The sequence below is a fragment of the Athene noctua genome, chromosome Z, assembly GCF_965140245.1.
Source record: "Athene noctua chromosome Z, bAthNoc1.hap1.1, whole genome shotgun sequence".
NCBI classification, from domain to species: Eukaryota; Metazoa; Chordata; class Aves; order Strigiformes; family Strigidae; genus Athene; species Athene noctua.
Window position 1 is genome coordinate 59,722,067 of NC_134077.1, and position 144,179 is coordinate 59,866,245.

A 144,179-nucleotide genomic window follows, 5' to 3' on the forward strand; every position below is an offset into this window, starting at 1 on the left:
ATCAAAAGTAATGAAAAGAATATTCTGCTTACTATTAAACAGCTCTTCCCATGGGAACTACAAATCGACTGCTACTAGGGTTTAGAAGCAAACAAAGACAGATCTGGAGGAATAGATATGTAGCTATAGGTCAGTCGTGTTTTGCATCCCCTGCTACTGTGATTTCCTCAAAAAGGAAATAGTAATAAAAAATGATTACTCAAAAGAAAAAAATAGTATATATACTATAGTTTATTGCCCTGACTAATGCAAAACCAGTAGAATATTCTTTTGTTCTGAATAGGGTAGATTTGACTTTCACCTTATAGTGATGTTTCAAAAATACAAGAGTAAGTTGTAATGGTGGGTAGGTTTAGGCTGTTGCATTTCAGTGTGCAGATCTCACGCTAGGGATTAGAATTTTAGAAAAAACATATAGGGTTAACATACAGTGCTGCTTAGAGTCAAAGGCAGTCAACTGAGTGCAGGATGCCAAAAAGGCAACTGTTTTACTATTTTTATACTTGATTATCTAGGACATAACACATCTGTGCTCATGACATCTTTTCACATCAAAAAACACACAAGTGAGAAATCCATGGTTCCCAATAATTATTATGAACATACAGAGATTTTTAAAGACAAAAAAACCCAACCAAACAAACAGTTGGCTTCTGTTTTTACCAGTTTTAACTGTCAGATTCTTCTGCATTGCACTTGTATGCACACATAAGTAAATGACAAAGACCAAAGTTACAAAGCTGTAAATGAATTTTCTGAATAGGTCTTCCACAGTGTATAATAATTTTTTTTTTCTCTTATCAAAGAGACTTCTATATACATTCATAAATCCAGGTAAATATTGTATGTCACCTGAAAAATTGTATTAATGAGAAAACAGAAGAAAAAGGGAAAAATACTGACAATTTGACAGAAGTCCCAGCATAAATAGTCAAAACTCTGTGGACACCTGACATTAAATCTGTTACATACACACATTACACTATATATTTACACAAAGCTAGTGCAGACAGTCCTGTCTTACTAGACTAGCATATCACTCTTCTTTGACTAAGTGAAGCTGTAACAGACTGATCTGACCATGGGTATCCTGGAACAAAAGGCTGCCAGAAATGTAGGTTTACAACTGGTGTGAGACTTTGGAAACTAGACTGACACAGGATTAGGTATAGAGTCTTTGATCTCTCCAGCTCTCAGAAAGGCTGTAAGTATTGCATCCTATGGATCAGGGAGGAGAGAGGATTGAAGATATAAGGAAGGGATACAGCCCCAGCTTGCAACTTTTGCCAGTCTGCTTGCTGGAATAGCTTACTAAAATTAGGGTTACATTAGTCTGATGTTTTGCAGGTTGACACAGTAATGGGAATGATTGCAGAAAAATAAAAATCAGCTTCCTGGAGAACAAAAGGTTTTCCAAAATATAGAGATGCGAAACCCAAATATTAACTTACACAAAGTCATTCCATGCTGAAAAGAGGAAAAAAAAAAAAAAAAAAAGAAAAATGCTCACTTCTGGTGTAAACATGATGCAGAAACAAAAGGGAACAGGCTCGTATCACACAGTGTAAATAACAAGAAACTATATTCAGATTACTGATATGTGTTGAAATCAACGAAGTTACACCAGCTAAAAACTTTCTATCACACTTACCTGTAGCAGTCCATTAGAGCTTGATTTCCACTGAATAGTATAGTTACTCATTCCTCCCTTTTATATCAATGGATTTTTTTAAAAAAAATATAATTTTCAAGTTATTCAAACAGAATTTGTGTTTTGAAAATCAAGGTATAAAGTCAAGACACTAATAATATTTTCTATATAATATTTATCATAGACATCTTGGACAAATCTCTTCAGAATTAGATTTTTCTTTCAAAAGGATATATATGTTCTAACTGTATTAAGTTTCTCTGAAAATCTATTATCAGAAAAACCCATCATAGCAAAAGCACGCTTTCAACATGTACCAGCTTCCAGGTAAACAAAGTACCATAGATGTTGTGATTACTCAGAAACCACATTTATGTTCAATTTTACATTTTCCAAAAAAAAGCATTTTTCTGAAAACTCTGCATGTGGGAACCCAGCAAGTTCCTATGAGTAGGCACCTGCCTGAGACACAGAGAGAATGAAAAAAAAAATCACTGTAAGAAGCGTGCACTATTCAGTTTAATGTTTTATAACTTCTGAGGTTATGCAGATAACAAATCTAACTTTTTAAAATGAAGATGGCATGGAAATCAGTATCTTCAACTTTAGATTAATTATTAGATCACAAGGGATTCCCTTTTGCTGATACAATCCACATTTTGGTTTCTACCACTAGTAGAAATTTCCACTAGCAGGAATTTTCTAAAGCTGTTTCTTTAGGAAACTTGGGAGTGGGATACTAGTGCTCTTCATGTGAGAGGAAATGAATTTCCATACTCATGGGAAGGACGTTTTTGAGCCAGTCATCCAGGCAGTTCCACAAGAACCAACAGACTAGTGGCAGAGCCAAAGGAACAGGTAGGTATAAGCCACTTGTTCTTTCCATTTTTTCCTTTTGCCAGTCTTGGACCACAGAAAGCTCTAAAATAGTTATCAGTACTCAGTGTAGACTTATACCTGAAGCTAATGTCATACCAGCTTTACATCAGCACAACTCAATGAGTTTAGTCACATTTTTGTCAAACTACTTGAACTGTGGAGCAAGTTCAGGCCTTCATAATAAGAGATGATTTATATTTTAGGCATATTTTTTTGCTATTTGGATTGCGTGTGTTTTCTTAGTTTGTAAATGTTTTAACACCTCGTGTCTCCATTAGTTCTAGTGTGAATTCCTGAGAAACATAAATGTGGTATAATACTTTGCTCACAAAAGCTGAGTATTTCCCGGTAGGTGGTAATGTGCACTGCAGAGGGGAAGAACTATGTTAACATATGGAGAATTTGTCATATCGCTCATCACCTTTTGACTCAATCATTTGCAGATCAGTGAAGGATGAAGGACTGTTTAGCACTTGTCCATCAATTTTGGTTTTCATTCTGCTGTAAAATGTGCAGTCACCAAGTCAAACTAAAAGTCGCTTAGGGACTTCAGACAAGTTCATCACCTAAATGTTGTCTGGCATGACTGAATCTACAACTGAGTAATTTATTACGGGTTTATTTCAGGGTATCTATGTCCAAGGCAGTGAAAAAAATGTATATAATTTCAGAAGAGATGCACTATTGTTATTAAATGTTTTTCAGAACAAAACCACCTCTTGAAGTGAACTACTTGTATGTTCCACTTTTGTGACAAAACATACATTTTATCCATGTATGAAGCATAAAAAGTACAGTTTAACTTGATATATTTTGGAAATTAAGATAAGCAGCAGATATCTGCCACCCTAAAGGAAGTATTTAACGTGCCCACTTAGCTGAGAAATATGCTCCATGTTAACTGTAAGTCAGATCTTCATTAAGAGAGAAAAATCTTTACATGTCCAATTTTCTATAAAATACTTGTATATCTAAATCTGGGAAAATGTTGTCTAGGAAAATTCTAGGCAAAACACTGCTAAATTTGTTGCTAAGCAACAAATCTCTAGCTCCAAATATCACAGTAAAAAAAAAAAAAAAACAACTAGAAAAGTTTCCCCCCTCCAAACAAAAGTAATGGATAAGTCTTTGCCAGCTGTTGTAAAATTAGTACAGCAGACAATTCTATGGGAAAGTCATTGTGTTACTTTTTATAACATGTGCCCTTGCAAGTGAAAAGAATGGCACCAGAGCATTCAAGAAAATGACTGATTTTTATAAGTGTCAGATATTGAAGGAACAGAGAATGAAGCCCCTGGGGTGCAACCCTGTTCAGACTGCAGCAGTATGTGAGCTGACAGGTTAGCTCTGAAGTCAGTGATTCGCTGGGACGCCCAGAATAGAACTGCTCAGGGCAGGTGCGATCTGTCTGTCCTTCTACCTGGAAGTGTTTGTGTTAATTATTGTCTTAAAGTACTGTCTTGGAGTTTTAGTTTCTGACTTTTTTATTATTAAAAAAAAAAAAGGAAATAACTGTGAGGGACCCATTTGCACTTTGTCATGGTGATCTTGGCTGAATTGGAGCTTACTGAGCTGTGTAAAAAGCCTGTCACATGAAGATTTATCTTCTATTTCTTCATACAAATGAACGCTGGTTGGTTGGTTGGTTGGCTGGTTTTTTGGGGGGTTGATTTTTTTTTTTTTTTTCCAAGGGCTGCCTTTTTAATGCTTACTGTCTTTGAAGACAGCCGTGTGTCTGAAAAGAAAAACCTCTTCTGCTGCTGTTTTCTTCTGTGGATGACTACCTGTAAGAAACCCAAAGAAGAGCTTTTACTGGCCAAAGAGATTTAATTTAGCTGACTGTTTTGTCAGTCTTCTGGGTGGGCTTTTATTACCTCTATGAACTCTTCCTTTTTCCTGGGTTTTAGATTTTTACAAAGACAGATGCTTTATCAGAAAATTGTTGCTTGAATTACGACTGCTCAAATCAGCTACTTTCTCCATTAAAAGGACTTCTGCACTGAAGAAGTTTTGCTGCTCTTAAGAGACATATGGACTGAATTAATATTGACTGAGTCCCAAAGATTATTTTATACTGTGTACTCAGCTGGCATATATTGCTCTCTGATTGGCATTTTAACATGTTATTCTTCATAATCAAATGTCATTCTCAAAAGTAATATAGAGATTCCATGATATTGCTTCATTAATGATTGAGGTATCAACAGTAGGTTTTCAGTATATACATGATTAATCCTCAGTTATTCTTGTATTATGTTTTGTTTTAAAAGGTATGAATAAATCTTTCAAATCTAGATTAATGAACTGTTAAAAATAATTATCTTGCAGTCTATCTTTAATATAAATGCATTTATTCTTGAAAACCTGATAAATGAATACAATGTCTACTATAACTGTTACATAATATATTATTACAAAATGTTTAGTAAAAGTTCAAGTCTTTTGCTTCTTACCCATTCACTATTTCCACTGACGAAAATTTGTTGAATTCAAGACCTAACTTTCATGGCTGAATTCCCCCAAATCTAGTCAAGTTACTTGAAAGTTTGCAGTAGTAAATAGCCTTATATTGCATATTCATAACCATTCATAGTGTACTTTGTCCATTTGAAATGCTATGCATATGGTTAGGGTTTGTCAGGGCAGTATTTGTAAACAGCCTCTCTTGGAATAGAGGAAAACAAAGTAATTTAGGGCTCAGTTCTCATTTAATTTACATCCATGCTTAGCAAATCCAGACTGTCAGTGGAATAATCTCAATTTATAGCATGTGTAATCAGGATTAAACCCTTAGGCTTTCTGGTAATGCAAGCAGATGTGGTTGGATTTTTATCCTACGTTATCAAAAGTGCTCTAGTCAGATTCCCAAGCATTAATGATCCATTAAATTTTTTTTACCATTATCTGAGAAAATTCTTGCAGTTTAGCTTTCCATTAATGGTTATTGGTAGCACTTTTTAGGTGGTATCCAAAGTGACATCTAAATCCAATGCATATAATGACTATTTATTTTACAAAGAGCTATGTTCAATATTTGCAACTCTTCTTCTTCTGAGGTTACATCTGTCTGCCCTAAAATCCTTCTATTTTCCTACTTCAGGTATTGTGACATTCATTAACACTACAGATATTCTAACAGTTGGTCAAGTAAAGAAAGCTCAGCAGTTATTCCTGGTTAACTTTTGCTCTCTCCAACTGGAAAAAAAAGACAGAGTTGTAGGAACAAGAGGTGTGTGTACTGTTTTTACTCCTTTTACTGTCTATCCTTCCATTTTCGTCTTGTAAACTGAGTTTTAAGCAGCTGTAAATGACTGGTGTAAGTGAGAAAAAGGCAGTCTCAAAATGTAGGAGAATTAAAGGTGTTAAGTTCTGAGCTAACATAAATTTACCAAAGAAAGGGAAGACTTCAGTTACAGTTGTGGTGTTAGTTATGTTAGGGACACAGCAAAGACAAGTTTGTCTGTGTTCCTCTAATATTGATGACTGATCAAGAAGTTCTCAAATTGTCACAACATCAAAGAAAGAAAATCAAAATAACAAAGGAAGAACATCCTACAGTTGTTTTAGAATCGTTAACATGAAAGAAAACTTTTTTTTTAAAAAGTAGAAATTAACTATATTTTGCAAATTAATTAGCATTTATACAACTTGACCAGAGACAATCTTTTTCACATCCATTAGACAGACTAAGAGGTTATTTTGCAGTTGGGTAAAATACAATTTAGAATGAAGATCTATTGAGAAAAATTAAGAATGCTGGTTTTACTATGGGATTTAATAATGTACTTAAACATGGAACTGTTCTAATTTCTGTACAGTAAATATTGCTTAAGCAAAGCTTGCACATACCTTCTTTAACTAGTAAGAGACTCCGGAAAGTTTAATAATTAGCCAGTGTTTTATTAGGAAAATTAATTTTATAGGAAAATACAGTAAAACCTTTAACAAAACTACTTACTTTAACTGACTTTGCTTGCTTGTTTTCCTGCTTAAGCTGTTCAACAGTAGTTGTGGTTAGTTCCTTGAAAACACATTTTTCTCCAAGTTTAAACATATCCTAAAATTGTTTGCTATTTTAATAGGGAACTTGTACCACCAGAGTTATGTTCTTTTCTTTCTTCCTGATGTAATACTCACTTTTAATAAACAATTCACTTCATCATATTCTCAGTCTTCATCTTCATCTTTATTCTCATATTTTGATATTAGAATGTCTCATGCCTTCATTATAATTTCTTCTTATACATATTGGGGAATATTTTTATATTAATAATATTTATTATAATTTTTATATAATTTTGTGAAATTTGTATATACAAATGAGGTTTTAAGGTACCTCATTTTCTGTTTTACTGTGGGTGTTGAAATTAAAGACTTTTGAGTATATTGATAGTTTTTTCCTCTGTTTTTTTAGACCTGGTGTCTTAATAGGGAATTTTGAAATATCTCTATCCTCCTTTCTTCAAAAATCTTCTAGTCTTTCTCACAGAAAAAATTAATATGTGACATATTTAGAAGAAAAATGTATTCATTGGTTTTTTAAATCTTAAAAAAGCTCTGAACCAAGGAATTCATTAAATGCTACTCACTGTTCATTTCCTTCTCCTGTTCAAACTATTTGAGTTCTTTACATGAATGAATAAAAGTAATCTGCTTGTTCTCATCAAGGTAGTCCTGAATACCATTTAATTATTGTTGACTAGTTGTGGAATATTGCAGACAGAATTTGGTTTATTATATATTGATTAACTTACTTGGACTCTTATGCATTAACTTTTATTTGCTAGGTTTTAATTAACAGGCTCTAATTCCTTATCTCATTAGATTTTATTGCCAGCATTTCTTTTCCATTCTTTTGCTAAAGTTTCTGAAGTTTCTCTTTTTTTCAGTGTTGTTAAGTTCGTGTTCATTAATTTAACCAAGTTAGTGCAGCAAGAGGATGTGAACTTTACTAATATGAACAACCTAGTATCTGTAAATTCTGGTCATAAGAGATTTCTGAATGACCATTGGTTTAATAAAACGTTTCAAATTAATTTCAAAAATAGTGTAACCAGAGACCAAGGGCTGACCATTCTCAGTAAAAAAAATCAAGTGTGTTACTAAAACCAAACTGTTCCATAGATTTTCAGGTATATGCTTGCATATGAAAAGAAAGTCTGGGTCTCATGTAACCAAGCAGTATTTATTAATGCATGGTTGCAATTAAATAGGTAATAAATATTTGTTATATTGAGTGCAAGATTTCAAGATGCCTAGAAACCATTTAATTGAAAAAGACATGTAGAGAATAAAGGCCAATTACCAAGATTATATCAAAGGCCTTTTTTTTTTTTTTTTTTAAGAAAATATAAAAAAGAAAAAATGAAAAAAAAGAGAAAAAACAGATTCTGCAGGCAATCTTGTTTTCCATTAAACTGTGTTTAGTAAGCTGCTTTTGTGCTAAGGGACAAAATACATGTTAACCCAAAGACTTTCAATCTCTATAAAAAGTAAGGGTGCAATTCATTTAGCCTTAAAGTACAGGTTTTCTGAATATATGTAAATGGAAAGGTGGTACTGGCTTACCTGACCAAGGGCTAAGGAGAGAGGGCCATGTAGTGATATAGAAGATAGAAACCTGCTTCCTGTTTTTCATTTCTACCCACCCAGCCATTGCTATATCCTGAAGAATAAAGTAGTCTCTGTTATGTCTCCATGATCCTGGAGTCCAGGAGAGATACAGTTAAATGTGTGTCCAGTTCCTCCCCATCCCCAGCCTTTTGCTGCAGAAATCCTTCATTCTGGGATACTAAAACCTCTCATCTCTGCTATGTGCACGTACCCCTCTTCACAATTCCCTGCCTCAAACACAGAAACACATATTGCTTAAGGAAGACAAGGAAGGTTATTTGAATTCAGGCTCCCATACTTTTTATTCCTATAAATTTAGAAGATTATTGTTTAACTTTTAAACAATCATTCTCTACTCAACATGGAAGACTAAAGTTAATTGAGAAAACTAGTATCTGCCATGCAACATGATAAAAAATAAATGATAAATTTGAGATTACAAGACAGAGGTGTTTGTGCTATTTACTATTTTTCCAGTCTACAGTGCTCCTACCATGCCTTACTCTACTGCTTGCAGCAATGCTTCTGAGTATTATTGGCTCCTGGAATTCACTAACACAGAGAGGAGGAAGAGGAACTGTCCCATCATCAACAAAAGTACCTACACTCCTTCATCAGAACAGCATACCTCTTATATTTGTGTCTGTTATTAACTTTGTTTAAAACTCCCAGTTCTTCATCATGTTGAGGTCCTCACCTTTATAAGGAACCATGACAGAAGAAACAATGAAGGAGGCAATGAAGAGACACCACTTTCAAGGAAAGGTTCCGTCTGTATTCTAAATTCATGGGCATCAGATAAAGTATGCTCTAGAAAAACAAGCCTGACAAATTTTCATTAGCTTCATTTTGCTCAACCCTTAAAGGACATTATTGTGATGCTGGGCTGTTGAAACACGCTTTTCTAGAAATTCAGAATGGAGATGAACCAGGTGGCAACTATTGAAAATGTTTTTATCTTTTCTGTAGAAGTGTCAGTTTGACTATATATATCTTGAAATTTCATCTGAACTTTTTCCTTTGCTCATTCTTAGTTGCTTACTGTGGTTGTCTTTACTATACCTTCTAGAAATGCCTAGAATCTTATTCAAGACTGTACAGATACAGAACAACTGTAAAGTTACCTCTGTGTGTTGATATGTAGTTTAAACACTGCCTATATTTAGGAGTGATATCTAGAAATTATGGTCTTAGCCACATTTTTACATAAATAATGTATTGGTGAAGTGATACTGATGTAGTGGTGGTGTGATGATTTTAACTGCAATTTAAACTCAGGTGCTAATATAAATACGAGTTAACTTTGTTCTTTATCTGTTAAGAGTAAAACTGTATTGGTGTTTTATTTGAGTAACATCTGGGAGTTCCTCAGTCTTCTCATAAAGCAACTTCATGTTCACAGACTGTTAATGATTTACTCACCTTGTTGGACAGTCTTCTGCCTCTGCTTTTTGTTATAACTCTAAGAGTTATGCATTGATTTTTGCACTGATTCCAACTCTCAGGGTGACACATTTCCAGGCTCAAACTCAGTATAAGTTTTGTCTGTGTGTTTTTATTTTGTATATGTTAAATGACTTGGTAATTATATCATTCAAACCTTTTTAAAATTAAACATTCATAACACCATTTCTATTCCTTTTTGCTAAATGTACCAGTAAATTCAGTATAAAAGTATTGTAACATTGTGGTGAACCAGAAACCTTAGAGGACATCTGTGACGGAGCAAAGTAAATAAGAAACTGAGATAATGAGATACATAGAAGTCAATAGAAACTAGGACTCCTGCAGCACAGGCTTTTTGAAGACATAGCCAGAGATCTAAAATAATCTGTGCCTAAATGCTGAAGTTAAATATCTACTACGGCTTAACTTGCAGCCATTCAACCTTGTGCTCTAGTCTGTGAACATTACAACAGCTGAGTGACTGGTGACTCTGAATGGATTATTTCAAATTAAAAAAACTGTTTGCTGCAACATTTCTTCTCTGAGGATATGGGACTTCTCTAGGAATGATGCAAAGTAGGATATAAGGAATCTTTTATACTTTCTCTCCTACATAGTGGCTAGGTGCGAGCAGAATGAAACGGCAAGAAGTACTTAATTTCAGTGCTCTGTATTGCACTGAGATGAAGAGTAATTACAGTATGACTAGACATATTTGAACTCATTAGAGTGTAAGAGCATCATGGAATGCATGCACTGAAGATGCATTAGAGCAGGCTTCAGTGAAGGCTGGATCACACAACATACTGTGACCCTTTTACCACCATGACTGTAGAACTAGTTAGAATTAATTTGCTTACCTTTCCAGCATGCATTTTCAGTACAGTACAGTAATATTTAAAGATGCAGAATAAGGAGTTAAAGAGTCACAGCTGACAAGGGGCTGTTTGAATACACAGGAAGTATGCCATGCCTCTGGAAACATTGGAGTTGTATTTCTAGTTTAGGGGGTGGAACTTAGCCTGAAGCATAATTCCTGCTGGAGAGTTCTCCCCACAGCACTGCATGGGCATAATAACGTGGGGTTTTTTGGCAAAGGAAATAATGTCAAACAAAATGCTGTTTTACCAAGGCAAAAGAAAGAAGAAAATCCTGCCTGGAATCCTGCTGGAGTGCTCGGACTTCCATGGTCTGTATCTCCAAAACCCCTCCCTGTAAAAGCTGAGGCAATATATGAGGCTGTTTAAGTTTGAAAATCCTGCTCCTTGGAACTTCAGTCCAAGATGTCAGTCAGGAGGCTCACTATTTGTATTTTACTAACATGGTGTATAGAGTATTTGGAGGATTCCCAGTCCTTCCTCTGTTTTTCCCACCATCTACAGTTTGTATTCCACAGTTTAGCCTGACTGAAAACAGAGTGGAGTAATTGACACTATATTTCTGAATGATAAATTCTGCAAAAAAACAAACCTCCTTTTCCTAGCCACAGTGCTATGTGATGACATGCTAAATCATCTATTCCAGAGAAACCTTGGCACCTGGGATTGAATGATGCAGAGTGTGTTTTGACCACAATGTTTAAGACTAGCCTTTGAAGTGCAGAGGGGCTTGAGCCCCACTGTGGATGGCTCCTCCATGCCTTTAAGGTGCCATTTTCTATGTATGCAGTTTCAGTCCAAACATTGAAATAATGTGAAGCTGTTACAATGTTTTACCCTGAGGTATGTATTCCAGACCCTACCTGGTTTTTGTGTCAGAAGCAGCTCAGTAGTTTGCTGTGGAAGAAAACTGGAAACAAACAAGTGCAGTGGCCCAGGATCTCCCAGTAAATGAAAAAGCTCTTTGGCTGTGTAGTTGTATCCAAAGAGATTGCTTCTGGACCACTGACATTCCCAAACTGAATTTACTTTAATATGAACTTCATATGTTTCCTACTTCACCACGTATTTTGCAACACATTTTTTTTTTCATATGACAGAGGTATCTCCAAATATTAAATCCTTGCCTCAGAATTATTTAACATTGAGGACTAGAATTTTCATGAAATGGTTAATCTGTCTGGTTTCTCATCATCCATAATCTTTTAAAGAAATGATTGCCATTCACTCATTTAACTTCCAATAAGAAGCAAAAATAAGCTTCTATTAGGAAAAAATTATCACATTGCAACCACAAGAACTATTCAACAGCTAAACTACCATTTATTTCCCCAACCCTTTTCAATGAATATGCTTGCATAAGCAATGTTGGAGCTGCCAGCAGCAGCAGGGCTGCCTCCCCTGGTAATATCACCTCCTAGCTCTATGCAGGAAGGGGTATCACTGAAGTGGCATCCAGTGAGTACCACTCCTCAGATAAGCTAATGTGCTGGATGTGCTACATGTCTGACTCAAGGCACTGCTTTTTGTCTTCATTTCTGAGTGGGAGAACTGCAAACAGATCCCTGAAAGAAAGTAGCAGGGGTTCTAGTTTGTTATGATGATCCAGTCGTTTTTAAACTGAGACATGGAGTACAAGCACAAATTCATCTTCAGCTCTCTGCAAACATGTTATTTTCATTTTGGGGTAGCAAACGAACACAGACATAAAGCTGTTAAGATGGCCTTTCTCTTGCAGGACAAACTGATCAATGCAATGACTACTAGTGGTCGTCACTGTTGCGGTGTAGTTATGCTTTGCACTGACTTTTAAGACAGATTACTCAGATCAACTTGTGCTACACTAAGTGCAGGCAATAAGGATGGATCCAGCATTGCTACCTAGATATAGAATAAGTGAATGGTATCCATAATAGAAGACTTTGGAGTGGCACTTGTCATGGAGGGACAGGGAGAAAAATGTTACATCAATAAGGGGTTAGAAGTTCAGTTCTTGTCCCATCTTTTCCAGACAAATGATGAATTTTTTATGTCCAGGATAATTACTTACTCCTTAAAAATACAAATAAGTATTCGCATTTCTTCTAAACATATTTTTTCTTTTGAGAATAAGAAAATGAAAAATGCAACCATCTCTTTTTTTTTTTTTTTTTTTTTTTTTAAAAACTGACAAGATGAAATTTGAAAAAAAACCAGAATACAATAAATTTGTTGCCATCATGGGAGAGTGAGTTAATAGAGGCTATTAACCCCAGGAAAGTCAGTAATAACCAAATTATGACATGCAAGGAACAAAAGAGAATATAACTTCAGTGTGTAGAAAGGTTGAGTGAAAAGTCACAGGGCAATGTAATCATGCCTTTACACAGAGTAAACAGAAGAAACAATAAAGCTCAGTTGTGAGAACAGATAGCTGAAACAATGAAAGCCAGCACACTCCAAACATGTGGAGAGGTGTGAGCGGAAACTGAGTAATGTGGCCTAAACACTGATACAAAAATGCAATAGTTAAGGCACTCTTTAAGGCAGTTTTGAGGCAAAGATATTACCATCTCAGTCAGATTAGTCTTGTTAGTGTGTCTTTCAAAGGAAGATATAAGAAAAAGATTCAGGATAAAGTGCTGACCAAAAAACCCAAGGGATTGTGAGCAGAAGAACAATTATTTAAATTCTAAGAGCAACAGCACATCCACGCAGCTTTTGTAGATATGCTCAAGGAATGGCTTTGTAGCAGTCCTGCTTCTGTCTTCAAGTTTTCCACCTACTGGAACACCTGAGTGAAATAAAAAATAATTGCTGAATCATGAGGATCAGTTAACTGTTCCAGCTGAAAGGAGGCAACACTTTTCCAGAGAAAATAAATATAAAACAAGTTTAACAATCAAGATTCTCTGCAGTCAGTACAAGGAAGCTGAAGAAATAGCACCTGTACATCAATATGAAAAGTTGTCTGTCAGTAATGGCATAGAGTGCTCTGACATGATCTCAGAGACTGTAAAGTGTTTTTTGTTTTCAGCTCTAAAGATGTTGCTATCAGTGGCAAATATTTTGGGACATTATGTCTGGGCCTTGTTTTTCATATCCACCATGACTGTTAGACAAAATTTGGGAAAGAAAATAAGTATATTTTATTCCCACCACACAAGATGTATTATAGAAATACAGTTAAATACAAATATGAATGATTTTGACTGGCAGGTTATAACAAAATTTTTATGTATAAATACTGTTTAAACTTGTGGGATCAAACTAGTGGTTGATTGCACTTGCATAACCAAAGTTGAATGGACAGCATTTTTAATCTACCATATCAAAGAGCAAGATGGATGACAACTGATCCAAAATAGGTAATGCAGATTTTTGTTAATAACTGCAACAGAAATGACAGCCAGAAATGCTATTCACACTGAACTAGTACTCTCCCATTACAGTGCAGAATTATTTAATGAACTTCATCCTTTATGATTAATAATCCAATATAATGGGACTTCCATATTTTCTACAAGGGAAAAAATACCATGACAGTCGTTTGTAAATTTTCTCATGATCTGTTTTTCTCCCTGCATCAGCACAAGCAGCACATGCACTGTGAAGTTAGCAAGGAAACTGAAACACTGATGAGAAAATAATGTAGCTGTGCTATCCAAAGAACAGGTCACAGTAACTGTATCTAAGAGCAAAAGAAAAGGAATGTTGACTATATTCGGTTTTTATCTAAGACCAAAAGGAAATGTCAAAGAAAAACTTCAAAATTCAATGGGACACTAATTGGCATTAACAGTGTGGCAGGCCAAATTAAAAAAAAAAAAAAAAAAAAAAGGGCAAAAATATCAGATCAACTGCACCTCCTTGTGGTGTACAAAAAAAGTGATCAGTTGATGACGGCTGTTTTTTTCCTAAATTGAGACAATTAAGTTAATTCTATTTTAATACACTCTAGAAATTACACAAGGAAAAAAATCCCCAAACTCATCTCTTCAGAAATGTATTTTTTGTTCTGTGTCCGTGTACGGGATCCTAAAGCAGATTACAGCAAAAATGACATCAAATTGGGGTCTATAATTTGCTGGCTATTTTCACAGGAATTGGGCTACAAGAGATATGTTTTTGAGCAGTATGAATCAAAATCAACAATCAAATACTGTCACTGTTGCATAAAATCATGACCCAAACCGGCCACACCTCTACTCTGCTTATTATTTGGCACCATGTAAGGTTCTTTCCCCCCCCCCCCCCCCCATTTATTTTTCCTGCTTTCATATATCTTCTTGTAGTAAACCTTCTGCTAGAGAGTGTTTCCCTATGTTGACAGCCACAGGGGACTGTAGACCATTTAAGGTTATATTTGGACTCCATACACATCCACAGGATCTTCAAGGATCAAGTACTAACTGTACGTTGCTCTCACTTAGAGACCATACTCCCTACAGTCATGTTTTTGCTATAGATTCACCTTGAAAGCTGTGGACAAAACAAAGATACAACAAGATGTCTCCAGACAACTTATTTCCTTCCAATGGAATGCAGAACCTGAGCAATATACAGCAAAGGAAGCATGTGTTTCCCTGAGGTTTTATGGGAGAATTTTTTAGTTGGAAGTAATTTTGTGAAGATAAATATCAAAGATCTTCAGATTTTTCAGAAAAAAACCAACAAAACTCGACCAACTAAGCCCCTAAATACTCCCCCCAATTAAAAAAAAACCAAACCAACAAACAGCTAAAACAAACAAACAAAAAACACCCCAGCTGCTCTAAAGGGAGATTAAAGGAAAAGAAAAAAAAAAAAAAAAAAGATTTAGGAGCTTTGAAGTTCAACTTTTATGTATCCTGGGGTTGAGAGCAGCTAGGAAGACCACAGCAATTTTATCTGTGTCTTTCTGGTGCTTCTGTTCTGTTTGCTTATTTCACTCAAGTTTGTACCAATTGCTTTGGTCTCAGAATCTTCTGTAAGAAAATTATCTCCATTTGAGATCATGTGTGTACACAAATGTAGAGACATTTTAAAATCTCCAATATATTCTTGGTTGTATAATCTCCTTACTGTCTGGGTGTTTTTTTGCAATACAAGTATAAGACAGGTGAAATCTATATCACTAACATAATTCATAAAGACTTTCTGGAATTAATTTCTGCATTTATTAGAAACTTTATTGCATAAAAGCGAGTTCCATGGGCTGAGAAACAAATAAGGAATTCAGAAAGCAGTCCAGGAAGACTATTGTTCTTTCATTATTGTTGAATATTGTTACATGGAAAAGTAACTTTAAAATGCTGAAACACTTTCTGTATTTCAGAGTATTCTTTCTGTTTTTCTGAACCACCACCTTAATTATAAAATATTGTAAGAATATATTCAGAAGGATTTTTCCAGTAGAAGTGAAAAATATAACTCCATTTTCAGAAAATGCTTGCATAACATCTATATTCTTTTTGGTCTGGGATATTTGCTTTGAAAGTCATCTGTTCTGTCATTTCTCATTCCCTGACCAGAAAATCTGTGGGAAGTTTAACTTCCACAAAAAGTATCCAGTGAGAGCATGGCATAGCACTGGTTGCTTAACATAGAAGGTGGACAAGGGCTTGAGTTTCCCTAAATTATCAACCAGTCTATGTGTCCAAAGTGGAAATGAAATGGCCTAGTATTAAGAAAACTTCAAATAATGTTTGATCTCAGAGCCACACCATCACTGTCAAGTGACAGCCAGAGGATGCCATTTTTTTGCTATTGGGGGCAATCATATACAGAGAATGACTTGTTATATGCAGAGGAAAACATACGTTCTTGCAGGTACCCTTTCGTACCCCCTCATTGTAATTATCCCAAAAGTTTGCCTTAGCGCTGGTCACAGACTGTGAGAGCAATTATTTACATACATTGACACAACTTTGTTCATCCTTCCTGTAGCTGCCCAGAATATCCATACAACCGTCATCAGGCTTCTCAAGAGTTGTGATGAAAGCAAAGCTCCTCATATCTTGCCTAGGCATGAGATTCAACTTTTTATGACCTGACATTTTTTCCGGAAGGGTCATAGTGGGGTTTGATACTCCAGTAGGCCTGGAAATGTAGCTTTCACCCTAGCAATCAAGAGAGGAGCTTTCAGGAGAAACACTGTGACATTTAGGAATGCCTTCATTGAGAGTGGTCTCTTTATTTTGCCAAATTACTGACTTGCTTTGTAGTGATAGAGGCAGCAATGCACTCTCTGTAGCACTTATTTCCACCTTTATGCATGTGCAGTCCCTTGTGTGATCTGAGTTGTGTGAGGAAAACCTGGGTTGTTAGCCCCTCTGTTTACACTAGGAAAATGTTTATACATTAAAGAATCAAACACTTAAATATGTAAATTATTCTGTATTTAGAGTTCATCACATAAAATTTTGGAAGATGGTAGATATTGTTTCACATTTTGAATATACAATCTTAAATCCACTAGTAACAAGCTAATAAAATTTAAAAAAGAATAACTTGATTTATTTTATGAAAAATCTTCATAATGAAAGAAAAAAAAATTAGAGAGTCACATTTTTCATACATTTTACAGAACATCCGGTATTTATAATAATTAATTTTGGTATTTTTCTTCTACAAAAAGAGATGTGTTCCATTACAACAAATATAGAATAAAGCCCAGAAATTAACTAAATAAAAGTTACTAAACTAAATACAAATGGTTAGAACTAGGAGTAGATTCCATGTGCAAGAACCCTACAGTAAAAAGTAGTTATGGAGGAAAACCCAATGATTTAAACTTTTAGATTAAAGAAACCTTCTGCCATTGAGAAGGCAACCTGTGTACTTCAGAAAGAAAAGGAAATAAGGTACCTGGGAGATACACTTAGATACACATGCCTGGAATTATGAACCCTAGAAAGTTATCAGGGTTATGTCTAGGGAGCCTTTATAACCAAGATTCCTATTTATATTAGACTCTTAATTAAAGCAATGACTGTTTTTTTGCAATTAATAATTATTCCACTGTAAAAAAGTTATGCACCATGCTAACTAGGTCTTGGGCTTTTTTCACTCTGCATTTCACAGGGCTGTTCAGAGACCTTATCAATGCACATTCTTGAGAGTCTCATCTCATATTCTTACCTTTATTTTTACTGTGACCATATATTGCAATGAGCTTTCCTGATTTCTAACAACATGGTATCTATAAATTTATGTTGTTATTAGAGAATATGAAGGTATTTTAACTCTATCAACAAAGCAGAGAAAGCTTACAAAGCTGAACTTTCAAAAATTTATTAAAATAGTAGACTAAAGCTTGTAATAAAAAATGTTTGCAGTACCTTTTTTTTTTTTTTTTTCTTAAATGCCTCAGATTTTTGGGGAGGTCTGTCTCAGGAGTTTTCAATAGTTATACCTGACAATAACAGATTTAGTTGTGTCTGGTGGAATTTCAATTGCAGTCAGAGAATTGCAGAATAACTTCACTTTGAAAGCACCTCTGGAGGTCGTTCCCAACCCTTTACCCATGGGAGGGCCTGCTGAGGTAGAAAGGTCCTGTCTGTCTGAGTTCAGAATATCTTCAAGGATGGAGATTGCACAGCATCTGCGGGAATCTAGTCACTGTCCACTTTACTGTGAAATTTTGTCGTGAAATCTACCTGGAATTTCCTGTGTTCCTGGTGCCTTTCTTCTTGCTGTGCACCTCTGAGAAGGGTCTGGCTCCATTCTCTCTGTGACATCCCATCAGATATCTGAATGCAGCAGGAGGATCTCTCCCTAACCTCTTCTTATTTTCCCCTCATGGCTCAGGTGCTCCCACCTGTAGCTACCTCAGTCACTCTGCTCTGGGTGTGTTTTAACCTACTTCATGAAAAACACAGATAAATTAGTTGACAAAAGGCCAGAAGTCAGAGGTTGCAACTACCCATGCCTACTGCCATGACAGGGAGTTGCTACTGGCACGAAAGGCTGTGTCAGCTGAACTCACCACTCAAGATTTTAATTGCTTGGTTGCTGTTTAATTATTTATTAGTGTTTATGATTAGCCAAGACTTGGCTGGATAAGATTGCTGGTTTTTTGCCAACCTTTCTGTTCTCAAATGACAGATGGAGCAATATGAAATGGGAAAGCAATGGTACTGGGTTATATGTTAATTATATTTGAACATGTCTCTCATTCCAAAAATGGATTTTTTCAGTACGTGGACCTTGTTTGTGGTAAGCCAAAGCATAAGATGTGTGTGCAAATTAGCTACAAAATCTCATAGCAAATGACTGAGTCTTCATTTTCTTTAGAAGAAGATTCTCTGTGTTTGCCCTAGGTTGAATGTGCATGAGGACATGAGGACCTTAATCGAGTGCTAACTCATGAGGTTGAACACTGTTCCAATCACACTGTCCCAAATGCCTTTTGGATGCAGTCATTCAGTGGACATAACTTGTTTTTTGACGATGGTTTGCACAAGAAAGAAAAGAGTTGAAAGATTTCAACCATGATTGACAGATTTTTCTGCAGTCTAATCAAAGTTTGTCCCTATCATTTCAGCAGTGATTTTTCCTGGAAGATTCTTCTTTATTTACTATCTGAAGAAATGAAAACTGATGAGGAATTCAAATTAGAAGAGCCCACACTCCTCCAGTGGAGGCATTTGTAATACAGTCAGAATAGTTCCATTAAGGGGGATCTCTGGATTATCAGTAGCGATCTAAATGGCTCCAAATCTAACTGCTGATGGTGGTACTTCAGGCCCAAGGGAACCATCAAATTTGCAATGGCTTTCCTCAAATTGAACAATCTGAACAGCATTTTTTTCCCTGGTTTAAGAAATGTCAGCCTTGGCAGATTTTTTCCATCAGGTGAGGGATCAAGGTGGGCCGATGCGTCATTCTTTGTTTTTTTATAAAAGAAAATATTTTGGTACTTAGTGGAATATATGCACATAGACACTGGGCGAATGCTTAGTTTCAAACTCAAGTGGTTAAAACATGAAAGGTACACACGACCGATTCTTTCCAAATAAAGTATAAAAAAACCAACATGAGAAGGAGTTGTAGCCTTTCTGAATGTGGGTATTACTGCAGCTGGATGCATATAGGGTCATCCCAGCAGAACTAGGCCATGGTTTAAGCAGGCATCAAGCACACGTTGAGATTATCCTTATGATCCAAAAGGTAGATTACTTTGGTCTAGACTAATTTCTGCCATAAAGGAAAACTACAAGCCCCAATTTCACTTGTGCCCAATTTTAAAATCACCCCAAATTCGGTGTTAAAAGGTTAAAGCATCTGTTCAAACAGCATTCAGATTGAGGGACTGTTTAGATGCTATAGTTTAGGCCATTTTCCTGCCTCTAATGTCTCTTGGAACACTGACTTCAGCTCACATATGCTGTCCATAGTTGTGTTGCTGCAAAGAATCCCTGTGTCTTTGTAGCTCTTTCAGTATGCTCTGTTTTTGCATATACCCTAAGCCTGTAAAATGACTTTATTAAATATTTAGACTCAAGGGATTCTTGAAAATCAATATTCTTTTAAATATAGATTAGAAAAAATGAGCAAAATACAAAAAAAAAAAATGTTAGCCTATATTTTAATTCTTACTGTGAGGGAAGGAAAGTTTAATATGGCTCACGTGGCTAGAATAATTTTTGTAAAGCAGTATGTTGATTAGACATGCATCCAAGTTGGAGGTGAAGGCTGAACATGGTTCTTACAAGTGTGGTGACACCTAAGTTGAATACATGTAGTAAAGGGAGACAAAATTCCCCATTTGTGGTATTGTGTCCCAAAATTTTGGTAGCTCAGTTGCCATTTTCTGTCATCAAGGTGGCAGTGATATTCTAAAGTAAACCAGCAAGATTTTACACCTTTATGCTGCAATGTTTCTGGCATATCCTGTAAGATATGTATAACTTGCCATTACTCTCATCTTTATAGACAGAAATGATACTGTACTGATCATGTTGCACTCCCAGAGGATGAAGGTTCTCATCTAGGTGTCATGAAAAAGATAACAAATCAGACACAGAGGAAAAGGGGTAGAAAAAAGCTAACTGATACAAGCAAAACTTACTTATTGCTACTCAGAAAATAAAGTATATAGAAGAAATGTAGCATACAGGCCAGATGATAAACATGCAGCCAACATGAGTCCTGTGAGGAGAACCTTACTCTGTTTTGGTAGCAGTTTATAACATTCTTTGGAACTCTTTTTATAAAACATACTGGTATGTTACAAATACCCATCTGAATTGCAATCTGCATGCCCTGTAATTTACTGCTTTCTTCCATGGTTTCTCTGTCATCACCAGCTCCCCCTTTTTTCTCCTCCCCTAAAACTTAGGAGTGGAAGAGTGTCTGAAAGTTTCTCAGTCTAGGCTCAAACAGCTTCAGAATCTCTAAAGGAACTGTCATTAAATATCAAGGTACAAATTATTTCCATCAATGCAAAAAGTCAGTATGTCTTCTCACTCAAATCCAGAAAAGGAGTTATTTCCTAACAGAGTCTACCTCCATAAAAGAAGCATAACAGGATTAGAAGTAACATATTTTCACTCTCTAAAAATTAATAATCATAGTTTTCAAAGAAAATACAGACTATACTTAAAATACTGAATTTCTTCGGAGATTAGACTGGGTAAGACTAGATTGTTCCTGTAAAGAATTGTGTATATATGCATAATCTTTTTATATTTCCACAGTTATTTAATTTTAATAACTTGTTTCTCTGGATAAACTATTAATCATAGTTCTTCAATGCTATATAATTATATAATTTTACTTGTTGCATGATAGTATACTAATTAAGAAATATTTATTTTAAAATTATTCATTCAGTTAGAAAAAAGGGGGGTTGAGAAGCTTGTGTTTCTTGTTATGTTTGTTAAAAATTCTGTAATGGCATGTTATTTTAAGGTTCACGTTTTTCTTACTGAACTGTCATATGATAACAAAAAACTATACAACTAACATGCTGCAATTTTTTTGGTAAGCAAGATAACATGACGGTAATGAATAGCAGTTTCAGCAGCACTAAGAGCAATAATAATTATTTTAATATTTTTAAAAGGAAAAAAATCGAAGAATAGGTAGTAATCTTTTGGGGGGCAATTGTCTATAGGAACAGATTTGTACTTCTGATGTGCATTTGAGAGCTATACAGTGGAAAATGTTTCAAGCAAAATGTTCTTTATTTAATGAATATTGTGTTTTCAGTAACATCTTTAGATGTGAGGGTAGCTGAAGATTCTTACAAATGTGTTACTGATTGAGGATCTCTTTTTCTCTTTGTGGTGCCTGTATTATCCTTCAGTTTTTCACTTGATAAAAAATAAAGAAGCAGATAATATCTGCAAGTCCAGCTATTACTTTAAATCTGTAATGTACCTGTACTTAATTGTAGCCTCTGTTACATTTCCTTTTCCAAAAACATAAAGTTTATATTCACATGAAAACTGTCCTTCCTTTATAACAGCCCTTTCTTCTTCCTGTAGTATAAAATAACAACAACAACAAAAAAAAATCATAAAAGGAGCTAGATTTTTTATTTATGTATGAGTGAAGGAGGTAGATTACATTTTTAGCTTTATAGCAATATAGAAAGTAAAGGGCACTTCAGGGGCTTCATGCAGTGCAAAAGACACCCTCTTAAAGCAGAATAAGTTTCATCAGGCATAAACAGAATTATAATCAATACTGGCAATAGCTAGGTTTTTTCTTTACTCTTCATAGGAGCGCATGTGCTTCCTAGATGGTCTATGTGTGCCTTAACACACACTGTGTTTAATATTTTCAGAATCTATCACTACAGAAACAGTCACAGCACTGATGTGCAGTTACAAGATAGTAGGGCTGCTTGTATTTGCAGGCGTCTTTGTTGTTATAAAGTGGAAGACAAGTAATAAAAGGACGAAGAGGCCTCTGGGTCCAACCCCGTGGCTGATTACTGGAAACTTGATGCAACTTGGAGAAGATCCTCATATAATACTGCGGGAGAGCTGAGCACACACACGACCAATGTGATCAAGCAATGCCCGTTTATTACAACTAAGAAAGCCCTTTTATAATGTTCTCCCGAACACATGAGTAACATGCAGTACAAGTCCTCAAGATTGGACAGTTAACTTAGCCCGCGCTTTAAACCTTCTTGGGACTGGATAAAAGTGCCCCATCAGCCTTGCCTGGCTTCCTGCCTTGGGTAACTTCCTCTTCCGTCCCAACCCCTTCCGGGGGTTGTTTGTCTCGTCGAGTTTCTCCCCTCTCATTCAGGGTCACATCCTTATCTCATTCTTGGTCGGCTGAGGCTCTTATCAGTCTTGTTCTCACACAGGATTGCTCACATGTCCATTCTCTCACAGAAAGTCCTCTTGAATCTCAACATAATACTAACAAAATCAGGAGAGAGATATGGAGACATGTTTCAAACAAAGCTGGGATCCATGATAGTGGTAGTTCTTTGTGGCACTGACACATTTAGGCAGCCTATAGAAATACAAGGAGAAATCTCTGTTGGAATATCAGGTCTTTATAGTTTGACTGAAAATGAGGAACATATGATATTCAGTAAGAAATAGAGAGAAGGATGTCATATCCACAAGGAGATAGCAAAAAATGCCCTCAGAAAGCTGTCATTGAGAGAAACAAGAACCTCACATGCTCTTGTCTGCTACAAGAACAGACACAGTTCAAAGTTTCAGAGGTCATGAGAGCATTTAGGGAGCTCTCAGACACAACAGGTAGCTTTGGTCTTGACAGATTCCTCACCAGATGTTTAGCAAGTGTCACCTCTAACCTGTGTTTTGGAAAAAGGTACAACCAAAACGACAGGGAATTCCTCACAGTTCTTCAAGTCACCCATAAGGTCATGCACATACATCTTCAGTTGTAGCAATGTTGCAGATTTTTCTCTTCATTATCTTCCTGACAATAAACTGAGATGTGTCTTCACTTGTGTTCAAAACAAGGAAAAAGTTTAATGAACAAAAATATTCAGGAACACTATATCTCCTATGATCAGCTGAGAAGGTTTGTCTTCTTAATTCTTCAAGAACCTTTTGATATCAAATAACAAAATTTACAGGGGTTTTTTTGTTTGTTTGGGTTTTTTTTGGTTTTTTTTTTTTTTTCTTTTTTTTGTCCTTCACCTTTATCAAGGAGTTGTAGGGTTAGGGTAATGAATAATTTACTATCTCCTATTTAAACTGCACTTTTTATATCTCTTTCCTATGTCAAATTCTGAAAACCAAACAAATAATCCACATATTGCTTTGTAGAACTGCATTCAGGATATCACAGATACTCTGCACTATGTGAAAGCCAAAAAAGTCCAAGTGGTGAAGTTATGTTGACAAATGAGCAAATTGTTTCCACTTTCAATGATGTATTTGGGGCAGGTATGCTTATATTTCAGAAAAGTATTCTTACATTTCAAAAATGTATTTTCTACTACGCTGATGATTACTGGGGTCTTCAATTTCTTCCCCTATTCTTCCTGCTCTTACTATTAGAAAGCATGAGAAAGTGTATTGGGAGCACCTTAATATTTTATCATGTTTCAGTATCCATAAATAGAGAACAAATATCAGACAGAAAAAAACACAAGTTGTGATAATATATCCTAACCAGAACTATTATTTTACAGCTAGCACTGGTGAAATTAATTCTTTTAAATACTTCCTTACCTTTAAAAATAAGTCAAAACATATTTTAAGCATATGAGTGGAAAAGGCAGACAAAACAGTGAATGAGTTGAGGGAATAGCAATCTTGGGACTATAGAGAGATTGTAAAACAGAAAAAGGTTTCAAGTCAAGAAAAGCTGTCCTTCTGAGGACATTAATATTTTTATTGTCAACATTTAAAAGTCCACTTAACCAGCAGCTTTCTTTTCCAAAATCCAAATATCTTCTAACTTTGTCTTTTGTTAAGCCTGTGTACCTGCTGAAGTATCTCCAAAGCTGCAAGTTGCTAGCTTTTCAACATATGGGATGCACGTCTTCTCTTGTTAAGAAAGCAATATTCACCTTAAGAAAATTCAGAGGAATATGCGATACCAAATATTAAATTCTCCCCGCTTTGTCTACTAGTTTGTGCAGCATGTAGTGTAATAGCCACAGTGCCAAAAATTTATGTGTTTTATCTGCAGGCTGAAAGAAGTATGTAGTTCTGAATATTTGGGTCTGAATATGCAGCTCAGAAAAGATGTTTAAATTGGGGTAAACAGAGCTTTTACCTGTTAACCCTGCTGACACAAAACAAGGTGACAGTAACACAAGTTCTGTTCCTGAAGTCTGCAGACGTTTTCCTATAAAGCAGTGCTTACTAATTTCAAAAAGCTCAACACTCCGATATTACTGTGCAAAGAGGGAAAGCAAAAGGCACACTGAGAAACTGGGGATATCTGGAACCACACAGCTGGTTGGTCTGGAGCTAGAAGAAACACCACCACAGAACAAAAGAGAGTATGTTTCATTAAAAAAAATTCTGGATCATTTTTTAACTATCCCACATTAGTTTAGCTCTTGTTTCAGATCTCAGCAGGTACAGATTTTATGAGAGTATGACTTAGTATCCAAACCTTTCTAGAAATTCAAATTATTTCTAGAAATTCAAATTCTATAGGGGCAGTATTCAGGCTGGACCTCTTTATGCACAAAACATGGGCTAAAAGCCCTGGATTTTACACAAAGCATGAAATGCACTGATCTGCTTACAGTACTACTAATGACATATGCTTGTAACTCCTGCTCATGTCAATGAGAATTTCAGCTGAATTTTAGAACAGAACTCGTGCAGTCTGAAAATTACACATAACTGGAAAGCTTTTGAAAGTCTGACAGAGGTGTTGACTGGGTTCCTGCATCCCTATTGCACTGTTAGATGTCAGAACTCCGGAGTTTATTCTCCAGTAACTGTCAACAATCAAAATGAAATATACTTGAGGATACATTAATTCACTATTTGGTTGACTTGAAGAAAGGGAAAGATTCGAGCACACTTAGGAGGTCTGGATCTCTCTTACACTGATATCAACGGCATGATTCACATCTATACTAATGAGACTGCAATTGCTCATGTTAATGGTTGTTTCTGTGAGATTTTTTCTTAATTTGCAGCTCAAGAAAGTTCAGGGAGGGCAGAGAGGAGTGTGATTTCCATTATCTTAACCATTAAAGATATAACCCTGCATTGTTCTGCATCTGATTTTAACCTGTCTCCATTTAAGTATCTTCAACTGAAAATGCGAATTTAAAAACTCATAATCTATAGTGTGTTTTGGCTTTTGATATGATAAAGATATGATAAAGTAGAAGGCAATTAAATTATGGCAATCCACACAAAATGGCTGGAAAAATTTGCCATGAAAATGGACTGCAGTGTTACTGTGTTGTATTGTTAGCAACTGTTCTCTTAAAGATTGTGTGCAGACTCTAGTAAGTTAGCAATATTATGTGTCATGGTATTCATAGTTTAGGATGTAAAGAAATGGTGAAATAAAAATATTGAGCCATTTTAGTGACAGCTGATGGAACCTCCAGAATTCTATTGTTATGGTAGTATAATTAATTCCTGACCATCTGATACAAGCTTTGCTTTAATCTTTTCTTGATTTTTCAATATATTTCTCATTACTAATTCATGAAATTACAATGATTACAAAATATAAAGAAGACATTACAGCCCCTTTTAGTATTATGCAGAAGGAGAAATTTAATAAATTTAGTTGCTATAGTCTTGCCATAATATTTTTTAAAATATAAACTGCCAGCTCTTTATGTATCAGTCTGTTTTAAACAAAAGAACTCATGCAATTGCAGTCCTCTAAGATCAAGTATGATTTTTTTACATCACAAAGAATATTCAGATAACATTGCCATTCATTTATATTATCATAAATCAAACATAGTTATTGAGTTGGTGTCTCTGTACTATAAAATAAGTTTCCAAAATAAAATACTTCCTTAACATATATTTTTACACTGTTTCTATGCACTCCCGTACATTATTTATTATAGCAATTAAAATGATATTTTAAAGAAAAAAAAAATAAACTATTGTTTAAGAACCAATAGCTTGTTTTCAATAGAGATACTTCGTTGTCTTTCACTGAAGGATGATGCCATTTTAATTAAACATCAAAATCATAAATATGCTTATATCTGGTGTGGCACATAAAGTGCTTATATAAGAGTAGTTGTGTCTTTCTGCCTCCTGATGAACTTAGCCAAATAATTTGCACGTAACACATGCAAACAGGTTTTGCCTGGAAAAAATTTCTTAATTTTTCTTTCGACTTTTTTGACATGCCACCAACTGCTCAGCTATATTGTTAATAATTAGAATTGCAAGTGTAATTTTACTGCAGGTGCCATATAGGGATCCATGTCAAAGCTCCACTGTACAAAATACTTTTCAGATAGGTTAAAGGCAGGCACTACGACAAATAATTTTTACAGAATAATTGTAATGGCACATCTAAAACATAATGCTTAATTTTATAGGTTTTGATACAACTACATTTAGATTGTTCTGGTGTTTAATTGTCTTTCCCAAAGCCCAGAAGACTATACAGCAGAGAATTGGTAAATGGTCTGAAAAATTTGTCTATTTAAAGATGTTTTACACATAGGTGAGATATGAACTACTTAATTTGAGAAGTTCACTTGGATCTAAGATTTAAATATGCAGCAAAACAGTCCTTCTGAATCATAAGCCTCATCTTTCTTACAGACAATGGAGAAAAGTTGGAGGTTTTAAAAGACTCCAGAGGGAAAGCTAATCCACATAAATGACCTTTTGTGTCTGTGTGGATCCCATCTACAGATACAAAAATCTGATTCCCTTTTTTTGTATTTATTCTGCAGAAAGATATAAAGGGAATAGTTGACATGAGTAAGGGAGTTAGACTGTGGTCCACTATTCTACCTGGAATAGAATAACTGAATCCATTCCTACATCCGTCTGTAATTTCCTTCTCTTCTGGCCACAGACAAATTAGAATTGTGAAGTGGAACATATATTTAGTCTTATTGCCATATAGTTTCAAATGAACTATATATTTTAAAATTGGACACTCAGTGCCAAAGGTAGAAACCATTGTAGTACACTGTCTGCAAAGAAACATTCAGATTTTTGTGGTGATTTGTCATATACTCTGACTTCTAGACAGGGAAAGATTACATTTCTTGAGGCAGATGTTTCTCTATCTTTAGTGCATATGCTGTATGAACACATTTCTGTCTCTTTTAGCAGCATTAATCTTTACTTCTTCATACCTAGATGAAAACATCAGGCAGAGAGAGCTACCCAGATTTGAAAACAGGTCTTCCATACCTTACACAGAAACTTATTTATGAAGTGTTTAGGCATTCATCATATGTGAATTTCGTGGTACTTCATGAGTGATCAGCTAAAGTTTTTGAAACCTCAATATAAAGAACATGGGAATTCTTGAAGATATAGCACATTGAGATTTAACAAAGGCATGTTTTTAGAAGCTGAATACTTAGGTTGTCCTACATTCTTTTTATGAGACTAATTTCAGTAGTATAAGAATCTGTCTGATTATTCATTTTTTCTTGCACCTGTATCCTACATTTCCTATAGTTGCAACTGTGCTACATAAAGTAGATTTTGATATTATTTAAGAAGGCACAATAATAATAGTCTATATTCCAAATGAGATTAAGGAAGAGAAAATAATTCTTGAATTTACATTTGTCTCTTTGTAAGCAGACTACACTGTGTAATTTGACATACCAGTTACTTCAGAATTCTGAAAATCCTCAAGAGGAAGAGAAGCAATAAAAAATTACTTCCACTGAAAATTATTTTTTATTTTGATATTAAATTTCTATAGTTTAAGAAATGGAAAGGAAATAAAATAAATTTCTATTGGAAATGTCATTTGCCAATAACAGCACTTTGCCTACCAAAGACATGTACAATGAGGTGAACATGAATACCTCATTCTCTTGTTTCCTTTTTCCTCAGTACCACCAAAGACACTATACTATATGGATGATTGATTTCCAGAGATGCCTGTGTTTTCATCAATCAATCAAACATGGGTGTAAACTGGGTTTTATTGGATGTTTCATTTAGGCTTTGGATATTATAGGCTTTGGATATTACCAGTGTTGAATATTCAGAACCTTTGCTTTTTACTGTAGTGATGTTGCTCATCTTCTTAATCAAAAGTGAACAAATAATAGTTCTATTACTGTAGGCATATATTATCTGAATATAATTTGCAATTAATATAAACAAAATCATAGTGATGTACTCTTAAAAATGATGAGACTGGCAAATTATGTCCAGTTGACATTTCTTCTCAAAACCTCAGCATCAGATATTCTTGCCTACTTGCCTGTGCTGGGGTATATGGAAGTTTTCTTACGTTAGAAGAATGAAGCTAGAAAGTTTTACATTCTACTTCTTAGAAAAAAAAATCTATTAAGATAAAAGCAAGTGCCCCATCACCTAGATTCATCTATCACTCACAGCTCCTATTTTAGTTATTAAGCCTGGATTTTCTTAGAAACCACGTTGAAGGAAAAAATTATTCAGGGGTTAATTTTAGACTTTCCTGAGGTATACATATGTTCTAAAAGTGTAAGTTTATTCTAGGGAGTAAAACTTTTTTTTTTATCCTGAACTAGCAGACTGATATTAGATCCTATCACAAAATTATAAAATTAGACAGGATAAAACCCAGTCTTATTATGTTTATTTTTAGAACACTGACTGAACATCAACAGTTTAAAAGGCCAGAATTTATGTCTCTCCCCAAATTTTAGACTAGTAATGAAACCTACGCAGTTTAAAATTTCAGTCTCATTGAGAATATAAATTTCAGTATACTTTTGGTCTATTTTTTTACACATGCACACCTATCTTTGCAAATCCCTGACTCCATGAGAAACAAGAGGCTTTTAACCTTTGTATGATATTACTTTTTTTTTTTTTTTTTTTTTTTTTTTTTCTGTGCAAAACTGTTTTAGTTGCACTTTTAGTTTGGTTTTATAATTTAAGGACAGGTTGATAAATGTATCATCACAGACAATGTTGTATTTTGTCCTGACATTTTTCCGGTTTGCTTTCCCACGGTGCATAGGAGCTCACTTTCTGCAGTATAAATCGTAGTCCATAAAGATAAAAGAATAACAGTCTGAATTCTAAACTTAGCTTTTAAATGATTACACAAAAGATTGTCAAGCCTTCTTTGTAGAACTTGTCTGTAGCCTGTCCATGGCTTTTGGTAAAATAAGATCATGTAAACAGAAGAAAAATGGGAATGAAATGCACATCTTGCATATGACATTGTTATTGTTGTCAAATGGTTATGCATTTTTATATTACTATGTAAGTACCAAAAGAAACAGCCAAAAGAGCTTCATTTGATGAAATCTTGTATCCAGGAGAGGCGAAGATACTTAAAAGGACAGAGAGATACTGAAGTCATCAAAAAATGCAATTGTTACAGCAAGAAGCTCCTAATTTCTCTGGCATTTCCAGAACATTATAGAATTGGGGTATGCTATCTCTTGAAGCACCCAAGCAAGCAGTTTCACAAAGGATGTTCTGTTTGTCATGTGGAGGACTTGTTTGCCTTGCAGAGCATGATATGAATGTCATCACATGCTTGTGGGACCAGAGAATGGGTTTAATTACCGATTGCCCCTAGCCAACTTCAAATTATTGGGTTAAGTTTTGTGTGTTTCGATGAGTTAAAGATGACTGATAGTGCCAAAACTGAAGATGTGGCTTTTGCCAAGGGATACTGAAGTGAAGGAACAAAGGAATAAAATGGCTGGTGGAAATTAAATGGAGTCAACAGTAGGAACATGTTAAATAAGGAGAAGGCAAAGAGCTGAGACACTGAAATAATGAGATTGAGACAGAGGACGTAATGGTGAGAACAGATGGCTTCAATGCTCTCAGTTTGCACAGATGAAGCCCAGAAGGATGCATCTCTGATAGTGTCTTTGAACATACCAAAAATATTACCACAAGCACAAGCATGCAGTAATCTCTTGGGAAGTAGTAATCCTGCAGGCACTGAAGACACGGAGACCACTGAGACTGCCCCATCATCCAAATGATGTGTTTGCTTGGGGATCGAAGTCATACTCCAGTCTCAGTCCATGGCCACACTGCCTACACCAGGGTTAGACCAAGTAGGGTCAGACCTAAGAGAAACCTGCTTCAGTAAACAATATCCAAGTGTGTTTTCACTAATGATGGTGACCCTTGCAGTTGAGGGGATTTTTAGTTTAGATACAGTGAGATCCATTTCTCTGGCAGGTGAACTGTTCTGTCACTGGGTAAAGGCATGTTTTCTGTGGAACATGAGAAGGGATGAAAACTCTGTTAAAAACTTCCTTTTAATATTTTAAAAATCATAAATTAAAATCTTCACTCTCTGGAAAACCTGTATCTGAATTTTGGTAGAAAAAATAATAGACTTTTTCAGATAGATGAGACTTGACAACACTGATATTACTACTTATGTCATAGATAACCTTTCCTCCCTCCCTCCCTCCCTCCCTCCCTCCCTCCCTCCCTCCCTCCCTCCCTCCCTCCCTCCCTCCCTCCCTCCTCTTTTTGCAGAATGTGTGAGCATATTGAAAAGGAGACTTTACCTAGCATAAGATTAAAAAAACCCCAACCTTCTCTAAATTAAAACTCACCTTCCCCATATATTCTGTCAGTCTAGCTGACTTGGCATCATGCTGCCACTATCTTGCATTCCTACTGTGAAACATCTCCTTTATTTTGCTATTATGATAGCTTTTCCATCACACTATATATGGAATAATGTTAAAACATAAAATAAAAGATGAAACTCCAAAACTATAGACCTGAAACAAGCAATCGTCAGAGAGCTGTAAGATTAGGACTGGATTAGAAATAGAACCTTAATGATTCCTTTAAAGCATTATTTAATGTTGATTTTCATGAAAGTTTTTTACATGTGTTCAAATGAACATAGTAGAAATGAATTTGTCTGATGAGACTGAGATTTCCATGTTAGATAAAAGTTAATTCAGGGGCAGATCTCACATGAGGGAGAAAGCATCTGAGACTGAAAAGGGTTAATGTGAAAACTGCAGATACCTGAAAAACATGAAAAATTTAAAACCGCACATAGGAGCACTGCTTTAATGTTATATATAACCTGCCTTATGCTGAGGAGAGTCATGTCTTCAAAGCATATCTGTGTTGTAATGATACAGAGTATGCCAAATTTCTGCTGGAACAGAAATATCAAGAAAGATATATGAAGTAGTACCAGAGTTTTATCACTAAGACAACGAGAAAGCCATTGCTAAGGTGGACAAGCTAACTATCTTAGGAATTGGTGTGGTTTGGGTTAGGTGTCCTGGGGAGATAAGGAGCAGCCCTGAACATCCCCTAGGTGAGAAACACTGTGCCTTTCAGGTTAGAACAGGGCAGAAAGTTGCTGGTAAAATAAAAAATTAATGTTTAATTTCTTTCAGCTTTTGTTCCTGTAAGAGAGCAAAATTACAAATGCTATGTTATGGTAATGAAGCTCATGGGTTTTTTGTACACTAGTTAATAAATCATGTAACCAAAAAGTAAATTTGATTATTAACTGTATAAGTTAGCTGCAGACTTTAACGTTCACTACTAAGCTGATGTAAAATGCAAATACACTTGGGAACCCATACTTTCCTGGCTCAGAACTTTTTTCTCCATACCACTACTGTCATAAACCAAAATATTAATAATTAAAAAGTTTCACAAATTTTTCTTAATAAACTTTCCTTCTGAAAAGACAGAGATTTTGTCTGGTCAGACTTTGTGTAATGAAGACTTTGTCCTTGTAACTGTCAGAGCTGTTTCTTCTGTCATTGATACTCGTTTTAGATGGGGTCCAGATTTCTGAAGATTGGTAAAAACATTATATGTAAAAATGGAAGATGGCTCACAGTATTTGCCTCAGCAAACCAAACATTCCCTACCCACTATTTTGTGGAGAACATGGCAAACACATTGAATATGTGGAAATACTGTTTCAGGGTAATACAACACCTAGGAGGCTGTCCAAGGTGCAATGATCATGAGACAATTGAGTTTTTGATCCTTGGAGTTAGTAAAACTGCCACCTTAGACTTCCAGAGGGCAAACTTTGACTTGTTCAAAAGACCGATTGACAAAATCCCTTGTGAGGCTGCCCTGAAGGATATGGGAGCCCAGGAAGGCTGGACATACTTCAGGAGAGAAGTCAAAGGCACAGGAGCAGGCTGTGCCCGTGTGCCGGAGAACAAGTGGGGGAAGGAGACCGGCCTGGCTAAACAGGGACCTTTGGCTGGATCTCAAGAAAAAAAGGAAAATCTATGACCTTTGGAAGAGGGGGAAGGTCTCTCATGAAGACTGTAAAGATGTAGTGAAGTTATGCAGGGAGAACATCAGGAGAGCCAAAGCACAGCCAGAGCTCAGCCTGGCTACAGCTGTTACAGATAAAAAGAAATGTTTCTATAAATTCATTAACAACTAAAGGAGGATTAGGGAAAATCTCCCTCCTTTACTGGATGCAGAGGGAAACATGGTAACTAAGGATGAGGAAAAGGCTGAGGTGCTCAACGTCTCCTTTGCCTCAGTCTTTGGCAGTGGAACTGGCTGTTCCCTGCACACCCAGCCTCATGAGCTGGGAGATGGGGAGGGGAAGCAGACTGAGGTCAGCACAGTTGAAGAGGAGGTGGTCAGAGACCTGCTGCACCACTTGGATGCACACAAGTCTGTGGGACTGGATGGGTGACACCCAAGGGCGCTGAAGGAGTTGGCAGATGTGCTCGCCAAGCCGCTGTCCATGATTTACCTGAAGTCATGGCTGACTGGGGAGGTGCCATTGGACTGGAGGGTGGCAAATGTGACACCCATCTACAAGAGAGGCAGAAAGGAGGATCCAGGGAACTATAGACCGGTCAGTCTGATCTCGGTGCCAGGGAAGGTCATGGAGCAGGTCATCTCGAGTGCCATTACAAGTCATATAATGGACAACCAGGGGATCAGGCCCAGTCAGCATGTGGTTATGAAAGGCAGGTCCTGCCTGACAAACCTGATCTGCTTCTATGACAAAATGACCTGACTGTTGGATGAGGGAAAGGCTGTGGGTGTTGTCTACCTGGATTTTCAAAAAGCATTTGACACAGTTCCCCATAGAATTCTCATAGAAAAACTGGCTGCCCATGGCCTGGATGAACACACGGTCTGCTGGGTTGAGCACTGGCTGGATGGACGGTCCCAGAGAGTGGTGGTCAGTGGAGCTAAATCCAGCTGTCACAAGTGATGTTCCTCAGGGCTCGGTGTTGGGAACAGTTCTGTTTAACATCTTTATTGATGGTCTTGATAAGGACATGGAGTGTATCAGTAAATTTGCAGATGACACCAAGTTAAACTGGAGTGTCAATCTGCAGGAAGATAGGGAAGCTTTACAGAAAGACTTGGATAGATTGGATCTGTGGGCCAAAGTAGGGTTGGGATGATCTTCAACAGGGAAAATTGCCAGGTCCTGCACTTGGGCCACAACAACCCCCTGCATGGCTACAGGCTTGGGGAGGTGTGGCTGGAGCTGTCTGGGAGAGAAGGATCTGGGGGTTCTCATTGACAAGCAGCTGAACATGAGCCGGCAGTGTGCCTGGGTGGCCAAGAAAGCCAACGGCATCCTGGCTTGTGTCAGAAATAGTGTGACCAGCAGAGGTAGGGAGGTGACAGTCCCCCTGTGCTCTGCTCAAAACTCTGCTTAAACTCCAACAGGGAGGTTTAGACTGTACATCAGTGTCCTGGTTCAGCTAGGATAGGGTTAAGTTTCCCCAGCAGAGAGGGGGAAGGGATCTCCAGCCGGGTTATTCATACCATGCTGAGGTCAGGTCCGGCATGGCAGTGTGGGAAGTTTTCCTTTGTGGCTTTGGTCATGGGAAGCATGTGGCGGGCTGGATGCAACCATTGTGGTATTTCTCTGTATATCTTTTGTCTTGTTTACTGTTATTACTGTTTATTATTGTTCTCATTGCTACTGTTGTTCAGATTGTTATTTATCACACTGTTGTATTAAATCTTTTTTTTTATTTCCACACTGGGATTTGTGCTTCACTTCCAGCCTGACCGGCTGAGGGTGGGGAAGGGGCAATGGCAACACGGTCTCTGATCCCGGCAGCGCCTAAACCAACACAATTAGGAAAACATTTTTCAGAGAAAGAGTGGTCAGACAGTGGAATAGGCTGCCCAGGGAGGTAGTGGAGTCACCATCCCTGGATGAGTTTAAGGGTCGTTTAGATGAGATGTTGGGGGATATGGTGTAGGGGAGAACTTTGCAGAGTAGAGCTGAGGGTTGGACTCGATGATCCCAAGGGTCTTTTCCAACCTGAATGATTCTGTGATTCTGTGGTTCTATGAACACTGTTTTGATACTGACATATTCTTCTGTTTACTCCATGCAGAATCAGTAATAATGAGTTTGGTCCCAGATCTCCTGCCTATGTCCTGTCTGTTAGACCTCTTCGTGCTTCCACACTGGCAAACAAGAGATGCACACATTGGAAATACATGGGTTTTGCCTTCAAGACTTATAAACTCGGAATTTTCAAGAGCATGAAAAACCCGGCCAGGCCCATTTTATTCTATGAAAATTCAAAAGGTAATAAACTCCTAACACCCATTTGTGTTTCTGCAAACCTGCTTAGAATTAAAAAGGTTGGGCTCCTTTCTGAGTAAGGAAAGAACATTTTTATCAGGAAATATTCTAAAGTAAACCTGGAAAAACTGTGTGTGCCTGCTTCTCATTTTAACAAGTAGTTTGTAGATTTGTAGCATAAAATCTGCATGAAACAAGCTATTAAATAAATGTTCAGGCAGATTAAATTGCCTCTGCCTTTACATTTCAGCTGTGATGAAGTGGCAGAACCATGTTTCTGTTAGGAAATAGCATTATAGAAAATGATTGAAGAGAGAGATGCTTAGTTCTGATTTGTAATATAACACTGCATTTGTAGTTACTCAGGAGTCAATGGTTTAATCTCAGAATTACAGAATCATCTATGTTGGAAAAGACCTTGAAGATCATCCAGTCCAACCATTAACCTCACACTGACAGTTCCCAACTACACCAGATCCCTCAGCGCTATGTCAACCTGAGTCTTAAACACCTCCAGGGATGGGGACTCCACCACCTCCCTGGGCAGCACATTCCAACACCTAACAACCCCTTCTGGAAAGAAATACTTCCTGACATCTAGTCTAAACCTTCTCTAGTGCAATTCGAGGCCATTCCCTCTTGTCCTGTCGCTTGTTACTTGGTTCAAGAGACTCATCCCCAGCTCTCTGCAGCCTCCTTTCAGGGAGCTGTAGAGGGCGATGAGGTCTCCCCTCAGCCTCCTCTTCTCCAGACTAAACACCCCCAGTTCCCTCAGCTGCTCCCCGTACGACCTGTGCTCCAGACCCTGCACCAGCTCCGTCGCCCTTCTCTGGACAAGCTCGAGTCATTCAATGTCCTTTTTGTAGTGAGGGGCCCAAAACTGAACACAGGAATCGAGGGGCGGGTAAGATCCCTTCCCTGTCCCTGCTGGCCACGCTATTGCCGACACAAGCCAGGATGCCATTGGCCTTCTTGGCCCCCTGGGCACACTGCTGGCTCCTGTCCAGCCGGCTGTCAATCAGCACCCTCAGGTCCCTCTCTGGCTGGCAGCTCTCCAGCCACTCCTGCCCAAGCCTGTAGCGCTGCTGGGGGTTGTTGTGGCCCAAGGGCAGCCCCCGGCATTTGCCCTTATGGAAACTCCTCCAGTTGGCCTCAGCCCATGGCTCCAGCCTGTCCAGGTCTCTCTGCAGAGCCTCCCTACCCTCGAGCACATCAACACTCCCACCCAACTTGGTGTCATCTGCAAACTGACTGAGGGTGCACTCGATCCCCTCGTCTAGATCATCAATAAAGATGTTAAACAGGAGTAGCCCCAAAACCAAGCCCTGGGGGACACCACTCGTGACCGGCCGCCAACCAGATTTAACTCTGTTCACCACAACTCTCTGGGCCCGGCCATCCAGACAGTTTTTTACCCAGCAAAGCCTGTGCCCATCCAAGCCGCAAGCAGCCAGTTTTGCCAAGAGAATGTTGTGGGAAACGGTGTCAAAGACCTCACTAAAGTGAAGGTAAACAACATCCACAGCTTTTCCCTCATCCAATAAGCAGGTCCCTGTGTCATAGAAGGAGATCAGGTTTGTCAAGCAGGACCTGCCTTTCATAACCCCATGCTGACTGGGCCTGAGCATCTGGTTGTCCTGCACGTGTTGTGTGATGTTATTCAGGATGAGCTGCTCCATCAGCTTCCCGGGCACCGAAGTCAAGCTGACAGGCCTGTAATTTTCTGGATCATCCTGCTGACCCTTCTTATATATGAGCGTCACACTGGCCAGTTTTCAATCTGTTGGGACCTCCCCAGTCAGCCAGGACTGCTGGTAAATGATGGAAAGCGGCTTGGCGAGCACCCCAGCCAGCTCCTTCAGCACCCTCGGGTGTATCCCATCCAGTCCCATAGACTGGTGTGTGTCTGTGTGATGCAGCAGGTCACTGACTGTCTCCTCCTGGATTGGAGGGGGTCGTTTTCCCAGTCTCTGTCTTCTGGCTGAGGAGGCTGGATTCACTCAGTACAACTAGTCTTGTTATTAAATACTGAGGCAAAGAAGGCATTAAGCACCTCATCATTTTCCTCACTAGTTGCCATGTTTTCTCCTGCGTCTAGCAGGGGATGGAGGCTCTCCCTGGTCTTTCTTTTGCTGTTGAAATACTTATAGAAACATTTCTTGTTATCTTTGACTGCTGAAGCCAGATTAATTTCTAGCTGGGCTTTAGACCTCCTGATTTCCACCCTGCATAGACTTTGTAATAATTGTGAATCACTAGCCCCTTCCTTCAAAAGATGTAAACTCTCCTTTTCTCCCTGAGTTGCAGCCAAAGCTCCCTGTTCAGCCAGGGTGGTCTTCTCTGTTGCCGGCTTCTCTTAACAGCACCTGGGGACAGCCTGCTCCTGCGACAATAAGACTTTCTTCTTAAAGAGTGCCCCTCCTTCCTGGACCCCTATACTCTTCGGGATCATCCTCCAAGCGATCCTTTCAAGCAGGTGCCTAAACAAGACAAAGTCAGCCCTTTGGAATGCCAGGATGTCAGTTCTGATCCCCCCTCTCCTGGCTTTTCTAAGAATAGAGGACTCTATTATTTCATGATCGCTGTGCTCTAGTTGTTCTCCAGTCACCATATCCTCCACCAGCCCTTCTCTGTTGTGCAGGTTTAACCCCTGCCAGGACCGGAGAGCACGTTGCTGTTGCCCTTCCCACACCCGCAGCCGGTCAGGCTGGAAGTTAAACACAGACCCCAGATAAAATAAGAAGAAATTTAATACAACAGTGTGATAAAACAATCTGAATAGCAGCAGTGGCAATGATAACAACAATAAACAGCAATAACAGTGAACAAGACAAAAGATATACAAAGAAATACTGCAAAATGGTCAGGGAGCAAGGCCGCCACGTGTATGGCAACCCCCAAAACCCGAAGTGAAAGTAAAAAGGCTCCGCCCCTGGACCTGACGTCAGCATGGTATGAATAACCCGGCTGGAGATCCCTTCCCCCTCTCTCTTTGCTGGGGAAAACTTGACCCTATCCCAGCTGAACCAGGACATCTGTTCACAAAGAGGAGATCCAGCAGGGCACTTTCTCTGGTGGGTTCACTCACCAGCTGTGTCAGGAAGTTACCTCCCACACATTCACGGAATCTCTGGGACTGGTCCCACTCTGCTGTGTTGTACTTTCAGTAAATGTCTGGGAAGTTAAAGTCGCCCACAAGAACAAGGGCAAACGATCGTGAGATTTCACCTAAGTGCCTATAGAATATTTCATCCACCTCTGTCCTGGCTGGGTGGCCTATAGTAGATTCCTACTACAACATCTGCCCTGTTGCCTTCCCCCTGATTCTAACACAAAGATACTCCACCCTGTCTTCACCACACTTGTACTCAAAGCAATCATAACAGTCCCTAACATACAGTGCCACCCCATCACCTCTCCTTCCTTGTCTATCCCTCCTAAAGAGCTTGTAACCATCAACTGGCACACTCCAGTCATGGGAGACATCCCACCATGTTTCTGTAATAGCCACTACATCATAATTTTCCTGCTGTATCATGGCTTCAAGCTCCTGCTCTTTGTTACCCATGCTGTGTGCATTGGTATACATGCACTTCAGATGGGCTGGTGTCACCAGCACCTTTTTGCATTTAGAGGTCCTAAGTCTGGCCTGACCTCTCACAGGTGTTACCACAGTTACTGATCCATCAATATCCCTTACATCTTTGTTGGGCTGCATGTCTCCATCCCTTGTCTCCACTGAGATGCCAGGGTGAGGGTCGTTTCTGGCACAACAGCTCACAAACTCTGGTAGTCTACCCTGGGGCTTGTATCTGGGAGTACCAGTTTTGTCCCCTTCTCCTTCAAATCTAGTTTAAAGTCTAATGTCTAGTATGAAACGTGAATGACATCACTCCCTAGATCATCAATCTCAGACTTTTTCTGAAGGGTAGCATCACTGCTTTCGTGGAAATGTACTGAGATTGATACTCTTATATAATTTACCATGAGTCAGAACACACATTTAAGAAAATATTAATTGCACCTGCAAGAATAATTGTATGGGGAATTTCTAAGGTACTTGTAGCCATGGATCCCAGATATGTCAGATTAAAGACAAATTTATTACTTATGACACTTATAATGTCATGCAAAATATTTCTGGATGAAAATTTGTCCCACAGATTTGTTTCATTTTGAAATGTTTTCAGACATTTCAAGTGCTCTAAGTATAAGCCATGCAAAAAAGAACTGATAGAAAATCTCCAGATACATCAAATGATAACCAAAGTACCAGTAATGATATCTTTTGAGCTGGTCGGTATTAATAAAATAATTCTAAGTTTTTAGTTCGTATTCGCGGGAAGTTTCAGAGCATTGTAGGATAGGGGGTTGAAAACTATTGCCGGCATGTTTTGTTTTTCATGTATGCCAGTGTGTTGTAATTCAATCTCATTGTCTTCCCTGGCAGATATTAGACAACCACATATCTACATATTAAGAGTTTTATCTTACATTTTACTGTTTTTTATTTTAGGGTTTGTTCGTATGCTTGTTTTTTCCTTTCTCCAGGATAAATCTTTTTATTATAGTGTCTGTAGTGAATTTTTACAGGACATTCAAATACATTTTCAATAAGATATTGATATGATCCTATTTTACTCAAAAATTGTATTAACTAGGTTAAATATTTCCATTTTGCATGCCAAAGATTAGATATTCTAAGTAAGAGTTATGTTATATGGAAGTTTTTCTCAAGACTATTTGACTTGTACAACAAAGATACTTACCTGGTGAGAGAAAAGCATTTTTAAATGAAGTTTCTGAGTCATGTAACTTTTCTAAATACTTATGATTTGTACTTGCAGTATACCAGCCTTTAATTCAATTACTTTTTTTTTTTAGTTTAATTTTTTTTTTCCATGTGCCAGAGGAGTAGTAAAATAAAATTATTAGGGATTTATAATGCTGCTGTGATGTATCATAAGCATCCTTTGGGAGGGCAAACCAGAAGAAAAATTGCACCTGATAGAAACAGTCAGAATTCCCTGGGAATTCTTTTTTAATTTTTATCAGTTGAGGATGATTAAGTACCTTTCCTTCAGATTTGGTATTTAAGTTCTGATTTTGATCTTGTTTAAAATAAAATTCATGTGTTTGTGTGTAAAAATGCACTAAAATGCACTAGCCCCTTCCAAACCAGGAAGCAGTTTGGAAGCTGATAAAGAAGAAAGACTGGCTTTCTTTTCTGTGTAAAATTTAAAAGAAAGCAGGGAAGTATGAGAACTACTGAAAAGTACTCAAAAATATTAGGCATCTGTTCTTTAAAATATCAGGAACTAAAAATTACTGTAGTTAGTTGTATTTTCATTTTTCAGTTCTTTCAATAGGATCCAGATATCTTGGCAGTCTCAATTAGAACACTTTTTGGTGTTATTAGCTTCAGAAATACAGTTAAATATCTGGACCCAGGTGTTAAGAAATAAATGGTCAATTCATTAATCCCAGTTAGTACATCCTGCACTTGAAAAACTCAAATTAAAATAAAAACCAAATCACACTGTTTTCTTATTCTTATTTTTGTCACTCATGGTATATTAGTTAATTTAATTAATTCTAAAGTATGTTTAAAGAGCTGCTATTTTAAATGCTCTTTGTGAATAATTTTACTTGAATTTAATTCCCACCCTTAATGTTGACAGTAACAGTAAGTAAAAATCAGTTGCCTAGTAAAGCAATTACACCTTTTTGATCAGTTGCAGAATTTAAAACAGATATAAAAGCTAACAACTAAATTACATATGAAGCCAAGAGATTGCTTCGGTAAACTTGGATAGACATGAGATTAAGTAAAAGAAGCAGCTTAATTATAAGATTTAGAGTCACACATTAGAAAAAGAATAATTGTGCCAAACCTTCACAGATACAATCTTTTCACTTGAGGACGTTGTTTAAGTCATTAACAAAGCTAAACAATGCAGTTAATAAAGAAGTTATTTCTTTTTGGACAGTTTATTTTATTTTATACTACCACATGTATCAATTGCTTTACACTAGACAAATTAATCGCTGCACCACAGTTCAAAAATCTCCTTTGACTTTTGACAGTTCTGGATTTTTACATTACTTCCATCCTTTAAATCTGATTTAAAACTGCTCTTAACTGTCACATCATCAAATACATCAAAATTCTAACTGCAACAGAAAATCAGTGTTCTATGCACTGCATCATAACTGCATGATAGTTTATATAATAGTTTTTTACAAGTATTCAGTGTTTTTTCTCTCTCTGTGGTGGACTGGTCCAGTCCTGTCTAATCCTTGGATTTATCATCAATGGTGCTGCATACTGGAGTGGCATGTTCATAATAAACACTCACAATCACCCTCTTCTTTACCCACTCTAGTTGTTTTTCTCTTGAGCATCATCAATATAATGCATCTACATTTTAGTGCCATCTATGTCCTCGTTTCTTTTCTCTTGCATTCCCTTCCAATGGTCTTACTGCAGAGAAGTGGACTAACAGCTCAATTGGAAGAGGCCATAAATACATTAATGGCACTTGGGAAGAGAGATTGTGTTCCAAGCAGTACATATTTACAATACACTTAACAATTTGTTTGCATAAAAGCACCGTCATAGGTACGCTTCATCTGTAGAGTGTTCTTTTTGTAATGGTAATACAAACCTAGAAGCAGCACATAATGAAAAGATAAGAAGTTAAAAAAAATAAAGGTTGTGGATGTTACCTTCTGAATGCCAGGTCAGCCCTGAACTAAAACCTGCTTTCAATTTAGCATATAGGCAGTAACATTAGGGACTTGTCTTGGTTGACTAGTGCAAATAAACCACTCATAGCCCCAGGTACCTATGCTTGGCAGCTGAAAAAAACCCTATCCTTAAGAGTGAACTAAATTTGCGGTGTGCATTTTCTTCCAGGAACTTAGTATTATCAACTTCAACAATGATTTGTGAAAGACAAGTCGTTGTCTTTAACAAAAACAACCATTGTCTTAATTTTCATTTGTTCTTTGATTGAACTATGATTTCAGTTTATATTTTTAAACTCATCTATGATTTCTTCAATTTCATTTTTATAAAAAAAAAAAAAGGTGAAGAGTTAAAAGACTTACTGGGATGCGAGAGTCAGCACTTTAAAGCAATTACTGAATACTATTTTGAAGTGTAACAGAGTGAAGGTAAGGCTTGTGTTTCACAAAGGAAAACCATCCTTTAAAACCATGTCTCTGCATATATGGCTCATAGACACACGTTAAATGATCCATTTTAGAAAGCAAAAGCTTAGTGAGATGAATTCCACCCACTTGCAAGCAGATCTATAACTGTTTGACTCAGACTTGTTCACTCACAGACTCTTTCAGGTTATCACCATGCTGGGGTTTTGTTGTTGTTGTTGGGTTTTCTTTTTTTTCTTTTTTTTTGTTTTGTTTGTTTGTTTTGTTTAAGATGATTTAAAAATATTTCTTAAGAGGGGTAAAATTTTCAAAATACTTAAATGCCTGAATAGGTTTTCTGATATTTAGTGAACACGGACTTTTAATTCTTCCAGTTCATTATCCACTCCAGAGATACTGCAGAAAGTGCTTTTCTGCTTTAAGCTTTCTCTCCAATGTCCTTCTCTAAAATGGGGACTGTTCTTTGGTAAACTGAAAACACCAAACCAAGCCAAAAAAAAAAAAGTGCAAACAATGGTATAATTAATTATTACCAGCATAAATATTTTACAGTTTGCATTCACTAGTTACCAATGAAGAATTTCTATACATTAACTTGGCATAATAGTTGTTATGTTAGTGTCTGTGTAGTGGAGATGATTTCTAGCAATTCTGGGGCTATTCACTTTGAGATCCAACAGCAGCAATATGATAAACACATTGCTGCACTCCGATTTTCACTGCAGCACTAAAACATGTGTTTGGGTCACTCTCAGCAGAGAAAATTCAATTCAAACAGTTATTTCTTTCACTTATTTATGCTGATGTACATGCAGATGAGATATTTCATTTGTAACCTACTACTAAACAGGAAATCTGTGCGTTCCAAATTACTAGATATATAAACCCACTGAGGTGCTGGAGCATGTTCAAAAAGCTATGAAACTGGTGAGGGGTCTAGAAAGCAAGTCTTACGAGAAGCAGATGAGGGAACTGGGCTTATTTAGTCTGGAGAAAAGGACACTGAGGGGACACCTTATCACCTCCCACAAGTACTTGGAAGGACGTTGTAGTGAGGTGGGTGTTGGTTTCTTCTCCCAAGTAACAAACAATAGGATGAGAGGAAATGGCCTCAGGTTGCGCCAAGGAAGGTTTAGATGTGATTTTACGAAAATTTTTTTTCACCAAAAGGGTTGTCAGGCATTGAAACAGGCTGCCTGGGGATGTGGTTGTGTCACCATCCCTGGAGATATTTAAAAGATGTGTAGGTGTGGCACTGAGGGAAGTGGTTTAGTGGTGCACTTGGCAGTGGTAGGTTAACGGTTGGAACTGATGATCTTAAAGGACTTTTTCAACTTAAATGATTCTGATGTACATTTGCTTGTGACAAACATCAAGGGCCTTCGAGATGCAGGAAAATACTTGAATGTAAAAAATAAAATGGATGCACAGATGTAAAAATAGAACATGGGAACCTTTTCATATATGAAAGGTGTGACCATACAATTAACTGGTTAGCAAAACTATGTTATTCTCTAATGTAAATGGGCTTAGGGGCTACAGGTATATAACTGCAGCTACAGGTATATAACTGCAGATCTCTGTACATAATTCCCATTGAGACTTGCTTTCTGGAAAAAGATTCACATACAGACACCACAGAATATAATCCAGAGCAAATCTCAAATCCCCTGGGAATAGTTAGGAAAAGAAGAGCATTTATCAATACCTTCTTTGAAACTATGTGGGATAAGACACTGCAATATATTACCTTGATTTCCATTTTAAACTTCTGTATGAGTTTCTCTGGATGGTGGCTCTGTCTCCTCAGAGCATGTTGCAGGGTCTTCTGGAAAGTTCCAGTAATTATATAGTTACTTATAACAAACATATAACTCAATAAATCTTGTAAATTAGAAATAGTAGTTCTCTCAAACAGAAGTTCCTAACAGCCTTTTTTTCCCTGATTAAGCCTCCAAAATCAGGTCTGGTGTTGCAGAATCATAGAAAAAGCATGCCAAATATTTGAAAAAAGGTTTTCAACTAGTCCTCTCAGAAGAGCACAATGAGTTAAATTCATGCAATCAATATTTTGCAGTTTTCTTCAAAAAGGGTTACTTCCGTCTGAATTCTTCATTTGCTGTTGCATTCAGTCCATGGCTGCCAAATCTGTGTGGATTCTGCATGTGTTTATCTTAGACACTCACTGAGATATTTAGACACAATATACAAGAAGATACCCAATTTTCAAAATTACAAAGATAGCAAAGAAAAGATGAACAGTGGATTAAAAATATGGAAACCATATGCTTACAAGCCATGACCCAGTATTAAAATTCATATAGTAATTCATTAAAATGCACATAACTGAAGGTGTTTAATGGGATACCTTATGGCATGGCAGTAGCATGTGTCTAAACACCTTTTACTGCTGTACTATGTTTTCCTATATTCAGAAGTGAGTTGGCTGAGGATAATTAGGTTTATCTTAATTGACAAGAGGATTTCTCACCTGTCAAGGATACATAAAGACAATCTCTTTTAATGCAGTTAGGGATTTCCCCTGTCTGGATACAATCAAACACAATTTTCTCTGTTTCAACATATTCTAAATCAGACTTTGCTTTTCCAAGATTTCTGAAAAGCTTCGTTGAGAGCTGTGTCCTGTCATTCAAAAAATTAAAAAATAATAAAAAACAAAGAACAAATTGTAAGGAACTAGTTACTTAACAAGATGCAGTTACCCAGAATATGAGGAAGATACATCCTGTAAAAATGTAGGAAGAAAAAGATGTTGATATTGTGGCACAGGCTTGCTAAATAAACTTATTTCAGCATATTTTATAATACACTGAATAAAACTTGCATAGCCCATTTAAGCTGAAATGTTTTCCTGCTTTTTGTAGCTGGTGTTTTTAAATTCCTTGATTTCTTTCTTAACATAAATGTAGACTCTACTTTGATACCCCCACCCCCCAATAACTCCATATGGCAATTGTAATAGCTTTCTTTAAAATGTATTTTCTCCCTGTGAAAACAGTTAATTATTTATCTGTATTATTTCTATCTTGTATTTATTAGCTATCCAACATACCTTTTGTCATCCATAGGTTCATTTCCATAAAATACTTCATAGCATAGAAAGTCAGCCTGAGCGTTATTAAAAGCTTCTTTCCGATCAGCCCTTTCATCCTCATTCTTCCTGATAAGCTGACTGATGTACTGTTGTGCCCCAGGGACATCATAATATATGGTGTAAACCTACCATGGATGAAAAATTAGATATTTCCTGTAAAGCTGGAATATCTGTTTGTAATTCATGTAGTTCACAGAACAACTGGAAGGACAGAACAACGTTTTACCATGATGTCATTGACATGTTTCACTAATTTATCTTTTAAAATAATAATAGTTAAGAAAGGTGTAAGTTGGTCTAATCAGTTTTCTGTAGGCTGACTTTCAGTGGGTATTTATGGTTCTTGGATTCCATGTGTTATTCTGAAAATCTCACCTGTAGCCTTTAATCAATATATACAGAATTATTTTTCCAATTTTTTTAAGACTATAACAATAATAAGTAATACTACAGTTTTTTCCTTATTGAAATTTTTAGAAAACCAAATAAATAATTTTTCATCTGTATTAACAGTGTTCTTACCTTCTTGACAAGAGTTTTCAAGAACATTAGCAGTGTGATTTGAGGTTTCATTGTCTTGTTGCATCTTCTTTCACTTTGTAGGAGTTCAGTGACTTCTCTCTCTCGTTTCTGTAAAGATTCCTGTATCTTCTGCAGCAAGGCTTGTGCTTGCAAAAGATATCCCTTTTCCATTGACCATTCAGGCTTCTCTTCTTCATTAGTTACCTGGGGAAGCAATAAAGATAACCTTATACCCTAAGCCAAGATATAGATTTTCATTACTTTCATATGAAATGGAAATATTTTAATGAGCAAGGTAGAGCAAAAATGGAGAAAAAATAAATATCGAATAAGAAAGGCTGCTTGGTTCCAACATTCAGTGTATCGTTTTTATAATTCAAAGCAGAAGTTCTCAAAAGATTTTGTAACAGTTTTATACTATCTGATATTATTAATGAAAACAATAGCATACTATAAGTGATTTCAGGGGAATAAGAATTCATTTCATTACTGGGGTGTTTTAATCATTCATCACTAATCTATCATTCTCAAGCCATGTATATATTTCAAACAGTTTTTACTACCAGTTAGTCCCATAGTTTGCTTCAGCTTTTGCTAGTCATCCTGACTGCCTTTGAAATACCTTCAGTAATCTTAAAGCAAACCAGTTACATTTCCATTTTTTGTGCTCACTTGTTCCATTTTTAATTCTAAAACCTCTGACACATCCACTTTTTCTCCTTCTGTCTTTTCAGACGTTTGCTGAAGAATTTTTATCTGGAAATTCATGAGGTCATACACTCTTTCCACATATAGACTGATGTTGTGAAGTTCCTGCAAAGCTGAATTGAAAACAATAGGAATAATAGGTGAGAACAATTCAAGCATTTCTAATGTGCAGTTCCTAGAATATTACCTAGGCAGAACAAATGATCTCCCTTTAGAAATCAAGAATTTATAAGGATCTAATAATTTTTACTAATCCAGAATTTGATTTATTTATTAAAACTCAAAGAATTTTAAAGGGCTCATGCTTTGTTTTAAAGTTCTAAAGGGAAAGCTACAAATGTTGAAGTGAACCTACGCAAAACAGATTCTGACTGTAAAAAGCCAAGTATGCTAAGGAGTTTGGAGTCATGACAGACATTATTTGTAGTTTCAACATTCCTTTATTATTCCATCTGTGACACAGTATTGCAAGGAAAATAGTTGTATTGACTTCACCTGGTATGCATATCAGTGTAAACAGAAAACCAAACATGAAATAGAGATCAAGAAACTGTGTCTGAAATACTAAACTCACTCAGTGTGTGCTGGGTATAAAGATAATCTAGGTTTTTGCACAAGTTTTCTAGAATCCAGACCTGCAAGAAAAGAAAAGAAGACAGTAGGAAATCAATGTTACCGGTTTTCATTATGTTTCCTTGGTGAGAATGATCAATAATAGTAAATTAATTTTGTTGCCACTTATAGGCACAGCCTACACAAACAAGCTGTTGTGAAGTAATTGACTGTTACTAGAAAATCTAGAAATAAACCAGAGACTGCTCATAAACTAACGTTTTCACAAGAGCCTGTACCAAGATTTCTTATGCTTACATTTTCTTTAACATTTGACCACATTACTGGAATGAAAGAAGAGAAAAAAATTACAGACACTCCTGAAACAGTTGAAGAAGAAAAGCTTTTGGCAGCAGAGTCAAATTTTAGCAACATTATTTGATCTAGTTGAAGGTATTCCTTCTTCCTACAAGGCTTAGAACATTGTATCCTTATCACTTCTTACTTTTTATTATAGTATTTTTGCTACATTTCCTTGACATACAACACTTAGATCAAGGGATTTCTAAACCCCATGATTTTACACAGTTTATCAACCAAGAATAGGATATTGTGCTAGACGTTGCTGAAAGTGGAAAGAGAAAACCTTAATTTTAATAATGGTGCTATGCAAAATTTAATCAAAAGGTGGTGCTACATCATTTGAAAAAAAACCCAAACCAAACACAAAAAAAACCAGAAAACCCCCAAACAAACAAAACACAACTCTTTACCAAGACCTTCACTCAGAAATGTGACAAAAATGTAACCACAAGGTTAGCCAAGATCTCTCTGAACATGTCTTGGAGTAGTGCAATGAAAATTTGCTATTATAAAGCAGTGTTGAAGATCTACAAAATTTCAGAAAGACTTGCACATATTACATGGAATAGAACACTACACAGAAAATAACAATTATCAGACTATGCTCACAGATGCTATCTATGAAAACACCAACAAATTTATTTCTTTTTACACCTCTTCAGCCATCTCAGATTGATAGTAAACTGAATTTGCATTATTAAAGATAAATTTCGGAAACCTGAGGAATTGTAAGTGCATCCCTTTTTCCTGGGAGCTACCAAGTGAGGTAGTTTTGCTTCTAGGTCAACCAGTTGATTGCAGTGTTGTAGTGGCTTAGATGAAGTGAAGATTTTTAATGTTAATTTCCAACCAAAAAAATAACCAATGTGCTCTACTGTGATTTTAAAATTCTCCAAAAGACATGAAATGTGAAATGAGAGAGAGGAATTATAATCTAAGAATTTTTAGTGGGAAGAATAATATAGTATGACACAAAAAGTATGTTCACTGGTATTTAATGGCTGAAAAACTACTTGGCTCCTGTGAAAAAAACAGGAAGGCACTTGTATAGCAGTTGAATATTAGCTCATTTAGATGTACATGTACAAAGGCAGACAGCGCAGTTTCCACATCCCTTATAGCCTCCTGGAAACAGCACACACTGGAAATGGTAATGAGAACACCGTCTAACTCCAAAAAGAAAACCCAAACTAGCTTTGTTTACCTTTTCTTCTTCCCATTTCTCTGTTTGTTGCTTCATTTGGTGAAGAAGGTCTTCCTTCTCTTGAATCAGTTGCCTGTTTCTTTCCATCAGGCTCTGAAGGCAGTAGAATAAGGCAAAAGTGATTACAATTTCTACACCATTGCTTAATTTTTCAAAAAGAACTATAGTTTGGGGTTTTTACTTCCACACATACTGAGAAGTCATAATATTTCAATTAGGCTGCTAAATCCTGGGAATATCGAACAAAAATAATAAAAATTGACTGATTTACAATTATGACATATGACCAGAGGTGGTCTGATTCTAAAGACCCTCTCTAAAGGAGAGGGTAGCAGAACAGAAGGAACAGGATAAACCTTAATATCTGTTCAGCACCAAAAAACCATTACACATCCTATATATTCTGTGAATATCTTTACACTTTTTGTAAAAACAAAGCTATTTCCAAGTGCATATGTACAGACAGTACAGGAGAACCCCACACTGAGTTTTCATCAGGGGCATGAAGACAGGCCAAGCTATGAAAACTGTTTTGGCAACATACTGTGTAAGGCTATATTAATCTCCAGGAGGCAGACATAGTTTTGTATTAATTTCACAAACTATATGTCTTCATTTGACTGTCTGTCCCTAAGAAGAAAACACTACTTATACAGCCTCTTCCTGCAACCTCTAGAAGTACCTGCCATTCTTACCCCCATGTAAAAATTGTACTTTTGATTACCTTAACTCTCTCTTGCCAGTGTGTGTTGCTCTTGTTCATCAGCTTCCGGTAAGCATCTAACTGGGATTTCAGACTTCTCATTTTCTCACCATAATGTTTCTTTATAGTAGTTACAGTCTGCTCCTGTATTACAAAAGAATATTGAGAAAATTTATACTGAGTGAAATCATGAAAGCCAAACATGATAAAGAGAACAATTTGTACAACATAATGCTTGGTTCTCTTTCTTCAATGCTTGTTATTGTCTGCAAACATTTCTTATTGATCACAGGATGTTTGTATTTTCACCCTCTGCAGATCTGAGTGAAACTTACTGCTGAAGTAATTTATCTTTTCTCTGTTTTTCTGCAGAAATATAAACCAAAGCCTTTCTGAGAGGAGACAAGAATGAATTCATTCTAAGCATAGTTATGAATTTTAAAGAAATTAGACTTTGCTCAGAAAACAAAAGCTTGGAAATAATGAGATATGAGTAGCACAAAAATAACTCTTAGCAACAGGAAACATCTAAATAAGGCAATAAAATTTTATCAGAAATACAGACAAATCACAAACTTTTAAAAGCAAAGATAATTCCAGTGCTTCCAGGAATTATTTTTATTTCAGAGATTTTAATTAATAACACAATCACAGAAACCAAAATGAATGAGGTTCTGGGAAGAAAGATCATTACAGTTCCTGTGTTTGCATCTATGCCCAGCAGGCAATTCTCTCTTACTATCAATCTTGTGTTCATTCTGTTTCTCTCTTCCTTTTCCCCAGTGCTTTACAGTCAGTTGAAAGTATAAGATTTGACTGTAAGGGTTGCATTCCTACTGAATCACAGAAATGAATTTACACAGGTATTGCAACACTTGTGCAGATGTGACAGCCTGAGAATAAGATGAAGTCCTGTTCGTACCAAATGACACCAAGCCTTTGTATGTTACATACAGGGAACACTCTCAAGTTTGCTTGATGGTCTGAAGAGTTTGTTCACTTCCCCTTGGAGGTTCCAGAGGAATTTCTGAATCTCTTCTCTCTGTGCACTCTGAATAAACTGTAATTGTATAGAAAAACATACCTCTGCATAGGAACTAGGAGCCTGTCTTACTCTGGATCAGAAAAGGAGAATGATGTGAGAAATAAGCAGAAAGATGAAGCAGTGGCTGCAGGAAGTCAAAGCAGTGCAGTCAAAGTTGATGAGGGTAACTTCATATTTTGGAAAAATTACTGACTAATGGAATGCAGAAATGCTTCCACTAAAGAAAGTGAGGCACTATGCTATGTGGTTATGGTCACAGGGCTGGCACTTCCGGATCCTCATTGTAACCTTGCAGGGGTGTACAAGTGGAGGGATTCTTCTATTCTGTAAATGATATTGACAAAATATTGAAGGTTAAAGCAAAGCTAAGTGCAAAGTAGAAGAGAAAGTACCCATAGAGGAAGGGACTGCACAACGTTCCACTTTGGCAATCAGGGAAGGCAGTACAGCTTGGCACAGCCCTTTACGGTAAGATCATTCTTGAGAGACACGATCTGCATAAACTCAAATGTTCTAACCATGGTGTCAGTCATTACAGCAAAGTGGCATCTAGGAGAAGTTTTGTAACAAAGTTTAGAAAAATCCCTGCAACTGTGCCAAATAAAAAGTAAAACCAGATTTCTCAAAGTTGTAAGATCAATAACACTTAAAGATACATTGACATTATCTCTGGAGATTTAGAATGGATACCTGAATGCAGATGTAAATGTGAACGAAGTAAATTTTATCCTCTGTGTCATTTTTGACTAAGGTATAACATAACAACAGTGTTAATGCTCCAGAAAAATTACCTGGTTTTCTTTCTTTGTATTTTCTAGTTGTCTGATTATCTTCATGTGCTTGTTTTTCATTTGCTGCATATCTTTTACAATCTGTAGGGAATGAAGGAAATTATCAACTCAGAGCACTAACGACTTCAGTTATAATGAAGCATCAAATTAATCTGAGGTACATTTCTCAATGACAGATACAGCACAGTGAAGAGTTTGATCTTGAAAACAGAAAAATAGCCAAGAAGACTGCAGGCCAAAGCTTTTAGGCTGCAACAACTAGAAAACATGTTATTGAATAAAAATCTGTATATGACTCAAAATGGATTTTCTTTACTAGTACTGCATCTTCACCTCTTCCTTTTTACTGTAGTGATCTGAATTGAACCGGGAAGTCATTACAATTATTCTGAAGTTCTTGAAAAAGAAATACATCATTGCGAAGTCTATAGCTAAAAAAAAAAAAAAAAAGGTAGGCAGTGAAGAAGATTGCATATTTGCATTTAAGAGTTAAATAACACAAAATGATTACAGAATACACTCGATTTTATTTTATATTCCATTAAAATAATTTGAAAACTTGCAAAATTGATATAACTTTAAGGCATGTGTCATGACTCACAAGAATAGATGTTTTAAAGGACTGGCAAAGTGACATTTTTCCTTCTTGAAAATGAGTCATTTAAGTTTAAAATTGCATCAGGATGCTTAATGACTCCATTTTATTATTTTTTTTCTAATCCAATTCATAATAGCCACAAAAGAAAAATTCCACTATCTCATCCCAGCTTCTGCTGTCTGCTTTTGACATACTTGCCTGGTAGATGCAATCTCAAATTACACAATACTGATACTTGTGTATCTGAAATGAGACTAAGAGGTACTGCTGCATGAATTGCAGCAAAAATAAACATGATTTTATATTAATTATAAAAATCTAGAGCTTTTCCAGACATTTCCTTGGTTTCAGTTTTTCCATTAAACTTAATATGATGCAGATTCTGCTGACAGTGAGCTGCTTGGCTAAAATAAAACTGAAGAAAAAATCCCTCTTTCTTTTTTTTTTTTTTTTTTTTGTGGTGGCCGATGCATTATTTTAAAAGAGTTGTGGTTGGTAGCATTGATATCTATATGACAACAGATTAAATCTTTGTGATCATTTACAAGCAGTTAATCTGGGAGTGAAAAATCTCTACCACCTGACACTGTCACATTTCAAATGATATAGAAGTGGCAAAGCATCAGTGTGGTATTGAAATATACTGTCATATTTACCCTCCACCAAAAACACTATTGTAGAAGTAGAGGAATTTTAAAGAGACATGATTAAAAGGTTAAGACACAAGAAAAGCTTCTTCTAGGAGGAGGCTGAAAAGACCCAGATGTGTTTATCCTTCTTATCACCCACAGGCTTTTGAGCTGTCTTAATTAGATTGCTTCAGGTATTTGAACTTGTATCTTACAGCTAGCTCAGGAATTCTGTAGCCTGTACCACAGAAGTTACCATAGAAAGTTTCTGAAGCATAATAAATGAACAAGAATACAAGAGCATATTTTATGAAATAAACAAATTAAACCAATAAACCAGGAAATATATATACACACACACACACATATAGCCACAGATAATGCAAAATTTAAAGTAAACTGGCTGAACAGAAAATCCAAAATTATGCTAGTTACTGATGCCAGAAATATTGCAATAGCAACAAAACCTCACACTGCAAGTCAAAAGCCACTTTCAACAATCAGGAAGCATGATGATAAATATACAGGAAGGCAAGATTTTTCTCCATGTACAGTTACAACAGAGTTCTTTAGACACCCAACTGGGTGGTAAATTTAAGCAATATAATATCTGCACTTAAGATGACAGTTTGATTTTAATATTTGTATTTTTGTCAGCATTCAAAATTTAAGTTCAGGCTTCCAAATGCAAACAGGAAACTTGCTGTGAATTGAATTCATATGATGAAAACAATTATTACAATTTGTTTAGTATATCCTACTAAAAGAGACAATTCAATTGGCAATTTTTTAATTGTAAATTATTCATTCATGCTGGGGCTTTTATTTGGGGTGGAAGGTGTGTTTGTTGGTTTGGTTTTGTGTTTTTTTGTTGTTGTTGTTGTTGGTGGTGGTGGTTTTTTTCTACCTTGATGATATATAATGCAGCTAACTTGTATGGAATATATGGTACTTCTTCTTTAGTTGTACATTCCTCCAGCTCAGTTGCTTTGTGACCGGCATCAGAACAAACTCCAGATGTCTTCACATGATCTACTGTATAACAAAAATTGCGTTATCAACTTGAAGTATAGACCTAAAATGCACAGTAACTCTAGATATTTTATTAGAGACATCAAGTACAGTTTTAAAACTGTTTGTTTTATCTTCTGATAATAAAAAAAATGAATCTTTGGGAGAAATTTAGTAACTTTGACTATCCAGCTTTGATCTATGTACACCATCACACATAATTACGTGGTTTGACAATTACTAGTCCATGACTACTCTGATATTAATTACTTACATATATTTATGTCATTTAAACTAAAAATGAAACTTATGTTAAAAAAATTCATGCAGAAATATGCTGTATCTTAAGAAAACTAGGTTTTATCATGGCTAAGAAGAGGGAACTTTAAAGCCTCCTTGAAACTGCCTTTTACTATGATATAAAATTTTAAAATTTGCTTTTATCTTCTTTTTTTGTGGAATGAAAACATAACCTTTTTTTTTTTTTCTTTCTTTTTTTCTTTTTTTCCTCCAATCATATCTCTCTGGCTTAAAACAGTAGATGATTTCCTATTGGAAAATTATTTGGGGTGTTATAACCCTTAATATCATAATTAACTAACAAATGTATAAGGTCAAAAGAGAAGGATCTGATTATTCAGAACGGTAACATGTATAAATCTAAGCTTCATTCAGTAATCCAAACTACACAACTTCATTCAAATAGAGCTCACATAAAAGAAAAAAAAAAAACAAACCTTCCCATTTATGTAATGTATTATGTTCTTCAGAAAGCAAGAACAATATTTGCAATATAAATATACCTTTTTCTAGAACGCTGTTTTCACTCCATCCAAACAGGGAATTCAGAAATGACCACTTGTTTATATTAATTCCAAGCTTATGGAGCCATGAGTTTCCCTCTCCATCTGTTAACAAAGTTTAGGTGCTAAAATCAGGGGGAAAATCATTGCAATTCTCTGAATTCTCGATTCATTGATTAACTTGATTTAGATGTGGTATACACTAATTCTGTTGGGACCAAAAAGAGTTTTAAATCAGTAAAAGTGATACAAAAGAACAAGAGATTGGGAAATCACTGAGAGAGCTACAAGCATAAGAAGGATGTAGTACTTGTTTGAGGCTTGAATGGTTCCACCTGATACTGATGATAGAGAAATATTGAATACAAAGGCTGTACTCCAGACTTTTTTCTCATCTTCTGTCAAAACCTTTTCAAAATGTAATTTTGAAAAATTACAAAACAAACTGTCTTTTTTCCAATATCTTTGAAAATAAGTGTGTGTGTTTGTAGGGGTGAGGATGGATTGCATTGTTAGATGAGATATATTTGACCCAGGTTTATTAATGAGTGCTCTGGATGCATACATCACTCCTACTCTGAGAGAAAAACAAGTCTCAACAGCCGATGTGAGTAACTTCTTCAAATGTTCTGATGTGAAAGGGAGAACAGTGTCTGAAAGAAATCTATCTCTTTGAATAGTTCAAAACAATTATAAGAAATTAAGAATTTTTTTCTAATGGGGAAATCCAAACATATAGTTATCTTTCCTGATATCCTGAAGTAATATTAATTTACTTTCATGATGCAGTGATTTTCTACAACCAAATATCTGTCTCTTCACATTGCTTTTATTGGACATATTGTACAGAACGTACTGTTTTAAAACAGTCAATCCAGCTACTAAATAGAATCAACAGATCCTATTCCTATATAGTCATGAAAGTCTTGTTCATCAAAAGCCAGTTTCGATGGTTTAGAAAATGCATAACTAAATAATTGTGTTGAGAAGAGTCCCCTTACTCATTATTCTTCTTTCGGAATTCAGTATTTTCATCACTATACATTGCATCGATATCTCTCTCTCAGTTTTTGTTCTGTGAATTATGTCAGTGAAGGATGCATATTAAATTATATATAGAATAGCTACTTCTTAAAGAACCTTTCACATCTACATCCTTTTGGTTCATGTTTGGCATGTTTCCCACCACCTTGGAGATTATTTGAAGCCATAGCTGTTCTTGAAAAAGCCCCTCACTTCACATAATTAGGAAAAATTAGCCACTAGAGCATCAATGCTTGCAGGTCAAGAGCGTAGTATCTACCTTTCTGTCTAGGATAAAGAAATCGTCTTAAACCCTTAATGGCAAACAGACATACAGATATTGTTTCCTTTTAGACAAAATGCGTTACTATATTACTTGCTGAAATGACTGCAAAGTTCCCCGTCAATCTATAGCAGTCCATAGGGAAAAACTATATTTTTGTCTCCTACAAGTTAACTCATGAATGTTAAAAATCAGTTTATATGTGTTCTCTTTAGGTTAGCATCTCATAGAACATGTATCTCCCAAAACTACTGAGTATATCTTTTCACACCACTCATGTGAGTGAACGCACACAGAACTCTGTGGTACAGCAGGGAGGAGAGACCTATAGCAGTTCTTTCCCTTTCTTTTCAATGCCATCAGTCAGACTGGCTCTCATAAGGCATTCAAAACACCACAGTATTTTGCAGTATAATCCCTTTAGAATGTAAGCTTCCTCAACCATATGGCTCTATTTTCTTACTTTACAACTAGAATCAGAGCATATAGCACAGACTAGGCAGCCACATTGCTGTTTCTGAAAAACTGCAACTGTATTTTTTATCAGTTTTAGAGAGTCTGGTAGGATGCACACCTTTTTTAGAAGTTACCGAACACACCATAAATTTCGTCCAGTTCTGCTGGCATTGGTTTTATTGTGTATAAAGCCATTAGGCATCTCCTGTACATGAGGAGCTTGTGGACCTTTTCCATTACCTATACGCTGAATTGTGACAGGAAGTCTCCCACTTAGCTCATACTCACTTTCATCCATCATCCATACTCAAACTATAGCAGCACAGATGATGCAATATGGACTCTAATGCTTAAGCAGTTCTGCTTCTGTGAAACTACAATATGGTAATGGGGTACCAATCTGCCTTTTTGTGGAAAACAATGAAGCACATTTTCTTTCTGAACACCTGAGGCACAAAGTACTGCTTACATTCTTCAGGTATTTCTTCAGTCATAACACTTTTAATCATACATGAAGGATGCTCTTGTATCTCTTCTGAATAATCAATAACGGTGCCTGGTAGAGCAACAGATGAATGAATGGTGGCTTGCAGTTTAGTTTCAGGATCAATTCTTACTGAATCTTCAGGCACTTGAGAGCCTGGAGGGATAACTGTTCGCAACCATGCTTCTGGAAAAACAAACAAAGTAATTTTATATAAAATACTGGGAGGATGTATTCTGTTGAGAGGTTTGAGAACAGATATCATGAAACAAGACCGGATTTGTAAGATCACACCCCAAAATGAATTTAAGATAAAAGTAGTACACACTACTGTCAGACAATTTAGAAGTAAACCTGGTTGAGTTTCTTAGAAATTTATCAGAACAAACCCATAGTTTGGGTTTTTTTTCTTTCTGTCTCATTTGAAATCTAACATGATTTGGTGATTTAATCTTGGTTTGACTTTCAGATTTAGCTGAATTGGCAAACACATCAAGGTCCATGAAATAAAGTTTTCAGAATTCACCATCTACCCTGAATAAAATCTGCAAAGAGTCTTGTAGCTTCCACCCAAAACCACATCTCAAACACATTACTCCATGTATAACTCTTGGACAACTTTTTTCTCTGGATCTCTTTAAGATGTCTGCTCCCCTGTAATGATCAGTTTCCACTGTATCCCCACAAAAAGTTTTTATTTGTGCTGAATTTCAAATAAACCAAAAGATCTATTAGTGGAAAGTTTTGTTTGTTTGTTTGTTTGTTTGTTTTTTCCTTGCCAGACTCATAACTTCCGCAGAAAAATATACTGCTTTTCCAATTCTTCATGGTGCATGGAACAGCTAGATATAAACTCCCATGTGAGGAAGAAAATAAATACTTGATTCTGAACCTGAAATACAAAAGATAGGTTTTTCAGGAAGTAATCAGAACACAAATACAGGAATTAAAATCTAGGTGACTATAAATTCAGCAACAGAGCTTACGTCATTACAGAGTTTCCAGCTATCTAGCTATGGGTCTCACCATTGGTACTTGCTCAGTGCCTTTCACCATTGCACTAAAAAGCCTAAAGTCTTTAAATACTTGGCTTATGCACACTGAGAAAGCCTTAAAATTACACTTCCAAAAGTAACTGAGGTCTTCAAGAACTATGATGTTGGCAAAGTAATTACTGAAAGTAACCTGGATTGGTTGAAGTTGCATATATCTAATGAATCTGACAGAATTTTTTCATATTGCAGATTGAGAAAGGCAGCTTGAGGAGGGATTGTGCTTTCTAAGGATAAAGGATCCTCACCTGGACCTTCCTCTTAGCTCAAATGGATAATAAAGTTCATGGCAAAGCTCAATATTGTTTCATAATGCTGTCTTTAAACTATTCCTGAGTTCCTTTCCCATATAAAAAAAAAAAAATTATAAGGGGTTAAATTACCTTTTTTGCTTGCCTTACTGCTTTTCTTTTCAGAGTGGAATCTATTGGAGATGCCTACAGAACACTGAAATACAGCACACCAGAGCAGTTGTTAAAAATACCACTCACTACTTCATCTTGCAAAGATGTTCTCAGATTGCCGTTTTACCCTCATACCTCAGTGTATCCTGTAATGACGACAGGTCTCCATTTTATGTGGAGGTGTAGCTTAAACTCAGATTCAGCTGTAGCCTGCACAGCAGGCTGCAATGACAACAGACTTTATTTTTAGTGTTTTAGCAAGGTAAATAAGTAGTTATTCCTCTCTTTGTATTTTCTGTCTTCATTAAACATAAGTGGAAGAAATTAAAACCTTTTAGAGACATGAAAACAGTCTATCACTGTTGACCAAAATTCCTAGGAGGACAACTTTTGTCTCTTAGGGCTTTATTACAAGATTATATCACTTCCCCTAGACTGACTAAGCTCAGCAGTGAATTTCTTGTCCCTCTGATATTTTCTCTCCTTAATTACCTTTTTATTTCTAGAGAATCATATAGGATTTTCATCAATAACATAAAAGAAACATCCTTTGCTGTTAGAGGTTGTTTGTGTTTTGTTTTTTTGGGGGGAGTTTGTTTGTTTTTTTGTTTGTTTGTTTGTTTTTCCTAGTGATTTTGGGTCACCAAAACCTCAAGATAATTGTATAATGTTTCAGTTTAATACATGTAATAGCAATAATCGCACTATAACAAAGATCAGGTTGGTTTCACTAATCCTTCCCTCCCACCATTACCACAGTTGGGTACTTTTATTATATTTCTCCAATCAATTTGCTCAGCAGCACTATTCAAAGAAACAGCACAAAACTATGTTCCTTCTGTTATGGCTTAACCCCAGATGGCAGCTAATTCCCACCCAGCCACTTGCTCACTCCCCCCTAGTGGGATGGGTGAGAGAATTGGAAGAGTAAAAGTTAGAAATCTCATGGGTTGATTTAAAGATGGTTTAATAGGTAAAACAAAGCTCTGTGTGCAAGCAAAACAAAATGAGGAATTAATTCACTAGTTCCCATTGGCAGGCGGATGTTTAGCCATTTCCAGGAAAGAAGCAGGGCTTCATTACTTGTAATGAAAAACAAATGCCAAAATTCCAAAAGCTCCCGCTTCTGCCTTTCTCTGAGCTTTTATTGCTGTGCATGATCTTATATGGCATGGGTTATCCCCTTGGTCAGTTTAGGTCAGCTGTCCCAACTATGTCCATTCCCAACTCCTTGTGACCCTCCAGGATACGTGCTGGTGGGGGAGTGTGAGAAATAGAGAAGTCCTTGACACTGTGTAAGAACTGCTCAGTGATAACTAAAACATTGTTATCAATAGTGTTTTGGTCACAAATCCATTGCACCATACAGGCTGCTATGAAGAAAATTAACTGTCCCAGCCAAAAACAGTACAGCTTCCAATTAGCCTGAAATGTAAGTGATATTAGGCTGGGAGTTGAGTGAAAACTTATTGAAGCTGGAAGGATAACAATGTTTTTCATCCAAGTTAACTCTAATAAGCACTTAAATTTATCTATGCAATAAGAAAATTGAAACATAAAACCTCTGTCCAGAAAACAAATTTATATAAACTCTGGTGCTGAGTAGGAAGGTTCGATGAAGGATACATGCAAATACACTGTTGTTTGAGGGTACTCATTATGAAAGAGAGACTGAGAAATACTCTCACTCACACTCAGAAGCATTATCAGAGAGTGAAGGAAGCACCAGATAAATATTTATAAATGCTTTAAATTAAGATTAAAGATGAGAGCAGCTTTTTAGTATGTCATTTACTAGTAAGAGGCTAATATCTGCAAAGATAAAGCTGTCACATGATGATTCTTCTGTGATTGAAATATAAACAAGGATTTTTCACACTCCTTTTTAATAAATAAGATTACACTGTAAAGTATCTTAATCTATCATCAGTTTCAGCTCTGTACCTCAGTTAACGGTGATTTAAAAGGAAGGATAAACCTAATGAGCTTTGATGACCTTTCATTCATGCAATCAGGTTCCTACCTCTTTTGACTGAGGCTGGAAGTCCTTCCTTTATAGCCAGGTCAACTGGCCTGCAATCTAACAGAAGTAATTCCCAGAAAATCCCTTGATCAAAATTCTTTCTAAATTAAAGGACTTTCACCATTCAGAAAGGCATCTTGAATTCTTTCAGATTCTAAGATCTTCATTAGATAAGTATCTTCCTTTGTACTTGGAAGGAACATCAACATATAAACACAAACACACATAGTTTTACTGACAGTGGTCTCTACTCCAATCTTTCTTTTGTAAATTGGGGATTCCACTAAAGACTTCTGGAAAGAAATATCTATGGCTGATCTTGCAGAACAGGACTTTTGATAGTAGATGCTTCTAATAATCAGTGAGAAAATACCTGCTTCATCTGTATAGTAAGAGTTCAGACAGTAATCCATAATAAAATACTAGAAGAGTTTGGAGTTTTACTGAACCTGCTGTCATTTCTTTATAGTATTTTAGACATAGCATAACTAGCTTTGGGGTTTGGAGTAGGGGATTGGATCATTCTAGAAAATTACATTTTACCACCCCTTCCTTCTTGAGATATTATCTCATATGTAAAAAGAAAGACATGTAATTTCAGAAATGAAGGCAAACAGATTCCTTGGGGTTAAACCTAAATAGATTTGTTTGATATTAAAAAGGTTTAATAGAATCCCCCATGACAGGAGGGTTGGACTAGATGATGTTCACGTGTGCCTTCCAACCCAAACCATTCTATGATTAATTTTCATGTCACCCTCACTTTCAAAAGTGGTTCTCAATATGTTATTTCTTTTCAGTTTTAACTCCCTGGTCAGACTATTTCCATGTCCAAGACTATTTCTGAAATTTAGAGAACTACCATTTTTACATAGAAGTTTTAATTTTCATGTAAAGTTTTAGTTCCTCTGTCAACACAGGAACTTTATTCATGTCTTCCATCCATGGAAATTTAGCACACAGCACTTTTGTCACTCATTCTTTCAAGTGTCAGCTGGTTATTGTCCTGTGGGTACATATAATTACTAAATATTTGATGAGAAACACAAAATATTCTCATATTCATAATCCTCATACTGAAGTGTAAACATGTGCCTCTGCAGTCTGCATGGAAAACATGATCAATCGTCCTCAATGCAAATCATCAATGTGTAACCATCTATCACAGGAAGAAAAGTGAACAACTGTCTGTGGCTACACCTCTGCTGGACTGGTTAGGGGACCTAGCTGGCACACTATGCTGATAAATATATCTGCTTTGTTGAGATGAAACCTTAATTTATACTTTAAAAGTGATGCCTGGGAAATGCAGAGTGATTTGGGGTTTTATTAATTAAAAGAATTTAAAATAGAAACAGTCTCCTGGTTTATAGCATGCTTGGTTTATAGGTAGGCCATGCTCTGATGATATTTTATGCTTAAGAATTAACAATCTTCTTCACATGCAGTTGTAGCTGAAAATGGTTTATCTCCTCTCATGTTTCTTCTGTGCTGCTTCATGCCAACTTCAATAAAATTTACTGCTCTAACATTCAGAGGTGTCCATCACAAATTCTGAGGTCTGTCTCACAGACAGGTTTATCACATCCCATGTCTTACTCTGTAGCTACTTCTTTACTACAGTGATTTCTATTTTATGATTTGCCCAAACATAAACTGCCTTGTGACGGGGGTGGGGGGTGGGGTGGGGTGTGTGTGGTATTTTCTTTTTATGGAATTGGCCAGTAGCAATGCTGAAAGATGGACAGAAAGAGAAGTATCTTCATAATACTGCTTAAAACAGGCAAATATGCTGGATGAGGACCACTTATTTTGGGGGATGTAACTCCAAAGTCTCATATCTTTTGTTTTCCCAGTGTCAGAGAATTTTTTTCCTAAAAAAAATAAAGACATCAAAGCATGCAACCATGGAAAGACACAATTCTATTATATCATTATTAAAATATTATTATTATATTGCATTCTAAGGACACATTTTCATAATGTTGTGTAAGTATTTGCATATTAGAATCTGCATTTTTAAGTGATCAAAACAAAGTAAAGCATAAAAAATGTCATTGCACTGCACTGTCAATTTCCTCTTTTCTCATAACTAATCCTTCCTGAAAACAGATGAGAGAAAAGACAAAGCAGATGTGCCTGCCATGTTGCATGTCATTACATAAATAGAATGTTTCAGAGAATCTCGGAGCAAAAGCAACTGGTCTGGCACTTGTTTTATTTGCAGTCATGAAATATTCCTTATGTTTTGCATCCTTGGTAGTAACTTAGTTGAAAGATATATATGCTGCTATTATAGTTACAGGAATATTCTGCCAAAAGGAAAAGACAAGTTATGACAAGCAAGAGCAAGTTGTGCCCAATTGCTCTTGTTAGAGTAAAGTAATGGTATTTTTTAATACAGAATTACAGGCAACAGTACACTTTTTCTACAGAATTTTAATTTCATATTGACTAATAATTAGTGGTTTGGGGTTTTTTCTTCTTTTTTTTTTTTTTTTTTCAGGAGAAACCATCCAGCAGTACTCAGTTATTGGAGATAATACAGACTTAAACCTCAAAACTGTGTGTCCTGCAGAACTGCCAAGATAATAGCAATCAGTCCAAATAAAACACTAAAGAAAAATTGTAGTACTTTCATTGTACCAAAAGTACACCCTGGATAATGCATACATGCACATGAATCCTGTATATTGTAAATATATTTTTTTCATTATAGGATCAAAATCTTCAAGATAACATTGACTAATATTCTAAACAGGTGACCTTCATGTGTAGTGTCTCTTCCATCAACCACTTCCTTTTGTGAGACAGAGAAAGGAAAAAAGATGGAAGACGGAAACCTGTTTTTGCAGTATTGGGAATGCTTTCAATCCAGTCTCTGTTGGAAGGCAGTGTAACATAAATTTAAAGTTAATTTTCTCAGACTGTATCTAATAGCTTGCAGTTACAGTCTGAGGGAAAACACAGAAGGCTATGAGAGGGGCATAATTTCCATCCTGAAGAGACTGATATCTGTTGAGACTAATTATTTAATAATTTTTTTTCCTTTAGTATAAATATCAAAACTAAGAATTTAATATAAATTGGTCATGAAGTCCAGATACAATAATTAATATGATTTTATTTGGCCCCATTAGCATCTTTTGAGATAATTGCCATTACCATGTGAGAAACTGTAATGTCAAATGACTCTCAAAACTTGATTCTGTCTGTGCAAATGTCAATAACTAGCTGCAGCCTTTGGATTAGTCTAAGGATGCTAGTCTATGTTTATCAGTGGCTCCATCGTGTAGCCGTTTGTGACTATTGTGTACACCAGACACCATGCATGCATTGCTAATGAACTGATAATAGGTGAGAATTTCTGCCCCAGAAGCCAGATGCAGCAAAAACCTGTGGGACCAGGTTTTTTAAAAGGAGGCTGAGGGGAGACCTCATCACCCTCTACAACTACCTGAAAGGAGGTTGCAGAGAGCTGGGAATGAGTCTCTTGAACCAAGTAACAAGCGACAGCACAAGAGGGAATGGCCTCAAGTTGCACCAGGGGAAGTTTAGACTAGATGTCAGGAAGTATTTCTTTCCAGAAGGGGTTGTTAGGTGTTGGAATGGGCTGCCCAGGGAGGTGGTGGAGTCCCCATCTCTGGAGGTGTTTAAGGGTTGGGTTGACATAGTGCTGAGGGATATGGTGTAGTTGAGACCAGTCAATGTAAGGTTAACGGTTGGCCTAGATGATCTTCAAGGTCTTTTCCAGCGTAGATGATTCTGTGATTCTGTGACCACAGAAAAAAAAAACTAAAGGTGGGCAGATATGCTAATCAGCTGATATGATGAACTTAAAAAGCAATGGAAAACTTTGCACTGTGTGCACACACTGCCGAAGAACTGAAGATTCAGGACCAATGGGATGCTGTTGGATCCATGCTGGTCACTATTCTTGCAACTCTGTTCCTCATGGTTGCTCAATTTCTGTCTGTTTCTTTCATTCTGCCCTATCACTACCTCTCTTCACTTTTAATAATAAAAAACTGTTTTAAGAGTATGCATTTGACCTCGTTTGTGTCTTAATCTTGTTCTTGGGATCATACTAAAACCTCCCCCAACACTGGATTGGAACATACCCTTAACATAAATATTTATGAGCAGAGCTTTATTTATATCATCTGTTTGCTTTCAGGAAATTTTTTCTTTTCTAGTCAGGAAAAATGACAAAAATTCTCATTCTCTGTGGGTGAGATGTTTCCATTGCCTATTGAATTGTACAATGTATTTACTAAGTTCAAGAAAACCAGAGATGGATGGTAATCCAGTCTTTACATTTAACTCCAGGTTTATCTGTGTGTTTACTGAATGGAAAAGGGGTAGGATGAGATAACCAGTTCTGATATAATTACAGGCACATCAGAGCAATCTCCTCAAAATGCTGTTATGCTCAGATTCTCGATAGTAATGGACATTTCACAGGATCAGACCTTGAGAAATAGGAGCTCCATGCCTAGAAATGCTGCATGCCAACCATATCACTGAAACAAGCTTTGATTTAAAAGCATAGAGGCTTTGGGGTTAGATAGTGTATAAAGCTACGGAGGTCTGCAGTTTCCTTGAGATAAGAGTAGCTGTAATTTGAGGTAGCATGCACACACATCGTCCCCATGTAGTTACATTTTTTGTATTTTTAATGATCATAAGGAGTACACAAAAGGCACTAGCAAGTCACTATGTGGCGTGGTTGCCCCATAATACAAACATCTGAGCAGCAGTTGTGTGAACCTGCCTCAGGCCTATGCACATCTTTCATTGTTGCAACTAGCTTCAGAAAATTTCATATGCTGCATTGTAATAAGGAAATTGGCTCATGGACAAGCAGCACAGCATGGAAAGTTTTAGCATGAGAAGTAATGCACAAAGGGGTGCCATGGGGCTGAGCTTTCCTATGTGTGTGCTAAACCACTGAAGCATAACCTGATATTCAAATTCCTAATCTGCAGTGGAATAAGAATGTGACTGCTTGCCTTAACTTTTTGACTAATGTACGTTTTGGAGTAGATATCTCTTTGGTGCTGATAACAATTTCTGTTCTAGGTCCACTCTGAACTCTGTTGTGTGTTTAATGTCCCAGTATCCCGACACAAGATTCTGATTTTGATAAACTGACACTCTCCTTGTACATTTTCTGGTGAAAATTTTGTCAGAAGAGTCAGTTCTAATTTCACAGGGCTTTTCCTGATTTCATTCCGGATCAGATAGCAGAAGTAATCAGAATAACATGAATCACACTTCCAGCAGGCTAATGTGTTTGTATCTAAATGAGAGAAAACCCACAAGTAAAGCAGTAATAAAATATCTTTGTTTGGTCCCTGATTTTGGATCATTGGGAGGTTTTGCTTAAATTTCCTAAAGAATTAAAAGTTTAGCGGTCAATACCCTGAGTAACCTCAGTTTTCACTGAGTTCAGTAGGACCTGAACTAATGTAGTTATGTCTTGGCATCTCATCTCTGAGACTCTGATGCATATGACCTTGTTGAATCTTGTAAAGCTTATAGGCAATTATTTCCTGAGTTTGGAAATTTGCTAACCACAAAGCAATGTATTTTGAATTATTTCTACTGAATGAAATATCAGTTTGAGACCCTAGTGTCTCCATCATCTCATCTTTGGAAGAGAGAAAGAAAAGTGATGCACGGATTTTCTTTACTAGTATGTATTTAAGTTTAGTTTCATGGAGTTAAGAAATGGCAAAGCCCCATGAAAATTTCACTGTGTTTTTGAAACAATAGTATGGCTTGGCAACAGAGGTATGGCATCTTCCTCTTTAAACTATTCTGAAACTTGCAGATCAGTCACTTTTCTACAGCTGGAGTCACTGTTAGGTCTCAAAATAACCCTGGGGGAAGGTGGAGTAATGTGTTTAAAAGGTGTGTTATTTATGGTTTTAAGGCTACTGCAATGATATTACTGATGTTCACATAGGTGGCAGGTACATTCATGTTCTGTCCTAAAACAACCTAGGGACCCCTCTAGGTTGACTAGTTGCAGCAAGTTGAGCATTTAGTCACTGAAACAGATACTATTTCATATAGAGTCAATTTTCCACTCAGGCGGCATGGTGACTGCTAACACAAAATTGTCGGACCATAATACACAAAGGTTTAGCTGGCATATGAAAACAATTGGGCCAGGGACTACTGTAGTATATCCTAAAGCCTTGGACAGAAGGACAAGTTACTCCATTAGTCATCCAGTCTCAAAGATACTTGATCTATCACAATGCCAATGTGCCAGTCAGTGTCATTCTAAGGTCACGTCTGAAACTAGATAAGGGTATGACACAGCTAGAGTATACTTTTTTAAATGCACTTTTCTTTTTCCCTCTCACCCACAGATTGAAATAGAAAAAGAGAATGGTTAAGAATTTGCTTGGATTTAAAATAAAACCCCTGGATTTAAATTAGGACAGAATAGATGAGCTGTATAAAAAAGTCAGACTGGTATCAGTAATGTTCTAAAAGTCAGATATGTGCTGTTGGTTCAGCCACACTACCTCTAGTCTAAGAGACAAGAGGCCTTAAATCCACAGTCCCATTTTTGTGGCCTATCAAAGGTTTCCAATTTGGTCTGAGATGGTGCTCCCAGTTCCACTTAGAGCAAACAGGTACTACAGTTTAGCTGCTGAAAGGAGTGATTCAGGCCATCAGCCAACTGGGGCAGCTTGGCATATTTTTCTCAGGCTGCACTTCAATGTGTTATATCTTATTGCTTAAAAAGTTTGGTGGATAATTAGTGAAACCCCACACCTCCATTATAGTGGTGCTATATGCCTTTTAATAGATTTCTAAACATTTGGTGTGTGCAAATGCTTGCAAATAGAAAAGGCTAATATTACCTGTTTTGCTTTGGCTTTTAGCAGCAGGAGAAACAGAATTCTTCTTCTTCTTCCAGAACCAGGATTGTGATGACAGGTGAACACTTTCTTCAGAACAGGAATACTGGTCTAAAAGTGCAACCCCCAAAAAAAACAGGAATAGAAAAAAAAACCACCAAATCACATATTCTGAAAAAATAATTCTTATTCCAACAGTTAGTCGGGCTTTTTATTAAAAAAATAAAACAAAACAAAAAATATATTTAGTTAATATACATAGTACAGATAGCAATTCATTTAAACCAATTTAGGAAAGATCATCAGGCACGCTTATTTAGCATGTTATAGTAAAAGCAGAAGGTCCTACTCTCTAGTATTTAAAGTAGATTATTTAAAGAAAATCTCCATAAAGGCAGATTAAAATCAGTCATTGTATTCTGATAGAGCATGGCCATGTTCTGCACATTGCCAAGAAAAAATTGTTGTAACCTCACACAGAACTTTTATATCTTTGGTCCAGTTTTAATATAATGTCTCAGTATTCAGTCCACAGTGTGGGGTAAAGCATTGTCAGCTATTAGTATTAATTAATTTAGTGCCTTTCAAATGAAAAAAAAATCACTATAGAAATACTTAGGGTATTGGGGATTAAGAGTCATCTCACAGATGTACAGGGTTGCTCCTCTGGAGATTCCCTGCACAGAAAACTCTAATGAATCTTTGTACTTTGATGCTAATTGAAATACCAGTGTTGTATCCTAAGTGTCATATAAGATGCAGAGAAACAGCTAAAACAGTCCTATGCTCTCAAATCAGAGTGAACTTTCCTTGGCTTCTGGTTATACTTAGAGCCAATCCAGACCAACTCAGATAATGAGGCTCTGAAAGTCTCTGTAAATCATCAGACTTGTAATTCATTAAAACTGTAAGTTTTGCAACTGTGTTACAGGGCTGGGGACTACTGGAACACAAGGAACAGCTTATTCTACAGAGAGGTGCTCCAGACATCAAAGAAAGGTTTCTGTAAAGGGGTGGACAAATAAACCAGGTTTGTATGATATCTTACTTTACTCTCCAAATGCAGTATTTAAATCAGTAATGCACACAGTTAAATATTCATGCACCTCACTAAATGAGTATGATAACCCCACACAGATTAATTTATCTATGCAAGAAGCATGGCAGAATCTCTAGGCTATGGCAGAAAAAGAAAGTGGAAAAGCAAGAATATCTTTATGTACGTTTCTTATTAATAGTATTTAACAGTCTGTGTGTCATATTGCATGACTTATGGTGTTTATTGTATGCATTTTAATCAAAATGCCAAAATAGTGAAGTGAGTTTTAGCATTCACAGCAATCTCTCAAGACTCACCAGGTCAGGAATTTATTGAAATCTGTGATTTGTGAGGAGCCGTTGGGGCAAACCAATTTAGTGCTTGGTCTGGGCCCCAGCCCTGTGCTGTAATACCTCTAATTTTACCCACTCATTTTCAAGGAGCTATCAGTATCTCAAAAAAAGGTTGTCTGCAATGACAGAAGCATATATATATAATATATATATAAAACCAGTGTTCTTTTAATAACTCTGTACAGAGGGGCTGAGAGTAAGATTTTTTTATTGCTGCTTGTTACAGGACTGTTCTATCGATGCACAGATTCTCTGATATTCAGTATTATCCACAATATAATTGCACACTCTACACTTTCTGTTAGAAGCATCAGCGGACTGAATGGAACCTGTTCTACCTTCTGTGCACTGATTCAAGACAAGGGCAGTGAGACAGAGGACTTTCAGGGTTTGGTAGGAATGTCTTTAAAGTATGGTTCAATAGAAGAGCCACAGTGAAAGAGAAGACTGCTTCTTTGACTTGGGCAGATGTAGAGTGTTTCCTCCTTTGTTATGTGGAAAATGAAGTCTGAAACTTCATGTGGATAAAGAATAACTGTTCTCTCAATGACCTGAACAAATGGGCTCTGATAGCCAAGACCACATTGTTGCTTACAAAAAACTGGAAATTGTAATTTTTATTGCTGCTGATGATCACTTACACAGGCACTCAAGTAACAGAATGTAGTTGCAATATTCACTATAGCTGGATGGTTGGAAATGGGCCTTTTGGGGCTCCTTCTCTTGTTTGTGGATGGAATAGCATCTGCCTCTCCTATTTACCTAGTCTTAGTAGTCTAGGTTTTAGTAGTCTGGTTCTTCTTTCTCACTGAGGGCTCATCACATTGATATCAGCTTGTTCTATAATATTTAGGCCTGCATTTATAAAAGTGATTGCTGTTATACAAATTCAGCCTTTGTACTGTTAATATGAAGATCAATTCTCTGAGGAGGATATCTTCCACAATTTAATCTCATCCCCTGAAAGTAGAGGTTTGTTTACATTGTCACAAGCTACAACTCAGAATTTTTCCAGATGAAAATGCATTATGCAAACTTCTTAGTCACTCTGGTCAAACCACATTTCTTCCTCTAAAGTTCTCAGGTTACACTGCCTTAAGCAACAGCCTTGCCCAATGCATTGCCTAACAGAGTTGACAATCAACTTGTTAACTTCTGGTGTGAGAGAAGGTTACAGTTAGTCAGTTGACTACTCTTTTTAAGATAAAAAATCCTTAATTATGCTTATATAGTGCATTGGCATGAACAAGAGCATATACAGAAGCTATCTGTTCATAAATTGCTGATAGGAACAAAACTTTGACGTCAACAGTTAATATTAGAGCTTGTTATCACAGACAGCAAGGCTTTCTCTTGCTGTATTTTGCCAATGATTTCGCTATTTTCCTCTTGAAAATAGAAGGCACATATTTCATATTATAAGGTATACTGGAGCAAAGACAAGAATTCAGATTTAATTCCTTGGAAACTGATGTGCATTTGTATGTTTATTTATAGACATAGTTATTCCATTCATATTGGTTAAACTTGGTATTCCATGGTATTCCCAATCATTGCTCATTCATTTGTCCACTGTCTGAGAGAACAAACAGATCACAATGTCCCACTAATGGAGTGTTATTTGTCTCTTAATCAGCCATATTTTAATCTTTAGTAATGCATTTAAATTTTAACCATAATGCTGGAGAAGTGTATTTGACATCTGAGAAAAAAATAATTTTACTAATATGTGTGGGAAGGGTTCAAATGTGATCATTAATATTAGGTAAGAGCAGACTGTTCCCTCATATTTATGGACAGGATCTGCAAGTTGCTTTGAAAAAACCACAAATCCTCCTCATCTTTTTCTCACACAGCTTTTCAGCAGCCTGCTCCCTAAGGTGGGGAAAGGCAAAGCATCCTGCTTTTGTTACAGGCTTTGTATAATTGTTCATTTATTCTTTAATTATACACCCTTGAAAAATACTCACAGAATCTGGCCTTCTGCTTTCACTTATCTAAACCCCTAAAAGCATACTCAATAAAAGTCTCAAGATAAAAATGACTGTAGATGCTGAATATTTCAATTTTTGACGCCCAACCTTGGTTACTTGCTAGGCCCCAAATATGGCCACCTCAGCCCGTGTATCAAAAAAAAAAACCACTCATAGTAGTATCTTGTAAGAGATCTTCAACATAACAAAAATTATTTTAAGAGTACAGGTGCAATTTAAGAACAATTTTAAGATGTCACAGTTGGGATAGATTTTATCTCTATGGAAAATTTAGTAGGAAACCCACAAAATTTGGCAATATAAAATTTTTGTCCTTTTGTTCTGGTATTATGTACTCTCCTTTGAGGCAGAATTCTTTGGTATATACCTTGCAAATTATTACTTTCAGAAAAGAGTTATTAAGATTTCAGAGAAGAAATAAGAAGCAGGGACAGGAGAATTTCAGCAAAGGTCTAAACTTTTCAAAAAATATTCCTTCGTAAAATACATCATAGAAAAGAAAGTAGGACTACCTACTTAAGCTATTTTTTATCACTTATCTAATATCTTGTTAAATGTCCTTTTAGTTAACATGGGTTTTGTTTAAATTAAAATGTTACTTAAAAAAACCCTCCCTCCACTTAAATTTAAGTTCATTGCTTCTTGTCCTACCACCAAATTGAAGACTTCTGAAGACTTCTGAACTTGTTCTGAGAAAGAACTTAAAGTTTCTTACATCACTAGACCATCAAACCCACTTTTTAGTCTTTCACCAGAAGTGACTTTCATTAGCACTTTGATCATTCTCTTTCTTGTTCATTTTGTAACATTTTATTTCTTGCAATGACATGCCTAAAGGGAGACACAGTACATAAACATGAGCACACATGGTCACTTGTTGTGGTTGAAATAATAGTATCACCTTGATCTGTGAAAACTCAATCCTGTTTTTCTTAAAATTCACAAAATACTTGTAAATCCCAGAGCAGCTTTACTTAGAAGACTTTATCACACTTTTCTAAACATTTATGAAGACATATACACAGTTTTTCAACTAGTCACTAGTATTCAAATATATGTTTTCCTAGGTTAGCAAGATGGCTTTTGAAAAATGATTAGCTATATCCACAATTATACTCATTCACATGGGGATCTTTCTGCCATGTAAACAGCTTAGCTCTTTTAGTATGTCCTTAATACCAGTGGATTCCTTTTTACCTTGACTTTTATTTTCAGCTAAGAAGGTTAAAAATAGATGGTTATCCTCTTCACACTTTTCACTCAGCTTGTCTAATATAATAGTGGTCTGGCTCCACTCTTCCACCTCAGCAACTGTGTGCCATAATAAAATGTACATAAACAATATTTTTTTTTTCTAAATAAATATTATGTCCTAAAAAATTACCTTCATCCATTGTAATCGGTCTGTTTCTCAGGGTCAGTGTTTCCACAGAGGTGGGACTTAACTTCTGGTATTTTCTGACAGCCTCCCACACTGTGCACATAAATATTTAACCTGTGAAAATGCGAGTTTCACTAGGCAACAAGATAACTGCAGAAAGTAAATTGGGAGATAAGGATCAGGTTTCTTCTCGCTGTTTCCTGTGGCTAGCAATGTCTGTTTTTCCAGGAGAACAAAATTTACTAGATGAAACTCTAAGCTATAGAAGACTTTATAGATGAAAAAGATACAGGCTGATGTTATATACCTGAAAGCACAACTACTTGCAATATTAGAAAGGTTCCTTTAGAATATTTTACAATTGTCTGCACTTCCTTGTCTCAGCTGAAAGAATGTAAAATATGATACTTGTTACACTTCCAGTAGTGGTGAAACTGGTAAAGATGTAAGAGGGTTTTTATGCAATTTCAGCCCTAAATTCACATAAACAGAGTTATCAAATTCTTCCAGATGGGACTGTTACTACATTAGAGCAATGTTTGCCCTGCTTTGGAGGATTGCTTCATGGAAGTGTATTGCTCTCTCCCTTTGCTAATTAAAGGTAAAAAGCCACATTTATCATTGCCAATACCATTACGCTGAGAATGCTCTCAGCTAATGAGACAGGCAGGTTGTTTTGAACAGTAAGTCAAATATGCTGTTCTCTTCGAATAACTCCAGGCACACAACTTGTCATATATTCCTATATTAATATGAATAACACAGCAGCAGGAACTGGGAGAAGCAAGTACTACTCAGCAATTGCAAAAGCAAATACAGAATAAACCCTTCACAGGCTGGTGTGGTCCAGTTTAGGCAGGCACAACCAGTGGCTCAGGATTTTTCCTTTACTGCTGTTCTGCACCCCACCCTTATGTTAAAAAGGATTAAAAACAAAAGCTTGCCATTAGATTGTGGTCCAAAAGGGAGGCTTTTGGTATCACTAACTCAACAAGTAGTTTCACTGTGTGTTTATAAGAAGCAGCTTCACTGGCAATTTTCTTCCAAATAATCCACAACTAATGAATTTGTATGACTAGTTTCTCTAGTGTTCTATTTTGAATATGTGATATTTTTAATATCTTCACTGAGCTGTGAAGGGTATAACATGATATGGGACCTAGATAAGAGGTTTCTCTGAAAGAGTACTTGCCTTATTTAAAAATAACTTTTATGTGATTTTTCTTTATATGAAACCAAAAATATAAAGGTATGATTTTGTCTCCCCCCCCCCCCCCCTTTTCTACAGAGGGAAAAAGAAAATAATGGAAAAGGAGAAAAAAAAGAGAAAAACAACCATCTGAACAACTGAGGGTATTTGATTTTTTAAAAAATTGCAACCTTATAAAAATAAAACTATTTTTGACAGATTTTGTTTCCAATATTTTTTTACAGGAATAAAATGATATATGACATAGAGTTAGAACTACAGCTACTTCTAAAAAGAGGAAACTGGCAAAGAAAAAAAAGACTTGGCTCCAAGTTATATTTAACTAATGTACTTCATGTTTCTACTTCCATTTTTTAATACACTGCAGCGTTTTTTGCTTTACTTAATATTTTAAGGGGTGTGTAGTAGCCTTAGAACCTGACTGTGCTAGCTATTAAACAAACACAGTAAAACAGATTGGCTGTGCCACAGGATCACTCCTTTTAGTACTTTCATTCTGGATGGTGTTCTTATGAGGCTTATGTTAGGAAGAATCCTTACCTGACAAACGTGCTTTACATTTTTGTTTAAAACACCCTTCAAAAAAATCACTTTAGTAGTTAATTACACTATATGTCTTTTTCTTAAACCAGCATTGTCTTATGTGTTATTATTCCATTCATGCCTCTCGTATTTTGGTATAAATAAAATTTCATGCATAATTATGAGGAAGTAAATTTATAGAGCTGGGAATTTCATGTTCCTCTTTGTATATTCCAAATAACTTTTATTTTCTTGAAAACCTTGTAGCAGCTTCAGGGAAAAATAATTTAGTGTAGTATAGAACTGGGCCACATTTGAAATGTCACATCTGCACCTTTTCCCTTTGAGGAAACTCAGATGCAAATCAAGCTCTGAGTTACATACCTTCAGGCAGTTCTATAATGGGACAAATTATAACAAATACAAACATGCCTTGAAGTTTCTTCTCTGAAATAGAAACAAGCTTTAAACCCTTCAAAATTACTCATGAATAACTATGACTCGCACCATGTCATCCATTGTGCTCTATGTGGTATTTCTTCTCAAGCATCAATGGCACTGAAGCAATCCAGATTTCAGTAAAGGAAACCCACAGAAACAGGAGTTTTCTGGATTTTTAGGTGGAAACACATCAAGAAATGCTGTTCAACAACTGAATACATAAGTCTGTAACAAATCCCTTGGATACAAGTTCTTTTGATGAAAGTCAACAAGCTTATATTTAAATTGAGCAGAAAACACATAAAAGGGAGGAGGCCAGAAAAAGTATATGTTCAGATGGAGTGCTGCAGTTTAGACTGTTCTCTATCTGTACTTTGTTTTTGTGAAAATTTGAGGCAAAAGCACATGAAGAGCTTCATTTTGTTTGAAGTGAAACTATTCTAATGTTCCATAGCAGGAAATCACTTTTTGTAGTCACTGACTAATTATGAATTAGTTCTGTCTGTTCTTCACAGAAATTTCACTCCTAATTTTGGCAGGTAAACAACTCAGTGAAATAGTAACATGCAGTCTATCTTGGAAAACTTTTCCTAACCACAACAATTCTCCATTAATAATAGGAACAGTTGGGGTCAGATATTACAAGAGAAAAAGGAATGTCTGGTTTCCTCAATTTTTTCTGACTCTTCTTATCACACCCTGAATGTAGACTATGACCAAACATAATTTATTCTTATGTCATTCCTGATTCTGTGTGGTAGTGGGAGCCAAGCCAAGGCTACACCACTCTGAACAGGTCTCAGCCTGACTGAAGTGATTCCGAAGCTTCAGAATATGATACTCACTCCTCATTGTAGCTAGAGAGTAAAATATGCTTTATTGTTTTAATCTGGTTGTTTAGTGTCAATAGAATCACTCACTGGTATTCATTTCAACATACAGAAACAACAAAACCAGCAAAGTTTGCTAAGGGGATATTTGGAAATGTTTAATACATTAATTTTCTTTAAAGGAAAAACAGAACCCAGAAATGGCAGTAGATGTAAAGTTACTTTGGAGAATCAAATCCATTTCAGAACACCTAATAAGCTTTAACATCTGACAGGTAAATTTAACCTACACATTGCAACACCACAGGTAGTTCCTCTGCTCATTAATTTTTCCTAGTTAGTGTTGTCTCATTTCTTTGAAGTTACAATGACATAATTTTGCTACAGGGTTCAGTCCCTTTTAAGATACAGAGGACTGCTGATCCTGCTTCTTAGACTCACTGGAAGACACTGCCCAGTTCCACTCCTAGGATCAGTTGTGACATGTCACCAGCTCTCCTGTTCTGTTTTTTTTTCACTTTTCTCCATTAACACCACTGAGCTTTCCACAGTAGTCATATATTGTTCAGTTTTTTAAAGTAAAGCTCTGTCATTTGTGTTTCCTTCTATTGTATGACATCCTCTGATTAGCATTATAGACTGTACAGGACAGTAAAAAGCTTAAGTGTTCCCACTTCTTTGCCTTGTCCTTTTAGCCTTCCCAATGCATGGGTACTGAGTTATATATTCCCCAGTGATTTACTATTTTTGTCACAACTTCATCATCATACAGGTCTGTTTTGCTCTACTGTGATATGGAGGAGTATTTGTGTAACCAGGGTTTCCAAGGATTTTTTTCCTGGAGCCTTCCTAGAAGGTCCAGATTTTCCTTATATAAATACTTTGGCACACAACCATAGCAGAGTCAGGGCTCATGCCTGGAAGGCAGTCTGACAAGTTGAAAAAGCTTGCAGAAGTGTTTCTCAATCTGCACCCCTAAAATGAATTCCCGGTTCCATTAAAATGAGTGACAAAATTTACGCTCATTTAAGCTGAATAGGACTTCTAGTTTCTAAAAATCTTGGCATGACTTCACACACACCTATTCTGTCTGTTCCTAGTACAGCATAGGCTATTTTTATTTCTTTATGTAAGGGGCAGTTCACTAACATTTTGTGCCTTCTGGATAGCTAATCTTTGGTTTACCATGAGATTCAGAAAATCCCTTTACACATCTAGAAATATCTGGAGCTTCAGAAAGGTATTTACTGCAACTAAGTGAAGTGTAGGTATTAGAGCTAATTATACAAGCAGGTGTATGTTTGATTAAAGCATGGAGGTTCTGCTGCCAGAGGATCAATGCCAATTCAGTATTTCATGAGGCACTAACAAAATATTGGCTAACCCATAATGAAAGACAGAGGTGAATGATAAATATTTTGTGCAGTGCAAAACCAAATACAATTAATCCCAGTTAGAAAATTCTTCAAAAATATTTATTAACTATTTTGAATCAGAATCAAGACACAAATGGATATTTTCCTTATTTGCAAGCTTGCAGAGAGGTCCATAGCTGAAACATGATCTGAATGGGAAATAATACATTAATGACTATAAATCCTTCAACAGAGAAGCCATAAGACGTATTACACAGTTTTGATTGTCTTATGAATTCCTTCTTTTTTTTTTTTTTTTTTTTTTTCTTTAAGAATGAAACTAAAAGAGTTGTGTGTCCAGATTTGAAGCTCTGTGCCACCCAGCCCATGGTATAGGATCATGAGGATACCCAAAATCACAAGTTGACTCCAGATGGACCTATCATGCAGATGAGGTGCAAATGAATAGATAGCATAGCTGATTTCACTGACATTGAAATCTAATCTTTTGTAATGTCAAAGGAAGAGACGAAGGTACGCGAAGGCACTGTACAGTATGTGGAGTATGTAGAAAAGATATTTTTCTCAGTAATGTAATTGAGACATGCTGCCTAAAACAGGAATTTGTACAGTAATTGGTAAAGATGTGTTAGTGGAATAAGTACTGACTTTGCTCTGGAATGTCTTGTCCTTCGGTAGGACTGCTCTAACTCATACAGCTGTGACATTACATGCTCTTAGAACTATATAATCCATATCACTGTCTCTATTACTTGAAATCTGAGTACAGCTGGTTACCCTGCAGGTCCTGGCTGTCTAAGGAAATAGAGTAATGTGTTTCTCCTCAGTTTTGTGGCATTTGGATAAAACCTACTGAAGATAAATGAAGCCACAATGTGCAAAGGATTAGAGAGACAGATTCCAGGTGGTTCTTGGTTGCTATCAGCTGGCTCAAAATAGTTGACTGTCCTGGTGAGAAATAAACAAGCAGAGCTCTGTTTTATGATGTATTGTCAGACTTTGTGCACTTAGAAACTCCTGTAGGATAATGCTATTTCATAACAATGCCATTTGTTAGCATTAATTTCCACTTAATATTTATCTCACAGGTAATCTGAAGGTCACTTGTAAAATGGGGTTGTTTAGCTGCGTGTGGGTACAATGGTTCTCTCCCACATACCCCCAAACTTAAGTTTCTTTAAGGTATCCCAGGCAGAACAAACACAGCAGAGAGGGCATCAGCCTTAAAATAGGTGTAAGGGCAGCTGATCTTTCTCCCAAACTCCAGCAAAATTCCTGACTTATTTTGCTGTTTGTCTTGTGTAGAACAGATTTCTTGAGGAAACTCCATCTGCCCACTCGAGCTGTTATCAAACCCTCAAGAGAAATATTTGGCAAGGTCAAATCTGACAGTTTACCGAAACAGGGTATTTTTCTTTTCTATTTCTACTGAACATTTCCATTTCTCTCAGCAGCACCTGTATTCCACACTATGTTGACTGTTGTATCAGAATAGTGTTACTAGCAGTATCTGAGAGATGTCACATTGAGTATAAAAGAAAAATGTTATTTTTCTCTCGTTTATACTAAGACAATAGCTGCGTGCTTTGCCACTTCTGAATAAACAATACCAGGTCAGTAATAAACAATACACAAACTGTTCCAGCTTTATGAAACAAATGATGGAGTTACAGTTAAAAACTTAACAATAAACACTGAAGCTCTCTCCAATTAAATTGCATCTTTTAAATGTAAGCGTTTTGTACAATAAAGCTCTGTAGCTCAGATGAGTGACTCACTCCAGCTTCAGGAAGAGAGAAGACAGTGAGTCATCTCCCTGCCCATTAAGACAGGAAAAGCAAATGCAGGCAGCTCCTGCAATGAGTTGTAGCCCAATGCTGTCATGTCAGATCACTCTGAAAGAGGAAACACAGGTCTGAAAGACAATACAATTAAAAAAAAGGTGAAAAATTACTATGATGAAAATAGGATAATAGTCCAATTATTGAGAAAGCGTATTAGAAAAAAGAGTCAATGTGGAAGAGTGTCTTACTAAACACTTGTAACACACTGATTCATACCCTTATAGGCCTGCAATAAACACTGCTGTACTATTTTCTTCACTGAGAAAACACCAAAAGCTTATAAAGATGGTCTGAGCATGTGTAACACAGCTTTCTAGGTTATTTCAGTATTTAAAAAGACTCAGCTAGGTGCACTAGAGATATGCACAGATTTCCAGATTTTCCGTATAAAAAGAATGTAATTAGCCATGCTTATTAATAGATAAGGGAAACAGCCACTGAAAAAGAGTGTAAACAGAGGTTTTGGCTAACATCTGCCACCAGTGAAATAAGACTGGTAGTGTTGTACTGACACGGAGGTCAGGAGGGCTGGAGCAATCTGAACTTAACACATTATAATTAAATAAACACACCCAAATACAACCTGGCACCTAACCTACAGTATCACTGTCAGCTGGTAAGCCCCTTCAATTATTCAGTTTTCTGAAAATATCTGAAATACCTTTGTCAAATAACATGGGAAATGTGAAGGAAAAAAAGAAAGAACAATGTGCTGGGAAACTGTCTGTCAGGGAGCTGGGGGCTGCCTGGGGGCCAAGACCCTGTGGGGTAGGGTCCCTGTCAGGGTTGACAAGAAAAGGCCTGGCAGCCCCTCCTGCCCCACCACCCCAGTCAGGATCAAGACAGCTGGAAGGAGAAGGGGGAGAGATGGAACAGGTTGGGCCCAGCCCAGCTCCCACAGCCGGTCCCAGGCCAGCTGCAAGGCAGTTGCACTGTGGCTCAGGTGGGGGCTGAGTGCTGGGGCTGTAGCTGAAGGCTGGGGTGGCCTGGCCACTGCCTCCCACATACTAGTGGGGGTCAGGTGGGATGGGGACCCGTTGGCTTACTCCCAGCACCCACAACCAAGCCCTGTTGGGGGGGCTGCATTTAGGGCCCAAACTTTCTACAGAGCTTTTTTTAAGCAGAGAAAGTCATAAGCAATGCTGGATCATGTATACAATGATGTGCTACATTTAGTGTCCACTCTAAGGCTATCCATCAGTCTATTCCCCTTACTTCTCCCTTTATTAATTACTATACTTGGGTTTTAAGGGCAGACTGCATCTCATGTATGTTCCTGAGAGGCAAGTCAGCCATACTTTCCCATTCTGGAGGTACCAGTGTGTTGCAGCAGGTCCAGGTCAGCAGAAATCAGGATGACAGTCAACTGGGAGACCGATCTGCTAGTTGCAAATGCTTGTGGTTCGGGAAGTGGTATTTCTCCACCGGGCATCATGTACCAGGCCAATCTGAGATGTTACTGATAGGTTGCATGGTGCTGCTATGCTGGACATGCTCTGGAAAATGTGCTTGGCTGGTTTAGTGAGGAAGTGCTTGCAGAAGAACTCTTCTAGCAGGCTGGCAAACTTCCTCATCTTGTGCAAACCATTCTCACTTTGAACTTCACAGTTTAACCTGAATGTTTCAACCTCCTTCTAACTATGTCAGTGACAGTTATTGCCTTTTTATTAAGCTTGCCAGTTTCTAGGTGTTTTGGTTTTTTTTAAAAAAAAAAAAATAAAAAAAAAGGTACTGATATTAAGTTTTAGATATGTCTTATTCCTGAACCATTTCTGCCACAGACTCATGTGCAGAAGAAGCAGAGCTAATAGCCATCAGAGCTCAGTGAAGCGTAGAAGCCACATTGACTCTTCTCCACTCTTTTTTCTCTCGAAGTTTGACTGAGCAAAGATGTGTCTTAATATATTCACTTTGAAGTGGTATCAGACATGTCAAAATACAAGGGGAGTAACTCAGGTTTATTTTTTTTTTTTAACATTTTAATCTTATGATCCTGAAAGATTCATGGCAATTTACTACAGTAAGGGATTTGGCCATGGCAGGGGAGGAGAACTACCATGGCATGCTCATTCATTGTCTTTTCCCTTCTGAAATCTGCTCTTGCTTTCTCCAGCACATAGTTTTGCAGTGACTTTTTTGTGTGGTTTTGTGTTTTGGACAGTACCCAGATTTAGCTGCTGCAAAGGCCAGATGGTTGTTGGGGCTGTGGAAACACTGTGGTTGCTAGGTGGGGTCTCTTGTGCAGTGTTATAAAAGCATTGAGAACCCTCTTCTCTCTTACTCCTGACTGTGCCACCCGAAAAGTACTATTTGTGAGGAAGAAGGTAGGTTTTCATAGTTCTTGGCTGCTCTCTGTAGACCGGACAAACTTTAAGAATTGTACATTAAATTTGTCAAGTGACCTGGTGCAATTTTCTGTGAGTTGGAGTTGCTGGCAAGAAAAGATGGGTGTGGGCAGGAGAAATTCTTCCAGTTTTGAAATGTTTCATGTACACAGAAGGGCTTGGACAGTCGTTACTTTTATTTAATGTGTGTAAGGATTTGAAAAAAAAAACCCTTAAAAATTAAAAGTAAGCTTATCTAGAGTTCACTGTTTCCTATGCTTTCTCTTTGCCTTTGTAATAGGCTGCTGTAAAAATCTGCAGTAAAACTGGAGTTCCTGGAAGACTAATGTGCTTTGTATGGAAAGTTAAAAAGAGAAACAGCTGTTGTTACTTCAACAACAGTTTGCTGCTTTGGAACTGTAGAGGGGTCTTTGCTCAAGCAAGTGATGGAAATAAGGCAAAGTAATCTTTTCCAAACATAAAGCAAAACTGCGGATTTGTGACTAAGCACTTAGTCAAAGCCGCATTAAGTAAGGGCTGTATAATCTGGAGTTTGTTCTGCTAAAACTTTCCACTGAATTTTCCAAGGGTGAGAATGTTTCTCTCTCTGATGTTTTCATTCATATTCAGTAGGTTTTCCAGTGTAAAATAAATTATTTTGTTAGATTCACTGCCTGTTTTTCTGATAAGGTGCAAATTTACATCAAGATCCTGGTAAGTAGCACTAGACAGTAACCAGAGATGTTATATCTGATATAGTTCATGATATGGTTAAATAAGCAAGGAGAAATGGTGTGGTTTGACACAGAATGTAGTGTGAAAGTTTAGTTTGTGCCTTTAAATCTTTTCAACAAATATTGAGTATTTTCTCAAAACTTTAAAAACCTTGCATATGTCTGGTTCAAGAGTGCATCTTCTGGGAAGTAGTAGGAGCCAGCCAGAAAGAAATATTGCAGTAATTCTTATGAAGCAACAGTTAGGGCTTTCAGTCTGTGTCTCTGATTTTTCATTCCAGTTGCAATGTTGATCATTCAAATTAGGAATTATAAAATATATAAAAATAATAGTATATTTCAAACTGAGAAATTTTAAGTTTTTTATCATTTCCTTTTACATGGGACATCTACGCATTCCAGACTGGAAAGCGGGACACATGGCCTGGACAATATTTTATTAAACAGAATAAATATCAAATATGTATTTGGTATAGAGTATGCAGAAAGAAGTATTACTCTTTTCTACAGTACCTTCAGTTTGCACTACTCTGCACTGTAGGTGCATATATTTTTCCTCTCTCTGTTCATAGACTTTGACCTGAGCTCAAAAGTAGAGGAAAATATATGGCAGAAAGCCATCAGTTCTTCCAGTCCTTTTCACGCTAAATTAAAATAATATTTTAACTGAATTTATACCTCCTGGATATAGGTATAGTTTATATGAGCTGTTTGCATTTTAGAGTGGCTTGAGTTAAAGCATTGAGAAAGATCTTGACTCTGTCAGGGGGCTGGCTGTCTTCCTAGATTCCAGTCTTCTTTTTTCTTATTAGCCATAGTTTTCTATAAAGCAGGCAGACAATTTTATATGTAAGGTGCTTCCTTAACTTTCTGAGCCAATTTAAGCAGCATAAGATCTTTAGCCCCTCTCAACAGCCATTGACTACTTTGAATTTTATTAAAATGGTATTATTTGTTTACTAGATGGAAATAGATGGATTTATGTGCCAAAGTGTCTTTATTTAAAAAGAAAGAAAAAAAAAAGTTTTAAAGGCACGTGATTCTTTTACTGTATCTGTAATTTAAATTAGAATAGACATAAAGGTTTAGAGATTTAATAAACCAAATTTAGCATAGGCTAGCAGCCTTCCACTCTAGGTAGTCATCCTCAAGAGCAGAAAGCCCTTTAGAGCTGGGTGTGATGTATGGCGTGAGGATAGACAGACGAAATGACCTTAGCAGTTTTCCTTGGAGCTAGCCAGTGCTCCCTGAGAAGTGTTACTGTATCAATGAAAAAGCAATTTTTGTCCACCTCTTCTCAGATCTGATGCTGTGAGAGTGACTGTTGTTTCTTAGTTTCAAATGATTATACACTCTGTGAATCTATTTAGTCAACAGACATATCCGTATGTGTCACTGTCGGTGACTCAGTGCACCTAGTATGGAGACTACAAAATGTCTTCATCCTGCTGCATATAGCCTATATGTGTGCTGTTATAAAATGCAGCAGAAATTTAGATGCTATAGCACTTTATCTGGCCTTACATGTTTCTTCTGTTGATACAAGAAGGGTACAGGAGTCACTATAACAGCTTGATAAAATGCTGCTTGTAATCGCAACATAAGTAATCTGATCCCCAATAAATGACACATGCATAAGTTGGTCCTTAAAATTTACCCAATATTCTGACCATTATTTACACAGATGACAGCTGCTTTAAGTAACATACAGATTCGGAGTCAGTTTCAGTTTTTCTAGCGGAACAGGCAGAGCAAAATTTTGTGCCCTTAGGGCTGAGAGAAGGCCACAAAAGTGAATTTTCTGGGGAAGGGGGAGTGCTTCCCCCTCCTGCCTTGAGGAGGGAAGGGTGAAGCTGATCTGGAGGGCTGGAGAAGGGCCGTGGGAGGTAGTTTTCACTTTGTTGTCAGCTGAACGTGGGAAGTAAGTTTTACAGTTTTGCTATGAGGGAAAGAAGCAGCTAGGCTGTTGCTGCACTGCTTGGTCTTAGGTGTGTGTGACTTTAAATGACTTCTCTTTGCCCTTCCTATGGGACACAAGGACGTAAGTAAGGCAAGTGAATTTGCAGCATAAACAACATCATTTTTGATACTCATGTATATGATCTACATAATATGGTCTGTACCCCAAGACTGCAGATAGCATCTTGTCTCTTCACACTCGATTCAAAGACACTCTGGTTTACCTAGCAACATTATCTTTAGTTTACTGTTTATATGTATGCTTTAAACCCAAGCCTTCTGTAGAGCTTGCTATGGTAGTGTGGTTTTGGTGTTTTGTTTTTTTGCAAATAGTCCAACTAGTTTACGGTTCTATTTCTAATCTAAAACTTCTGCAGGCAGCTAAGGGTATAGATGAGCATGAAGTTTTGGAGCACGGCGTCACCTGCCAGACATAAAAGTTACTTTTTTCCTGTAGCACTGGCCAATTACTGCTTGGGAAACTAATCCCTGCATATCATAGTTGAAGAGAAAGGATTTTGAGAGTGGGAAACCTTGGCTTGCACTTGTGCAAAATGAAAAATAGTTTGTAATTTGATGCATCTCTTCACAGAAACTGTCAACATGGCCATGGTGTCAGAATTTCTGAAACAGGCATGGTTCATGGACAACCAGGAGCAGGAATGCATTGTAAGTATTACCACCTTTTGAGAGCATCATGCTTGTTTTCAAGTACTTTTAGAAGTGATTTAAAGGCATAGGCCACCAAAAGTCTTTTATATAGTCAAAGCGATAAAAAGCAATGGCAAAACTCCAGCAGATTAGAACTGGAACACAATTTTATTGCAGCATATAATTAATCTAATAAACTAGTAAGGCTGCTATCAGATGAAACATTATGCTTATTTGCACATATCAGTCTAGTTATCAATTCCTAGGCAGAGCTAGTTACTGTAATGAAATTGTAATTCCAGTGGCCAATCACTGTTTCACTCAAATCATCCTCTTTAAGGTAGTAATCTGATGCACAGGTGTGTGAATGTGTAGGAACATGTTTAGATGATGTACATGAGAAAAATAGTAGATCTTGGATCGAGGTACAGGAAGCCATGAGTTGGAGCCCAGGAATGTAAAGGAGGAACTGAAGTCACTAGTGTTTGTCCTAGTCTTTGTGTCATAGATACAAAGCTTAGAGTGGAAAGAGTCATGGTGTATAATAAAACATATCAGATGATCAGTACTGATACTGATTAGAAGGGAGGCTTATGGTGAGAAGTCAGGAGTTACTACACTAGGAAGATGTGGACAATCTGTGATAAATAAATTGATTAAGATACTGAAATGACTGTCAGCAAAGGTAAAGCTGTATATTGTGATGTCCCAGGAGGTCCTGAAAGAACTTTCATGTTTCAAAATATTGAACATAGGAGGGAAATTTCAATAAGTAAAGTTTTCTGCTCTAGATCTTTGTGGATTTTCTAATTTTGACTCCACAACATAAACCTTTGGCTTCCCCACCCTATCCCTTTTGCACTCCCAGGGTCCTGAATTATTCTGATTGACATGGTTACAGACAGGTTTTTATTGCTAGCAGATAAGTTTGTAATGGAAACCAGTATACAAAGACTAACCTGTTGTGCCTGGGAAACAGACAGGAACTAGTTCCATTCCTCTGTTGACTTACCACGGAAGTCACAGTGATATTTTCAAAAGCATGCAAGACACTGACTTAAAAATCCCTCTGTTCTCTTACAAGTCCTAGTGATCCATTTGAATGTTCAGTTATCAAACATCATGAAGGGCACAAAAATCAGTACAGAATGCTGTATGTAAAACTTGTATCCATAAGACCTTGCCATTTCTCTTGTGCTATTTAACTTTAGTTGCAAAGGATTTAAAAAAATTCAAATAGTGAGTTGTTGAAATAGAGAGGACACAGGTGATTCTGAAAAAGTTTAGCTACACTAGTGTGTTTGTTTTATTTTTAATAAAAAAAATATCACCATGTACCATACAAGTGGAAATTTTATATATAAATTTAATCCAAGAAACTTAGGGCTTTTTATAGTTTCTGTAAAAGAAGTAGATATTGGTTATTTGATTATAAGCCCTACCAGTAACTTGATTTGTCATGTTGTTGATTTAGGGCAAGCCACATAATCTGTCACATAGTGGAATTCATTGTGCCTTGTTATTGCCATAGCTCTTTAGATGTTGACAAGGGAGTGCCCATCTAGGAGTGGATTCACCAAAGGCAGCCAGTAGATAACACCTGTGAAGAAAGTGTGGTTATGTCTCAAGTTGCAAAGAAGTTGGGTAACAGTTCTCCACTTCCTGGTAGGATTAGGCTTGAACTCTCCATGCAAGAAATGCCTGTAGCCTTAGATATGAGTTAGCTGAGAAGTCACTTAATGTGATGCACAGCCCATTTGCATAAGATGAGCAAAGAAATTAGTAGCACTTTACTGTCAGTACCTGTAGGATTGAATTATGGTTTTAGGGCCTTTAAAATTTGAACATAATTGCCTAATATGACAGTTAAGAAGTGTTTTCCTGTGGAATCCAACTTACTCTGAGAAGATCTTCAGGTACCTAAACCAATATATGAAGTACTTTCTGTTTAATATAAGAAGTGTAAAAAGAACAGATCCCATGCATATCCATTACTGATTCTGTTTAGTTCTCTGTAGTTACAATACTGTACCGTGTATGTTCCTTGATAGTCCTATAATAGGCAATCCCAAATGCATGGTTTATTTAAGCATCTAAAACTGTTTCTTTGCAAAAATATTCTTTGGAATGAGCAATTTATTATTTTTCTTCCCCCCTGCAGAAAAGTTCTAAAGGTGGCCCCGGAGTACAGTCATACCCTAACTTCGATCCATCAGCTGATGTTGTTGCTTTGGACAAAGCTATTACTGTAAAGGGTAGGAGGAGTAAATATTTAATCTGATACTTTGGGACTCTTCCTTAGGAAATGTTGAGAATAGCACTGAATAAAATATCAGTGTGAGAGTCAATGGCAAGCAGGAGAGATTACTCTGCTTTTAAGAGATTGGCAATACATTAAATTATGCCACTTGGTAAAGAATCTTTGATATCTTGATGTTGTGTTACGATTTCAGACCTTAATACTACATTACAGTTCTTGAATATGTTGAAGAAAGGGTTGTAAAAATTTTTCTAGAGAACAAAAATATATTATAACATACCATACTAATACTTTTTTATTTGATTTCCATGAAATCCCAGCAAAAGGCAGTGAATATGCTGATAATGTAATGTGTGCTTCTCTTGCGCTTCTCTCCTTTAATGAAGTTGACGTTTGGCATTTTGACTGTACTTTGAAACCTTTTTCCATTTGATTTACTGAGATTAAATGAGTATGACATCTAACTTTTTTTTTTTTTTTTACTTATTCTGTAGTGTAAGTTCTGTGCTCATAAGACTTTAATACTTCCTGTATGAAACTGTAAAGTATAGGTTTCTATATTCTATGAGAATCTATTTATTTGTTTTTTTTCACTACATCACTAATTGTAAGGCAGTAGAAGATTACAACATTTCCTTTGGTTAAACTTCAGTGTGTCAAGAAATCAAAATATGGCATAAAGTAAATTATATAAAAAAAATAATTATTTGGCTAAATGATGCACTAAACACTGCTGTATTTCCAAATATAGTAGACATTTTGTTATTTGGTGACTCATAGGTGTGGATGAAGCCACCATCATTGACATCCTGACTAAAAGAACAAATGCTCAACGTCAGCAGATCAAGGCTGCCTATCAGCAGGCTAAAGGAAAGGTAAAGTATATTTAAGTCAAGCTGGAATGGGGTGGCCACTATTTTGAAATAAGAAAAATCTTGAAGTTCTGACATTCCAGGTGTTTGAATGTGCTAGAGATCCTTTAAATCACTAAATCACTGGGAATGCAGAGATGTCATTACCACCTGGGAGAGAGTCTGCTGAAAGGGTGGGATGGAGAAGGGGACGTTGAGGCATTTCCAAATATTTAAGCCCAGATAGAATACTAAATAGGATAGGAAAGCTGTAGACATAACACTGTTGCACAAGTATACCAACACTGGTATAGGTATGGGTATACGGGGTGCAATGTTCTACCTCTTGAGTGGTAGAACTGCTAGTCCCTGGAACTGAGAAGCTTGGAAATTTCTGCATGTTTCTGGAAAAAACAAACTTTTTCAAGTTGAACCTGTAACTCAAAATTACAATTACACAGTTGGCATACCAGAATTACTGAGCATTTGGCATTTGATCATTGGAAAATTAGTTATTTGAATGTACCTTTTAAAGGCCAACTTAGAAAATAAGGCTATTATCTCATTTTAGCCTAGATTACCTGTTTTTGTTCAGGAAACCTTACCTGTGGTTTTCACTGCCGTCTTCCCCCTCAGAGGAAACTACAGCCTTGCAATTATATTTTTTCAAGACCTAAATTAGTAATTTCAAAGACATGGGGAGACTAATGCTGTTAAATTATTAGATACCCTGGTTTCTGGCACACCGTGAAAAGCAGAACAGAAATAACTGTGGACATAGTGCTTGCTTCTGAAATAATCTCATTGGTTTAGGTATCCTGACAAAGCAAGCTGACCTTCTCACTCTTACAGCCACAACCTGGACACATAGAATTTGCAACGAAAACTCTGTGGACATAGTGTAACATCACCCTACACAAAAATTCAAGTCCTGAAGTTAAGATTTGGGCTACATTCTATTTTGACCTAAATTTAAGTTAAAGCAAACAAACAAACAAACAAACAAGCAAACCCTGATTTATTCTGCCTTCTGGAAATGCTCGGTGCTCTATTTTGTTACATTAAAAGTTACAGCCCTGTTCTCCACCATGTCCACAGAGTTTTCACTGCAAATTCTGTATCCTCTATGTAATATATGGATGAATTAAAGTTATCAGATAAGAAACTCAGTCATAATCATAACAGTAATATAGTATTACCTCTGTTAAAAAACAAAAAAGCCTATTTTGAGTCTTCTTCTGATACTGTAAAAATGGGTGAATTTGGCTGAACTGCAATGAGTGAAAGCACTCCTGAATACTTACTCAAAAGCCCTAATGCTTTGATTAACATAAAGATGTCAAATTAAAAATTTCAAGTACAGCTTCATAATTCTTTTTAGTAGCTAAAGGAATGATGTAGACTAAGACTGATGAGAGACCAGGATAATTTTTGGACTGTAGCTGAACAGCAGCTTTTTACCATTTACTGGATTAGTGTATTTCTTATTCCTTTCACAGAGTCTGCAAGAAGCCTTGAAAAAAGTTCTGAAAAGCCACCTGGAAGATGTTGTTGTGGCTCTGCTTAAAACTCCAGCTCAGTTTGATGCTGAAGAATTAAGAGCCTCTATGAAAGTAAGGCAAAAACTTCTGAGAAAAATTTTCCTAGAGGGCATAAATAATTATCAGGGCCTGTATATGACATTGGATTTGGATTTCAAAGCTTGTGCATTATCTTCATTTGAACCCATTTTGTATAATAAATCTGTACTGATAACCTAGGTTCTAAGAACAAGACCCAGAAATCTCTGCTGAATTTCAGGGTTAGAGGAAATTCTATTATTCACTCTTTCTGCCTTCTGAAAACTGGTCGCTGCTGTAGTGGTAGAAACCCATAGTGTTTACATGTATGTTTATATAAGAGAAAACAAAAAGGGAAGAGGGTATTTTTCTTCATAAATTTTACATGCCTATGTTTTATGTGCATTTCTTGGCCCTTTTAGCACTTCTTTTGGATATCAGTGATATAAAAAGTGATAAAAAATTAATTCAAAAAAAGCAGAAACAGCAATACTGTATGGAAGCACAATGCTTTTCATTTTTCTTTCTTGTTCTTCATGGGGTCTTCGAAGTCAAGTCCAATAAGATTTTAATCTTATTTCTCTTCTTCTAAATTTTAAATTTGCTGTATCAAATTACATTTCTAAAAGTTCAATCACTTTTATCAGGGGCTTGGAACTGATGAAGATACCTTAATCGAGATTCTGGCCTCAAGAAACAACAGAGAGATCAGAGAAGCCAGCAGATACTACAAAGAAGGTAATTCAGAGCAAGAAATATTAATCATATATTAGCCTCACTTCTCAGTGTGAGAAGCTAACATTGTAGGAGGCAAGTGAAGCTTCACATAAGATTGAAAGAGTTGCAGGGGAGGGAGGTCATACTTTTTCTTATCTACATAGATCCCCAGTACAGAGGAAAAGGCACATCACGACCACCAGAACTGTAGATGTCTCATGGAACTGGCCATGCATTTAGATGCTTTCTAGAATGCAGGCAAAACCCAGCTGCTTTTCTTCTCTAGTAACTAAGCCATGGGTGACTTCTTAAGATCTCACTAGGTTTGGGAAAAAAGTTTATTGACTTAGCAACACAGAAGATATTAGTAGTAGGAGCAACCAGTGAACTAAAGGGGAAAAATCTTCGAAGAAATAACTAAAACATAATGGAGCAATCTTATATATGTTGCGTTTACTGCGGTCTATCAGTGTTGTCTAATTAAATAATTTTTTCTTAGATTATTTACAAACATTTCCGATATATTTCCATTCAAATAGTCTCAGTTAGCCCAAATTAATAGTTTCATTTTTTTGGAAGAGTTCTGTGATTGAGTTCAGTGCTGATAAGAACAATCAGAAATGAGAGTGAAAGACAAATGGCTCAAAAACTGTTTCAAGATTTTTTTTGTACTTCACAAGCAAGAGCTCAAGACAATGCTACCCACAAGACCCTGAAGAAGGACTTTTTCAGCAGATTTTGGGTTTAGCCTCCAATTTCACAGCACATCTCAGGGACTAGAGGACATGTAACAAACACACCTCTTCTCTTGAAGCTAAATGAGAGAAAACACATGTAACAAACACACCTCTTCTCTTGAAGCTAAATGAGAGAAAAGAAAACAGCATTTCTAGTGGGCATATTTAAGTGGGAAATTAAGAAAAGGCTGAAAAAATCATAGAATGGCTTGAGTTGGAAGGGATGTTTAAAGATCATCTAGTCAATATAGTTGATAACTTTAAATATGAATCCTTATTCTTTTGATTTTAGTGCTGAAGAGAGATCTGACTCAAGACATTATCTCTGACACATCTGGAGACTTTCAGAAGGCTTTGCTGGCTCTAGCCAAGGTATACTGTGCCTAAGCATTTTGAATGACATTATCCATTATAAAAAATTCATGTTGTCAAGACTATTTTTAGAGGAAGACATACAATAAAGAAGGATTTAGGTGGTATCTATTTCCTTGCATGTTTTTTACTTATCTATTTTAGACCATATGAAATTGTTCTTAAACAAGCTATAATGAGATTTTGTCTCAAATCCATTTTAAAAGATGTTTATTATTTTTTATCAATTGTGCTTTAAGACTTTTTCTTATGTTAACTGTCTGTAAACATATGAAAAAACAACAGACAATGTCATGTCAATGGATTAGAAATGGAAAGATAAAACAAGTTTACAATTATAGAAATGTTTTGCTTGGTGTTAAGCTATGTTTGTAGTAGTTTGATAATGGGACAGGGAGCTAGCAAGTGGACAAAATATTTTGTGAATTTATCTTAAAAAGCAGACGAGTTTTAACACTGGAGCTGCCCAATGAAAAGACCCTTTAAAAATGCATAAATATTTGATTCCATGATTGCTGAGTACATGTATATAAAGCTTGTACATGCCCACAGGATTATTTTTGGATACGTCCATGTTAATGGGTTTGATTTTCAGTTTTTGGTTTCAAATCAGCTTGAAAGGAGTCTATGGAATAGTCATCAGGGAGAAAATCACAGCTTCTAAGCCTGTAACTTCACTCTAAAACTAATGCTTCCTGTGGATTTTAACTCAGGATTTCAGAAATAAATTGCGATGACCTTAAAAGTGTGAGCTCTGACTGATTACAAATACAACAGCTTTATTCACAGAATGATTGACACAATTGTATCTATCGGCAATTACATATGAAGTTATGTATGAGTATGGAAAGGCAGAACTCTAAAATGCTGAGTTTCGGTGAACTGAAAAATTTTGAGTGCCAGTGACTTTTTAAAAATTTATTTATGTAGGCTGACCGAAGTGAGGATTCTCATGTGAATGATGAGCTTGCTGACAATGATGCCAGGGTAAGATCATACTTAGTACTCTGCAGAGCTTCATCTGATTTACCTGAGATTACCGACTCTGGCTGTGAATGTTTTACCTGAATCTTGTGCATTGCAGACCTAACAGAGATTTGTATGTTATGTAGCAATCTTTTCTGAGGTGATACTATTTTAAAATATTCATGTAAACTTTGTTATCTGAAGGAAATTAAATCTTCACCCTCATATCTAGCTTCAGAAACATTTCTGCAAGACCTCTTCTAGTTCATGTAAAGCGTGCAGACCATATGAAGTAGATGTGAACATTTACAGAAATTAGACAAAATCTTCCTTCTGTTTATAACGCAGTTCTTGAATTGAAGAACAAGGATGTACTTGTGTATGTGCAGAACTGGGTACATACCTTGACCCGTGTGAACTCTGCAGTATGATAGCTACAGCTATTGCTTTCAAGATTGTTGGGTAAACCTCACAGTCATTTTCTGAATAATTCTAAAATAAACAACTGATCTTCCTCTTAATTCTTCCATCATTAGTGTGATTATTTTTGTTAAAATATTGGTAAACCTTAGCAGTCTTTCCTGAGTTTTCACCCATAAAGTCTTACGTCACTGTTGCTATTTAAATGTTGATTGGCTTGAAATTGATTTTTAAAAAATCCAACCAAGAAAAGGCCATTGAGCAATACTGCTTTTATTCTTGCTACATAATGAGTTTAGTTTTGTTGTCAGCCCTAGATATGGAAGGTCAGTAAATTAATACTCTTAGTTCAAAAGTTCAATACTATTTCTCTTGGTGCAGAGAGAGTGTTGTTAAATCTTTGCTGCTGTGTGGAGGTCTTTAATTACTACTTCTAGAGAGGTTTAAGGAGGTGAGGAAAATGAAGGAGACTGATTTGGTTCTTAGTTTCCATTAGTCACTCCTGGTAAGAAAAGGAGTACTTGGTGTGTAGGTTTCTCCTTCACATTTATCCATTTGATATCAAAGATAATTCTGTTTGTCTGCAGAAAGCGTACCAGTCATAAACTCCAATGCAGACTGTAAACATTTCATGATATATGAAAAATATCTTAATTCAAATGTGTAATATACCCAGAAGGACTAGATAGTGATTGTAAAATGTCTGAAAACATGTTTTCTAGCTACCTAGTGTTCTTTAGGTATTGTTATGACATAAATGAAGTATGAAGTATTACTTGATAGAGTTACTCTGAGGTTGTGTAGAGTTTTGTTATGGATTGTGTCAAGGGCTAGAGTTCATTACTGTCAAACAATGACCTACCTTTGCCTTGCAGCCTCAGAAGTACAGTATTTCTGTTTGAGTTTTATTATACTGATATTAACTTTATTACTTTCTTTATGACAGGCCTTGTATGAAGCAGGAGAGAAAAGGAAAGGAACAGATATTAATGTGTTTGTTACAGTTCTTACTGCAAGAAGCTATCCACATCTCCGAAGGGGTACGTTGGATGAAACTTTGTCGTTTGCTGAAATGGTATTTTGAAAATGGCCTGCTCACGAACTCAGAGAACATGTAGATTATCAAGATGTGACTCTGACTGCTATAAAAGTCTCTAATTGGACACATGCTTGCTGACTAATGATGCAGTTGCAGCTTGGCTACTATTTCCATATGAGTGATGAGCAGTATCAAATAGGTTGTTAACAAAACTATTACCATGAAGTGTCATGTGGCTAGTGGTCACAAGGCCAAGGGAACAGTGTGACAGGGGTTCTCAATGCTCCCCAACATGGTCTTGCTCTTCAGCCAGTTTTCCCTGGGTAGAGAGGTATCACTTAATGTCACAGGTTCCAGTGGAGTCACTGGACCACCTCTATCCCAGCTAATGGGACATGAACCCTACTGTCCTAATAAAGTCCCATTTCTGATGCTGATTGCACCAGTCCATGCAGTAACACTGCTCTTGACACTGTGCTGGCTGAAGAAAATGAAAAAGATGGCGTACAGTTAATCATCTGTGTGCACTGCAGCAGCAGTGAAGGAAGAATAAGTGAGAGGCAGTGCAGGAAGAATACTATATTTTCATCACTATTCACTGAGTTTTCTTCCCTGTTTAGTCTTTCAGAAGTACACCAAATACAGCAAGCATGACATGAACAAGGTACTGGATTTGGAGCTGAAAGGTGATATTGAGAACTGCCTGACAGCCCTTGGTAAGTTGTTGTAGTTACTATATGTATGTACTGATGGTATGAAAACCTACCTTCTACTTCTGTCATACTTGCTCGGATAGGAAACCATTCTGGGCTTCCCTTGCTACATTGAGAAACTTGCTAAAGGTTTGGAAAACATATTCCAACATAGTGATTTAATTATTTGAAGTCAGTTAAAGTTGATAAATAACTAAAGTTAAAGAATGATTAAATACCTCTCTTGATATGTAGAGAGGTCTTTTAAGAAGACTTTTACAGGAAGTCAATGTGCCAAAAAGAGATGTCAGAACAGGCATAATTTATTTCAAAAATCCAATAGTTTTAAACCTGTCTTCAAAAAAACCCAAACTAAACCCACTCTTCTCTAAATTTTGTTTTTCAAAGACATTTATAATATATGATTATTTAAAATATAACAAATTTCCTTCTGCAGGTTTGTTCTTATAAGGTTTGTGGTAAAGTGTATAAGGCTCTTAACATTACTGTTCCTCATGAACAACAAGGTGAGTCAGTAACTCACTTAAATCACTCTTAGTGGACCAGGGATGGAATCAGGAGCCAGACACCCATTTGATTCTCAGCTTCTGTATCACAGTCAAGTGTATTTTGGATTAAAAAATGAGTCCCGTTAGATCCCTATTAATATTAGAAGTGGAGGTCAAGTAGTATAACTTGCTTTACAAAACATCAGATCATAACCTTCGTCTCCTCTGTATGTGAAATGCTTTCACATTTTTTTTCTTGGGAACTGCAACATCTTTCTTAATTTTGTGGCAGTAAACTAGGGAGTACAGTCTTGTCTTTACAGTAACTATTGTCTCCTGACTGAACTGCTTTCTGAATAGATAAGAGGAAAGAAACTGCTATATCTCCCATATTTTGAAGACAGGTAACAAAGAAGATACATAAGATCTGCTGGTAGGAACACTGAGACTGCTTTTAAAGTGTTTTCTTTCCAGACTTTTGCCTTTTGTTACTTGTTACATGTATAGCAGATGTGACCTTATCTCATTGTTTCATTACAGTAAAGTGTGCCACAAGCAAGCCAGCTTTCTTTGCTGAAAAACTCCACTTGGCGATGAAGGTAACCTAAAGAAAGAACTTCTCTTTGTAAACATGAGATGCTCTGTAAGCTGAAAAAGAGCAAGCTAGCTAGAGTTCTCTAAGATGTTTGTGTGATAAAAAAGCACTGAAGAAGGAAATTCAGTATATTTCTCTCCTTCCTTTGAAACCTCTAAGTGCCTTTCCATAGGGGGAGCTGCCTGTTTGCTATAGTGTGTTCAGGAAAGCATCTGTCCATCCACACATATATCTCTTACTGTACACAATGACAAAAAGCTAACTGGAGCTTTTCTTATTTATGAGACCACAGAAATATTAGTGAAAATAAAATAAAAAAGCAATAACAGATCTGGACAAGAACTTCGTAGAAGCTTAATCTTTGACAAGCTATCCATGAGCCTTCTGTTAAATTTGATACCTGAGTTGAGTGAGGCAGCTGGAAAACCTGAAACTGTCTAGTATGCAGGTCTTTTCATAACTCCCGTGACTTGGAAAATGGAGTGAAACATTATGTAAACACAGTTCACTGCACCATTAAAAAAATAATAAAAAAAGGCAGTGAAGTCTAAGTTGTCTCTGATGTCTAGCAAGGACAGTGAGGGATATGCCTCTTTTTAGGAAACAGCTAAAAGGAATGGTGTGAAAAAAAAACAGCAGAGGTGGAGGTAGCTTATCAGAAGTGAACTGTGGTCATAGGGAACAGAAAGGGAGAGTCCATGAAAGGACTGCCTCTTAAGAGATGCTAAAGGATGTCGGCTCTGTTTATCCACAAAGAAGTCTGATGGTATAACACACAGAACTTTGATTTAAGATGTTTCAATGACATAAGTAGCATTCTATTTTTCTTTTTCTTCTCTTTCCTCTTTCCTCTTTCCTCTTTCCTCTTTCCTCTTTCCTCTTTCTCTTTTTTTCTTGACAGGGACTTGGGACACGGCACAAAGAGCTCATCAGAATCATGGTTTCACGCCATGAAGTGGATATGAATGAGATTAAAGGCTATTACAAGAGGCTGTATGGCATTTCTCTCCGCCAAGCCATTATGGTAGGTTTTCTCTCAGGTGATGTATGAAATGCAAAACAAGTGATTTTGGAATTCCAGTAAGGGTTTGTTAACTCTTCTGCTCCTCAGATACCCATTCATTCTGAGTAACTCATTGTAGCTGAGTAACTCATGTTCACAATGATCCACCTGCTGGTAAAACTAATTAATTTTCTGGGGCAATGTTTTTGTCACGAAAACAATAGCAATTTGTTAGTAGTGGTACGTGTCTCAGGATATCATCTTACAGTAGAAGCCAAGAACTGAATGGAGACTGCAGTATCCCCAAGTTCCTGTACTTGGGCAGAAATAAGGTACATTGGCAGAAGAGTGGAGATGGTTACACTGACAGCTCTGTGGGAGATATTTGATGCAACTGGCTATTGTTTTTTAATGTTTGAGGTAGTCCTGAAAATACCTTGTTAACTTGACATTTATTTGGCCTGCTTTCCAGGTAAATTAAGTAAATAAGTTAAACTAAAAAAAAAAAAAAAAATCTTCTTAAAGGGGACAGACCACCAGATGCATTTTCCAGAAAATTCAAACCAGTGAGGGACTTGAAGAAAGCTAAACTTGCGAAGCAGCTTTGTGGAGCTAGTAGACAACACTAAAACCAAAATTGCTCGATTGGATAGAAACATACTTCCTACATGTATCAAAATGACCTTTTGATTTTTATTTGTGTCTGATACTTTTTCAGTTAGGTGCCAAAGTTCACTTTTATTCTTCCCTCATGAGTGTGTGATATCTGTAACTTGGTATATAATTACATCACCTCACCATGTTCCAAAGTGATGATTGCATCCAAATGGCTTGAGGTGTAACTTGGCTATAATAAACAATTCATATATCTCTGCAGTTGTTTCAAATCTAGAAAACATAGTGTGTAATAATTACACTGCATACTTAATGCATATTTTCCATTTTTTCCAAGCTGAATAAGCAATCCTATGGTGAATAAATAACACTGTACTATTAGACTGTGTTTGAGACAATCCTAGATACAATGTGTATGGTGTGTCAGTATTAATGGACACAGGTCAAGGAGGCATTTTCATGTTATCTAGAGAAGAAAAGCTTATGTTCCTGGGTGGGTAGAAATCTTCTGTGCTTCTCTTCTTTAATTATTCCATGAGATTTCCCAGGACTTTTTATTGGCCTGTCTACCTCTGCTCCACTCTGGAAATTCATGTGTTTATTTCTAGGTCACATGAATAACTTCAGTGAGGGTACTCAGGTCAAGCTCACTCTGTAGCTAACACATATGTGTTACCAAATGATTAATTTATTTAGGTGAAGTACTGATGTTTGGTACATGTATATTGAATGGTACTGAAATTTATTTCATTTGAGACCATTATCCTAACAGTTGTGGGGTTTTGTGCTTAAATTGACAGGATGAACTCAAAGGGGATTATGAAAACATCCTGGTGGCTTTATGTGGAAGTGATAACTAAGTTTCATGTTCCTGCAATGAACTCAAGCCCTCTTGCTGAAGGTCTTTATATTGCCTCAGCTGTCTATATAAAATACAGGCTTTACACAGTGAGGTTTCTCTGGGATGGTACTTAGTCCACATATGTTATGTCCAAAACCGATAGCCTGGAATGACATCAATATCTCCTGTTGCTATTATTTATCCAAAGAATGCCCACAAATTTCTACTTGCTTGATTAATTCTGAAAAAGATAAAGTTTTCATCTATGCTAAACAAATAAACTTTTAAAAAGAAAATTAATCCATGTGGAACTTTGTGTGTTTTTTGTTGCTTTTCTGCATTTAATTTCAAGTTTTCTGCATACAGTGCATGAGAGAAAAATCAGTAAATAACTTAAATAATCAAAAAGTAATGTAGCAATATCAGACAGTATAGCTGAGCCTGTACGTCTACGTTTCACTTCAGCTGGTAAGCCAGCTATAAGAAAAGTAACTAAAGATAAATTGTTTTTTTAAAAAAACATTCATTTAAATTCCAGACTAAAAAAACCTGTTATGTTTTGTACATGGGGGGGGGGGGGGGGGGGGGAAAGAGTCCATGTAGGACTTTTATCTTTTTCCTGATGTGTTAATTTTTTATATTATCTCCAAATTCAAAAGCCTACTATCACTACCTTTATTTTAGGCAGAATTCATGCTTGGCTTTAATGTCCTGATTGTGCCAGATGCTGCACAAATGAGTTAATTACAGCTCTCAGGTGCACTGGTGGAATTAAGCATTACTTGTTGGTTCTTTGTTACATGCAAACACTGCTGATCTCTGTTAGGATGACCTCCAATTACTCATTTGAACAGCATGCTAAATTATTGGAAAATCAAAGGTCATCTTAGCTAATTTGTGTTAAACGTTGTAGGCCCTCTTTACTTCATATTGGGGTGGTCTAGGATGACAGAACGAGGTGTTCGCAAAAGAAGTCTTATCCTAGAAGAAACAGCAGTGCTAGAGCCGGAGAGAAAATTTCCCTTTGCCTTCCACAGGGCCAAGTTCTGATCTACCCCAATTATTTTCCAAGGCCTATAGTTCCCACCCTAGCATAGATTACTTTGTTGGTAATCCTTATTATAGGATACGTGGAAGAGAAAGAGTCTGACCAAAGAAGTTAATGGCACATACACATGATTGTCACCAGTTAAAACAGAAAAACAAACAAGCAGACATATGCACAGAGATCAGGTAGTGAGGGATCTGTTTGATCAAATGACAAGCTTCAGAGAAAACGAAACCAAGCCCCCTTGTATTTTTGAATGCAGCACTAGAAAAGATGCATTTTTTTTAAGAGGCAGATGTCAAGAGAATGCAACTGCCCAATCCTTTAGTCCATATAACGATGAGTTGGAAAGGTTGATTGCGATAGTAAAAGTTGATTGGAAGGAAAGTTTAACTTTACTTCACATGAAATGAAGATGGCATCTTGATTCTTTACCAGAACACCCTTGCTCCTTTTCTCACTAAAGAAAATGCATTGAAGGAAATGATTAGTTGCAGCTCTGGTTTCCTTTTGAAATTGTGAACATATGAACAAAATCATATGTTTTGATTACATGCATATAAATATATATGCATGTAAAGCATATATGCTTTGCTAACCTCTTTCGCATGTGTAATAACCTATTGAAAGTGAAAAAACTTCAATGAATAGTTTTTGAGATACTACCTGTGTTGCTGGCTGGACCCTTGGAGAAACAAAAATCCCCATAACAAACCTGTACTAAGTGGATGGGCCATAACAAATTAACTTGTAACCAATAAATTATTAGGCCTAGTGGTGAAACTCTTGTTTCAACATTTCAGTCATTGTGAAATTGGGAGGTGCTGTAGCTATGCAAACAGAAAGAATCTGATTTCAGCAGCATAAGAAATAATTTTTTTTCAAGAAGTATGTTCACCAGAGAAGCCAAAAATCCACCAGAAAAAGCTATAGCAGGTTTTTTAAAATTACTTCTAATTATAGCTGAAAGAATGATTGAAAATTTAAATTTATTTGAAGTGGTCTCATTTTGGCCGAGTTCAAGGGGGTTTCAGCAGCAGCATGTTCTTTGTGATAGCCCAACTTAACTATTCAACTTCAAAATGTGAACAAGTAAGCACCTAAAATTTTAATTTAGTGTAAAGCAGGAGATGGTATAAAGTTAAACCTGTTATTAATAGAAAAATATTTGTTTTCTGATTACAAGTTTTACACAACTGTGCCACAGAAGGAAATGATTACTGTAGATTGCTGCATTCCAAATAACTCTCCTAATTTTAATATATTTCACTATAATTTTATGTGTATCCATGATAAAAGCAAGAGTAGCTGCATTTTGATAGTGTCCTGTTTGTGCCTATTTCTACAAATGCAAATGCTGCTTGTTTTGAAGAGGAAGGATTGGTGGAGGCCTGTGTAGCCATGTATCAATGAGAAGTCACAGGTTTACAACTGCAGGCCAGCTAAATCCCCCTTGGCATTCACTTCTGTCTGAAGGTGTACATTTCTGTACAGTGACGATACTTCCAACCGCATTTAAAAAAACAGAAGCTTTTAAAAAAAAAAAAAATCTGCTTATATGGCCATTTCACAATGTCTTCATTGTTATGATGTATTTATATGACTCCTTGTTTCCATGGGGAATTTGCAGCCAGCTATTATAGTCCAGAAACTTTTTCAAGTACTGCAGAAATTAGGGCTTAGGTTAATACTTGTGGAACAGATTGATTGCACCATCCATTTCACTGCCAGAAGGCTCCCTGATTGAGTGTAAGGGGAGGATATTTCTAAACTAAAAAAATATATGGTTTTCAGTTATAGCAACACCTAAGTGGCAAGGTGGCTTCCTGACATTAAGAAAGGGCAGTCCTTGTCCTAAAATGCTATTCAAGGAGAGACACAGAGAGAACTAAATGGGCCAGCACAAATAAGGCAGTGTTTTCCATGCAAATTAATAAAAGCATCAGCAATATAAGTGAAGCCCTAAGTATAAGTCACTCTGGTCAGAATATTGGTAAGAGAAGCTGGATTACCACAGAAGACAAGTAAACAAAGGTAATTTGGATCTTGTTTTCTCTTATCTTTCTGTCTATCAGAGGACAAAATGTCACATAAAATCACTGCAAATGAGTTTGAAAAGCAAATCCCTAAGGACTCCATTCAACAGCACACTTTTCTCAGTGCTGACCTTCAAGCATGGAATGATTCTAGCAAACAAAAAGTCCACCACACCGAAGTTAGACTGTAAAGAACCACTCAGTACTCACTCAGGCTGTCTGGAGGAAGGCTTGCTCAGGTATAGTCAGTGTTCAGGAATTCTCACCACTCTTTTAGTGAAACACTATGAATTTTATAATCCCTCTTCTGAGGTGGAGAAAGTAATTCATAACAGCCTACAAAAATAAAGCAGACTTTAATCAAGTGTGAACTGGGGATAGAAGGAAAGTAGAAAGTAGCCTGTCAGGCTTTGAAGGCAGTGAGCTGTGCTTTTTTGGAAAGACATGTATTAGACTTGCAGTAGGGTGGGGCTTTTTGCATTCAGCTTAAAGACCTCTGAGGAATGGTAGCTCACACACTTGATGGGGAATGGTCATCCACATTTTAAACCTTATGAAGGGGGGTTGAGGGATAAAATCAAGATGAAAGGAAATGTCAGTAAATATATTAGAGAAAAAGCCATAGTGAAATTCATGAGAAGGCTTCCTTGCTTTGATATGAGTTGGTGGGAGGGGAACAAGGAATCACAAAAAAAGCAACAAGGTGATTGAAATGTGAATTTTTTTCACCACTGTATACTTGTAGCCTATAAGTAGGGAAGCAGTGTGACGCTTCAAAGCAATCCTGCAAATGAAAGAAAGAATCACTCCCCATCTCCAGTGATGCAAGGAAAAGCTTAAGGTATGGTGATTTTTTTAATGAGTTAGAAAGTACTGGAAAACCATTCCTTCAAATAGCACTAATTCTTTCACTACGGTTTGATAAAATGCTCTGGAAATGTTAAATTTATCACATTGACCTTACTATTACTTTCTGATCACCCATCCCCTGGACCAGTTGGATGAGTTCCTCCGTTTCTCTTTCACTGTGAATGCCCTTCTGGTCCTTTTGGCTTTGCCCTGACAAAACAAATGATAAATTTTCAGGTTAGAAAAAGGCATCCGGAGTTTCCAAATGGTGTTTCTAAAAATTTGAGCTCTGGTGCCACCTCGTGAGTAAGTTGAGAACAAGGACCAGGAAATGTATTGCGGCAGAAAATCATTTGCAAACGAAAATCTTACCCGGGCACTGTTTTGCAGGCTGTTGGAGTGATGAGAACTAAAATAGTTCAGTTTATTATGGAAAATTGGGCTTTTTCTATTTTTGTTCTTCTCCCTCCAGTATTTTTTTTTCTTTTAGATCTGGTTTCAAAAGAAAAGAACAGGGAAAAAAAGACTAAGACTAGCTGATGTATTCTTAAAGGGAGATAGAATAAGAGGTTTCTCAGAGCATCCAGACAGACAATTGTAGAATATGAAAAAACACCCAACCAAAACACCAAGACTCCCCAAAAACCTACCAAATGTGTATGGGTGCTTATAGCAAACCCTGCACTTGAAAGAGAGATTCATCGAACCCACAGCCTGTCTTTCTGTCTCTTGTACAAGACACAGGGGGCTCTGGGCAGAGGTGTTTATGAGATTATTATTCAGTAGATTTGGGAAAATAAGGGTGAACTTCTGGTAGATACCATAACAGAAGGTGTTATTGCAAGGTGATACAACTAAGCAGACCTGTGTGTTTACCTAGTATAAAGATTAAAAGACATCAATTTGGTCTTGGAAATTAATCTGTTTTTCTTTCTCCATACCAGAGGTAAACTGTGAAGAATGTTTTCAATTGTTTTTTGCACTTATTAAATTCTGATTTTTGCTAAGGTACACCAAAGTATCTTTGAAAATCTGGCCTTTAATTTTTCAGTATCTTGTTTTGCAGTCTATTGAAGTACCTCCTTCATTCAGCTGGACCAAGGATAGAAAATCTAAACTGCTTATAAGGAATTCAGATATTACAAAAACAGTGGCAGCTTCTCATACCTAGAGAAGGTCACCATATTTAGTACTGTTTTCTATGCTCTACAGATCAGTGAATCAGGATGTATCTGTATTTGTCCTGAATAAAGAAGGGCAGAAATTAAATCTTGTATGTTCTTTGATCATACTGTGCAGAATCTTTCATTAATTGTACACTGTGACACTAATGCAGGTTTCCTGAACATTTACTGAACATTTGCTGAACAGTTAATTAATATTGTCTAATATGCATTTATATGACTGTAGCAAGAATAAACTACATCTGCAATTAAATTCTCTATGCCTATTTCAAACTCTGCTTAGTCCTTCCTTCTTATCCACATTAAATGATCATGGGTCTTTATAAAAAATTGCCATTCGATTTTTCCAAATAGCTGATTAATGTAAATTGATGAAAGAAAAGAAAGTTTGGAATTCTTAATGCTCTGTTTTATCTATTTTGAACTTCAACACTTTCTTCTTCTTCCACCAACTCTTACCATATTGTAACCTGTGCTAGAACTTGGCTGGTAAACTACTGACAAATTTTGTAAAAGCTTTTTGGGAGGCTAAGCCAGACTTCAAGAAGTTCAGTTGAATTGTAAAGATTCTTTAGTTATTTTTGCAATTTTACAACAAAGCACTCCATTTTTTGTGGAGTCATGCATGCTTAAATTTGAGGATGATTAGGAGATTTTCAATATATTTTCTAGTTGATTCACATTTCAGATAATATGAAGTTATTGACAAGTAAGTACTTTTTATTTCTGAATTTATAATTTTATTTCCAGAATTGTTTATTCCAAATAATAAGTGAATATGAATAAATCCCATACCTTGTTTATTATTCTCGCAAAAACTATTCTGTTCTTCAAAAAAGACTGGAGGGGTTGCGTGTGGAATTTTTGTTGCATTATCTGGAATGATCAGTTTGTGGCATTGTTTGAAATGTATCAAGTTTGCCTCTATTTAATTGAGGTGAATGCTTCTACAATGTCTAAAATACATGGTTTATGGAAAACTGAAGATTTTGTTAATCTGTAGTACATCAACTGGGTCTGGAAACAATGTTATAGTTAGGTGTTTTTCTTTTTATCAAATGCAGGTATGAACATGTGGGAAATTAACTGAACTTGTTTAATCCCACTCCACAAAATATAGATCTTAGAATGTGGAATTTATAAATTCATTTTGTCTATATGTATTTAGCCTATTAATAAGGAAAATACACAACTAGTATATGAAACTCTTACAAATACACAACTCAAAATTACAACGACAAAGAAACCCCAGCTTCCACAGATTAAGTTGTACAAGGTAAACTGAAAAATAAACGAAGTAGTTCAGAGAAACCTCAGTGTCGTTAATTACAAAGTTTTACATTGGAGAAGATTTCTATATTTCCCTTTAATTCAGAACACAAAAAGCTTTCCAAAGATATGGCTTGGCTGTAGGAGAAATTGTCTGTACTGCCTAAAAACACTAGATGTAGCTGTTGACACTTGCAGGAAAAAGGCACGCACGCCCCGCCCCCCCCCCCCCCCCCCCCCCCCCCCCCCGGAAAGTAGGTATTTTGATCGGGTTTTTGCCTGCTGTTTAGGATTGTTTTTAAAAATACAAATCTTCACAGTGGCTTTGCTTAAAATATTAGGGAACCCCTTCCACGGTCCCTGAATTTATTAATCATTACACGTGATACAAAAAGATAAACAATAAAATTTAAACATGACACAAGGGTTCATGAATGAATTACAAAGTAATGAAGTTTGAAAGTAAATTAAGATATACGCTTCCAGGAATCAGCCTGACATTGCAACTAGAGTGGTGTAATGCAGGTTTCTCTTGCAGCATCAATGCATTTTACATAGCTGGGATATAGCACTAATCCGATCAGCTGCAATTGCCACAATACCAGATGGATCCCTAAAAATAGAAGTCCTCTAGTAATCTGCCTAGATTATCGAAATCAGTGACCACTTGGCAATATATCAGGGAATACTTGCAGAATGGAATTAAAATATTTCATGAGGTTTTATTCTCAGTTACATCTAGAAATCTTTCATATTCTGTTCTACCATTTTCATGGGATTTGCATTTATAAGGATACCAAATTTGCTATACTGCTTTCCAAAGTGTTTTTTTTTTTTTTTCCAGATACCAGTAAGATAGTAAAATTGAAAATAATATTGACAGTGTCACTCTGTAATATTTTACTGGAATAATTTAATTAAGAAAATACATTGTAGAAATATGAATTTATCAACAAAAATAAAGTATAAGTGTAAGCATATACAAAACTTCCAGTATTTTCCTCTGCAGTGTTTAAGAGAAGTATGTTTGCAGGCACATGTATTTGTATTTAAGTGCTTTTCTGATATATAATTGTAAAATGTGCATTTAGGGAAATGAAGACAGAAAAGATGAATACGGTGGTGGACAGCATCATGCATTTTCCTGGTTGTCATGTTTCATTCATGCCCTGTGAACGAAAAAGAACTGAAGCCAGAGGTCTGATGCTGCTTTTAATTTCTAGCTGATAAATGCAAATAAATATTTAATAAAGTCGCAGATATAAAAGAGTATTAATGACTGACTCGACTAGCACACACACCAGTACATCTATGAATGTTATATTACTGGGAGAGATGCATAAATATTTGGGTTTAGTTTACTGTTAGTGAAAGTGTTTTATTTCTGATTAACATGAGTTCAGTTATAAACTACTAATATATGAGTGGCATCTACACCCCTATCTAAATGAAAATAAATATCCTGCAGATACAAAACGCTGCCATATAACAGTGAGATCCACTCTGTGCATTTGTCATTTGAGCCCGTATAATCTCACTAGTGTTTCTGTGACTATATAGTTTTTAGTGAAATTGCTGTGATATAAATACACCTATATCAACATTGTAGATCTTTATGTGGTACTCTTCCTCCATGAGGCCCAACTGATTTGCATAGAAGTACTGACAGCTTGTTTGGACATTTCATGACAAATGCCTGGTCCAGGCAGCAGTGCAAGTACATCATCAGTATCAGAAAATGGTCAGTGATAGAGTTACAGGTATTTAAACAAAACCAGAACTTGCCTTCAGGAGTTTTGCCATGAGGAACTCCAGAATTCAAAGTAGAATTAATCCCTGAGAAACATTAAGTTAATAAAGAATTACACTGATTTCTTAGGCATCTTTCCCTGATCAGCCAGTGACATTCACTGCAGCCACCAAATCAGGAGAAAAAGAGCAGCAGTTTAACCCTTCCTGAAGTTTTCCTGTTCTGTCTGATCTCCAAAAATTGAATGCTCTTGTCTCTTTTTCTGCCTCCTTGACTCCTGTTTCCATGCCGTTGCTGATTTCAACAGTTTTGCTCTCACTGTCAGCCTCATAAGATATTCCTCTCCTCTCCTCTCCTCTCCTCTCCTCTCCTCTCCTCTCCTCTCCTCTCCTCTCCTCTCCTCTCCTCTCCTCTCCTCTCCTCTCCTCTCCTCTCCTCTCCTCTCCTCTCCTCTCCTCTCCTCTCCTCTCCTCTCCTCTCCTCTCCTCTCCTCTCCTCTCCTCTCCTCTCCTCTCCTCTCCTCTCCTCTCCTCTCCTCTCCCTTTCCTTTCTCTGCCACCTCTTTTCCCTTCCCCTCCTATTTTGGGATTTTTCCCAATTCCATATCTCCTAGGGATATAGGAAGAGAAATCATGACCTGAAGATGCTGTCACAGAAATCTAGTACAAATTCAGATCTCATATGAAGACTCTTGTCCTTAATGGCAGTATCCACCCTGCTTTGGTTTCTAACATAATCATCATCTCCTTTTTCCTCCATTTACTGTTATCTCTAGAACAATCACTTCTCTCTTGGAAAGAATTTCACTATATGTGCTTAGTTCCTCAATCTCTGCCTGTAGTAGAGACCTGTATCCTTTCCTCCAGCACTGTCTCTGAAGCCACTTGCATGTGGAGATTATCCTTTCCTGATGTGCATCAGAAAACATAGGTCTTAGTCTCTTTTCCCACCACTTGTATTCCTTCTGCCCTTTTCCAATCTTTTTTATTTTGTGAAAAACATTTCTGCATTTGGCTGTGCTTTATTGACATGGTACTGCCATATGTTATCTGTTTGCTCTCTTTTGATAAAGACATCTGGATCTGTCTTTATCACTGGAGCTTTCTCTCTTTCCCTCTGAGGACTTCTTCCATGCTGATGACTCTCTTATGGCCTTACCCTCATAAATCTTTAGCCTCATCTCTCCAGTTGACTTGCAGCTCTGGCTTCACTCAGCTGAAAGGTTAGTAATTTGTTTTGCCTTTCATACTGATCTTCCTGTTACATCTTTGACACTGACTCATGCTTTTCATCATTGCCTGTTTGATCTCTCTGATGCTGTTCACTAGGACTTTCATCAACAGTGATGCATTTTCTCTCTCTCCTTCTCTTTGATATAGTTTTGACAATTTTCCTCCTCATCTTCTTTTCCCTCCTAGACTTTTCTCCTGCCCCACTGTAAGGCTGGCAGTTATACAGCAAACCTTTGTTTCTCCTTCTTTATCTGCTTTTACAGTTTTTCCTCTGGAACTGTGAAGGCTACAGTGACACATAGCCAGCTGACTCCACTGCTAAGTCATACTCTTCTTCACATGTCTGCTTCTTCAATGCTAGCTGTTAACAGAAGACTGCTCCTGCCTGATTTCATATTTTATAATGAACTGGGTGTAGGTGCATGAGGACACACTGTGTGCACACTTAAGGTACAAATGAAACAGACAGATGAAAGATGGACAGACAGGATTTATGTGTCATTAATTACTAGCAAGCACCAGGTGGTCATTAATCCCTAAGGAAAACACTGTACTTTGATATTTATTCTCATATCACAGCTACTTGTTTTTTCTATTTAATTCTGTTCTTCTGTATCCATATACCTCTTTTCCCCAGGCAGGTGCAGGATGAATGAGCCATCACTTAACAAATTACAAGAGCTGATGTAAGAAGATACACTTTATTATGAATAGTAGTTCTACTTCTCTGTTTCAAAATGTCTTTCTCTTAGGGGTAAATAAATTGTGGGCTGTACATTGAGGCTAAACCTTTCAGATGATGTTGAGTCATATGAATCCAAACAGGATTTTTTTTTTTAAGATAGGATTTTGTGTATCCCCAAAGCCTTAAATTATGCATATAAATTGAAGAAATCTCCACGTATTTTTACTTGCAAAATTCTGTAGAACTCAGTTAAATTCCGTGCAGTTCTGTAGGCTGGGTGAAAATTGTCTTTCAAATGCATGGAATTTGCCAAACATGAATCTATCAGATCTGTCTGGATCCATTCTCAGATGTATCTATGCCACAAATACTTTTTTTTTTTTTTCAGACAAAGAAAAGAGCTGTTTCTGTATTTTTTTACCAGCTAAGAATTTTCTTTATGTACACTCTTAAAGGAAACAGTTAAGCTAACAAAGCTGCTATCCTGGAGGTGAAAATCTGGTTTGTTATATCTAATTGGTAATTACATGAAATGGAGATTAAATACTGGTACTATAAGAGAAACAAATATATCTGCACCATTGACTTAGTGAGAATCAAAGTGTTGTTCAAATCAGGTGTATTTTCACTGAATATTCATATTTATGTATAAATTTTGGTATTATTTTGTCATAGTCATTGTCCTGTACATAGAAAATACAAAATTGCATTAAGTTGTATGGAAAAACAAATTCTTAAATCCTAGTTGTTGCTTGTTTGTTTGGAAAAAAGGAAATATAACATGGCATTATGTAGGAAACTATTTGTTAATTCTCAGCAATTCCACATGTTTTGGAGATTATTTTTTTCTCCCCCATCTACCTTATTTTGCTACTTGTATTAACAGGGCTGGAGGGCTATAACTTCCTGTACAGATAGTCATATGATTTTCACACAAGCCATATTCAGGATAGCTGCTGCCATAGGAAAGTCTAGGTATAACAAGGTAAGAGTTGCATTACAAAACCTGTACACAGGCTAAAGAAAGAGTGGACAAAAACCACCTCAGAAACGTCTGCAAAGCAAAAGTTGTGAAGCAGAGTAGGAAAAGTAATTTTTTCTTTTATTTCCCACACTGTACCTAGTCTGTGTTTCATAACAGGGAGCTGCTTTCCTTGAGCCGTGAACTTTGTGTTGCCCCTCCCAGAGGTATGACAAAACAGTTTTACTTTGTATGTTTGTGGTACAGAGGGTCATGTAAACAAGCATTCTGTGTGCATACCATTTTTGTATAATAAACAGGAAGATTTAAAATCTGCGGTGGCTGATTTGAACTTTTTCATCAGATACTTGCAAATGCAAACAAACCAAACAACTATAGTTTAAAAGTTCCAGCAATGACTCAGTTATCTGATATAAAACAAAAAAAATTTTCCAAACCCCAAACCAATGTCATCCATTTTACACTAAATGAACTTTTATTTTAACTAACCCCATTCAAATTTCTTTTTTTTTTTTTTTTTTTCCTTCCATCCCCTACCCCCTCCAAAGTATCTGCATTATGGAATCAGAAATGCATTGACACACAAAAAGATGATTCTGAAACTGAGTTGCTTGCTGCCATGAAAAGGTGCTCACTTGGAAAGAAATGCAAATACAATGCATTACTGACATACTTGATCTGTTTAAACTGTCTGCTCTCACTCTGACTACAGATGCCTGTAAACTTTTTAGACTGCTGCCTATAGTTACAATGAATTTGTTGATTCAGTTCAAAACAGGTGTTGCATTGCATTTTATGCACCTAGAAACAGGGAAAGTCTGTTCTGTGTATGTAAACAAGTTATTAAACATTAAGGAATATGGCTAAGGTCTGCCCTGCCCCTTGCCATTTTTCTGGTCCTTAGACTGGAGTAGAAAACCCTTCCCTTCAAGGCACCTGCAAAGTACATTAGGATTCTTGGATGCACATATAGTGCTTGTGGCCAGTGCTTTGAGCTGCTGGTGGAAACAAGTAGAATGCAGGTAGTGTGATCTCTTTACAGTTGCCATGACTTAATAGAAGGGCAGCTGCATCCAGCATCAGAGTTTTCAATAGCCTTTTGAGGATATTGTAGAGAGTACCAAAGTGATTTGGTCTAAAAGTTACATGTGCCTGACCCACTATGGTGAGCCTGACCCTTGATGAAAAGCTTGTCAGATACAGATCAATATAAATGCTTTCAATCAGGAGAACTAAATGGAAATATGAGAACAGTCCAGGTTCAAAAAAGAGTCCTAAATTAGAAACCTGGACTAACCTTTTCAATAACAGGGACAGGAGCTATTCTTGTTATAGTCTCAAATACCCTGTTGCCACATACATCCCTTTTGGTTAGACCTAATAATCTTCAGATATGTGAAGTGCCTTTTAGACCCTGGAAAATTTTTAATGCCTCACAAGACAAAAAAATTAATAAGAGCTCAGGGCTGTTGGTGTTCAACATTGGACTCATATGCCTGTATACATACACTTTATGTAGATCCTAATGACAAGGCGGCTGAGATGTTTTAAATAAAATAAAAATTAATACTTTTCTTTATATGTAATTTTCCACAAATATTAGTATTCTTTGTCAGAGCTGAAAATACTATGTTCTGTTAGATAAGTATTATCAAGAATAAGTTTTCACAGTACAGTTTATAGTGTTCCCACATTGAAATAGGCGAATCCAATAAACAAGGTGAAAGATGAGCACAGCTACCCTGCATTGAGATATCTTAATAATACAGCTAAACATCTACTCACTTGCAGTAGTTATTCCAATGACTGTACATTACAGATTACATCCCCAAAATGACTGTTAAACATAATTTAACACATCAAGAAAACATTCACAAAGATGTATCTGAAAGAGCACATTTGGTCAAACTTAGAGGTCCCTTGTGGACGTGTGTTACCAGGCCATTGACTCCCATTAGCCTTCATAGTACGTACTTCATAGCATCTCACTGTTTTAATGATGAAGCAGTTTAATATGTTGCTTGCTGCCTGATGTAAAAAGTGTAATTGATCAAATCCAGTAAACATAAAAGTGTGACACCACATGCTCTTTAGCACTGCTATGAGCTGACTCTGAGACCAATGCCGCAGGTAAGTTCAGTTGCTGAGAAGAGGCCAGAATGGTTGTTTATATGTCTTTTACCTTCCTGCTTCACTTACCTTTTCAATCAGTTTTTTAGTTTACTGACAGTTTTGGAGCACATACTAAAGCCATTTGTAGCTTTTTCTGAGGTAGGGGCTATGTTTTCACACTTGCTTCTGGACTTAAGGGAAATTCTTGAATTCTTGCGCTCTTACAGTGCCCAAACTTTACTTTGGAATACACACTCCTTCCAGGGAATCATCTCCTAGAAATCATGTAAGAGTTGAAGAGCTAATTTCTGTTGCACACATACACTCCAGAGACAACATCTGCCTTACCTTTTTTTAAAGGAGCTGTATGTTTTGCTGCTGAAGAAATATGACTACTCGCTTAACTCATCCGGCAGGTGCTAATGAATAGGGAAGATGCTTCAAATTAATTTTCATTTAATTCTGTTCCTCTAGAAAGGAACCTTAACTTTATGGCTTTTAGCAACAGAAACAAATTAACAAATATCTGATACTGAATATTGTTACTTATGAAATGTATCTAATGAGATTTGATTTATCTTCTCAGGAAAAAAAAAAAAACATGACGTAATGGAGACAACTGTCATAAGGAATCTCTGTCATTTTTCAACTTTCTTTCATTCTTGAAGGCAAGTTTCAGAAAAATGGATGCCAATAAAGTCCATAAAAAATACGTAGCTGACAATACTACTGCCTTTATGAGAAAGGTACGCTGCTTTGTCTGGTTGCTTTTCCATACATGCAATACCCACTCACAGTCCCCTCCAAAAAAGACGGGTGACAAGATGTTTCAAAACACCCATAAGCAAGTCTTTTTTGAGGTCATCCAGCTCTTTTTTTGAATTTTGCATTGATGTGAGAAAGTCAACATAACTACTTGTAATAAATCCTCAGATATTGTGAACAAACACATGCTCCTAGAAGCTGAAGGATATTTAATGACTGACCATCCACTGGAAGGAAAATGACAAAAAATATACTTCATTCAGACTTTTCCCACCATCTCAAATTCCATCTGGTTTTCAAGCCAGCCGCTTTTTCTAATCCAATGGTGAGCCATAATGGCAATTCATTTGCAACGGATAATTACCAGAGAAATCTCAGCTATGATATCTGCAGAGATAAAACAGCCAACTAACTGTTTTTAAAGTTGAAATTCCCAGTTCTGTTCCTACTTCCTCTGAGCTCATCGACATCGACAGAATTGCATTTGTGTAACTCTGTTGATATTAAAAAAGCGCTAGACTCCATACTTTAGTCTGTGGTGGGTTTTATTTCATTTGGTTATTACTCTTCTGTAGTGTGCATAGGGAAAACAGTATTGTGCTATACTGAGTTATGTCTGGACTGCTGCATTCACAGGGATAAAAGTGAGAGTACTCATCAGCAAATGAAATACCAGAGTTTGCAGAAGCTATTAATAGGATAATACAACAGCTAGTAACAGGTAAACCTACTACATTGTTTTCAGACACAGTGAAGTGCTCAGGCTTGGACAATAAGCCCAAGCCAGAGTTGACCTATAGATGAATCCTGTATATTTCATAACTGGTAACCATTGTGCTAATACGTATTATACTAAGTTATAACAACCCACATATTCTGATGCAAAAGGTGGAAGTATTGAAGCCTGAGCAACAGGTCCCGAGCTGAAGCTGCTAACTTCTTATGTAGTCAGTAACGGAATATGTATGCTCATTAATGAAAGATGTAGCTTAGATATCATATACTCATTACTGGTGATGGATGCAACGAAAATATGTCTATCCTGAATGTATCTCTCTTCTTCTCTGTGTAGGGGTAAGTTAACAAAGCCATGAAACCAGCTATCCGGCCTTGGGACAGAGGTATGGCCTTGTTTTAAAAAGAACATAAATAAATTAGATAAGGAGGGAAACACCCTTGTCTTCTCCCTTGAACCCTGGCCAGGCTCTGGGGGCATCTAATGAGAGAGTGAAATGAGATGTTCTGCTCAAAACAAAGGTGCCAGCTCTTCTGGCTTGCTGATTTTTGGGTATATAAGGCTGGACCTGCTCACAGCGACTTTGGCAGCCTCACCTACGGGTGGACGCACCGCGTAGGATTTCCCCCTTGCCAGGACAGGCTCTGCAAACCCTCGCTGTAACCGGGGCTGCCCAGCTACTGCGGGGCTGGGTGATGGGAACGTGTGCAAGTGGGGATGGATCTTTCTTAATCACTATTCTCTCTCTCATGTAGTCATGATTTGATGCATTACACTGTATTTTCCTATTTGTTTAAGTGCTATTCTGTCTTTTCTTACTGTATGTTTTCTGTATTATTATGTTGTATTATTTAGTTATTTTGAGTAAAATACGCCTACTCTTTTCACTCTGGTGTCTGAGTTTAATTGATATCCCTAATCAGCAAAACACACAGCAACAGAAATGTTTTCAAACCAGGAGAGTAGCAGGTTGCAATATTACAGCTCGGGGCACAGCAGGTGGAGGGAGAAAGATAGGGGGTTTTTAAGGTGCCTTAGAAAGTCCTTGTTAGCATCTTTTTAAAGGCAAGGCTGTCCTTTCTTTCAGCTTGTAATAACGGTGACATAAAATAAGCAAAGACTGTGGTAGTCAGTCAGCACTCAAAAATCTATTAAAACACCCTGAACATCTCTGATCTGCATTCTTGACACTGGCAAAATGTTAGAAGTCTGCATAAAGTGACAACAAAAAATCCCAGCAACAAAGAATTACTGTGTTATTCTTTTGTATGGAATTGAAGTCCTGGCTGCAGTAAGGGATGGTCTAATCAGCAAGGGAAAAAAATAAATGGTCTGAGGTCAGTCTCAGTGAATGACAACCTGGCAGAAAAGACATTTCAGCATTTTCCTACCATTTCCTGCAGTTGATTGTAATGGCTGTTGATTGTAATGGTAGTTTGAGCCATTTTATATTATGGGAATTGTCAAATTCTGTTTTGTACAAGAACTCATAGGTTTACAAAATACTTGTTAGGAATTGCAGTTAATGCAATCTATAGCCTTCCTAAATACTAGATGGAAACAATCTCTTACCACACTTTCCCCCTCATTTCTGCATTTCTCTGTCTTTCACTGTGCTATTATAGTAATTATTTGCTTTGCACTGTTTCATTCTGAGGACCATTGTGTGGGTTCCGGGATTGTCCCTAGTAGGAGAAAAGCCTGTTATAACCTAAGAGCAGAGTCTCCTGATGTTATGTAAATCACATTCAACAAAGCTTATGCAAGAATCACAGTTCTGACCTCTAGATGACACATCATTACAAAAGGAACATCTAAAAATTGCTGCTGTTTGTATGACCACTTCCAGCATGCTGCTTTTTCAGCTGAAATTTTACATCACTTTATAGATGAGACAAAATATTACAAAGCAATCTAAAAAAAGATTTTTGTTCACCTTCCTCATGTCCTGCTTCTATCATTATTTGCTTTTGTTTGTCTCCCAGCTAGAATAACAGAGAATGTTATGCTTTACCTTCACTTGTCTCTAGCATACAATATATGATTCTGACTCTACCGGCGCTTCTTAAATTTGTGTTCCTGAGTATGATGGTGCAACCAATCTGAAACTTTATGGAGCCATTGTACCAGCATCCACTGTAGTAGACTTCTCACATATTTTTTGTAAAATTGAAAAGTTGAAAAGTGGCGTAGGTTTAAAACCATAGGAATACCCAGCCTGCCCCTGAATGCACCTTTTTAGTCTGCTGCATATCTACAGAATTGTTCTCAAAGTATGTTTTTAACTTTTGACCATGACTATACTCAAATAATCTGCGTTGAAAAAGATTAAAATGTATACCATGGTGAAGAGAAATAAGGTGAAATTGAAGATCCTTCAGCAATAAGGGGTATATATGTTAGATGCAAGCCAGGAAGAAAAAGTAGATTAATGGAAAAGTTTTGTCTATGAATCCTAAGAAAGTTGTATAATGCCAACTAATCCTCCCAACTGAGCAGTAAGATGTAAGACGTCATGTAAGAAGGCTCTTAGATATACATCAGTTATATATTTTAATGGGGCTTGCAAGAACATGTAAGAAAATTTGCTGACTACTTATTTTCTAATTGCTTTTGCTTTCATTTCAAAATCTTCAGTTGTGGAGAGTTGGTATGGCCACAGCATGACACTAATCAGTCAAAGATGTGCAGCTGTTATCAAAAAACCTGTCTGCAAAATTAGAAAACATTTCTGTATAATCCGTCAAGACTCTCTAGCTTTATTAGAGGGGCACTTAAAATGAAACTGGTTTTCAAATTCTGTTCAGAATTCCTAAAAAATGTTTCTCCATGTCCTCTGCCTCCATCACTCCCTTTCTTTTCCTTTGCAGAATTAGTAGATCTGTGTGGGGAAAAAACCAAACCAAACCAAAACACAAAAAAAACCCCAAACAAACAAAAAAAACCCCAAAACAAACCAAAACAAACAAACAAAAAACAACCAACCAAAAAACAAACCCCAACAAACCATAACCAATACTAAATGGTTAGTTTTTTTTTTTAATACTCAGCTTAGATTTTGTGAAGTTACAGTTGGTAAAGAATAATTAGAAGCCTCATGTTTTTCTACTGCATTTTCAGTAAGAAAAAGAGAAAGGTATGAGAAATTCCTCAAAATGAAAAACTCAAACAATTTGTTTTTGTAAAAAAACATTTTAACATCTTAGTGGAGAATGAGGTTTGTGAACCCTTAGTATGGATATTTTGCAACAGAAACATTTCCAGCTACTGTTAGTAATAAAGAGTGAACAGATTGCTTATGATCCAGTAACAGGCAAGGTCATATTTTTATTCCATCCTAAAGAGTAGTCACTAGTGTTTGCTTAATGGATTATTTTCTGCAACAATTATTACAAAAGGTGTATATACAGAATACTTATTTCAAAATATAATAATAACAACAACAAAAATAATAACAATAATAATGCTTACCCTGCATTGACAGTAAAGCCAATCAACAGAACTGGTGACGTAACACATAACTTCAAGAGCAAGAATGTCTCAGCAGTATCAAATTTTTCTAGTTGTTCTTTTGATATTGCAGTGTTGAGTCTATTGTACTAATAGCCACTGAAAAAAGAACGGTTGTGAATCCAGAAAAGAAGTATATATATATGAAGGAAGGAGTTAATTGTTCAGAAAGCAAGAAGTTGTAATTGTAAACTGTAGATTGGTCTTTTCAATTTTACAGTTTGAAGCAATAAATTGGATCATCCTTATCTACTTCCTCTCTTGCACCAGCCTGCATAAGTTTTCCTGGTTCTATTCCAACATTCTAACACCAGCCAGGTTCCTCCATGGAGATTCTGAGAGTTCTCTCTTAGTTTCTTCTACATTTGTTCATCTTCAATTATTAACACTGTGATAAAGAGCCAGAACATTTCTAGCAATGTTCTTTGTCACCACTTATCATATTGCCATACATAGTGCTTTTAATTAAATTAAATTCTTAAAATTAAATTCCTAATTTTAAGAACCCACCTGCTTTCTCTGTTTAAATATTAAAAAAACTTAAATCAAAAAATCCTAAACCCTAAGCAAACTAAATCCAAATATACTTATTTACCTTCTCCTCAGCTTCTCCCTCTCCCCTCTCTGTGATAACTGATAACTACCTGTACTCTGCGTATTGTGGCATTTCTTGTACAATAACAGCATATAATCAAAGCTGACAGCTGAATCCCCAACAAAATTCTTTTATATTTAAGCCTGAAAAGAATTGGAAAAACATAGGGAAAAACATGCAGCTAACACAGACCCTAAAGAAATACTGTGTAATGCTTTCTCACTCTTAAAAAAGCGCTTACTGTAAAAGACTATCATAAAGGTGAGAACCCCATATAATCTTTTACAAACCTTTTTTCTTTTAAAAACTATCTAAAAGAAAGAGGAGGTTATTTCTTTTCTTTCTTTTTTTTTTTTTTTCTTCTCTTTCTGTTTTTTTTTCTTTTTTTGTTACCTTTTCCTTTTTTCTGACAGTATGCATTTTGATCTGATTTGAAAGTAGTCAAGGGCAAGAACAGAATGAAAAAGAACTTTTGATTTTAGGTCTACACCAAAGCTCAGTGACTAGGCTAGAAGACAACTCAGGAGCCTAAGAGGAAATCATAGAAAGAGAAAATTGGCCACAACCAACATGTAAAACCCCACACAGACATCTAAAACATCAAGAAAATCTGAAATAGGATTTGATTCCACTGTGTTTCTTCCTGATGCTCTTACTGTTGAACACAGTGGTACTGAGAAAATCAAAAATTGCAGTGCTGCCCTCACCTCTAAATCAAATGCTAGGACTGACTGTTCTAGAGAAATTCTGAACCCACTTTTTTATCATACCTACCTAAAATAACAAGGAAAGAAAAAAGAGGATGGAGAGGAGAGGAGAGGAGAGGAGAGGAGAGGAGAGGAGAGGAGAGGAGAGGAGAGGAGAGGAGAGGAGAGGAGAAGAAAGAGAAGAGAAGAGAAGAGAAGAGAAGAGAAGAGAAGAGAAGAGAAGAGAAGAGAAGAGAAGAGAAGAGAAGAGAAGAGAAGAGAAGAGAAGAGAAGAGAAGAGAAGAGAAGAGAAGAGAAGAGAAGAGAAGAGAAGAGAAGAGAAGAGAAGAGAAGAGAAGAGAAGAGAAGAAGAGAGAAGAGAAGAAGCATTTCCAATCAGAAAACATTAGAAAATCATTGTCACCTCACACACACTCATCATCATCACAAGCCTGGAAGAATCCAACTCAAGGCTTTGTTAAGGTCACCTTACTCAAGTAAACAAATTTTTAAGCAATACCTACATAAACCTCCTAATGGCTTATAATGGCTTAATCCTGACTACGGGAAGACCTTCGCTTAAAAGAGTTTCAGTTCTACCTCCGATCCATAAAATTTAGGGATTTGCTCATGTTTCAATACAAATTCGATTAAAATTATTCTAGCTTCGTAATTTTGGGAAAAACTTTATAAAGTCTTGTATGCTAACCAAAATAGAGAGTAGTCTAGTGTGGTGTTTTTTTTGTTTGTTTTTTTTTTTTTTCAGTCTGACACATTCTTACAATATCTTTTGAATTGCATTGACACCTATAGAAAAACACTGATATTTTTTTTATTTTTTTTTTTTTAACCAGGAAAATACTTTTTTCTTGTATTCATGGGCATGTTATTTTTTCTTTATTCCGGGGTACCAGAAGCTGAAACTTAGTATCTGATATTGTGAGGGGAGGAAAACACATTTTAGAAATAAAAGACAGATCAACAGGAAAAACTTTGGGACTACGTTTGCGAACATACAAGAATTGGGACAAGGTTTAGGTATCATAATGCTACATACAATCATGCCAGTACATGAGAGTGGGCTTTAGCTTTTGCCGTTGAAGGAATAAGTCAATAGTGACGAAAAATATGAGAGTTCAGTAAATAATTCCAGCAAGAGCCACGGAGCATAACTTTCCCATTTGATGAGAAAAGTTTAATAGAACAGTTGTTCATTACCAAATTTCTCAGGTTCTTCACTTTGCCTGTCTGAATGTCACAATCACAGAATGCCCTTTGAGTCCTTCACATTTCTGGCATTTACAAATTGAAAATTTCACTAAGAATAGCACAGATTTTTGTTCATTTAAAAAGAAAAATATTAATGTTAATGTAATTATAAAAATATATTAGGTTTTTAAGAATTTAGAGATAGGACATAGTGGGAAGTGTGATTCTTAAAGTTAAAAGACATAACGAGCTGTAACCAGATCATGTGTATGTGAGGTTAAGTTCATTCCTGGTCTGTGGTGGTATTCAGTAGTGGAGATCACTAGGGAGGACTAGGAACAGAGCTTTTTTTCAGAAAGGTTGCAAAAACTCCAGTTGAACATGATTTCCATTTCATAGTGAGGGTGTCCAGGTATGCAGTATAATACAGTTTTCTATTCCCCCAAACAGATTTAATTCCCTTTCCTCCCTTTTTCATGAGGAGAAAATTAAGAGTTTTCATTAAAGAAAACGAAAACCAAAATTCTGCTAACAGTTTTGTATGATTCACATCCAGGTTAGGAAAGAGACTGTATTCAAGATGATGCATAGTGTCTCGAAAAGAATGATACAAGTAATGTGTAAAACAGCCACAAAATGATATGCACAATAACATCTGTCTGACTTTCTATTCTATTACACTCCTGGCCGGCCATAGTCATTGAGCTATTTGCAAATCAGTAGAAGGACATAACTATTAGACAGTAAACCAAGGCCTGAGAAACCTTTCCTGATGTTTTTATTTTAACAGTGAATATAAACACTTAGAACAAAGAAATAGTTTAGATTGCAAGGGAACTCCAAAGGTATCTGGTTCAAACCTTGCTCAGAACAAGTCCAGTTAGTATAACTTGCTCATGCCTATGTCTACTTGAGTTTTGAATATCTGCAAGGAAGGGGATTTCATAACCTCTCTGAGCAATCTCTTCCACTGCTTGACCATACTCATGATGAAAAAGTTTTTTCTAGAATCTAGCCAGCATATGGTAACAAAGCTTCCAGCTTTGTTCTCCTTATGTCCTCTTCATTAGGCAGCTGTGGACACCCATCAATTCTCTTCTCAGCCTTTTATTTTTTTTTTTTTTTTTTTAACTGAGGCCAAACAAACCTAGCTCTCAGACACTCCTTGGATGTCCTGTGCTCCAGAAACCTGACTGTCTTTGTAGCTTGTCTGCTACTGGGAAGTCCAAAACAAGATGCAACTCTCCAGATATGGTCTCCCAATTGCCAAATAAGCCCAAAGAACCACTTTCCTTTACTTGTTTGCTACACCCTTGCTACCACTTGAAAAAATGTATTGCAATTATCCTGCAGACTTTTAACCAATTGAGCTTGTCAGCTCTTAAATGTGTATCTTTTTAACATACACTTTTCCCTTTTGGCTAAGATTTAGGACAGTCCAGTGTTAGATAATACAGGATACTTGTCAGTTAGGGATTACTTTTCACTGACAGTTCTTTTCTTTAGTGTTTATTGTTGACTGGAAGAACAAATACAGGCATAAAGTAGTAGTTTAACTTACCAAGATCTTGGTAATGATGCCTGATTGCACTCTGAAACACATTCTATTTTAATGCTTCAGGAATTGATATTTCTCTTTTAACCAAGTCCCTCTTTTACTAGCAGTGTATTTGAAACTAAACCTGAACATTTGAACTTGATATTTGATATTGCATAGATAAGCACTGGCTTTTTTTTTTTTTTAATTGCTGAAAAGGTGGCATGTAATTTTATTTTCTTTATTATATCTCCAGTGTACATTAACATGTTCTGTTTTCACAGCAGTGAAGAAACATGTTGTTTCCTCTTAAACACTGAGACAGAACAACATGCAGAGGACTATTTAATCTTCCTTAAGACGACACTAATTCTTATTGTCCAGTTCCACACTCACAACAATATCAACCTGAAACCCGTCACTTCCCCACCACCTGAGGCTGAGCTTCCTATTCATTTTTTAAGGTTACTTAGGTTTCATGCTGCTAAAAGTGAATTTGCATGAGGATCTAGCACAATTTAATATAAGTATCTGTTAACAGATGATGCCCTCACAGGCTTCTTCTATCAAATGAAAAAATTTAAACTTGAATAGCTTTCCTGTGAGTCGGTTGCTTCAAGTTGGATTTTTCTCCTTTGGAAATACAGTTGTGGAAATGTAATCAATCAAAACAAAGCATGTTCACTGTGAAAGTACAGGTCATTTATATAGAACACTTTATTTTTAAAACAGAGAGGGAGGGAGAACTCATGTATACATTTTTCAGCTAATCATTTTAATTTAACTTACAGGAAGTATTATTGTGCCAGGCTGCTACCAAAGAAGACTTACTCTGGCACTTGAAACATTTGTGAAACTAAGATATTAGTTCTGTCACTGGACAGAAATATTTTAATGTCTTCCTTCTAGTATCAATAAGTATGTGAATGTGGAACATAACATTTTATATAATATATATGTATATATATTTATCATATTTGTTAAGTTTTCAGACAAATTTCTGGATTTAAAATTAATTTTACAGATAATTCTGTTAAATGAGGTCTTAGAAAATACTTGTCTTGTAAATATACATGTTTGGAATCCTAAAACAGATTAAATGAAGATGTTTTTGCTGAAGTTAGCCATTGTAAATCTGATTCAAACAGTCTGTGCTGCAGCAGTGGCAGACAGAGAAGCTGCTCTTGACTATTTAGTTCTGTGAAAACATGGCCTTGAGCTCTCTGCACAAAAGTGATTTTATACTTGATGAGAATTTGGCAGAAAGATCAGTCCTTAAATACCTGATATTTTACCTGTGGTAAGAGATTTATGGGGGAATCACGTTTGAAATGAAGTTGTACACTACAGCTGCAGTCTTTTAGAGAAAATAGCCTTTATATTTTTGAGTAGTACTTCTTTAATTGTCCTTTTGTTTTTACCCTGGAGAGTTTTACATTTCTGCTGTTTCTTGTGTACCTGTTTTTACTGCTATCCAGTGGCCATCTGTCACATTAAGGGTGTGATTATGGTTTTCTTGACAACTCTGGATGGAGATAACCCTTCATTTACTGCTAAGATACAGAAAGCACACCCAAAGCTGCAGTTGCTGCAGGTAGGCTCTTCAAACACAACTCTGCTGTTCATGTAAGGGGTGTCCTAGCATTGGACTTGAGAGTTTTGTTTGACAGGTTAACCAGCCCAGAAAAATGTGAGGCCTTGTAATGTGAGGAATGCTTAATATGAAGTTTCTTGTGGTACGATTCCTCAGAGACACTCAGAATTCTACAAATAGCATTTATTAAAGTCTATAGCCAGATCCTTAATTTTCTATTTCAGTAAGGTATTAGAATTACAAACTCAAATATTACCAGAACACTTATGGGAAGATAGGGAAGGTGTTCTTGTGTCAAGAGAAAAAAAAAGCTGAGTCAGGCTGACAAATGATCAATTCAGCATTACTCTTTACCTTTTTCTGAATTCCTATGTTCTTACTCCTATGCTCAAGCTGAATATGTTTGTTCCCTTTTCTTCAAGTGTGAAATGACTATAACTCTAATGGGGCCCAAGCCTAGTTCAAACTTGTGCTCTGTCTATAAAGCTGAGACAGTGAAAAAAACCATAGGCATTTTTCCATGGGTACATTCTAATTTCAACTGAGAGACATAGGATCCTCTTGGTTGGAAAACAAAGTGGGAAACAATTCCACCCACAAGAAAAGAAAGATTTTCACACTGAAACCCAAAACATGATTGCACAAATCTTTCAAAAGTTTAACAATATTTATAATTTTTTCTTCCCCCTATCTCTTCATAAAATGAATCTTCTTCACTTTCTCTTTTTTATTTTTATTGTTACTGTTCTTTTTATTCTGTAATTTCTGAAATATGTGAACATAACAAAAAGGCATTATGAAGCAGCAGAGAACCTTTATGACTGCCTTGTTTTCTAAAAATAAAAGAATACACACGGGTGAAATTGCTTGATTTTTTTCCATGCTGTTATTTTTACAAAGTTGAGATAACAGTGTTTTCTGTTAAACTCTACAAATCCTTCTGTACTAAAAAAGAAATTCCAAGAGATCTTTGGTAGGTAACTATGAAAGGTATTATTTTTAGAAATTAGCAGTACTTGCAGATAAATTATTTAGAAACAAGAAAAAAAGCTTATAATTTTTTATGTGTTTCAAAACTAGCTGATTAGTAGATTATTTTCCATATTTCTTTTGTTGCACTTATTCATTAGAGGATATCTTCTGCTATAGCTCATTTGTAATTAATTAGATTAAATGATAAAAGATGAATCAGAAAGTGTGAGGGATACTGTAGAAGAGAGGATAAAGGACACCCAGCCTGCTCATTTTGTCTGGAAGGTTAGGCTATAAATAGATGTCTTTTGCCCTCCAATACACACATTGAAGTCAGTAGCACAGAAATCAATGGGAACTCTGTGTGTCTCTATCAGAGCAGATATTTTGTTCAACCAAATGCTTTGTCCTTAATATAGGAAGATCTAGAGATTATAAGAAATCTGAAATGTTCAACATAGTGATATAATCTATAAATCCATCTAATCCTGCTGCATATATTTGACTGTACAGGGATATTTTTAATGCAGGTATACGATACACATTGGAACAGATTTAAAATAGCCATATCTACAAAAACACACAGCATATTTCACCTGTATTATGCTTGTTATGCTTTATAGCAGAATATAGAGGATGAGGTTTTACTATTTATTTCTTCTGTTATTATTTTTCTTATTTTTCAAATCTTGTACTTATACTAGAGATCATTATTCCTCTCACTTGGACTGTATTCTCAGCCTCTCAGACTTTGGTGGTGAGTTTTGCTTGCACAGTGACACAATATTCAGCCTTATTTAGATATGTTAGAATGTCTGGAAAATAACCCTAAGAGATAACACACCAGAAAACGTATTAAAAAATGCTTACTATATTTGTGTCTGCCCTCTTCACATCAGTCTTCAGAACACAGAAAGAATTTGTGTAAGGCTTGTTTTGGCAAGGAATAAGTTCTACCAGAATAAACTGATGCCAAAAGAGTGGATTTTGAACAAGCAGATAATTTAAACTGGAATAAATCACTAGGCAATTCGGTAACTCTGTGTTTTCCTTTATGAACTCTGTAATTATGAATGCCATCTGTGAATGCATTCCTAAAACTATTTACTGTTAAAGTCACAAGCTTCTCTTTGCCTTCATTTTATATTTTCACCCTATTTTACCCCTCAACTGAGGGGCCTGTTGGCCTATATAATAATAATAATAAACAACTATTATTATATAGAGGTGACTCTCTGTCCGGATGCAAATGTATATCCAGAGTGGAAGCTGCTTCCCAGTATGAAAAGGTTGTTTGTCTGGAGAGAAGTCTGAAATGTCCTATTGTAGCTGACAAAAAGGGTATATACTCCCAAAGGAGGAGGAGAATGACAGATACTAGTAAGTTAAGGTGTTGGGAAAGATGTGCAGGAAATTTTGGCAGGGAAGAGGAAAAGATGGAAAAATCTTTATAGGCAGAAGACTAGCACAGGGTTCAGCAGCGCCCCTGGCCAAGACCAGGGAAGACGAAACTTCCTGCCCCCTTCCACAGAAATTAGGAAACTTCCACAGGACTTCCATAGCAATCAGGAAACACTGTGGTTAAGGAAGAATTCTGCTCCTCTGTGTCTTGATAAAAGACACTGGTAACACCCACCAGTGTTCTCAGCTACCTGTTTCCTTGTACCTCCCCTTCACACCTGAACATTATCCACTTTTGTTGATATTTTGAGGGAGGAAGCATGTTTCTATCATAAGAAGTCTTAAAAGTCAAGGCTAGATTCTGAATCAAATAGGCAGCATGAATTCAGGAGTGAGATTTAGGAGAGGTATTTGGCAGAGGATGTCCTATTCAAAGTCAAACCAGAAAAATAATTGATATTGTTAAATCTTCAGAAATGACAAATATCAAGTACTCTGATAGCTGAGTCTTTCTACAGACATCTTACGACAGACCAAACTCTGTCCCTGGAACACTAGGTAAATGTTCTGCAAAGGTGCCTGGGCTTGGAAGGGAAAGTGACTGCCTATGGTTAAAATAATGGTTCTAGGATTACTGCTGTCTAGTGCTTCTTGGGTTATATACAATTGAGTGAAAATAGTAAATGAAAGAAAACATTGAATAAAAACCCAGATGAACAACATATCAAAGGAATCATGAACCTAACCTTTACAGCTGGAAAGTGTGGTAAAGAAGAATGAAGGGATGCTCCTTGTGATGAGGGAAAACTTACTTTTCTGTCATGGCTTCCAATTCTGTAGATTGTTGGAAAAAGTGAGAATTCAGTCAGGAATTTTCTAAAGCAGAAATCCACCCCTGTCTTAGTCTACATGGAGCATTACTACCTACCTTTTTAAAGTCAGCCTGTAAGGTATTCAAGATGCACAGAAGAAATACCATAATGGCAAAGTTTATGGGGGCAAGAAATATGAGGGGTGGGGAGTGGGTGTCTACTGATGTAGCTGGGAATAACTGTCCATAAGTTTTTGTGCCAAAAATCTTGAATATATTTTTCCAGTTTTATTGGTGGACATGAAAGATTTTACATTTCCTTATAAGTTTTTCCTCACTTCTAATTTCCTTGCTAAATTATTACTGCCAAATGGAATACTACAAATGCTCACCATAACCAATCTAATTCCTTGGTTGGAACTGAAGCACCTTCTTTTTTTTCAGTCAACAGCCAAATCTTTAGGACAGTGCCAGCTGAGAATCTCTCCTGGGATGTAAGAAATTTGTGTGTATGAGATGCTACTTTGAAATGGTGCACAGACCAATGAAGAATTTAGCAGTAATACTTAGCTTGCTAGAAAACACACACTACATTTATTCCTGTCTTCACAGCGTTATTTACAGTACACTGGGACTTTTGAGTGAAAGAATGGCAAATAGTTAATAAAACATTTGATGGGTATTAATTGCTTTCCACTTAATTACCTGCCATGTGGATCTTGTTGAGCTATTGATTACTGGCAAACATACATCCCACTGGGGATAGTGTGATTTAACTTCATCCAATGAGTCAATTAGCCCAAGTAACACTGGGAGAGCTGGTTCTCTGCCTCAGTAGCTAGGGTTTCTTGCCAAGAATGGTAGATAAGCCATTTATTTGTTCATTAAAACACAGTACTACTGTCAACAGGAGGCACTTACCAGGTGTTATTGAGATTGGTAAAATGTCACTGTTTCATCAAAGATTAGCAGCAGTTTGTAGCTGCAAAGTGGGTGAGAGGACCCTCTCTGATTTGAGAGCACAGATGAATGCATGAGGTCAAGATATTAACCCCTGTTTGCTTCTCATTTGTAAGAACTACAGTTACAAATTCGCATCAACTCTCCCAAGTGCAAAACATCTTTCATTGTCATTAATTCAGAGGCTGTGGGACAACAGAGCCTGAACTGTGGCATGTGACATTCAATTAGTATCACAGGAATGAAACACATGGCATGACCCCCAACTCACCAAAACTAAATACTTCTCTGTTCTTCAGTGAGGATGATCTTCCTAGCTGACAAACATAGTCTCCTGTCTTCCCATGAATTTGAGAATTAAAGGTTTATTTTTTCTTTTATGCCTTGTGATTTAAATTACCGATACAATAATTATTAATATTTTTAGTTACCCTAGTATGTAACTAAAGGAATAAAAAATCCCTCTTGGCTGGAAACAGTTCTATTAAAAAACCCCGCAACAAATCAACAAAAAAACCCAACAAAACAAGATAATATAGATGGAGAATTAAGCTTACTCAAGGAATTCTTAAAGTAGACCTTACATGAATTTGGTTAAAGAAATTGGATATTGTGACCAGAAGATGCTTAAAAAAATTACATTTATTTTAAATATTAAGGTTTGATTAAAATACAATTCGGAAATGTTGATATATAATATACTTGAAAGATAGGATAAAATGTCTTAGTGGTGAGGTAAAGGTCATTCTAAAATGAGAATCTGAACAACAAATGACTGACCACAAATACTTGATCACATTAGATAATACACAAATGTACAAGCCAAAAAATTTACATGAGGACACATCCTTCATTTTTTTCTAAGTCACAAGACTCTTCCAAATCATCTAAATGAGATGATTTATTTGACAGTGACCTGCACAAGAGTTTGTATTTTCCAAATTCAAAGAAAATTTTGAGTAAAGGATTCAAGTTCTGTCATCTGGCATAAATGAATGATATTTTTTACCTATGCTATGTTTTCTTTTGCTTAATAGAATGCATTAATTTCCATTTTACAGTTCTTTCTCTATCCATAAGAACAGAAGCTAACTTTTAAATGAGACTTCACATAACATTGAGAAATGTTACAGATTTTTCCTGAGTTTATCTTCATGAACTCAGTTTTTCATGTGTCTTCATGTGTTCTCCAAGAGAGGGTGACTGTGTTTTGAAGGTGTAACAATATTATTATTGCAATATAAGCAAACAAAATAAATTCAACAGGTATTTGTCCTGGTATAAACCAAAACGTTTTTAAGGCTGGATCAAGTATAAAATTGAAAACTAGAAAGAAAAATATTTAATTTAATGGGGTTTTCAAAGGTTCTGGTTGCTTTAAATGTAAGTACACATTATGAAGACATTTCACACTATGAAAACAAAGTGGTTCATTAAAATTATGCTTACATTTGCAACTTGGAAAATAGCTGTGTAAGAATGGAAACAGCAAGGGAAATTTCTGAATGCTGTTGAGATCTCCTTTTAGACGTGACTTTCCACTTTACAGTCTTGTGAAACAAATTAAATAAATATGGGGTGTTTCTTTTAAATATGTTTTCCATATTTCTAGAAATTTTCAAGATTGTAGTAGGTTTTTATAAAACTAGCTATATAAATTACATTATGTTTTTGTAAGTTACCTTAGCTGTACGTGCTGATGTATAACCTCATTTGTGTCAGTAGAATAATTTTGGATTGTTACAAGGGAATGAGAAGGATCAAGCTCCAAATAGAAGCTAAAAAGAAACATACTTTATGATATCATTCAACAGTGTACTGGGTCTAGCTGGGATGGAGTTAATTTTCCTCATAGAAGTGTATACGGTGCTGCATTTTCCAATGGTGACTAGCACAGTGTTGATAACATACCAGTGTTTTGGCTATTGCTACCTAGTGTTTACACAACATCAAGTCTGGGTCACCAAACACACCTCTCTCCCTGACAAGGTTGGGAGACTTGGAGGTGGGCAAGAGGCTGGGAAGGACCCCAACTGACCAAAGGGATATCCCATGCCATATGACATTATGCTTAGCAATAAACCTGGGAGGGAAGGAAAGAGGAAGAGTTAGGATATAATGATTTTTGTTTCCCCAAGGAACTCCTATGCATGTTGAGGCCCTGCTTCCCAGGAAGTGGCCGGACATCTGCCTGATGATGATAAGTAGAGACTAAATTTCCTCTTCTTGCTTTGATTTCATGTGTGGCTTTTGCTTTTATTATTAAACTGCCTTATCATCCCAACCAATAAGCATGTCCATCTTAGCATGTCCCTCTGTGGTGCTGAGGAAATGGAGTGAGAGAACAGCTGTGTGGGGGTCTGGCAGCCAAACGAAGTCAACCCACCACAAATAGTTACAGCTGTAATTGGCTGAGTTGAAGAGTTTGGATGCCTGGTGTGAGTGCTCAGTCTATATATTTATGTATGTACCTCTCAGTTTCTGTTTAAAGTTGTTGGAGTGAATTAATTCAGTCATAGCCTTTACTGCCGTAAAACAAAGAAAGCACAAAAAAGACATGATCAATAAAATATTGGGTTAACTGTTATAAATTTCTCTGACATATTCAAGACATGAAGATAAGAGAGAAAGTTCTTAGAATTTCTACTTTTTATGTAATTTTGTAATGCTATATAGGTGTCACTGTATCTTACCGTAAAGCTCTCGAAGCTGTGAAATAACATAGGTGAGCAGCAGGGGATGGCGAAGAAATTATTGTAAAGCATTCTTGTCTCTCCCAGTATCAGGTTTCTGTGCTGGTAAATTAGTATGCTGAAATGAAAGCAACTGACCTATTTTAGATAGTGGTGGAGTTTGTGTGTATGTTGTGGAGGAATTATTTAGTGGAGTGTTGTGCTTTTATGTGGTTAATGGTAGTACAAAAGGGGAAAGGGACCTTGTTTTTCTGCTTATGCTGTAAACAAGGTTTCAGGGGAAATTCTTTGAAGTATAGAGATCTAAGCTGGCCGGTTTTGAATCCTCCCTGAGGTACTACAGAGGAACAGTAGGTATCTGATAATGTTTGCACTTCGAGTAAATCTTTTTGGGCATCAAACACAGTGTTGACAAACAAGATAAAAAGTGGATTATTTAAAAGCACTGCTTAAGATAAACAGGGTACTCGTATGATTTGTGGTGTTGAAGTTATTACGGTCTCTCTCCAGATTTAGAAACAAGAATGTAAGCCAGTAAAGGACTAACTTTTCAAAGGATCTTTGCTCAACTCATGTTCTTACACCAAGATTCATGGCTGAGTTTTTGAAGAGACAAGGATCCACGTCACAGTTAAATCTGGAGGTGTACGGCTGACATAATTATAGAGATTTCATCCCTAGTGTGCTCGCCTCTGTGTAAAAACTGGGTATGAGAAGCACGGTGGTATTCCCTGACTCCTGAATGTTTCCAAAGATCTGGTCTTTTCCTGGTTTTGGCTGCGGTAGAGTTAATTTTCTTCAAAGTAGCTGGTATAGTGGTGTGTTTTGGATTTAGTATGAGGGTAATGTTGATAAAACACAGACATTTTTAGTTGTTGTTAAGTAGCATTTATACTAAGTCAAGGATTTTTCAGCTTCTCATGCCCTGCCAGTAAGAAGTTTGAAGAGGGGCAAGAAATTGGGAGGGGATGTGGGCAAGATAGCCAACCCAAACTGGCAAAAAGTATATTCTATACCATACGATGTCAAATCACGACAGGTATAAATGTGAGATTTTCTTCCAACAATCATGACACCCACCCTTTGTTGGACTGAATCTGTTTGTCTATTTAAATTCACAGAGAAATATGTGAGCCACAGTGCTGTGGTTTTGAGTCAAAATGGTATACTAAGATGTAAACAGTGCTGACAGAAGCCAGCAGGGAGAACCATGGTTTAAATATAGCATCTCAGGACTTCAGTAGGGGTTACAAATCCTGCTACAAATAAGGATAACTTGCACCACGTTATGATAAGCCCATTGTCTTTTTGAATTTAAGTATAGTTTTACTTTCTTTCTCATTAGCTCTGCAAACAGTAAGAAAACATTGCCATAAACAGTTGTGAAAAATTAGGTTTGATTATAGTTGTTATTATATGGCTTGTAAACTACTTTTGTGAATACGTTTGGATTCACTCTATTTACAGTATCCCATTGGTATCCATATATAACACAGGAATAAGGCTCTCATTCTCATTCTGTACTGTTAGAAATTGATCTCCAAAGTTGGCCTGTCTAGTGACAGGCCTATGAAGTTCTCATGACACCTTCTATAAAACTTGCTTGAGATAGACTCTGACTGGTATATCTAAGATTATATATTTGACCCATTATCCCAGTAGCATCACTGGAGACCTGAGAAGCTGAAAATTATGGAAAGTGAAGCTACTGAAAAATTAAAAGCATTCTAGAGGATAGGTTTACAATATTCCTCAAAAGAGTAAGTACTGTCTTAGTCATAACTGTCAATAAAGATAATCATCCAACAGTATGCAGTGTTTCAGCAAAGCAAATTTGGGGGTGGGTGGTTGGTTTTGTTTGTTTGTTTGGGTTTTTATTTTGTTTGGTTGTTTGGTTGTTTGGTTGGTTTGGTTGGGGTGGTTGTTTTTTTGTTTTTGTTTTTTGTTGCGGGTTTTTTTTTGTTGTTTTTTTTTTTTTGTTTTTTTTTTTTATCAGTGGTGGCAGTTATATTAGCAAAAGAAGGCTGTGAAACAAGAGTATATTCTCAACTACCTTTGATTTCAGGGAGACATGGGGCCCCATGTGCAAGAACACAAGTGCCAAGTGTGCTAGGACCAAATCTTCACTGTGTTGAAACCAGTGTGTAACAGCTTGTTACAATGTGCAGGAAATAGAAAGGGATGGGAGGTAAGATCTGGATTTAGGCCTTGCCCTTCCTTATAAGCAGCAGTGTGACAGAGGATCTCAAAAATGGAGGTGGCAGTGGCAAGCTAGGTGTGACATAGCTGTGCATAATTGATTGAGACAGGGCCAGTTCTCAACTTTCAGGGACTGCCCCTGGGAAGGAGAGGGGTTTCTAAAGCAGAGATTTTTCTTCAAATGCATGTCCAGTCTCTTATGTAAAAGGACTGACCATCCCTGTCAGAAAAATCTGCATAATGCTACAGGCAAGCCTCAGTTACTTATCAGTAATATATACATCGGCCATCTGGATTTGAAGACAGAGGGGTCATCATAAAATAGGTAGAATGCTGCAGAGCTACAGAAGTCCCACTGTCTTCAGCAACTCGTATGTCTTCAGGCCCTTCAACAATCATGGAAATAATAAGTGAAAATTTATGCTGTCTCTTGGTCCTTTCCAAAAGCAATGGACACCTAGATGACAGTGATTTCTAATCTCCAATGGGAATTACAGCTCCATGTAAACTACATTCTCTAGCCCTTGAGAAATACAATTTGCAGCACATTGGCCTAGACATTAGACAAGGCTTTCCATTCCTTCATCAGTGTTGGAAACACCCCCCACAGGTACAACCATTAACTAGCACAGTCCTGGCCTTAGTGATCTGTCCTATCTCATCTGGAAAAGAAGAAAATCTCCTCCTGGGTTGGTAATGTACGTTGTCTGTAATGGTTTGCATTGAGCTATTGTTGCACCTGTTCTCAGAGATGCAGCTGAAAGAATGACAGGTGACCTCAGAAGTTCAGACCTGTGAACTGATGTAAGACACTAAAAGATTTAATGTGTCAAGAGCTATTGCTCCTTAGTGTGGATGGTTTTTCAAAGAAGTTTATGGTATTCTTTCATAATTTGCACACAAGGGCAACCAGACCCCCTGCAAGAACTGAGAATATCAAAGACCCAGCTTAGGGAAAATATTTCCTAGTCTTATACAATTCTTGTAAGAAACATACAGACAGATAAAAAAAGATGCTGTGTGCTTTTAGGAATTACTGAAGAACTCCTCTCTTGGTTTCAAACTGCATTCCTACATGGTCAAGCATTACTACAGGTGTTCACTTTCAAATTGTGTATCGCTATCTACAGCCTAGCTAACTGTACCTGGTGGTTTTTATGAGACCAGGAGGACTTTCAGAAAGAAGTGGTCAAGACCTTCGACTCTATTCTGCTCAGTGTCTGAAAGAACCAGACCACAGAACCTGAACCATCCTGTAACTTGTTCATGGTCCCAGAAGGAAGCACTGGCTTGCATTGTATTTAGGACTGCTTCATTACTTCTTTTTCTCTCTTATTTCTTCTTTTCACTCCCTTTGGTTTTCTTGTTGCTTTAGGGATTTTTCTTCTTGGACCAGTTTATGACAGTTGCTTAGACCTTAATGATGAGAACTGGATGTGTAAATGCCTTCATCAAATACCATGTATTTGATGGAGAAGCAAAGTCCTTATAAGGGCCTTTTAATAGCAACAGAAACATTTGAATACATTTGGAAGTTATCCAAAGTATAACGAGGACATTTTAGAATGGATCAGGAGTGGTAAAATATTGTTGTTTTTAAAAATCAGAAGGAAAAAAAAATATCTCTGATATTTTTGTGTTGCCTCATTGAGAAGTTCAGGTTTTTATCGAGGAGATTATTGCTGGTTTTCTTGCTTAAAAGCATATGGGAAATAAAGTAGGATTTCAACATCCAATAAAAATTGCCCTCAGCTGAATTCCTCAAAAATGTTTTCAAGAAAACTGTGAAAAAAATCAAGTACTTAAGATTTAAAATTTTGAATATTTGAAACTGATCAAAAAATGTACAAATAAATACAGAAATATTTTTATTACGTTCAGTTAAAATACCTTCTATATTACATAGATAAACTTTTAAAATCCCAGAGAGTAGCTGTTAACAGCTAGCTTTGTATTTACCTTAAAAGTATATAAAGATAAGAATTAGTGTACATGAGATGTGGAGTTCTGTGAAAGATTTTATTAACTTGACTTTGAAATGACTGACGTATTTTGTCAAAGCTTAACCACTATACAAACTCTTTCTGAAGAAATGCCAATAGACTTTTAAGACATTATATACTCAGTTCTTTATGACAAAATATTCCAGAAAATCTTCAGAGTTTATTCTTTTAATTGTTTCTCCTCTTTACATCTTTCTGACTGCCAAAAGCAGACACCATGACCATTACGAGCTGAGCTCTCTTCACTGCAAAAGGCAAGAAAATTCTAATGAAGATCCTTCCCAGTGTCTACTAAATATATCAGACATGTAAGATTAAAAATAGTATATCAACTACTTCTTTTGGAAAGGAGGTGCTGCCAAACTGCCTCCATTGGAGCCATCATGGCTATGGCTTTCACATAAATTCCCCTTCAAGTTATGCCCCAATATGAAAATCTGGAAGGAAGCAGCCATCTTTCTGCAGGAATTTTCTCAGGGCTGGAAAGATGACAGCAGTTTGGCTTTCCTCAATACCTGAGGCTTTCAGATAATTTTGGAAAAGGGACATAACCTTACCGGTCTCATCACATTTTGCAGACCTTCAAGAAAACTGCTGTAGAATGGACATTTTGACCATTTAATTTGCAATCATTTGTACCACATGTACTGCACCATTTGTGGTTCACTTGTGTATGATGTCAGAATAGGGAAGAGATGTGGCCTTTTCGCAGTGACAACCATTCTATTGTATACATCTGATCCTGGCAGAGTTATGATGATTTATACAGCCGAAGAACTGTTCCACAGTATATAAATCATACCTGACCAGACAGATACAGCCACAGAAATGAAAAATACTGTATCTTGGAAAACAGTCTATGTAAAATGCAGCCTTTGAAAAAAACAAAGACAAGTGCTATTAACAGATAGAAATTATCTGCTCTAAATAGTGGGTCAACGGGACACAGTATATTTGCAAGAATATACAATTCCCATTTGTGACCATAAACACTGTGGGGTCCACGTCTCTAATGGTGAAAACCAAAGTCTGTTAGCATACAGATGTGCGATACCTTTTAAAATCCCTGCAGTATCTTCCTACCTGCTGTGCTTAATTTCAGATTCAAGTGCTGTCATTAAAGGAAAAAACCACATAAAACTGTTTTTGGCTTTTTCTGTGCCCTAGATTGCACTGGCTTTTCCTCAAATATTATCCTGGTGCTGTGGCTCCCCAAACATTTTTTGAATGCTTGATCTGCAGTGCCCCAGCTCCAACTTTTCTTTTTCAAGTTAGTACATGTCTGTGTGACATATAAAATTAAAACCTTTTAATTATTTCCTTACAAAAAGTGTTCATGCAAGCCTATCTTGACAACATCTCGTTGGAAAAAAAAAAAAAAAAAAAACAGCCAAAAAAAAACCCCCAGAAAAACCAAACTACTGTAAAGTTTGTATTTAGAATTGTAAAAAACTCTGTTACAATCTGGCAAACCCTAACCTTCCTTCAAAGATCGGTTCCACTAAGCCTAATTCTCATTTTGATTTATTTGACTTTGGATATAATGGTATTAAATTAGCAAAGACAAGCAATGAACAAAACCCTGGAGATGAATTAGCCATTGTATCCAGTTCATTAATCTCTTCTTCAATTCTTGAGAATTGTGGCTCACCCAGACCCAGAGATCAAATAAAATGCCTAATTGGGAAAATCCTAAACAAGAGTATCCTGGGGAGCTTGAATTTATTTGTCAACTGTTCAAACAACTATGTTGTTTATACGTCTTTAAAACCCCGATACTTTTCCACCACTATATCTTAATCCAGATACTTTAAACACAGGAGGGTGATTAAGAATTGTTTTCAATTAACTGGAATAGGAAGAGACACTTATTCTAAAAACAGATAGTTGTGTTGTGAACATTCTGCCGAACATGCTGAGAATTTTAGATCTTAACATCAGGTTTGAGGGATGCTCTGAAAACTCTTCCAGGATAGTAGTAAACACAGCTAATGAATATTCTCTTCTTTCAATAGCATTTGCATTAAGCACTGTGATTCAGTAAGAGGAAGAAATATGGTATAAATTAATGATGCTTTTTAGAAAAGAAGTTCAATGACATTTTTAAGATGTGTGAAAGGGAACAAATATAGGAGTCTTCTGCTTGTGATTACCCTGGAAGTACCTGCTGATTTTCCTGGAGGTCTAGGAACACTATCAGCAAGACTGATCTCCACCTGCCCTTGCAGAAGAAATGCAGAGGACAGTTAAAAGGCCATACCTGGTTTGGAGTCTGATAACTTTCCATATTCCCATTGGTACTAAATGAATAGGTAACCGATTAGTCACCTGACATGAAATAGTAATTTTTCTGACAGCATTGTGAGTCATCAGTAACCTACCTCTGATCTCTCATTTGGGAAAAAAAGTCTATGGAAAAATATGTGACCAGGAAACACAGGCTTAGGTTGTTGGGTTTTTTTCCCCTGCTTATGTTTTTTGGTCCTAATCACCAGTTTATATTTGATATGGCATAGAGATTACAAGTGTTTCATGAGTTGGTCCCCTTTCTTGCTACAGAATATTTTCTGTTCTTGGCTGCAATAGCAGGTATCATGAGATTACATTAATTTGTTTACAGGGTGTATAAATTACTGCATTACATATTTTGACAGTATCCAGAGGGCTATCATTAGCAATTTTTCCTCTAACCTAAAGGTGTTTCTGTTCAAGCTGACACGGAGATATGTGTACGATAACCCTTTTGTTCAAGTCTATAAATCTTATAGAGAGATTACTTTGAAACAAACACATTAATGACAGTCTGCACTGCAGAATAGAAAAAATCTGTCAGAGATGATGTAAGTATAGTTGGGTACAAACCAGATAACTTTTTGAAGCCTCTTCTTCCATGCCTATTCTTTAATATAATTGCACATCTTTGTCCATCAAGTACCAGTTAAGCATCGAAATAATAAATATAATAGGAATTTTCCAAAAAGGAAAAAGGACAGTTGGACCACGTAAGACTGATATAATATGTTTTGTCCACAGATTTCTCCTCTTTTGTTTCACAGGACTAATAACTAAGAGCTTCATGATGAAAGAGAACCAGAGGAGAAACCCAGATAGATTAGGGTTATAAAACTCTTACTCTGAAAGTACCATAGTGTATAAATAGTATTTATTTCAATCTAGCATAAAGGATTTGATATTTCTGAAGTTTTTCTTTCAAAGATTAAGAATAAAATAAAATATTACTTAAAAAAAAATTATTTAGTTGTATTCATTTCATATTATTTATTTTCCTAAAAAAAAGTGAATCAAATAAACATAAGCACAAATTATTTGGTCTTCTTTAGCATATTCCATAAATACTGCTCTCTAGTCTGTTTTGAAGTGCTAAAATACCCTGTTTTCTACTGTGAAGGAGAAACATATTTTGACTAATGATGACTGGGATTTATTTATACTTATATTCAGGCATTCAGAGGACAGCAAATAGAATTCAGAAGTCATGTTAACAGCAAAAGAGTTAAATTTCTTAATGTCAAGTATAGTTCATAGTTTTGTACATGTACAAGCTATACTTTTGTTACCCATATTAGTAAATTTTTCTTTATTCATCTGTGACTCTTGCATTTGCCATTGCTCCCATTTCCTCACTTATGAGAAAAAGTATAAATCTGTTTCCTCCCATCTTATCTTCATAATTAGCTGGAAACAGATACCTTTGATGACTTTTAAATCTTCTACTGAATCACTGACAGAAAGACTTATTTGATGCCACTTTTAATGACTTGCCATTATTTATCTGTGTGGACAGAGATATCTCCACCGTCTATTTGACTTTAAAGACTTTTTCTTTTTTCATCTCAAAACATCCAGATCCTCAAATTACTCACTGATGTTGCATCTCTTACTAGTACAAATTGTTTCTTTCTTTATACTTTTTTGGTTTTTAATTTTTCAGCTCACTTTATCTCTCAGACCTTCTTTTTCTCTCACGGCTTCAGAGACTACTGTTAATCTAACACAAACAATATTAGTCAAAGATTATTTTCTGAGCTGTGGTGTTGAAAGAAGGATGGATGGGATGCTGATCAATCAAAACCACCAGTCTGTACCAACCCCTCTTCCTTGCTAGATCATTCTTCGTCTATTCCTTGGATTAGTCTTGAGGAACTCTTCCTATATTCAATGTTTATCTTCCTCACACTTGTGAATACTCCTTTGTGTCAAAACACTTCCACTTTGCTAGTCTTGGTGAATGGATGACCTCAATCCAGTGTACAGTATCTTGTTCCTCAAATGCCTTATGCTTAAGTCCATGGTGCTCTGGAGCCCTCCAAATGAAGGAACAGAAAACACGGCTGCTTCTCCCAGAATCACAATCAGTTTTGTTAAGTCTGTGCTACAAAGTCTGGTTCTGAAATTTCACTTTAACCATAATGTGAGGAAGACTATTTGAAACAGCTCGGTGCTTCTGCCGGGAAAGTTGCTGCCTTCTGGCTGCCTGCCTCTATAAGTCATCCGCAGTCTCCTTCACTGAGGTTACTTGTGATTCCTTCTACATTTTACTCACTTTAGGTTATCAAAAGCTGAATAAGCCCTGGACCAAAACATTCTCTTTCTCTACAGATAGACCTACCTTTGAGCATTATAAAGCAGCTTGGTAGACAGCATGGAGAAAGTACTTAGACCTCTGCTATCCATGATGTACCTGTGCTGTGGATAATTAGTTGAATTCAGTCACTTCCACTGTCAATCTGGTACCCTTCTTGATCACTAAAATTCTCATTAAAACTTTTTTTTTTTTTTTCTGAAAAACCTGGCACTGGCAGACTTCATTAAGTAACTAACTCAAATACCGAACACCAATCCACAATGTTGGGCATAATTAACAGATTAGGTTATCTGTCAGAGGCAGGTAATTTTCCCTTACCCTTGGGATGTAGTCAGTGGAGAGGCTTTCAAAACTTGCACATCTCCAGTCATAGTATGGCACAACATCTATGATTTACACAGAGGAGAGCCATTGTGTTGCTGCGTGATGGGAACCCCTGTTACATGGGAGTGCAATAGAAATCCAGAAATCTGAAGAGAAATCTCTCTGCAAAGGAAATATGAAATATTAGTGCAATATATAGACATTTTTTTCTTCTGTGAAGATGAATCACAACATTAACCTCTCCTACAGGAAGATTACATCAGACAAGAGAGTAAACCAATCAAATCAAGATTAAATTTATTTTATTTAATTGCAATAAATGAAGCCTTAACCAGACGTAGAAATATCAAGAACAAACCAAAGATCTTTGATTTACTACATATTGGGTGAACCTGAATAGTTCTTAAAATGGCTACTGTCCCCACAGCAGTTTGGTAAATGAAGAAGATTTGAGTTTGACCACTGAATGATAAATGGAATACAGCTGTTAGCAGTTGGATAGAAAATTGTTTATCAGTCAAGTTTCGTCTGTAACACAAGTGTTATTCCTTTACTCCTGATAAGGGAGTAAATCAGGCCTTTCTGTTTAGTCTTGAATGGGAGTTTCATAATCACTCTGCTAAAGACAGTCCCAGAAAGATGTCTGAGCTTCGAGTTCCACCAGTCTCAAAACTGTGGAAATGTGGAAGATGACTATACAATGTTGAAACAACATTTGATCCTGTATCTCTAAGCTGTTGGGTCTTGTGAAGAGAAAGAGTAAGAATATTTTTCACAGTGACCAGGTCTGAAGACATTGCTGCACTTAGTAGTTTTCAGTTAGTACAGCCAGGAGTAGCTGATCATAAATTCGTAAGAAAAAATAAATGTACACTTTAGATCAGAAGGATAGAATAGTTTATGACTGATATGAAGATAAACTTGAATCTATTTTTATAACTGTTATACATTTTTGCAATTGTTAAAGCTGCAAGTTTTGAATTTGATTAAGGAATAAAAACTACAGTGCAGGAGAATCTACAAAATTAACTATACACAGACAATCTACAGTTTGCCAAGCCACTTAGAAAAGAAGTCCACCAGAGAAAGTCCACTGATATCCTCATGAAAAACTGAGAAAGATAATCTTTCCAGACTATATCAATTTTAAACTATCCTTTTGGCTTTCTCACAGCTTGGGCATGATTTTGCTGTCTTCTATTCCAATCCTAGCAGAGTTTTAACTTTTCAGACAGCAACATTTAAAGGGAAGAGGAAGACTAAAATTTTAGATCATTTGTTACTATTATTGCTAATCTCCCTTTTATGGTGGCATGTATGTCCTTGTATTTTCCTTATGTATCTGTAAGAGTTATAGAGAAAAAATACTTCATTTTCCTACTCCTTCCAAATGTTTATCAGTTTTAAAAAAATATATCAAATTTTAGAAAAAAAAATTGGATTTTATTAATCATAACTGATCTGACAGTTTTATCATAGTTGTCACCACTGTGCGTGTATTAGTAGCATTTCTATCTTGCATAGTCCTTTATTGCACCTTCGAAGATTTAATTCTTTGCTTCCATCTGAATTCCTTTTCTAATTTAGTCTTACCAGCCACAAATACAAAATGTCTATTCTAATTACTTTTTTCTATTGTTACTATCCCTGAAAAGGAAAGAATTATTTGGATCCTTTATAAATGACAGTGCAGATATCTAATTTGTCGTTCTAGAAGGAGAAGTATCTTACAGTTCAGCACAGGTAAATACCATATATCAGTGTCAATATTCATTCTTACGCTAGAGAACAGAAACCTACCTCATTCTTCTGCTTCTCCAATTAATTGTAAGCATGCCAAGAAATAGAATTTATCTAGGTAAGTAAAGCTGTCAGGCAAAATATGCTCAGTGAAGACTTCATTTTCACCAAAATGAATAAAAAACCTCATGAACCTCCTTCCCCAACCAAAACAAAACCAACAAAAAGACACAAAATAACAACATATATATATATATATAAAGAAAAGAAAAGAAAAGAAAAGAAAAGAAAAGAAAAGAAAAGAAAAGAAAAGAAAAGAAAAGAAAAGAAAAGAAAAGAAAAGAAAAGAAAAGAAAAGAAAAGAAAAGAAAAGAAAAAAGATATAAAGGAAATTTATTTTTGCTTGGTATTCATTTATACATGCCTATGTGGATCCTAAACTAGCAGTTTTACAGAAGACCAAATAGATGGCACATTTTGTCTCTACTGTTGGTGGTTACAGGGAGGTATACAACTGCAGCCAAGTTATATCCCTGGTTTTTGGAACCAGCTGTTTTCAACAGTATGCATCAAGTCCTCTGTCTTTATTTGTAGGTAGAGTATGAAAGTAGGTGCTCACTTGTGTTCTAGCACATGCCTTTCACTACATACTTACTCTTTTGAAGGCTGTTGACAAATAGTTTTCTATGCCTATTAAAGCTCATTTTGTCTTGTACGTTTAGGAGATATACAGTGAAAATTTTTCTAGGTGTTACTCTGCACCCTCTGTATTTCAAAGAATGTGTATACTTTTTGCATTTGACTGTCAAAAAAATGAAAAAGAAATATGAGGAAGCAGCTAGTAGTTCCTCACCTGTCCTAAACTCACAGTATATTGGTTAAAGCTTTGCACTAGAGAAAATCTTCAAGAAGCATCTTTCAATAAAAAGGAAAAAGTAAAGTAAATAATATGTTTTTTAGAAGTTCTTGGTGTCCTTTATTCCCCCTTCCCTGAGTTTTTGTTAATTTTTACCTGTATATAAGGTAGAAAGATCCAGACTGAGTATACAAGAGTTCTGTACAAGAAATCTCTTTTAACAGCATGGATTCCCATTTCTCTGCTTGATATTATTTTATCCTAACTACAGATTGAGTACAAAATTTGCTTCAATGAGAAGCAAACAGAGATGAGTTAATTAAAGAAATAGTATATCTCCAGATGGAATAGAATCATTTAGGCTGGAAAATACCCTTAAGATCGTCATGTCCAACTGTTAACCTAACACTACCAAGTCCACCACTAAACCATGGCTTTAAGCCAATGATCCACACAAGAACAAGAACACACAGAACCACAGAATGGTTTGGGTTGGAAGGAACCTTTTAAAAATCATCTAGCTCCAGCCCCACTGCCACATGCAGGACAACTTTCACTAGATCAGGTTAATCAAAGTCTCATCCACTCTGACCCTGAATATTTTCATTGATGGGTCATCCATAACTTCTCTGGGCAGCCTGTTCCAGTGTCTTGCCACCCTAATCATAAGAAAATTCTTCCTTATGTCTAATCTAAAGCTACACTTTTTCAGTTTAAAACTGTTTCCCCTTGTTCTTCACTACAGACCTTGGTAAAATATCTTTCTCCATCTGTCTAATAAGACCCCCTTTTATATTGAAAGGCTCTCCTGAAACTTCTCTTCACCAGGTTGAACAACTCCATTCTCTCAGCTTTTCTTCAAAGGAGAGGTATTTATTTATCAAGAAATCTCATTTATCAAGAAAATACCTTTATTTCCCCAGTCAGGCCAGCAAGTATTTATTTTTCTGTTAGCAAGGAATTAATTCTGGAATCAGAAATGTGGAAAAGCAGTCAAAGATCTGGAGGGAGAAGGAGAGAATTATCTGCTTCAATAGCACTAGGTTGTTTCTTTCTTAAGGTTAACTCTGGTCAAAAAATTTAGTAAGATTGTGTAGACCTCTGATTATGACCCTCTATGTGTCTGTCTGTTGGTTAGGAATCAATTTTTTTCTGAATCACACTGAACTGCATCTCACTGCATTCATTTTCTCGCTCCCAAAGAGAGAAGAAAACTTCAGTGATGTTACTAAAATGAGCCTCAGAAAGAAGCAATGATACAGAAAAACTGCATGATATATCATCAGAGTTATAAGATCTTCTATGGAATAGGTGGGAGCCCCAAACTTATCTTTACTCTGTGTGTATCCACAAAAGACTGTAAAGGTGTAAAAGTAGAATATGGTTCCTTTGGTAGTTTCAAAGGTGCTATATGTTAGAGAGAGACAAATAAACAGTAGCTACATTTTTCTGCACTTTTTTCATGGGTAGGGTGTAACAACAATGCAGATTAAAAATGAGGCAATACTCTATTTCAAATTTTGGAGAGTAACTTGTTATTTTAATGGCTATTTACAGCTAGATGAATATATGAAAAAGTTATTCTGTAGGATTCTAGTCATTATGAATGAAGATAAATACCTACTTTTTAGTTCTGATTACTTGAACGTTTTCTGGTAATTGATCTACATAACTCTCAGTAGATTGTCTCACTGTATCTCATGCCCATGCAATCCCTTCCTAAACTTGTACAAATAATGATATTTTGATGCACGGTTAATAATACCAGCATCTTTGTTCTAGAGCCTTCGGACAACTTCACAAATATTTGTAAGTCCTCACTGTGCACATCAAATAAATGATCTATGGAGAAATATTTTAATAGAAAGCTAAAAAGAAGCAACTTACTGAGAATGGCAGGTTTTTAAAGTACAAATCTAAAAAATGTAGGATAAAATTAGGCGACATACTTTCTGAATTCAAGTGAGATCTTAGATTTATTAAGATTTACTTACTTCCCAAGTTTCTAATCCTGAAACAATCAAGGCAGAGAATATTAGATGAAAACTTAAAAAAAAAAAAAAAATCGAAAGAGAGAATCATAAATGCAAAAGAACAGTAATGAAAGAATTTTAAAACTCCCATAAAGCTATCAATATATATATATCTATTAAAAACATGTATTTTGTTCCCAGGGTAATTAACTGTTAGTCCACATGTAACTAAGCATATATGCAGTCTTACTAGCTGACAAGGACTACTCACATGTTTAAAGAAAGAAAAAATTAGTTGCTTCTATGTCTGGGCTTCTGCTAGAGAGGGGCATCTTGGTTTTTTTATACTCCTTATCCACAAGAACAGAATTATGTAAAAATCTGTATATGAAGAGAGAAACTCTTCAGCTTGTCATGACTGAAGGGTGACATTAGGTGTAGAGTGAGGATATCCAGAGTCACAGAGGTGAACAGGAAAATATTGAAAAGGTATGAGGTAACATATTTAAAAATAATAAAACGAAGCCATATATAATATGGCCATTCATACCATATATAATGAAACTGTAGAATGCACAGCCATGAGATGTTACAAAGTTCAAATATATGAAGAATTCAAAAATACATTAGATAAAAACACAAGGCATAAAACTAATGATTGTTCTTAAATGTAATGAGCTGAATTCAATCCCTTGCTCAGAAGTATTTAAATTGACTAATAGAAGCTGAAGGAGTATATATGAAAGAATCACTTTTATTATCTGCACATTTAATATATATTTTCTCTACTTTCTGCCATAGGAAAGGGAAGGCCACTGAGCTAGATAAAATCTTGGTCATTATCACATGTTTACCTTTCCTGCAAAATGTAGATACATGTTTACTATTCACAAATCTCTATGCTCTGTATGTCCTGTGTTCTCTGAGCTTAGATTATAAATTTCTGTTTCCTTATATTCACGAAAGTTTTCTACTAAAGAAGAAATTGAGAGTTCCATTGTCCTAACTTTGCTCCAAAAATCTTCCTGTGAAAGGCTGTTCTTTTAGAAGATCTTTAGGGAAGTGAAGAGTCTTACATCGTGTGACACAGTATGTTTTAAATTTTCTCTGTTGTAAATCAGAAATTAAAGTTTTACAGACGAGAGAAAAAAATGTCACTTTTTATAATGGCAACAAAATATCCAGCAAATAAAACAGTTTTTTCCTGGTAATTCTTTCTGTTCATAGCAAAAACGTCTTAATCTTCACCAAGTATCAGTGCAATTCAATTTTTTTCCCTACTAAAAAAACATTTCTCCTCAAAGGTGAAAAGTTTGCCTCCTCCAAACTACAGAACTGCACATAGAGTAATATAGAGTTCTGAGGGGGTTTAAATCCTTTTCTTATTACAGGGTGTTTCCAGCCCCAAGAGACAGTTGTCTTGTTATTTTGCACTCTCCTTCTATTCTGGGACAGGTGGCAACTTTTCAGGGTTCCGCCCAAATTAGGGAAATCTTCAGAGCTACTGTGAAATAAGGTAAAGTGTAACAACCATCTAAGAGCAATTTGGTTGGAAAAATAATTGCTGGTTATGAACTAAGGAGAAAGGAACAAACAGCCTGGTCCTGTGCCAAGTGTCTCTGTATCCTCAGAGAAAAAAATATTCCAGCAGAGGACTGACCCATTGTCTTTCTGAATCTTTAGCAGATACAACATGGGGAACATACTGAAACTAAAAAAACAGTACTACTTTTTCTTATGAACTTTATTTAATGTAGATTTCACAGAATTTTCCTACAGTTCTGTTTAGTGCTTAGTTTCTTCTTAAGAAGATCACTCTTTGCTTTACAATTTAGCAATGTGGTGAAAAATATAGATGTTCCTACACAATCCATAGGTAATGATTTCTTGTTGTTTGAAATCCACCAAATCATATGAGAAACTCTTCTTTGCTAAAGATAGCCATCATATGATTTTTGTTTGTGTGAACTATTTTAACTTTCACATCTTGCACCTATGAATGACACTATTTTTATTTTTTTTTTTTAAAGTATATAATTGAAGACAATGTTTCATATTTGCAAAATTTTTTTATAAAGAACTATTTTTAAAATGGGCTCAGGTTATATCCTCTGGCATTTCCTGAAGACTTCTCCTTTCTTAATCTTTCAATCCTTGTATGTTCCCAGGTATCACTGGTATTTTTTCTTTTCTTTTTGTTGTACTAAAAATGTCTGATCTAGAAATTTGAGAGTATACATTTTTTACTTAATTTTTTATTTGAATGAATGGTGATTACATAACTTATAGCAGAAGAATGATTGTATCATAACCCACAGTGCCAAAGAATTTATAAGATGTCAGTATTTTTATTTTTTATTTCCGAAGAGTTAATAAAAATATCATACTATTTTACAATATAATGGAACGTAAAATTTATATTGTGCAAGTCATACAATTGCATCGTGATTATTTTCAAGCAACACTTTGGACTACTGTTTTGGTATGAGAGTCAACACGTCTGATAATCTGCCCGAATAAGTACCTGAATAAACTGATTTTGTTCTGGACATAGAGTGGCATAGGATGCAATATAGATTAGGTTTGAGAGGGGTATCTAATCTTGCTATGTTCAACTCTTTCTCCTGTTAAGAAAGGGACCAAAATCCATCTGAATCAATAAGAATACATGGGTGTAATTGCTATTTGCTGTATCACTTGATATATCTGGAACTGTCTGCTGAAAAAGTCTGAAGAAGAATATATATATGTGTGTGTATACATATATATATATATATATATATATATATATATATATACACATATATATTCAGACCTGAAGAGATTATTTCCAGATCAAAATTCTGATTTCACTCTCATTGTCTTATCTCATTTCTAGGCTGAACAGGTTAACTCTTACTCTTAGCTTGTTCTTAATTTATATATTTCTTTTACAATCTATCTTAAAGCTCATTTATATTCTACAGGGATGTAGGCAAGCAGAATGAACTTTGGATCTCTGAACAACAACAAACGGGCAACTACAAGTACAAGTTATTTAATATAATGGAAGAACTGTTCGGACTGCTGGATGTGATAACTGAGATGTCAAGGGATAATCACCTTAAGATAGTTGGG

The 144,179-nt window shown here is 36.3% G+C and overlaps 2 protein-coding genes across 2 annotated transcripts; one reads left to right on the forward strand and one right to left on the reverse strand.

Annotated features, from left to right (window-relative positions):
- Window positions 1-44,024: 44,024 nt before the first annotated feature.
- Window positions 44,025-71,691, reverse strand: LOC141973791 (uncharacterized). Its single transcript, XM_074932709.1, has 13 exons — window positions 71,682-71,691; window positions 66,915-67,022; window positions 56,537-56,737; window positions 53,399-53,526; window positions 51,265-51,345; window positions 49,450-49,572; window positions 48,726-48,818; window positions 47,181-47,241; window positions 46,571-46,719; window positions 45,899-46,102; window positions 45,335-45,501; window positions 44,753-44,904; window positions 44,025-44,089 (listed from the first exon to the last, which is right to left on the reverse strand). The coding sequence occupies exons 1-13, from the start codon at window positions 71,689-71,691 to the stop codon at window positions 44,025-44,027; spliced, it is 1,542 nt and encodes a 513-aa protein (XP_074788810.1).
- An 8,417-nt stretch (window positions 71,692-80,108) lies between these two features.
- On the forward strand, window positions 80,109-97,031 carry ANXA1 (annexin A1). The gene is made up of 13 exons (XM_074931688.1): window positions 80,109-80,225; window positions 83,511-83,587; window positions 85,731-85,824; window positions 86,610-86,704; window positions 88,180-88,293; window positions 88,887-88,977; window positions 89,986-90,065; window positions 90,996-91,052; window positions 92,398-92,491; window positions 93,111-93,206; window positions 94,232-94,290; window positions 95,188-95,310; window positions 96,705-97,031. The coding sequence occupies exons 2-13, from the start codon at window positions 83,522-83,524 to the stop codon at window positions 96,762-96,764; spliced, it is 1,029 nt and encodes a 342-aa protein (XP_074787789.1). The 5' UTR covers window positions 80,109-80,225; window positions 83,511-83,521; the 3' UTR covers window positions 96,765-97,031.
- Window positions 97,032-144,179: the final 47,148 nt, after the last annotated feature.

Coding starts and splice junctions, on each gene's coding strand:
- LOC141973791 (XM_074932709.1), bottom strand. Junction 53,527..56,536: donor TGAAGAAATACCTGAAGAAT/GTAAGCAGTACT, acceptor TTTGTTATACAG/TAGATCATGTGAAGACATCT. Junction 46,720..47,180: donor TTATACCCAGCACACACTGA/GTGAGTTTAGTA, acceptor TTTTCAATTCAG/CTTTGCAGGAACTTCACAAC.
- ANXA1 (XM_074931688.1), top strand. CDS start 83,522: ATGGCCATGGTGTCAGAATTTCTGAAACAGGCATGGTTCATGGACAAC. Junction 83,588..85,730: donor ACCAGGAGCAGGAATGCATT/GTAAGTATTACC, acceptor TCCCCCCTGCAG/AAAAGTTCTAAAGGTGGCCC. Junction 88,294..88,886: donor AATTAAGAGCCTCTATGAAA/GTAAGGCAAAAA, acceptor CACTTTTATCAG/GGGCTTGGAACTGATGAAGA.